This window comes from Phyllobates terribilis, unplaced genomic scaffold (genome assembly GCF_046119375.1).
Source record: "Phyllobates terribilis strain yellow unplaced genomic scaffold, ASM4611937v1 Scaffold_2__4_contigs__length_985480577, whole genome shotgun sequence".
NCBI classification, from domain to species: domain Eukaryota; kingdom Metazoa; phylum Chordata; class Amphibia; order Anura; family Dendrobatidae; genus Phyllobates; species Phyllobates terribilis.
The window spans coordinates 966,640,604-966,784,782 of NW_027362762.1; the positions used below are offsets into that span (position 1 = coordinate 966,640,604).

General features: G+C 45.8%; 1 protein-coding gene and 1 long non-coding RNA gene across 3 annotated transcripts; one reads left to right on the forward strand and one right to left on the reverse strand.

Annotated features, from left to right (window-relative positions):
- Positions 1–18,415: 18,415 nt before the first annotated feature.
- On the reverse strand, positions 18,416–118,816 carry LOC141253112 (uncharacterized). Of its 2 annotated transcripts, none has more exons than XM_073670867.1 (5): positions 118,437–118,816; positions 78,786–79,136; positions 31,120–31,228; positions 20,588–20,642; positions 18,416–19,059 (listed from the first exon to the last, which is right to left on the reverse strand). In XM_073670867.1, exons 1-5 carry the CDS (start codon positions 118,492–118,494, stop codon positions 18,958–18,960), a joined length of 675 nt encoding a protein of 224 aa, XP_073526968.1. In that variant the 5' UTR covers positions 118,495–118,816; the 3' UTR covers positions 18,416–18,957. The 2 variants fall into 2 exon arrangements, with proteins under 2 accessions (XP_073526968.1, XP_073526969.1); XM_073670868.1 differs by lacking the exon at positions 118,437–118,816 and adding an exon at positions 116,600–116,734.
- LOC141253113 (uncharacterized) lies at positions 73,766–93,355 on the forward strand. Its single transcript, XR_012314232.1, has 4 exons — positions 73,766–74,408; positions 79,019–79,187; positions 88,277–88,366; positions 93,093–93,355. It is a non-coding gene; the product is annotated as an uncharacterized lncRNA (long non-coding RNA).
- Positions 118,817–144,179: the final 25,363 nt, after the last annotated feature.

A 144,179-nucleotide genomic window follows, 5' to 3' on the forward strand; every position in this document is an offset into this window, starting at 1 on the left:
CTGACCGACAGACACAATGACTCTCCATTGTCCTGACCTACAGACACAGTGACTCTCCCTGACCCTGACCTACAGACACAGTGACTCTCCCTGATCCTGACCTACAGACACAGTGACTCTCCCTGACCCTGATCTACAGACACAGTGACTCTCCCTTGCCCTGACCTACAGACACAGTGACTCTCCCTTGCCCTGACCTACAGACCCAATGACTCTCCATTGTCCTGACCTACAGACACAGTGACTCTCCCTGACCCTGACCTACAGACACAGTGACTTGCCCTTGTCTTGATCTACAGACACAGTGACTCTCCCTTGCCCTGACCTACAGACACCATGACCCTCCATTGTCCTGACCTACAGACACAGTGACTCTCCCTGATCCTGATGTACAGACACAGTGACTCTCCCTGATCCTGAACTACAGACACAGTGACTCTCCCTGATCCTGACCTACAGACATAGTGACTCTCCCTGACCCTGACCTAGAGACACAGTGACTCCCTGACCCTGACCTACAGACACAGTGACTATCCCTGACCCTGACCTACAGACACAGTAACTCTCCATGACCCTGACCTACAGACACAGTGATTCTGCCTGACCCTGACCTACAGACACAGTGACTCTCCCTGACCCTGACCTACAGACACAGTGACTCTCCCTGACCCTGACCTACAGACACAGTGACTCTCCCTGATCCTGACCTACAGACACAGTGACTCTCCCTGATCCTAAACAACAGACACAGTGACTCTCCCTTGCCCTGACCTACAGACACAGTGACTCTCCCTGATCCTGACCTACAGAAACAGTGACTCTCCCTGACCCTGATCTACAGACACAGTGACTCCACCTTGCCCTGACCTACAGACACAGTGACTCTCCCTTGCCCTGACCTACAGACACAATGACTCTCCATTGTCCTGACCTACAGACACAGTGACTCTCCCTGATCCTGTCCTACAGACATAGTGACTCTCCCTGACCCTGACCTACAGACACAGTGACTCTCCCTGACACTGACCTACAGACACAGTGACTCTTCCTGACCCTGACCTACAGACACAGTGACTCTCCCTGACCCTGACCTACAGACACAGTGACTCTCCCTGATCCTGACCTACAGACACAGTGACTCTCCCTGATCCTAACCTACAGACCCAGTGACTCTCCCTTGCCCTGACCTACAGACATAGTGACTCTCCCTGATCCTGACTTACAGACACAGTGACTCTCCCTGACCCTGATCTACAGACACAGTGACTCTCCCTTGCCCTGACCTACAGACAATGACTCTCCCTTGTCCTGACCTACAGACACAATGACTCTCCATTGTCCTGACCTACAGACACAGTGACTCTCCCTGACCCTGACCTACAGGTACAGTGACTCTCCCTGATCCTGACCTACAGACACAGTGACTCTCCCTGACCCTGATCTACAGACACAGTGACTCTCCCTTGCCCTGACCTACAGACACAGTGACTCTCCCTTGCCCTGACCTACAGACCCAATGACTCTCCATTGTCCTGACCTACAGACACAGTGACTCTCCCTGACCCTGACCTACAGACACAGTGACTCGCCCTTGTCTTGATCTACAGACACAGTGACTCTCCCTTGTCTTGATCTACAGACACAGTGACTCTCCCTTGCCCTGACCTACAGACACAATGACCCTCCATTGTCCTGACCTACTGACACAGTGACTCTCCATGACCCTGACCTACAAACACAGTGACTCTCCCTTGTCCTGACCTACAGACACAGTGACTCGCCCTTGTCCTGATCTACAGATATAGTGACTCTCCCTTGCCCTGATCTACAGACACAGTGACTCTCCCTTGCCCTGACCTACAGGTACTGGGACTCTCCCTGCCCTGACCTACAGACACAGTGACTCTCCCTGACCCTGACCTACAGACACAGTGACTCTTCCTGACCCTGACCTACAGACACAGTGACTCTCCCTGACCCTGATCTACAGACACAGTGACTCTCCCTGATCCTGACCTACAGACACAGTGACTCTCCCTGATCCTAACCTACAGACCCAGTGACTCTCCCTTGCCCTGACCTACAGACATAGTGACTCTCCCTGATCCTGACCTATAGACACAGTGACTCTCCCTGACCCTGATCTACAGACACAGTGACTCTCCCTTGCCCTGACCTACAGACAATGACTCTCCCTTGTCCTGACCTACAGACACAATGACTCTCCATTGTCCTGACCTACAGACACAGTGACTCTCCCTGACCCTGACCTACAGACACAGTGACTCTCCCTGATCCTGACCTACAGACACAGTGACTCTCCCTGACCCTGATCTACAGACACAGTGACTCTCCCTTGCCCTGACCTACAGACACAGTGACTCTCCCTTGCCCTGACCTACAGACCCAATGACTCTCCATTGTCCTGACCTACAGACACAGTGACTCTCCCTGACCCTGACCTACAGACACAGTGACTCGCCCTTGTCTTGATCTACAGACACAGTGACTCTCCCTTGCCCTGACCTACAGACACAATGACCCTCCAATGTCCTGACCTACAGACACAGTGACTCTCCATGACCCTGACCTACAAACACAGTGACTCTCCCTTGTCCTGACCTACAGACACAGTGACTCGCCCTTGTCCTGATCTACAGAAATAGTGACTCTCCCTTGCCCTGATCTACAGACACAGTGACTCTCCCTTGCCCTGACCTACAGGCACTGGGACTCTCCCTGCCCTGAGCTACAGACACAATGACTCTCCATTGTCCTGACCTACAGACACAGTGACTCTCCCTGACCCTGACCTAGAGACACACTGACTCTCCCTTGTCCTGCCCTACTGATACAATGACTCTCCTTGGTCCTTCCTTACAGACACAGTGGCTCTCCCTGGTCCTGCTCTATTGATACAGTGGCTCTTCCTTGTCTTGCTCTATTGATACAGTGGCTCTCCCTGGTCTTGCTCTATTGATACAGTGGCTCTTCCTGGTCTTGCTCTATTGATACAGTGGCTCTTCCTGGTCCTGCTCTATTGATACAGTGGCTCTTCCTGGTTCTGCTCTATTGATACAGTGGCTCTTCCTGGTCTTGCTCTATTGATACAGCGGCTCTTCCTGGTCTTGCTCTATTGATACAGCGGCTCTTCCTGGTCTTGCTCTATTGATACAGTGGCTCTTCCTGGTCTTGCTCTATTGATACAGTGGCTCTCCCTGGTCCTGCTCTATTGATACAGTGGCTCTTCCTGGTCTTGCTCTATTGATACAGTGGCTCTCCCTGGTCCTGCTCTATTGATACAGTGGCTCTCCCTGGTCCTGCTCTATTGATACAGTGGCTCTCTCTGGTCCTGCTCTATTGATACAGTGGCTCTCCCTGGTCCTGCTCTATTGATACAGTGGCTCTCCCTGGTCCTGCTCTATTGATACAGTGGCTCTTCCTGGTCTTGCTCTACTGATACAGTGGCTCTTCCTGGTCTTGCTCTATTGATACAGTGGCTCTTCCTGGTTCTGCTCTATTGATACAGTGGCTCTCCCTGGTCCTGCTCTATTGTTACAGTGGTTCTCCCTGGTCCTGCTCTATTGATACAGTGGCTCTCCTTGGTCCTGCTCTATTGATACAGTGGCTCTTCCTGGTCTTGCTCTACTGATACAGTGGCTCTTCCTGGTCTTGCTCTACTGATACAGTGGCTCTTCCTGGTCTTGCTCTATTGATACAGTGGCTCTTCCTGGTCCTGCTCTATTGATACAGTGGCTCTTCCTGGTCCTGCTCTACTGATACAGTGGCTCTTCCTGGTCTTGCTCTATTGATACAGTGGCTCTTCCTGGTCCTGCTCTATTGATACAGTGGCTCTTCCTGGTCTTGCTCTATTGATACAGTGGCTCTCCCTGGTCCTGCTCTATTGATACAGTGGCTCTTCCTGGTCTTGCTCTATTGATACAGTGGCTCTCCCTGGTCCTGCTCTATTGATACAGTGGCTCTTCCTGGTCTTGCTCTATTGATACAGTGGCTCTCCCTGGTCCTGTTCTATTGATACAGTGGCTCTTCCTGGTCTTGCTCTACTGATACAGTGGCTCTTCCTGGTCTTGCTCTATTGATACAGTGGCTCTTCCTGGTTCTGCTCTATTGATACAGTGGCTCTTCCTGGTCTTGCTCTATTGATACAGTGGCTCTTCCTGGTCTTGCTCTATTGATACAGTGGCTCTCCCTGGTCCTGCTCTATTGATACAGTGGCTCTTCCTGGTCTTGCTCTACTGATACAGTGGCTCTTCCTGGTCTTGCTTTATTGATACAGTGGCTCTTCCTGGTTCTGCTCTATTGATACAGTGGCTCTTCCTGGTTCTGCTCTATTGATACAGTGGCTCTTCCTGGTCTTGCTCTATTGATACAGTGGCTCTTCCTGGTCTTGCTCTATTGATACAGTGGCTCTCCCTGGTCCTGCTCTATTGATACAGTGGCTCTCCCTGGTCTTGCTCTATTGATACAGTGGCTCTCCCTGGTCTTGCTCTATTGATACAGTGGCTCTCCCTGGTCTTGCTCTATTGATACAGTGGCTCTCCCTGGTCTTGCTCTATTGATACAGTGTCTCTCCCTGGTCCTGCTCTATTGATACAGTGGCTCTTCCTGGTCTTGCTCTATTGATACAGTGGCTCTCCCTGGTCCTGCTCTATTGATACAGTGGCTCTTCCTGGTCTTGCTCTACTGATACAGTGGCTCTTCCTGGTCTTGCTCTATTGATACAGTGGCTCTTCCTGGTCCTGCTCTATTGATACAGTGGCTCTTCCTGGTCTTGCTCTATTGATACAGTGGCTCTTCCTGGTCCTGCTCTATTGATACAGTGGCTCTTCCTGGTCCTGCTCTACTGATACAGTGGCTCTTCCTGGTCTTGCTCTATTGATACAGTGGCTCTTCCTGGTCCTGCTCTATTGATACAGTGGCTCTTCCTGGTCTTGCTCTATTGATACAGTGGCTCTCCCTGGTCCTGCTCTATTGATACAGTGGCTCTTCCTGGTCTTGCTCTATTGATACAGTGGCTCTCCCTGGTCCTGCTCTATTGATACAGTGGCTCTTCCTGGTCTTGCTCTATTGATACAGTGGCTCTCCCTGGTCCTGCTCTATTGATACAGTGGCTCTTCCTGGTCTTGCTCTACTGATACAGTGGCTCTTCCTGGTCTTGCTCTATTGATACAGTGGCTCTTCCTGGTTCTGCTCTATTGATACAGTGGCTCTTCCTGGTCTTGCTCTATTGATACAGTGGCTCTTCCTGGTCTTGCTCTATTGATACAGTGGCTCTCCCTGGTCCTGCTCTATTGATACAGTGGCTCTTCCTGGTCTTGCTCTACTGATACAGTGGCTCTTCCTGGTCTTGCTCTATTGATACAGTGGCTCTTCCTGGTTCTGCTCTATTGATACAGTGGCTCTTCCTGGTTCTGCTCTATTGATACAGTGGCTCTTCCTGGTCTTGCTCTATTGATACAGTGGCTCTTCCTGGTCTTGCTCTATTGATACAGTGGCTCTCCCTGGTCCTGCTCTATTGATACAGTGGCTCTCCCTGGTCTTGCTCTATTGATACAGTGGCTCTCCCTGGTCTTGCTCTATTGATACAGTGGCTCTCCCTGGTCTTGCTCTATTGATACAGTGGCTCTCCCTGGTCTTGCTCTATTGATACAGTGTCTCTCCCTGGTCCTGCTTTATTGATACAGTGGCTCTTCCTGGTCTTGCTCTATTGATACAGTGGCTCTCCCTGGTCCTGCTCTATTGATACAGTGGCTCTTCCTGGTCTTGCTCTACTGATACAGTGGCTCTTCCTGGTCTTGCTCTATTGATACAGTGGCTCTTCCTGGTCCTGCTCTATTGATACAGTGGCTCTTCCTGGTCTTGCTCTATTGATACAGTGGCTCTTCCTGGTCTTGCTCTATTGATACAGTGGCTCTTCCTGGTCCTGCTCTATTGATACAGTGGCTCTTCCTGGTTCTGCTCTATTGATACAGTGGCTCTTCCTGGTCTTGCTCTATTGATACAGCGGCTCTTCCTGGTCTTGCTCTATTGATACAGCGGCTGTTCCTGGTCTTGCTCTATTGATACAGTGGCTCTTCCTGGTCTTGCTCTATTGATACAGTGGCTCTCCCTGGTCCTGCTCTATTGATACAGTGGCTCTTCCTGGTCTTGCTCTATTGATACAGTGGCTCTCCCTGGTCCTGCTCTATTGATACAGTGGCTCTCCCTGGTCCTGCTCTATTGATACAGTGGCTCTCTCTGGTCCTGCTCTATTGATACAGTGGCTCTCCCTGGTCCTGCTCTATTGATACAGTGGCTCTCCCTGGTCCTGCTCTATTGATACAGTGGCTCTTCCTGGTCTTGCTCTACTGATACAGTGGCTCTTCCTGGTCTTGCTCTATTGATACAGTGGCTCTTCCTGGTTCTGCTCTATTGATACAGTGGCTCTCCCTGGTCCTGCTCTATTGTTACAGTGGTTCTCCCTGGTCCTGCTCTATTGATACAGTGGCTCTCCTTGGTCCTGCTCTATTGATACAGTGGCTCTTCCTGGTCTTGCTCTACTGATACAGTGGCTCTTCCTGGTCTTGCTCTACTGATACAGTGGCTCTTCCTGGTCTTGCTCTATTGATACAGTGGCTCTTCCTGGTCCTGCTCTATTGATACAGTGGCTCTTCCTGGTCCTGCTCTACTGATACAGTGGCTCTTCCTGGTCTTGCTCTATTGATACAGTGGCTCTTCCTGGTCCTGCTCTATTGATACAGTGGCTCTTCCTGGTCTTGCTCTATTGATACAGTGGCTCTCCCTGGTCCTGCTCTATTGATACAGTGGCTCTTCCTGGTCTTGCTCTATTGATACAGTGGCTCTCCCTGGTCCTGCTCTATTGATACAGTGGCTCTTCCTGGTCTTGCTCTATTGATACAGTGGCTCTCCCTGGTCCTGCTCTATTGATACAGTGGCTCTTCCTGGTCTTGCTCTACTGATACAGTGGCTCTTCCTGGTCTTGCTCTATTGATACAGTGGCTCTTCCTGGTCCTGCTCTATTGATACAGTGGCTCTTCCTGGTTCTGCTCTATTGATACAGTGGCTCTTCCTGGTCTTGCTCTATTGATACAGTGGCTCTTCCTGGTCTTGCTCTATTGATACAGTGGCTCTCCCTGGTCCTGCTCTATTGATACAGTGGCTCTCCCTGGTCTTGCTCTATTGATACAGTGGCTCTCCCTGGTCTTGCTCTATTGATACAGTGGCTCTCCCTGGTCTTGCTCTATTGATACAGTGGCTCTCCCTGGTCTTGCTCTATTGATACAGTGTCTCTCCCTGGTCCTGCTCTATTGATACAGTGGCTCTTCCTGGTCTTGCTCTATTGATACAGTGGCTCTCCCTGGTCCTGCTCTATTGATACAGTGGCTCTTCCTGGTCTTGCTCTACTGATACAGTGGCTCTTCCTGGTCTTGCTCTATTGATACAGTGGCTCTTCCTGGTCCTGCTCTATTGATACAGTGGCTCTTCCTGGTCTTGCTCTATTGATACAGTGGCTCTTCCTGGTCTTGCTCTATTGATACAGTGGCTCTTCCTGGTCTTGCTCTATTGATACAGTGGCTCTCCCTGGTCCTGCTCTATTGATACAGTGGCTCTCCCTGGTCTTGCTCTATTGATACAGTGGCTCTCCCTGGTCTTGCTCTATTGATACAGTGGCTCTCCCTGGTCTTGCTCTATTGATACAGTGGCTCTCCCTGGTCTTGCTCTATTGATACAGTGGCTCTTCCTGGTCTTGCTCTATTGATACAGTGGCTCTTCCTGGTCCTGCTCTATTGATACAGTGGCTCTTCCTGGTCTTGCTCTATTGATACAGTGGCTCTTCCTGGTCTTGCTCTATTGATACAGTGGCTCTTCCTGGTCTTGCTCTATTGATACAGTGGCTCTCCCTGGTCCTGCTCTATTGATACAGTGGCTCTTCCTGGTCTTGCTCTATTGATACAGTGGCTCTCCCTGGTCTTGCTCTATTGATACAGTGGCTCTCCCTGGTCTTGCTCTATTGATACAGTGGCTCTCCCTGGTCTTGCTCTATTGATACAGTGGCTCTCCCTGGTCTTGCTCTATTGATACAGTGGCTCTCCCTGGTCTTGCTCTATTGATACAGTGGCTCTCCCTGGTCTTGCTCTATTGATACAGTGGCTCTCCCTGGTCTTGCTCTATTGATACAGTGGCTCTTCCTGGTCCTGCTCTATTGATACAGTGGCTCTTCCTGGTCTTGCTCTATTGATACAGTGGCTCTCCCTGGTCCTGCTCTATTGATACAGTGGCTCTCCCTGGTCTTGCTCTATTGATACAGTGGCTCTCCCTGGTCTTGCTCTATTGATACAGTGGCTCTCCCTGGTCTTGCTCTATTGATACAGTGGCTCTCCCTGGTCCTGCTCTATTGATACAGTGGCTCTCCTATCTGTCTCTCTCCTTAGCAGTTACATAAATATTATTCTGTTTTCCTCGCATGCTAATCTTCAGTGCTGAGCTGTCACACACACTATATGTTCAGTTTGTTCAATCCTCTATACCTTTCTCTCACTATTTCTATTGCTGAGCTGCTATATTCATCAGTTCCTCTGTGGGCCAGTCTCAGCCGGCCCTTTCTCCTGCTTTGGTTGAACCTGATGCACGTGTCTTTTTTCAACCATATACAGTATGTGCAGTGGGGAGGTGATTATCACTATGTGCAGTGGTGAGAGGTCTTTACCATCAATGGTTATGTAATTAATGGGCTTTTTTTGAATAATTGCATTTTCTACCATTCTCTTAAAGTCCCTCTATGCTTAGTTAGTTTTTTTTCTATTGGATTCAGGATCTGATCTTTTATTCTGCGACATGCAGAGGCAGGTAAAGGATTCAAGCATTTCAGTTCCTTTCCTTCATGAGACTATCAAACAGTCCATAGGTTGGAAACTCCCTAAATATCCTCTACTTAAACCAACAGAGCAAAACTACAAAAATCATGAAAAAAACTAAAACATTAAAAGACAAAATATATAAATCAGAGATAAATGAAATGTGACTGCCCAGATTTAAAAAAAAAAAAACAAGACAAGAGCAGAACTGTTCAGACCTACAAAAACGAACTGTTCCTGAAGCAACTTTTTAACATTGTTTAAGACCTCCTCCAGGACAACCCCTGAGCAGTCACTGAGGGAGCTAAAGGTGGTAAAAATGAATCAGGAGGGGACACTTTCTAAACTCATTTATCCTATAGACAAAAATGCATATCGTCTCATGGAAAGTGGCCTACTAGATCATTTGTCAATCACACCAGCCTCCTGGTATTACCAGCTCCTACAGTTTCTGGCATGTGCATTGTATATCAGTGCAGTGGAGCTTGTGTGTTGGTCACATCACCTCCAGGTCAGTTAGATCTTCAAATCAGGTAATCCAAGAATAAACAGTTCTGAAAACAGCAAGGCCAGTGAAAATCCAGAGTTACAAAGAAGTCAAGTAATTAGTAGGAGGCATCAGATGTTTCAACACCATCACTAAAAGGGAAGAATTGGAGACTTCATTGTTGAGCTCCAGTTCAGACTGTTCTATTCCCCATAATTTAAGAGATAGTGCAACTAATCACACTGGTAATTCCTAAATGTCTCAAAGGATTCCAGCTTTAAAATACATTAATAAGGTGTACTACAAGGACAGCTGCAAATTATGGCTGCAGTTTTGTTTATCACAATCTGATAGTGTATTATTTATGTTGAAATGTTTTTATGAAAAGATCAATAGTATTTTTGAATTTAGGGAATAGCGATGGGTGCAACATCCACCCCCCGAAAAAAATAATAGCTTGCTGATATATTTATTTTTCTATAATAAAAAAATATATTTAATATACAGTGGGGAAAAAAAGTATTTAGTCAGAAACCAATTGTGCAAGTTCTCCCACTTAAAAAGATGAGGTCGGCCTGTAATTGACATCATAGGTCGACCTCAACTATGAGAGACGAAACAAATCCTGAAAATCACATTGTCTGATTTAGAAAGAAATTTTTTTCAAATTTTGGTGGAAAATAAGTATTTGGTCAATTACAAACAAGCAAGATTTCTGTCTCTCACAGAGCTGTAACTTCTTCTCTAAGAGGCTCCTCTGTCCTCCACTCATTACCTGTAGTACCAGCACCTGTTTGAACTTGTTATCAGTATAAAAGACACGTGTCCGCAACCTCAAACAGTCACACTCCAAACTCCACTATGGTGAAGACCAAAGAGCTGTCGAAGGACACCAGAAACAAAATTGTAGACCTGCATCTTTTTAAGTGGGAGAACTTGCACAATTGGTGGCTGACAAAATACTTTTTTTTCCCCACTGTATTTTTTACTTTTCAGCTATTTCTATGCATTTGGGCTGTTTTAGAGATATTTTGCATTTGATCTCAACAATTAATGGTCTTATATATATTCTTCTTTATGTTTTACAGAATTTGCCTAATGAAATAGGTGTAAAAAAATCTTTTCAGAAAATCTGTGGAGACTGAAGTAACCCTTCTGTATCTAAAGTAATATAAAAATCCAACTCATGTCTCATTAAAAACTTAAGTTGCCAAAATGTCCTTTCTTGAAGCTTTAAGCTGCTGCTTAGTTTCATCAGAATGGCTGCTGTATATAATCATCAGCTCAACAGGAGGTCAGTATATGAAGAGTTGATTTCAATTGCAGTGATGATCAAAATTAATTGCATAAATTACAAAACATTAAACCATGAGTGAGACTGGAAGAAGGTGGAAGCGGACTCTTACCCTCTTACTAAACATGACATTGGGCCGGATCATCCCCTTCATTTTGGTAATTTGTTTATTTACTTTGTTTCATGTTGGGGTTGATCTACATTGGGCGTGGAACCCCTTTTTGCTTTGTACGAAATATTTAATTCTGTATTTTATTGCCCGCACCACAGAACTGTCAGATAAGAATGGTGATCTGTGCGGAGAGGAGGCTGAGATCCGGAGTCAGGCGTCTGCTTTTATAAGCCACAGTCCTATGATGTCTATGGTGACGCATGTTTGCTGTGTAGAAAATGTGCTTAATCTCTTTTGATGCTAAAGAAGATGAGTAAATGTGTCAGTTACCAATAATGTAATAAATCTTTCATTGTGTGTTGGACCTGCATATTTAGCTGCTTTGGATTACAAGTATTCAGGGTAATGAGGGGATGATTTGGGAGATGACCTCGTGTGTTTGTGTGGGGTCATTGTTGTGATTCATGGTGCAAGTTGGCACAAAAGTTACTCCACTGTCTTGATGGAGCACATGAGATGGTGAGGTTCGTAGTCGGAGTTTTCCCACCATTTGTAGTCGGTTGCAGCGAGCTTGTAGAGTGAACAGAAGGTAGGTTACTGGAGCTATGATCAGTAAACGGGCAGTGGCAGGCACTTCTGGAATAGTATGCTGGCCTTGGTTACAGAGAGAGATTGCTTCTGTGACTGCCTTTGGAAGAGAAGGTCATGCCTGCTCATAAGGAGAGGAGAAGAAGATGATCGTTGAGGAGACAGGGAGGTGAAGTTGCCAAGAAGAGTGGTGAGTGTCTGGCATAGTTGACTAGCAAAAGGGCAGGTCAGGGGAGTCTCAGCCCAGGAGGAAACACCGTACATCAAGTGAGAATTATGCCAGAGACAAAGGACTGAGAGGTATAAGAGTGTGCTGTGTGTACAGAGACCTGGCAAACGATTGGGAGAGTGAAAGCGAGCCTCAATGTCAGCAAACAAACTGATCAGAGTGAGAGGTCCTGAGGACGTGACAGAGGATTGTGTGAGAGGTCCTGAGGACGTGACAGAGGATTGTGTGAGAGGTCCTGAGGACGTGACAGAGGATTGTGTGAGAGGTCCTGAGGACGTGACAGAGGATTGTGTGAGAGGTCCTGAGGACGTGACAAAGGATTGTGTGAGAGGTCCTGAGGACGTGACAGAGGATTGTGTGAGAGGTCCTGAGGACGTGACAGAGGATTGTGTGAGAGGTCCTGAGGACGTGACAGAGGATTGTGTGAGAGGTCCTGAGGACGTGACAGAGGATTGTGTGAGAGGTCCTGAGGACGTGACAAAGGATTGTGTGAGAGGTCCTGAGGACGTGACAGAGGATTGTGTGAGAGGTCCTGAGGACGTGACAGAGGATTGTGTGAGAGGTCCTGAGGACCTGACAAAGGATTGTGTGAGAGGTCCTGAGGACGTGACAGAGGATTGTGTGAGAGGTCCTGAGGACGTGACAGAGGATTGTGTGAGAGGTCCTGAGGACCTGACAAAGGATTGTGTTAGAGGTCCTGAGGACGTGACAGAGGATTGTGTGAGAGGTCCTGAGGACGTGACAGAGGATTGTGTGAGAGGTCCTGAGGACGTGACAGAGGATTGTGTGAGAGGTCCTGAGGACGTGACAGAGGATTGTGTGAGAGGTCCTGAGGACGTGACAGAGGATTGTGTGAAAGGTCCTGAGGACGTGACAGAGGATTGTGTGAGAGGTCCTGAGGACGTGACAGAGGATTGTGTGAGAGGTCCTGAGGACGTGACAGAGGATTGTGTGAGAGGTCCTGAGGACGTGACAGAGGATTGTGTGAAAGGTCCTGAGGACCTGACAAAGGATTGTGTGAGAGGTCCTGAGGACGTGACAGAGGATTGTGTGAGAGGTCCTGAGGACGTGACAGAGGATTGTGTGAGAGGTCCTGAGGACCTGACAAAGGATTGTGTTAGAGGTCCTGAGGACGTGACAGAGGATTGTGTGAGAGGTCCTGAGGACGTGACAGAGGATTGTGTGAGAGGTCCTGAGGACGTGACAGAGGATTGTGTGAGAGGTCCTGAGGACGTGACAGAGGATTGTGTGAGAGGTCCTGAGGACGTGACAGAGGATTGTGTGAAAGGTCCTGAGGACGTGACAGAGGATTGTGTGAGAGGTCCTGAGGACGTGACAGAGGATTGTGTGAGAGGTCCTGAGGACGTGACAGAGGATTGTGTGAGAGGTCCTGAGGACGTGACAGAGGATTGTGTGAGAGGTCCTGAGGACCTGACAAAGGATTGTGTGAGAGGTCCTGAGGACGTGACAGAGGATTGTGTGAGAGGTCCTGAGGACGTGACAGAGGATTGTGTGAGAGGTCCTGAGGACGTGACAGAGGATTGTGTGAGAGGTCCTGAGGACGTGACAGAGGATTGTGTGAGAGGTCCTGAGGACGTGACAAAGGATTGTGTGAGAGGTCCTGAGGACGTGACAGAGGATTGTGTGAGAGGTCCTGAGGACGTGACAGAGGATTGTGTGAGAGGTCCTGAGGACGTGACAGAGGATTGTGTGAGAGGTCCTGAGGACGTGACAGAGGATTGTGTGAGAGGTCCTGAGGACGTGACAAAGGATTGTGTGAGAGGTCCTGAGGACGTGACAGAGGATTGTGTGAGAGGTCCTGAGGACGTGACAGAGGATTGTGTGAGAGGTCCTGAGGACCTGACAAAGGATTGTGTGAGAGGTCCTGAGGACGTGACAGAGGATTGTGTGAGAGGTCCTGAGGACGTGACAGAGGATTGTGTGAGAGGTCCTGAGGACCTGACAAAGGATTGTGTTAGAGGTCCTGAGGACGTGACAGAGGATTGTGTGAGAGGTCCTGAGGACGTGACAGAGGATTGTGTGAGAGGTCCTGAGGACGTGACAGAGGATTGTGTGAGAGGTCCTGAGGACGTGACAGAGGATTGTGTGAGAGGTCCTGAGGACGTGACAGAGGATTGTGTGAAAGGTCCTGAGGACGTGACAGAGGATTGTGTGAGAGGTCCTGAGGACGTGACAGAGGATTGTGTGAGAGGTCCTGAGGACGTGACAGAGGATTGTGTGAGAGGTCCTGAGGACGTGACAGAGGATTGTGTGAGAGGTCCTGAGGACCTGACAAAGGATTGTGTGAGAGGTCCTGAGGACGTGACAGAGGATTGTGTGAGAGGTCCTGAGGACGTGACAGAGGATTGTGTGAGAGGTCCTGAGGACCTGACAAAGGATTGTGTTAGAGGTCCTGAGGACGTGACAGAGGATTGTGTGAGAGGTCCTGAGGACGTGACAGAGGATTGTGTGAGAGGTCCTGAGGACGTGACAGAGGATTGTGTGAGAGGTCCTGAGGACGTGACAGAGGATTGTGTGAGAGGTCCTGAGGACGTGACAGAGGATTGTGTGAAAGGTCCTGAGGACGTGACAGAGGATTGTGTGAGAGGTCCTGAGGACGTGACAGAGGATTGTGTGAAAGGTCCTGAGGACGTGACAGAGGATTGTGTGAGAGGTCCTGAGGACGTGACAGAGGATTGTGTGAGAGGTCCTGAGGACGTGACAGAGGATTGTGTGAGAGGTCCTGAGGACGTGACAGAGGATTGTGTGAGAGGTCCTGAGGACGTGACAGAGGATTGTGTGAGAGGTCCTGAGGACGTGACAGAGGATTGTGTGAGAGGTCCTGAGGACGTGACAGAGGATTGTGTGAGAGGTCCTGAGGACGTGACAGAGGATTGTGTGAGAGGTCCTGAGGACGTGACAGAGGATTGTGTGAGAGGTCCTGAGGACGTGACAGAGGATTGTGTGAGAGGTTCTGAAGACGTGACAGAGGATTGTGTGAGAGGTCCTGAGGACGTGACAGAGGATTGTGTGAGAGGTCCTGAGGATGTGACAGAGGATTGTGTGAGAGGTCCTGAGGACGTGACAGAGGATTGTGTGAGAGGTCCTGAGGACGTGACAGAGGATTGTGTGAGAGTTCCTGAGGACCTGACAGAGGATTGTGTGAGAGTTCCTGAGGACGTGACAGAGGATTGTGTGAGAGGTCCTGAGGACGTGACAGAGGATTGTGTGAGAGGTCCTGAGGACGTGACAGAGGATTGTGTGAGAGTTCCTGAGGACCTGACAGAGGACTGTGTGAGAGGTCCTGAGGACGTGACAGAGGACTGTGTGAGAGGTCCTGAGGACGTGACAGAGGACTGTGTGAGAGGTCCTGAGGACGTGACAGAGGATTGTGTGAGAGGTCCTGAGGACGGGACAGAGGATTGTGTGAGAGGTCCTGAGGACCTGACAGAGGATTGTGTGAGAGGTCCTGAGGACGTGACAGAGGATTGTGTGAGAGGTCCTGAGGACGTGACAGAGGATTGTGTGAGAGTTCCTGAGGACCTGACAGAGGATTGTGTGAGAGTTCCTGAGGACGTGACAGAGGATTGTGTGAGAGGTCCTGAGGACGTGACAGAGGATTGTGTGAGAGTTCCTGAGGACCTGACAGAGGATTGTGTGAGAGGTCCTGAGGACGTGACAGAGGACTGTGTGAGAGGTCCTGAGGACGTGACAGAGGACTGTGTGAGAGGTCCTGAGGACGGAACAGAGGATTGTGTGAGAGGTCCTGAGGACGTGACAGAGGACTGTGTGAGAGGTCCTGAGGACGGAACAGAGGATTGTGTGAGAGGTCCTGAGGACGTGACAGAGGATTGTGTGAGAGGTCCTGAGGACGTGACAGAGGACTGTGTGATAGGTCCTGAGGACGTGACAGAGGATTGTGTGAGAGGGTGTCCTGAGCATACAATATACACACCCTGTGAGATTGGAGGATGTCCCCAATCTGAAAACCAAACACTGTATATAGTTTGCTATGCAATGTTTAAAGTACAGAGCTTCGTCTGAAAGTTTACTAATGAAATGTTGGTTGAACTGTCGCCCCTTTATGGCTTCTTGTCGGGGCTCCCAATGTAGCACTCGGTCCTGGCTATAAAGGGTGATCTACTTATGGGGTCTCACTCAGATCACAAGACAACTAAGTGAAATGAGTGCGGGGACAGAAAGAAGGTCTTTAATGGAGGACATTATGCTGCCCGTGTGCTGATCCTTTTATGTCGCCATTGCGTTGAGAAATTCTGGTGTCGTTAATTGTTACTGTTTGTTCTAACTTGTATGTGGTTATCATGTTGGCGTTACCATAGAGGAGCCGCCGTCTATCGCTGTGACCCGCACATATATATATATATATATATATATATATATATATATATATATATACTAGAACCTCAGTGTAACAGATCATATCAGCGCTGTGTGAGGAGGAGGAGGAGGAGGAGGAGGCTTCCTGTGGTGAATTCTTATATTCAGGAAGTGGCCATCACCAAACCCTCAGCAATTTTTAACCCATTTCTTACTGGTGATTGTCACCTTTCTGCATTGAAGATAATGTCATCATTATTAATATCGGTCAGTGGAAAAGGATGAAATATTAATTATTACAATCAAATAATTTTGCAGATAAACCTGTGTCTGAATTATTTTGTTAATCTTTAGACATAGGGTTCGTTTATAGAATTAATTAGGGTCCGAACTAGAAAATCCTGGGCTCCATTAGAAACGTTTGAAAGCCCCCTCCCTCCCTTTAGTTCAATTAATAAATTACAGTACCACTGCGGTGTTCAATAATGCCATTAACTGTTCAAATAATATGGCACCACAGTGCTAAATAATACCGATATATAGTGCTCAAATACATGCACATATACAAGTATATACAGTGGGGAAAATTAGTATTTTCCCCACTATATATATATATATATATATATATATATATATATTTGCATTTCCCACCTACAATGAATGGAGAGGTCTGTAATTTTTATCGTAGGTCACTTCACCTGTGAGAGACGGAATCTAAAAAGAAAAACCAGAAAGTCACATTGTAGGATTCTACATAATTAAATTGCATTTTATTGCATGAAATAAGTATTTGATCACCGACCAACCAGCAAGAATTCTGTCTCTCACAGACCTGCTAGTTTTTCTTTAACCCCTTTCTGACATTGTACGTAATAATACATCCCTGTGCCCTGGGCCTTATGGACCAGGTACATATTATTACGTCTCAGCAATAGCGCCCGCACAGAGGCTGTGTGGGTGCGATCGCCGCCGGGTCTCAGCTGATTCTGAGCGCCAACACCCGGCACTCAGTGCCAGGAGCAGTGTCCGCAAGTCTTCCAGCACTTTAACCCCCTAAATGCTGCGATTGCATCATTTAGTGAGCGAGCAGAGAGACAGAAGCCCCTCTCCTATTGGACCAGAGACCCCGCGATGACGTCGCGGGGTACCGATCGTTGCCATGGTGCCAAGGTCCCCCTGCTCACGCCAGCACATGTCCATGCCCGTTTGAAGTTCAACAATGACCATCTGGATGATCCAGAGGAGGCATGGAAGAAAGGTCATGTGGTCAGATGAGACAAAAGTAGCACTTTTTGGTATCAATTCCACTCATCATGTTTGGAGGAAGAAGAAGGATGAGTAAAACCCAAAGAACACCATCCCAACCGTGAAGCATGGTGGGGAAACATCATACTTTGGGGGTGCTTTTCTGCAAAGTTGACAGGACGGCTGCACTGTATTGAAGGGAGGATGGATGGAGTCATGTATCATGAGATTTTGGCCTACAATCTCCTTCCATCAGTAAAAGCATTGATGATGGGTCGTGGCTGGGTCTTCCAGCATGACAATGACCCGAAACACACAGTCAAAACAACTAAGGAGCGGCCCCGTAAAAAGCATTTCAAGGTCCTGGAGTGGCCTAGCCAGTCTCCAGACCTGAACCCAATAGAAAATCAGGGAGTTGAAACTCAATGTTGCCCAGCGACAGCCCCGAAACCTGAAAGATCTGGAGAAGATCTGTATGGAGGAGGGGGCCAAAATCCCTGCTGCAGTGTCTGCAAACCTGGTCAAGAACTACAGGAATCGTCTGACCTCTGTAATTGCAAATAAAGGTTTCTGATCCAAATATGAAGTTTTGTTTTTCTATTGTATCAAATACTTATTTCATGCGATAAAATGCAAATTAATTATGTAAAAATTCTACAATGTGATTTTCTGTTTTTTTTTTTAGATTCTGTCTCTCACAGGTGAAGTGACCTACGATAGAAATTACAGATCTCTCCATTCATTGTAGGTGGGAAAACTTACAAAATCGGCAGTCACTTAGTAACTGCAGGTACACGAATACCCATACATTCATGTATTATGTCCTTTATCTCTCTCTGCTGTAAGTTTCACTGTATCTAAGATCAGGGGGCAGAAACCACAGAAGGACCTTTGTGTTCTGTATCATTTGCAGCTGAATATGACAGTTCACAAGCGGCAGTCACAGGAGGAGCAATGGCTGCTGGGCTGCACTACTCTGTCTGCTTCTAGGCATTCTGGGATATGTAGTTGTGTCGGCTGACCTCCTGGCTTTGCTATATTGTACAAAGGCCAAAGATCCGACCTTCTGTAAACCAGATCTCAAAAAAAGGTAAAAAGAGATATTACATGGCTCTTTGGGGGTGGTCCTGGACAGAGCAGAGGTGGGGCTTACATATTGATATGGAGTTTATATGTTTTGACTATGATCATATGTACGTCCTGTATGCGCTCACGACCTTCAGCAGTGAATTGATCTCCACAATGGTAAACAGATTGCCCCACATTTTAATATTCACTTGAACTATAGTTACAGAATATATTATAGAATATATAATACAAACAGTGATCTGTAAACCTTTTCATTAGTGTGGAGCATATTCCAATTTACAGATTAATGTATCCAAGATAGAAAGGCTCTTTGGTGTTTCTCCAGGCACCAACCACATGGGCCTCTGAGCCCTCCTTATTACGCCCCTGAGGATCACCTCTTCCAGTACAATCTAGCCTCCTCTGGGTGATCATGGGTCACTCAGAAAAATCAAGGAGCTCATCAACCTTCTTGATGTTCTGTTCCGTCTTCAGGGACATTGTAGGGTCACGTTTGGCCCCCAGTCTACTTTAAATTCAGGATAGAGAAGGATTATTCTCAACCACCTCGTAACACGTAGCGTTCCTGTATCGACCAATTTTAAAAAAGTCAAGACTCGCGTCCTAGAACGTAATAAATATATAATCTTCATGCAAAGGGTTCACAGCCCGAAGAGGCTCCTTCTGAGGTTGACATTGCGGCTTCCCTCGTCTCTTTCGCTATGGGTTGTCCAGTCGTGGGGCCATCGGAACGGCCAGTGTCCGTTCATACAGAGTGTTAAAACGCAGGAAGTAATCCTCCTGGATATTATCATACACCGGCTGGAGGGAGAAGACAAAAATACACATTTACAGGGGCAATGCATTATATAATATTACAAGTTAGTGGTGTAAGTGTTAGGCCAGCGACAACCTCTCGAGAGACAGAGGCGGGAAGTCACCCTGAACAGATCAGTATCTGTCTACATAAATGTCCAATATGTTTAGCTTTAATCATTGATCCAATTTAATATAAAAAAATAAATCAAATTTACAAAATACTTATAATTATAAATGTTCTCCTGTGATGAGTACACAGCTCATATGCAGACCTATGTGTCCCCATGGTGACAGACTGCAAACAATTCCTGTGTAATCCAATCTTGCACTTACTGATAGGCAGGTATAATTCTCTGCACTACATAAGTAGTGCTGTGCCGTATCTAAGGATCACATGTTAAAGTCGTGTTATTGGAATAAAAAATGTTGTAAAAAAAATTCAAAAATGTTTTAAAGTGTCCAAAGTATAAAAAAAACATCAAATGATTTATTTAAAAAAAAAGAACAAATTTCCTAAAATAACACACATGGCAATGACACATCTGTAACGATGCACAGTATAAAGTGATTTCATTTTTTATTCTGCACCATGAACGCTTTATTTTTATTCATCCAGCCTTGCAAAAAATAAAGTAAAAAGTGATCGATAAGTCACATGTATCCCAAAAATTTACAGAATTAAAAATACATCTTGAATGATGCAAAAAACAAAAAACTCACAAGCTCTTACACAGATCTGTAAACAGAAAAACTATAAAGCTACGGCTCTCAGGATATGGTGACTAAAAATAAAAAACAATCAGTTTTAAAAAGGACATTAAAAAAGACATTTTCTTGTGCAAAAGTAGTAAAAGTTATTAGACAAATATTCAAAATGTATATCATATGTAAACGTGGCTGGGAACCACAAAGTCCATAGAGTTCCCCCACAATAATAAAGAGAATCATGGGGAGGTGGAGTACTCCCAAACAATGAATACAAGAAAACAAACCATGGAGTAACATAAACCACCAAATAGAATAAAAACAACAAATTTTATTTGATAGAATTACATTAAAAAGATATGCCTAACACGTTAAGATGAGATCTCATACAGGAGGAATAATAAGGGAACACCTGTTCCATATTGTATTTATCCCATGGAAAAAAGGACCAATAAGGTATAAACAGGTTGCTATAGTTAAATATACAATTCAAAATATTTATTTTACTCTAAAGTAGTAACGTATAAAGTAGCCACCAACCATGTTAATATAAATAATCCTATAGTGTCTCAATATGACCAGTCAGACCACTGAAATCCCACCAAATAATTGTAAATATATCCCAATGTGGAAGGGGGGGGGGTAAAAGTAGAGGTCTATTGAAACTTACACCTCCCCTTGAGAAACCTTTGACGAAACGCGCGTCGAGGTAGCCTGGAGCACAACTGTTTCTGTATACCATGGGTAAGTTTCAATAGACCTCTTACCGATTCTTTCAAAAATAGACCTGAACTGAAAAGGTTAATGTATAATGCAGGCAACTCACCTCCTCCTTCTCAGTATTTTCTGTGCTTGTTTGATGAATCTGAGAGGGAATTGTACTGTAAAAGAAAGTGAAGAAAACGTAAAGGAATAAAGAGCTAATCATCATTTCATGTCCTAAACTCCACTCACAGCTGAAGAGAAATAAATGCAACTTAAAGAGGTTGTTGTTGGGACGACACCGGCAGGATCATACAATATCCCACTGCTGCCACCAATTTTTCAGGGATTATTGCACACGCACGATCCCAATTACTCACTACGTAGCTATTGGCAAGCGAGCAGTGAGTGTATGGCGTACACACCTCCGAATTTCAATGCATGGAATATGTGTATATGTCCCCATACGATCACTGCCAGCTTCACAATAACCAAATTAAGATTATTTGCTGCCACCACCAATCGGTTTTAAATATTCAATACAGGCCTGATTGGATGCCTGCTTTCTGGTAGGGTATATGGCTTTGGGGGAGGAACGATTATAGAGCAAAAGAAACAGGACTATTCAATTTTATATTTAATCCAAAAGGGAGGCAGTGTTTATGAAAAAATATACAAAGATTTTACAAAGGGGGACAATACAGTACAGAATATACATTTACACAAAATAAAAGGGATTAATAGAAGAACTTACTATACCGATCGCAGAGATGATTCAGTATAGCTGGAAGGAAGCACTCCAATTCTAGCCGTTATGGAACGTGACCCCTGCTTATACAAATATGTATCTCCTGGCATGAGTATAGACCCATATTCAGCTTAATCTTTAATGCCGAAGGGGGACCCTGCCCACACAATCCCCTGTGACGACCTCACTTGGGCTGGTCTCCGCCCTTCATAGCTTTTATTAAATCTCTAATTTCGGCGATAACTCTTCGCTGGTTGATCACAGAAGTTAGCAAGTGATGTCATATTTTTTATTGCGATTTTACCTTTACTTAGAGACCACACATGACCTGACTGCTTGTGTTCTTGCGTTACAGCTCACCGGGAGGGCTCACAGATATGGAAAAATATGCTTATTGTTCCTTAGTTAATCCCGCCACTAAAAATGTGTCCCATCGGAATGATAGAAACTCTGATATTCCATATTTCATATCAGTGCCTAAAAGTCTGCCTGATGTCTGGTGATTGCAGCTTGGAATGTCCTGGCTATTGTGGAGAGTGAGATAGATTTCCTTTGAGGCTTTAATGAGCTGATTCCTCTTTACTCAGGTGTCTATTCATCATAGGTCTCCTCTGGCAGGAGCTCCATTTGTATGGTAATTAGCCTGGATAATTGGGTTTGTGGCTTCTTTTGTACCCTGCCATTTGCATAAAAGCAGCTGTTTAGATTGAAAGCTCTTGCTCCTTTGAAAAAATGGTATAGGGGAGGGGGAAGAGGGGTTTGAAGGGAGAGAGAGATTTGTAATATTTTTTAATATTTCCTGATAGTTGTCCTCTACTTTTTATTGATGACCTATTAGGCTAGGTCATCAATGTCCGGCACCCCTTGCCGATCAGCTGTTCTCGGTCTCAGCGGCCACAGGCCAGAACTGCTCGAATGCAGAGCGTCTCCATCTTCTGATAGTGGCTGCAGCCAGGTACTACACATCCAAATCAAATCAATAAGAGGCTGATGTGTAGTACCCTGCCACCGCCACTATCAGAACACGGAGCAGCTCCACAATCAAGCAGTTCCGGCCAGCGGCCACTGACACAGTGAACAGCTGATCGGCAGGGGGTGCCGGGTGTCAGACCCCGACAGATCAGATAGGTCATCAATTAAAAAGTAGTGGACCACCTCTTTAAATTTGTCTGTAGCAGTAAACACCTCTCCCTCTACAATCTTGTCAACTGTTTTTCATGACATCTAGCAAAATAGTGAGTGCAGCTCTGGAGTATAATACAGGATGTAACTCAGGATCAGTACAGGATCAGTAATGTAATGTGTGTACACAGTGACTGCACCAGCAGAATAGTGAGTGCAGCTCTGGAGTATAATACAGGATGTAACTCAGGATCAGTAATGTAATGTATGTACACAGTGACTGCACCAGCAGAATAGTAAGTGCAGCTCTGGAGTATAATACAGGATGTAACTCAGGATCAGTAATGTAATGTATGTACACAGTGACTGCACCAGCAGAATAGTGAGTGCAGCTCTGGAGTATAATACAGGAGGTAATTCAGGATCAGTAATGTAATGTATGTACACAGTGACTGCACCAGCAGAATAGTGAGTGCAGCTCTGGAGTATAACACAGGATGTAATTCAGGATCAGTAATGTCATTTATGTACACAGTGACTGCACCAGCAGAATAGTGAGTGCAGCTCTGGAGGATAATACAGGATGTAACTCAGGATCAGTAATGTAATGTATGTACACAGTGACTGCACCAGCAGAATAGTAAGTGCAGCTCTGGAGTATAATACAGGATGTAACTCAGGATCAGTAATGTAATGTATGTACACAGTGACTGCACCAGCAGAATAGTGAGTGCAGCTCTGGAGTATAATACAGGAGGTAACTCAGGATCAGTAATGTAATGTATGTACACAGTGACTGCACCAGCAGAATAGTGAGTGCAGCTCTGGAGTATAACACAGGATGTAATTCAGGATCAGTAATGTAATGTATGTACACAGTGACTGCACCAGCAGAATAGTGAGTGCAGCTCTGGAGTATAATACAGGAGGTAACTCAGGATCAGTAATGTAATGTATGTACACAGTGACTGCACCAGCAGAATAGTGAGTGCAGCTCTGGAGTATAATACAGGAGGTAATTCAGGATCAGTAATGTAATGTATGTACACAGTGACTGCACCAGCAGAATAGTGAGTGCAGCTCTGGAGTATAACACAGGATGTAATTCAGGATCAGTAATGTAATGTATGTACACAGTGACTGCACCAGCGGAATAGTGAGTGCAGCTCTGGAGTATAATACAGGATGTAACTCAGGATCAGTAATGTAATGTATGTACACAGTGACTGCACCAGCAGAATAGTGAGTGCAGCTCTGGAGTATAACACAGGATGTAATTCAGGATCAGTAATGTAATGTATGTACACAGTGACTGCACCAGCGGAATAGTGAGTGCAGCTCTGGAGTATAATACAGGATGTAACTCAGGATCAGTAATGTAATGTATGTACACAGTGACTCCACCAGCAGAATAGTGAGTGCAGCTCTGGAGTATAACACAGGATGTAACTCAGGATCAGTAATGTAATGTATGTACACAGTGACTGCACCAGCAGAATAGTGAGTGCAGCTCTGGAGGATAATACAGGATGTAACTCAGGATCAGTAATGTAATGTATGTACACAGTGACTGCACCAGCAGAATAGTGAGTGCAGCTCTGGGGTATAATACAGCATGTAACTCAGGATCAGTAATGTAATGTGTGTACACAGTGACTGCACCAGCAGAATAGTGAGTGCAGCTCTGGAATAAAATACAGGATGTAACTGAGGATCAGTAATGTAATATATGTACACAGTGACTGCACCAGCAGAATAGTGAGTGCAGCTCTGGAGTATAATACAGGATGTAACTCAGGATCAGTAATGTAATGTATGTACACACTGACTGCACCAGCAGAATAGTGAGTGCAGCTCTGGAGTATAACACAGGATGTAACTGAGGATCAGTAATGTAATGTATGTACACAGTGACTGCACCAGCAGAATAGTGAGTGCAGCTCTGGAGTATAATACAGGATGTAACTCAGGATCAGTAATGTAATGTATGTACACAGTGACTGCACCAGCAGAATAGTGAGTGCAGCTCTGGAGTATAATACAGGATGTAACTCAGGATCAGTAATGTAATGTATGTACACAGTGACTCCACCAGCAGAATAGTGAGTGCAGCTCTGGAGTATAACACAGGATGTAACTCAGGATCAGTAATGTAATGTATGTACACAGTGACTGCACCAGCAGAATAGTGAGTGCAGCTCTGGAGGATAATACAGGATGTAACTCAGGATCAGTAATGTAATGTATGTACACAGTGACTGCACCAGCAGAATAGTGAGTGCAGCTCTGGGGTATAATACAGCATGTAACTCAGGATCAGTAATGTAATGTGTGTACACAGTGACTGCACCAGCAGAATAGTGAGTGCAGCTCTGGAATAAAATACAGGATGTAACTGAGGATCAGTAATGTAATATATGTACACAGTGACTGCACCAGCAGAATAGTGAGTGCAGCTCTGGAGTATAATACAGGATGTAACTCAGGATCAGTAATGTAATGTATGTACACACTGACTGCACCAGCAGAATAGTGAGTGCAGCTCTGGAGTATAACACAGGATGTAACTGAGGATCAGTAATGTAATGTATGTACACAGTGACTGCACCAGCAGAATAGTGAGTGCAGCTCTGGAGTATAATACAGGATGTAACTCAGGATCAGTAATGTAATGTATGTACACAGTGACTGCACCAGCAGAATAGTGAGTGCAGCTCTGGAGTATAATACAGGATGTAACTCAGGATCAGTAATGTAATGTATGTACACAGTGACTGCACCAGCAGAATAGTGAGTGCAGCTCTGGAGTATAATACAGGATGTAACTCAGGATCAGTAATGTAATGTATGTACACAGTGACTGCACCAGCAGAATAGTGAGTGCAGCTCTGGAGTATAATACAGGATGTAACCCAGGATCAGTAATGTAATGTATGTACACAGTGACTGCACCAGCAGAATAGTGAGTGCAGCTCTGGAGTATAATACAGGATGTAACTCAGGATCAGTACAGGATCAGTAATGTAATGTATGTACACAGTGACTGCACCAGCAGAATAGTGAGTGAAGCTCTGGAGTATAATACAGGATGTAACTCAGGATCAGTAATGTAATGTATGTACACAGTGACTGCACCAGCAGAATAGTGAGTGCAGCTCTGGAGTATAACAAAGGATGTAATTCAGGATCAGTAATGTAATGCATGTACACAGTGACTGCACCAGCAGAATAGTGAGTGCAGCTCTGGAGTATAATACAGGATGTAACTCAGGATCAGTAATGTAATGTATGTACACAGTGACTGCACCAGCAGAATAGTGAGTGCAGCTCTGGGGTATAATACAGCATGTAACTCAGGATCAGTAATGTAATGTGTGTACACAGTGACTGCACCAGCAGAATAGTGAGTGCAGCTCTGGAGTATAACACAGGATGTAACTGAGGATCAGTAATGTAATATATGTACACAGTGACTGCACCAGCAGAATAGTGAGAGCAGCTCTGGAGTATAATACAGGATGTAACTCAGGATCAGTAATGTAATGTATGTACACACTGACTGCACCAGCAGAATAGTGAGTGCAGCTCTGGAGTATAACACAGGATGTAACTGAGGATCAGTAATGTAATGTATGTACACAGTGACTGCACCAGCAGAATAGTGAGTGCAGCTCTGGAGTATAATACAGGATGTAACTCAGGATCAGTAATGTAATGTATGTACACAGTGACTGCACCAGCAGAATAGTGAGTGCAGCTCTGGAGTATAATACAGGATGTAGCTCAGGATCAGTAATGTAATGTATGTACACAGTGACTGCACCAGCAGAATAGTGAGTGCAGCTCTGGAGTATAATACAGGATATAACTCAGGATCAGTAATGTAATGTATGTACACAGTGACTGCACCAGCAGAATAGTGAGTGCAGCTCTGGAGTAAAATACAGGATGTAACCCAGGATCAGTAATGTAATGTATGTACACAGTGACTGCACCAGCAGAATAGTGAGTGCAGCTCTGGAGTATAATACAGGATGTAACTCAGGATCAGTACAGGATCAGTAATGTAATGTATGTACACAGTGACTGCACCAGCAGAATAGTGAGTGAAGCTCTGGAGTATAATACAGGATGTAACTCAGGATCAGTAATGTAATGTATGTACACAGTGACTGCACCAGCAGAATAGTGAGTGCAGCTCTGGAGTATAACAAAGGATGTAATTCAGGATCAGTAATGTAATGTATGTACACAGTGACTGCACCAGCAGAATAGTGAGTGCAGCTCTGGAGTATAATACAGGATGTAACTCAGGATCAGTAATGTAATGTATGTACACTGTGACTGCACCAGCAGAATAGTGAGTGCAGCTCTGGAGTATAATACAGGATGTAACTCAGGATCAGTAATGTAATGTATGTGCACAGTAACTGCACCAGCAGAATAGTGAGTGCAGCTCTGGAGTATAATACAGGATGTATCTCAGGATCAGTAATGTAATGTGTGTACACAGTGACTGCACCAGCAGAATAGTGAGTGCAGCTCTGGGGTATAATACAGCATGTAACTCAGGATCAGTAATGTAATGTGTGTACACAGTGACTGCACCAGCAGAATAGTGAGTGCAGCTCTGGAGTATAACACAGGATGTAACTGAGGATCAGTAATGTAATATATGTACACAGTGACTGCACCAGCAGAATAGTGAGTGCAGCTCTGGAGTATAATACAGGATGTAACTCAGGATCAGTAATGTAATGTATGTACACACTGACTGCACCAGCAGAATAGTGAGTGCAGCTCTGGAGTATAACACAGGATGTAACTGAGGATCAGTAATGTAATGTATGTACACAGTGACTGCACCAGCAGAATAGTGAGTGCAGCTCTGGAGTATAATACAGGATGTAACTCAGGATCAGTAATGTAATGTATGTACACAGTGACTGCACCAGCAGAATAGTGAGTGCAGCTCTGGAGTATAATACAGGATGTAGCTCAGGATCAGTAATGTAATGTATGTACACAGTGACTGCACCAGCAGAATAGTGAGTGCAGCTCTGGAGTATAATACAGGATATAACTCAGGATCAGTAATGTAATGTATGTACACAGTGACTGCACCAGCAGAATAGTGAGTGCAGCTCTGGAGTAAAATACAGGATGTAACCCAGGATCAGTAATGTAATGTATGTACACAGTGACTGCACCAGCAGAATAGTGAGTGCAGCTCTGGAGTATAATACAGGATGTAACTCAGGATCAGTACAGGATCAGTAATGTAATGTATGTACACAGTGACTGCACCAGCAGAATAGTGAGTGAAGCTCTGGAGTATAATACAGGATGTAACTCAGGATCAGTAATGTAATGTATGTACACAGTGACTGCACCAGCAGAATAGTGAGTGCAGCTCTGGAGTATAACAAAGGATGTAATTCAGGATCAGTAATGTAATGTATGTACACAGTGACTGCACCAGCAGAATAGTGAGTGCAGCTCTGGAGTATAATACAGGATGTAACTCAGGATCAGTAATGTAATGTATGTACACTGTGACTGCACCAGCAGAATAGTGAGTGCAGCTCTGTAGTGTAATACAGGATGTAACTCAGGATCAGTAATGTAATGTATGTGCACAGTAACTGCACCAGCAGAATAGTGAGTGCAGCTCTGGAGTATAATACAGGATGTAACTCAGGATCAGTAATGTAATGTATGTACACAGTGACTGCACCAGCAGAATAGTGAATGCAGCTCTTGAGTATAATACAGGATGTAACTCAGGATCAGTAATGTAATGTATGTACAAAGTGACTGCACCAGCAGAATAGTGAGTGCAGCTCTGGAGGATAATACAGGAGGTAACTCAGGATCAGTAATGTAATGTATATACACAGTGACTGCACCAGCAGAATAGTGAGTGCAGCTCTGGAGTATAATACAGGATGTAACTCAGGATCAGTAATGTAATGTATGTACACAGTGACTGCACCAGCAGAATAGTGAGTGCAGCTCTGGAGTATAATACAGGATGTAACTCAGGATCAGTAATGTAATGTATGTACACAGTGACTGCACCAGCAGAATAGTGAGTGCAGCTCTGGAGTATAATACAGGATGTAACTCAGGATCAGTAATGTAATGTATGTACACAGTGACTGCACCAGCAGAATAGTGAGTGCAGCTCTGAAGTATAATACAGGATGTAACTCAGGATCAGTAATGTAATGTATGTACATAGTGACTGCACCAGCAGAATAGTGAGTGCAGCTCTGGGGTATAATACAGGAGGTAACTCAGGATCAGTAATGTAATGTATGTACACAGTGACTACACCAGCAGAATAGTGAGTGCAGCTCTGGAGTATAACACAGGATGTAACTGAGGATCAGTAATGTAATGTATGTACACAGTGACTGCACCAGCAGAATAGTGAGTGCAGCTCTGGAGTATAATACAGGATGTAACTCAGGATCAGTAATGTAATGTATGTACACAGTGACTGCACCAGCAGAATAGTGAGTGTAGCTCTGGAGTATAATACAGGATGTAACTCAGGATCAGTAATGTAATGTATGTACACAGTGACTGCACCAGCAGAATAGCGAGTGCAGCTCTGGAGTATAATACAGGATGTAACTCCGGATCAGTACAGGATCAGTAATGTATGTACACAGTGATTGCACCAGCAGAATAGTGAGTGCAGCTCTGGAGTATAATACTGGATGTAACTCAGGATCAGTAATGTAATGTATGTACACAGTGACTGCACCAGCAGAATAGTGAGTGCAGCTCTGGAGTATAATACTGGATGTAACTCAGGATCAGTAATGTAATGTATGTACACAGTGACTGCACCAGCAGAATAGTGAGTGCAGCTCTGTAGTATAATACTGGATGTAACTCAGGATCAGTAATGTAATGTATGTACACAGTGACTGCACCTGCAGAATAGTGAGTGCAGCTCTGGAGTATAATACAGGATGTAACTCAGGATCAGTAATGTAATGTATGTACACAGTGACTGCACCAGCAGAATAGCGAGTGCAGCTCTGGAGTATAATACAGGATGTAACTCAGGATCAGTACAGGATCAATAATGTATGTACACAGTGACTGCACCAGCAGAATAGTGAGTGCAGCTCTGGAGTATAATACTGGATGTAACTCAGGATCAGTAATGTAATGTATGTACACAGTGACTGCACCTGCAGAATAGTGAGTGCAGCTCTGGAGTATAATACTGGATGTAACTCAGGATCAGTAATGTAATGTATGTACACAGTGACTGCACCAGCAGAATAGTGATTGCAGCTCTGGAGTATAACACAGGATATAACTTAATCAGTCAATGCCCCATTAAAAATAAAAACTCACCTCCAGCAGAGGCGCCGTTCCTGCGCTGTTGACACTGCTGTTCCCAATTTTGTGTCCACTGCAGCCAATCAACAGTCGTTGATCGTCGGCAGTTTTCAATATTTTGTCAGAGCGGACATCTGTTCTGACAAAATAGTAAAGGGTGCAGTCAGTAAGCAGCTGCAGATTGGCTGCAGCAGTCACGTGACACAAAAAATGGGAACAGCGGCGCCTAAATCACTGGAACGGCGCCTCTGCTGGAGGTGAGTGATTGATGAGTGATTAAGCTGGTTTTATCCAGTAATAGACAACCAGTTTAATGGTCATCTACATAAGTGATACTAAACCAATTACTCATTCATATGGAGGACTCAGCCCCCATAAGAATCACTCATGTGATAAAGATTTTTCCTATTTTGTTTTATGCATATCTGGTTTCATTACATATATAAATGAGAGGCTTCAGTGCTCCCGTGGCGCTGCCAAGTGCTCGCTGCACCGTTCCACCACCTCAGTTACCATCTTCTATCGCTGCTCTGATGATGACTGACAGTGCTCCAGGGTGCGCTGCCTGTAGTGAATCCTTAGCCCTGCACGTAGGACTGCACAGCACTGCGGGCCGACACTGACACATGAGAGCTGACTGCGTGTTCTGACTACAGATGACGAGTGCACAATGTCAGTGTGACGAGTAAAAGCCACATTACTGACTAGTGGCTAATACATGAGTAGTGGAAATGTCTTGAGCTGTGTTGTGCACCAGATTACAGAAGGAAGATTGCCTGTAACTGTCCTGGGTATCGGAGACCAGCCTTTGATGAAGAAGATGAGGAGGAGACCTCCTTGATAGAGAGAGTCCAGGAGCTGCTCGACGTCCAGGTGAGCGAACCTGACAGAATGTGCTATGTCCACAGTTGAGAGTCAGACAGTCGGCCTATGGCTGGTAGGAGACAGGAATCCAGGACAGAACTGGCGTAAGACTGAGTGAGAGGTGGACGATGGCGCTATGGGACATTCAGGAGGTGTCAGTGGGCTGAAAAGGCCTGAGTGGGGAGAGACCACCGAGGAGTAATGGACCTCACCGAGACCTGTATAGAGAACAGTGTGTGGTGGAGCACCGATGGTGGCACGAGCCCCGGCACACCCCGGACCATGGAAGAGGGGGGAAAGGCAGCAGAAGCGCTTTATGGGTATTAATGTTAGACTTATTAAAATTACAAGTGCCTACATAGTGGATGGCTGTGAATGAAGCCACGTGGAATTGTTCCTACCGTCCGGTTTCATGTTGTGGAGTCAGTGCATGCTCGGTGTACACCGCAGGGACGGACATCCGGTCTGCGCCCCCTTACCGGTATTTATAAATGCTGGAGGCCGCTGGTTATTTTCACCTTTTGGCCCATCACAATGATCATTAGGGGTTCACTTACTTGTGGTTTGTACAGAACTTCCAATAAACGATGCCAGCTATGATAACCAATATAACGACTGCTCCCGTTACTGAACACGATATATAAATGGTCTTGTAGCTGGACGAGTCTGATGAAAAAAAAGAGAACAATGATTAATATCTCATGACTAATTCTGCAGAGCGGAGGCTGGAAGGAGTCAGGAGATGTCTCCAGGAATAGCCGGCTACCAGTCCCCACCGCTATGTGGTCGGTACATGCAGCAGAGTCTACACGGAAGGGACAAACATCACAACGTCCCAGAGAAACCACAGACGCCGCTCATAGCCGCTCTGATCATGATTACTGCCATTACTGACACCGTCTACTTCTAGAACAGATGACTGCAGGTCTCTACAACACATTCACATTGTTATGCCACATACACACAATGGATCGGGGCGCGCCAAGGTCCCGTCAGATGTAAAGCGGTCAGCGGTCTGTGATCTGCGGCTCTTCACCAGTAATTATGAATCCAGAGATGAGCGATTCTGGTAAACTCCGAATTCAGCAGATTCACTTGAATTCGGTTTGTATCAAATAAATTCAGTAAAAATCAACTAGGAAGGTGAAAACAGAGCAGAGCTCCTCAGCCCTGGCCTCACCTGTCCCACCGCTGTCGGTCTTCCGATCAGCTCATCTGTCTTCTATCTATAGTTTTTCTTCACCAGGTCCCACTTCTTCGCTGGGAGTAACGTACTGACATCGTTGCGTCACCGCAGAGGAGCAATGCCCATCATGAACGAGCATCGTGCTCCCCATGACGGTGAGGGGCCTGGTGAAGAACGACTGCGCCAGATGCCAGGATTGTTTAGCTCATTTCTGGCCTTCAAACTGCAGCAAAATGGAGATCGGCTGGATGCCATTTTACTGGAAATCTCATGAGTCGAGTTCTGGTGAATCTGAATTTTTTGGAAAGTTGGTAATGAATTCAATCCACTACGAATTGTTGAGATCTTCTCTACAAGTCCCAGGAGTCTGCTGATTTCATAACCTGCTGAGAGTTGTAGTCAATGGTACGACTGTCTCTTTGACTTATGTGTCATACATGGACGTACATACATACACTTCAGTCCTCTTTATAGTCCTGACAATATACCATCTTCTTTTGAGGGCTGAGGTACAATTAGGTTTATCACTTGGCAGTGAGAAGATAGGAAACCAAGCTCTCACCTCAGGAGAGAAAAGCTGACCGACAAAATGTAGACCCCAAAAGTAAAGAGGCAGGAAAGTGACCGCACAATGAGAGCGCACTGACGGAATTTAGTCCCAAAAACATATTTGTCTGTTACATCTGTAATTATTTTGAGCATTTTAGTGTAATTATTATCTATATTAGTTGCTGAAAACCCGTCCACATGGTGTATTAGAGCCCAACATAAAGGGGGCTCATTTTGGTGGCTCTGATCCATCCATGTAATACTACATTTCACCTGCAGTGGTCACTGTGTAGGGCAGTGGCTTACCGATGCCGATACAGTTGAAAGCAATGATGGAAGAGCGAGCTGACGGCTCCCTCCTCCATCATTCTCCCCGTGCATCTGAGCTCTGACATCACAGTGCAGCGTTACTGCTGGCTTCACGATAGCTCAATTTTTATTATTTTCTGCCACCATCGACCCAATTTGAAATATATTACAGGAAGGCTCGGACGCCTGCGTTCTGGTAGCATATATGGCTTCGGAGGAGGAAACTATTACAAGACAAAAGAAGCAGAACTATTAAATTTTATATTAAATCCAAAAGGGAGGCAGTGTTTAGAAAAATATAGAATATTTTACAAAGGGGGAAAATTACAATACAGAATAGACAGTTACGTAAAATAAACAGGATTAAAGCCGAAACTTACTATACGATCGCTGAGACGATTCAATATAGGTGGAGGGGAGACACTCCGCTTGATTAGACTATTATCGAACAGGATCCTTTGCTATGATAAACATATATTCCCAGGCAATGAATATGGATTCATCTTCAGTTGGCTTTTTTATGCTGAAGGGGGAGACCGGCCCACCCACCCCTGTGATGACATCATGGGGGCTGGACTCTAGCCTGCACATTTGTATTAAGATACAGTGGGTACGGAAAGTATTCAGACCCCTTTACATTTTTCACTCTTTCTTTCATTGCAGCCATTTGGTAAATTCTAAAAAGTTCATTTTTTTCTCATTAAAGTCCACTCTGCACCCCATCTAGACTGAAAAAAAAACAGAAATGTAGAAATTTTGCAAATTTATTAAAAAAGAAACACTGAAATATCACATGGTCATAAGTATTCAGACCCTTTGCTCAGACACTCATATATAAGTCACATGCTGTCCATTTCCTTGTGATCCTCCTTGAGATGGTTCTACTCCTTCATTGGAGTCCAGCTGTGTTTAATTAAACTGATAGGACTTGATTTGGAAAGGCGCACACCTGTCTATATAAGACCTCACAGCTCACAGTGCATGTCAGACCAAATGAGAATCATGAGCTCAAAGGAACTGCCCAAGGAGCTCAGAGACAGAATTGTGGCAAGGCACAGATCTGGCCAAGGTTACAAAAGAATTTCTGCATTACTCAAGGTTCCTAAGAGCACAGTGGCCTCCATAATCCTTAAATGGAATTAGTTTGGGACCACCAGAAGTCTTCCTAGACCTGGCCGTCCAGCCAAACTGAGCAATCGTGGGAGAAGAGCCTTGGTGAGAGAGGTAAAGAAGAACCCCAAGATCACTGTAGCTGAGCTCCAGAGATGCAGTAGGGAGATGGGAGAAAGTTCTACAAAGTCAACTATCACTGCAGCCCTCCACCAGTCGGGCCTTTATGGCAGAGTGGCCCGACGGAAGCCTCTCCTCAGTGCAAGACATATGAAAGCTCGCATAGAGTTTGCTCAAAAACACATGAAGAATTCCCAGACTATGAGATATAAGATTCTCTGGTCTGATGAAACGAAGATAGAACTTTTTGGTGATAATTCTAAGCGGTATGTGTGGAGAAAACCAGGCACTGCTCATCACCTGCCCAATACAATCCCAACAGTGAAACATGGTGGTGGCAGCATCATGCTATGGGGTGTTTTTCAGCTGCAGGGACAGGACGACTGGTTGCAATTGAAGGAAACATGAATACGGTCAAGTACAGAGATATCCTGGATGAAAACCTCTTCCAGAGTGCTCTGGACCTCAGACTTGGCCGAAGGTTCACCTTCCAACAAGACAATGACCCTAAGCACACAGCTAAAATAACAAATGAGTGGCTTCAGAACAACTCTGTGACCATTCTTGACTGGCCCAGCCAGAGCCCTGACCTAAACCCAAATGAGCATCTCTGGAGAGACCTGAAAATGGCTGTCCACCAACGTTCACCATCCAACCTGACGGAACTGGAAAGGATCTGCAAGGAAGAATGGCAGAGGATCCACAAATCCAGGTGTGAGCAAACTTGTTGCATCATTCCCAAGAAGACTGATGGCTGTACTAGCTCAAAGTGTGCTTCTACTCAATACTGAGCAAAGGGTCTGAATACTTATGACCATGTGATATTTCAGCTTTTATTTTATAATAAATTTGCAAAAATTTCTACATTTCTGTTTTTTTCAGTCAAGATGGGGTGCAGAGTGTACATTAATGAGAAAAAAATGAACTTTTTAGAATTTACCAATTGGCTGCAATGAAACAAAGTGAAAAATGTAAAGGAGTCTGAATACTTTCCGTACCCACTGTATCTGGTAGTTTGGGATAACTTATTGCTGGTTGATCTCAGAAGCCCAAAAGTGATACCATATTTTCTATTATGATTTTACACTTCATTTAGAGACCACACATGGCATAGTTGCGATCTGCTATTTTGTTACTTTTGCACCACAGCCCCCCGGAGGGGCTTACAGCGACAAGAAAATATCCATATTGTTCCTTAGCTGCCCCTGTCACTAAAAATGTGGGTCCCATTATTATCAGAATTATTGTGCTTGAGCTATTCCATATTTCGTATCGGTGCTGGACGTCCTGGGAACTTGTGGCTGGGAATTGTTCTGGTTATTGTGAGTGTGTTTGATCTTAACGAGCTGCGTCCTCCTCTCTGTGTCAGAGGAAAACACACTCGCCTGCTAAATGGGTCTGTAGCACCTCTCTTTGTGCCAGCATCTGTCTAAGCCACTTCTGCTGTGGGTGTTAATTTGCATAGGAGCCACTTTAGATTGTCATCTCTTCTCTTGTGACAAATGGTGGAATAGGGAGGGGTGAGAGGGAATGAAGGGTCTGGGTGAGAGACTTCTTAATATCCTCTTAATATCTATGACAGGGGAGAAGAAAAGATTTTCAATTTTTCTGACATCTCCCCCTCTTTGAGGTGGCGTATGGGCTGATTTACAGATCGCCCCTTAAGCCTACCTCCTAGGTATCTCCCTGACGGGACAGCCCGTCGGCGTTGCCATGTTCACTACTCTTCTTGTGCTGGATAGTAAAATCGTACTGCTGTAGAGCCAGGCTCCACCGCAGTAGTTTACTGAGGGGGTTGTGGTCAGGCACTATGGTGAAGTTGCACCCGTATAGATAGGGCTGCAGCTTCCGCAGGGCCCACACTATAGCGAGGCATTCCTTCTCCACAGTGGCGTATGCCACTTCCTGGGGTAAGAGCTTGCGGCTGAGGAACATCACCGGATGCTCTTCCCCCTGCCAGTTTACCTGGCTGAGCACAGCACCCAGGCCAAACGCACTGGCATCCGCTTGGACTACAAACTGCCGGGTGTAGTTCGGGGCCTGCAGAACTGGAGAACTGGCCAGGGCAGCTTTCAGTCCTGTGAAGTACTGCTCATAGCTGTCCAGTTGACTGTCAGCAGTAGCTTCTTTTTCGTGAGGTCCGTCAGAAGCTTAGCAAGGGCACTATAGTTGGGAACAAAAATCCTATAGTACCCTGCCATACCTAAGAAGGACATCACCTGCTTCTTGGTTTTGGGGGAGGGCCAAGAGGTGATAGCATCAACCTTCCTAGGCTCGGGCTTCAGAGTTCCACCACCCACTCTATGTAAGAGGTACTGCACCTCCGTCATGGCTAACTGAGGGTTTGCAGGCTTTACAGTCAACCCAGCACCGTGGACCCGCCTGAGCACCTGCTACAGGTGTGCCAGGTGTTTCTCCCAGGTGGGACTGAAGAAGACAATGTCATCTAGGTACGCAACCCCGAACCCCTTCAGTCCCTCGAGCAGCTGGTTGACTAATCGCTGGAAAGTGGCAGGTGCATTCCTCATGCCAAAGGGCATGACGAGGGATTCATACAGCCGAACGGTGTAATGAAGACGGACCTCTCCTGGGCTTCCTGAGACAGAGGAATCTGCCAGTATCCTCGACTCAGGTCCATAATTGTCCAGTACCGGGCCCCAGCTAAGCAATCCAGCTGCTCATTGATGCGTGGCATTGGGAGCTGTGATGGCATTTAGCCTCCTGTAGTCCATGCAGAATCGGGTGGTCCGGTCCTTTTTTGGGACCAGGACTACAGGTGAGGCCCACGCACTTTTCGACCTCTGGATCACCCCCAGGCACAACATCTCATCTATCTCTGCCTTCATGTCTTTCTGCACTTCTAGAAAGACACCGTAAGCGGATTGACAGACTGGGGGGTGACTCCCTGTGTCCACCTGGTGGACAGCTAGCTGCGTCCTCCCTAGTACACCCGTGAAGAGGGTCAGGTAAGGCCGGAACACCTCTCGCAGCTGGGACTTCTGGTCTGTGCATAGCTGAGGGTTGAATTCCGCGTCTTCAATAGAACCTCCGTCCCGGGCGGCGGCCAGTAAGTCCACCAGGACTTCTGTCTCGCCTTCTTCAAGGACGCTACATACAAGAAGGGCACAGGCCTCCTGGTCATGATGAGCTTTCATCATGTTGACGTGGAAGACCTTCTGCCTCTTCCTGGCATGGACAATGGTGACCACATAGTTCACATCATTGAGGCGCTGGCATATGGGGTATGGGCCTTCCCAGGCCGCCTGAAGCTTGTTCTGGGTCATGGGGAGTAGGACCCACACCTTCTGACCCACTTCGTACACCCGCTCCCGGGCGTTCCGGTCGTACCACAGCTTCTGGCTGGCCTGGGCCTGCACCATATTTTCATGCACCAGCTGCGTCATTGCCTGCATTTTGTCACGGAGCCACATGACATACTCTATGACAGACACTTCGGGTGAGTTCAGTTCCCCTTCCCAGGATTCTCTTACCAGACCAAGGGGCCCCCGGACTTGTCTGCCATACAGGAGCTCGAATGGGGAGAACCCCGTTGAGGCCTGTGGTACCTCTCTGTAAGCAAAGAGCAGGTGTGGGAAGTACTGCTCCCATTCGCGCCCATGGGACTCAACCAGCATCTTAAGCATCTGCTTAAGAGTACCATTGAATCATTCACACAAACCATTGGTCTGTGGGTGATACGAGCTTGATAACAGGTGCTGCACCTGCATTTTCTTACAGAGAGCTTCCATTAACCGAGACATGAACTGAGTCCCCTGGTCCGTAAGCATCTCCTACTCGTGAAAAAATGGCCAGAAGTGCGTCTGCCACCTTATCAGACCTAATGGAGGACAGAGCTACTGCCTCCGGGTACCGGGTAGCATAGTCTACCACAGTAAGGATGAACTGTTTTCCAGAGCTGCTGGGGATGGCCAGCGGGTCAATGATATCCACAGCAATCCTCTGGAATGGCTCCTCTATCACTGGCAAAGGGATCAGGGGAGCCTTGGGTGCATACCTCGACTTCCCCACTCTTTGACACTTGATACAGGAGATGCAGTAGTTAGCAACATCTGTCCCCATTTGGCACCAATAGAAGTGGTGCAACAGCCGGGCCTTGTTTTTGCGGACCCCCAAGTGTCCAGCTAGTGGAATCTCATGGGCAACCCGCAACAACTCCTCCCTAAACTGATAGGGCACGACCAGCTGTCTTTCCCTCATCCACTTCTGTTGGGGGTTACATGGAACTGTTTCCCGGTACAGCCCCCCCTGATCCCAGAATACCCTCTCCTTATCGGATTCGGAGATGGGCTTCTCTGCGAGGTCCCTTAACGTTTCTAGTCTGGCATCTGTGCGCAGAGCCGCCTGGAACTCCTGGCTGGAGGAAGCCAGAAGCGACGTTAAGGCCCCAACCTCACTGGAACCGTCTGGGACCGGCTCTGGGTCCACAGCCAGTTCTGTTGTTACACCAGGGGACGAGGGCCCAGAAGGCAGTGCATTGCATGCATTCTGGGTACTCATACTCCGGGTGACAGTGGCTATGTAGGCCGTCTCCCAGGAGGACAACAACCCTTTAGCATCAGCTTGACAGGCTGGAGGCACCACCTCCCCATCATCCCCCAATACCTCAGGAGCCATGCCAATCATTGGTATATCTACGACCGGCCAAGTTACAGTCTGTCATGACACTGGTCGGCTGCATGGGACAGCTGGCTTCAAAGTCCCCGTGCCTGTTCCCATCGCCCTTAGCACTCATGGTGGCTCCATTTTGGGGGTCCTCAGAAACATAACCCCGCAGGACAGCATGGCTGAACACTCCTGTACCACAAGACATATTATCATTATGCATCATATTATCGTTCATAAAATCGGCATTTTCATCACAGACATTATTAGATCTGAGCGGGTTGTCAGGAAGATATTGGGCAATCAACAGTCCCAGATCAGTTCCCAATAGCTCATATGTCGGGAGGTTCTCGGACACCCCCACTTCCCGTAACCCCCTCCCCGCACCCCAGTCTAGGAAAACCTCGGCCACGGGCAAAGGACAGTGAACACCCCCAATCCCGGTGACAGTCAGGGTTTTCCCGGGGATAAGGTCTTCAGGGGACTCCAACTCAGGGCTGATGAGGGTTCGTTCGGCTCCGGTGTCCTTGAGCCCCATAGTGAATTTATCACCTACGGTGACTGATTGTAAGTTGTCACAGACCCCCCACCCACACAAACAACAGCTGCAGTAGGCTCCTGGGCCTTAGGTGGGGGCTTTTTCTTCTGCCTCTGTGGGCAGGTGAGGCTGATGTAACCAGTCTTGTCGCAGGTATAGCACCAGCGTGAGTCAGATCCAGGCCAGGTGCTGGCAGATGGGGCAGGACCCACTGAGGGCCGGCTGGCTGGAACACTGGGGGTGGTGGTCGGCTTGCCCCCTTTCCAGCTGGCGGCGGCTGACTTCCTCACCTTTGTTGTGTGGTTGGCCTCATAGTCATCTGCGATCTGGGCTGCTTTGGCGGCCTCCTTTGGCTCCCGGTCAAGCACAAACTTTCGCACTTCCACTGGGCAAAGATGAAGAAACTGGTCCTTCACCATCAGATCCTTCAGGTCCTCGAACGTGGTGACTCACAGTCCTTGGTCCCACTGCTCAAAGTTGGTCCTGAGCCCATTCACCACGTCACTTTAGCTGTCATGTGGTCCACGTTTGAGGGCTTTGAACTTTTTCCAGTAAACCTCCAGAGTCAGCTGGTAATTTTTTATCAGGGCCTGCTTGACTGCCTCATAGTCTCCATCTTGTTCTCGAGGGAGAGAAGCAAACACCTCTGTACTCCTTCTTGACGAGTCCTCTGCGTTCGATACAGTTGACCACTGCCTTCTACTACAGATCCTCTCTTCCTTTGGCGTCAAAGACCTTGCCCTATCCTGGAATTCCTCATACCTTTCCAACCGCACATTTAGCGTCTCCCACTCCCATACTACCTCCTCACCCTGCCCCCTCTCTGTTGGAGTCCCTCAAGGCTCTGTCCTAGGACCCCTACTCTTCTCAATCTATACCCTTGGCCTGGGACAGCTCATAAAATCCCATGGCTTCCAGTACCATCTGTACGCTGATGACACCCAGATCTACCTCTCTGGCCCAGATGTCACCTCTCTGCTGTCCAGAATCCCAGCATATCTATCAGCCATATCCTCCTTCTCCTCCCGCTACCTCAAGCTCAATGTGGACAAAACTGAACTCATTATCTTTCCCCCATCTCGCATATATTTCCCACCTGATCATTCTATCACAATAAACGACATCACACTTTCCCCTGTACCAGCAGTCCGCTGCCTTGGAGTAACCCTTGACTCTGCCCTGTCCTTCAAACCCCACATCCAAGCTCTCGCCACCTCCTGTCGCCTCCAGCTCAAAAATATTTCCAGAATCCGTCCTTTCCTCAACCCTCAATCTTCAACTGCTTGTGCATGCCCTCATCATCTCCCGCCTCGACTACTGCAACATCCTCCTCTGTGGCCGACCTGCTAACACTCTCGCACCCCTCCAGTCCATCCTTAACTCTGCTGCACGACTGGTCCATCTCTTGCCTCGCTACTCCTCTGCTACCCCCCCTTTGAAAATTCCTTCACTGGCTCCCAATTGCCCAGTGCATCCAGTTCACACTACTAACACTGACCTACAAAGCCGTCCATAACCTCCCTCCTCTGTACATCTCTGAACTAATCTCCCGATACATTCCTTTACATAATCTCCGGTCCTCCCAAGACCTCCTTCTCTCCTCCACACTTATTTATTCCTCACGCAATCACCTCCAAGATTTCTCCCAAATATCCCCCATCCTCTGGAATTCTATGCCTCAACACGTCTGATTATCCACCACATCCGGATCCTTCAGACGGAACCTGAAAACCCATCTCTTCAAACAAGCTTACAGCCTGCAATGACTTTGCTTGCTGCCACCTGAACAGTGGAGCTACTGCAACCCCTCAACCTACTGTCTCCTCCCACCATTCCTGTAGAATGTAAGCCCGCAAGGGCAGGATCCTCCTCCCTCTGTACCCGTCTATCATTGTTAGTTTGTTTACTGTAAGTGATATCTGCATTTGGTATGTAACCCCTTATGTAAAGCGCCATGCAATCAATGGCGCTATATAAATTATTAATAATAATAATAATAAACACCTCCAGAGCTTTTCCTCTGAGCCCTGGAGTTAAATACCTTGCCCACTGGTCCGCAGGCTGCTGGTACTGCATGCAGGCTTTTTCAAACCCTTGCAGAAATATGTCCAAGTCTCCGTCCTTTTCCATTACAGGAAAATGCTCCGGACGGGGTTTAAAGCATTTGGCATTGTTGGACTCAGGGATCTGCAGGGTGGATGGCTCCTTCTGAATCCGGGCTAGTTCCAGCTGGTACTGTCGCTCATCTCGTTCAGGCTGGGCCTGTCGCTCCTCTCGGTCTGCTTGGGCCTGGCGCTCAGCAGCCTCAGCCTTCGCCTGTCACTCCTCTCGGTCAGCTTGGGCCCGTTGCTACTGGAATTTCAGGATCAGCTGCAACAAAAGTCCGTTACGGTCGTCTGCAGCGAGCTGCTCCAAGGTCATCTGCAGGTGGGGGTCCACACTACCCTGGCTGCGAGTCTGGGTGGCAATCACAGGTGAGACCCCTGCAGCAGTGCCATACGGGCCTTGCCTGGCCGCCCCATCGTCAGGGCTCTGCTGTCGGACTGGCTCTGTGGCATCTTGCAACAGTTCAGCAATCATTTGGGCCCTGTTTGACCCCACGGGCAAAATCTGCCTCAGCTCACACAGGGCAGTGAGAGTGACCTTCGACTGCTGGTGATACCAGGGCTCTCCACGTATAGCCATTATTACCAAATAAAAGATAGGACAAAAAAACAAGAGAAGGGAGGGGATGCAAATGCTACATGTACAGTAATGTCCCAGATGAACAACATTAAAACACTGAGTCTGATTTCTTAAAACTCTGCACAAAATTCTCGCAAGAACCATGCAAGTTTTCAGTGACAGGAATGATTGCTCAACCAGCCACTGATGTTCTGTAATATCCCACCGCTTGCCACCAATTTGTCAGGTAGACACAAAGACAACACCGGGGAGATCACACAATATCTCGCTGCTGCCATCACTCTGTCAGTTATTCACAGGATTGAGCAGGGATTCGCGAGCACACGATCCCGATTACTCACTGCTTAGCTATCGGCAAGCGAGGAGAAAGCGTATGGCGTCACATCTTCCAATGCGTGGAATATGTGTACACGCCCCATACGGTTACTGCCGGCTTCACGATAGCCCAATTTTTATTATTTTTTGCCACCACCGACCCAATTTCAAATATATTACAGGACGGGTCGGACGCCTGCGTTCTGGTAGCATATATGGCTTCGGAGGAGGAAACTATTACAGGACAAAAGAAGCAGAACTGTTAAATCTTATATTTAATCCAAAAGGGAGGCAGTGTTTAGAAAAATATAGAATATTTTACAAAGGGGGAAAATTACAATACAGAATAGACAGCTATGTAAAATAAACAGGATTAAAGCAGAAACTTACTATACAATCGCTGAGACGATTCAATATACACTGTGTTCCAAATTATTATGCAAATAATATTTTCTCAGATTTTCCCAAATTACCTATATGAATTGCAGTCATTGTAATTTTCCAGTCAAATAACTATTAGAGTACAATTGAAAGGTTTTTGTATAAACTGCCTATGATAACAGGATATTTTTAAAAAAATAAAACACTCAAACTGCACTCAAAATGCATGTTCCAAATTATTATGCACAGCAGAGTTTTCAACCTTTTCATTTTAATAAAGAACAAAAAAATTGGTCATTTTTGAAATTATAAGCATTAGCAGGTTATTACACACTGAAATCAAACAGTTTTCAACACAAAACTTTATTCTAGGTGATGTTACATTTGCACATAGGACCCCTTGTTCGAAAGGAGCTTCTGAACTCTCTCGTCCATTGAATTTGTCAGGTTTTGGATGGTTTCTGCTTAGTAGCCGTGAGTCTCGACCGCATACTCCTCCTCACCCTGATGCTCCTTCCTCCCACCATGCCGAGTGTTGTCAGACAGCAACTGATCCCACACTTGGACACTCTGAAGAGCTGTTCACTGGTCCATTTCCATACTTGGGCCCCTCGCCTGCTCCGCTTGAAGTGGTGTAAGAGGAGATCCCATGTAGCGATGACCAAATATTTGAACAGCCACGGCCACAGGAAGGCGACTGCTTGTGTGGCACCCAGCTGCGCTCGGTACCACAGATCCTAGAGGGGTGCATGAACAGATTCCTCCACAAGAGGCCCTCACAGCATACACACACCTCCACCTTTCACCTCAGACTACCAGAGGGAGCCCATTAGGGATATAAATAGGGGAGGTGGAGCTAGGCAGTTCAGTCTGTTGAGAGAGTTCCTGCAGTAAATGTGCCTGAGAGGAGTCAGCTGCAGTGGAGCACAGTCCAGACTCAGTTGTAGCTCAGAATAGTGAGCTTAAGGTGTGCCGACGCCATAAGAGCGGTGAAGCGCAGCAAGCTGCTGCTAGTGTGTTTAGCCTAGTTAGGGCCTCGAGTGAGGTTGAACGCTACAGGAGTGAGTAGCATTGGGGGCAGAGGAGCTGTACAAGCTCACCCCAGAAAAGCATATACCGGACACCGGGTCCGCGTCTACAGGGTCCTATATCCCCCTGTGGAGACAACCGGAGACCCCTGGAAGACTTCAGGTCCCAGGATCATCCAAGAGCTGATAGGTACCAGAGCCAGGAGACACAGAGGCCCCGCAAGCTGGGAGCGTGTACTCCAAGAGAAGGCCCTACCACAAAGTCAGCCGGTGCAGGACAGAGACAAAGTTAGGCCTAGCTCTAGGCAGGTCAGAAACTTAGTACGCAAAGGCAAGAAACAGGAGGCCCTATACCTGCTCCCTGGGGAGAATCCTGAAATGCACCCTTCACCCTACAGTGCTCCGGGATGTGCCTGAACTTCCATCAGTAAAAGGTACAGAAGTGACTATCGTGTCTGTCCCTGTTCTTGCTCTGACCCGGTGGGTCCCGTCTGTCCTGCATCCTTACATCACCGCTGCCCTGAGGCCTAGCTCCACCTGTGGGGAGCTATACCACGCAAGCTGCCTTAACACCGGCCTCAGTGGGCTGCCGCAGCGCTGGTGATCCTCACCAGACACCACAGGTGGCGTCACAAACTTTCCCATATAAACTTTTCCCTTTTGTTTTCTTATTTCATCTTTTTAACTGACAACCCAGGGTCACGAACCGTGATAATCCCCGCAAGCAGCCATTGGCCCGGCTGTCGAGTACCCCACGGCACAGGGGGCGCGTCACTTGCGTTGGAAATGCTGCCTTTTAGGCTGGTGGAGATGGAATCCTTCCGCAACCTTATGGCGGTGGCCGTCCCTCGGTACTCGGTCCCCAGCCGACACTATTTTGCCCGGTGTGCCATCCCCGCACTACACAAGCACGTGTCCCAAAACATCTGCCGTGCCCTCAACAGCGCAGTTACTGGGAGAGTCCACCTGACAACGGACACGTGGACAAGTGCTTGTGGCCATGGACGGTACACCTCCCTAACGGCACACTGGGTAAACATAGTGGAAGCCGGGACCCAGTCGGACCTTGGGACGGAACACATCCTCCCCACACCGAGGATTGCAGGCCCTATATCAGTCAGAGTTGCCTCCACAGTGTACAGCTCCTGTGCATCATCTTCCTCCTCCTCATGTTCAGCCTCCATCTCAGATATCACCACATCAGTTACAAGCTGGAAGCACTGCAGTACTGCCTCCGCCAAGCGGCAACAGGCTGTGCTGAAACTCATAAGCTTAGGTGATAAACCTCACACTGCTTGTGAGTTGTGGACAGCTGTGAAAGAGCAGGCAGATCTGTGGCTGAGACCGCTGAACCTACATCCAGGCATGGTCGTGTGTGACAATGGCCGTAACCTGGTGGCGGCTCTGAGGCGAGGAGAGATCACACACGTACCATGCCTGGCTCATGTGCTTAACCTCGTGGTTCAGCGGTTTCTTAAATCGTACCCCGAGTTGCCAGATCTACTCGTCAAAGTACACCGCCTGTCAGCTCATTTTCGGAAGTTGGCTACAGCTTCCGCCGCCCTTGCTGTGTTGCAGCAGCATTTGCAGCTTCCGGCACACCGACTGGTGTGTGATGTCCCCACACGTTGGAACTCTACCCTCCACATGTTGCAAAGGATTTGTGAGCAGAAGAGAACAGTTGTGGAGTACCAGCTGCAACAAGGCCGTCGATATTCAGGTCAGACTCCACAAATAAGACCTCAGGAGTGGACATGGATGTCTGACATATGTACCATCCTGAGAAACTTTGAGGAGTCCACCAAGATGGTGATTGGCGATGACACCATCATTAGCATCAGCATCCCACTTGTCTGTCTTTTGCAACGCAAAAGAATTAAAGAGGAGGCATTGCAGCCAGAGTATGATGAAATGGATCAAGAAGCCGTAGCGGGCGATTATACACAGCTCAGCCTCATCTCATCCCAACATGCATTGGGGGACAATGAGGGAGAAGAGGAGGAGGAAGAACAGGAGCTGGTATCATACGCTGTAGACAGTAGTACCTGTACAACTGTCATACCGTCAGTTCAGCGTGGGTAGCCTGAGGACAGGGGGGAGGAGGAGAGCATGGTCAGTCGTCATCTTGGTGAGGACACGGAAATCTTGCCCGTTACCAGTCTGGCACGCATGGCTAACTTTATGTTACGCTGCCTTAACCGTGACCCTCGCGTTGTCAAAACGTTGGGTGACAGTCATTATTGGTTGGTGACACTTTTAGACCCCCGCTACAAGGAGAACTTTCACTCTCTTATTCCTGAGGCGGACAGGTCTACAAAAATGGGGCAGTACCAGAAGGCCCTTGCTGCAGAACTGTTAAAAAAATTCCCATCTGAACACGCTAACGGCAGAGGTCACAGTTCGTTGCCCAACCAAGGCGTACAGGCGAGAGAGACGCAACTCCAATCCAGCAGAGGCAAAGGAACACTGTCAACGTTCTGGGAAAGTTTTCTGAGACCCGCCCAACTTACAGGCCCTGAGGCGCAGGGTATTCTCACAAGGAGTGGAAAGTTTCAAAAGATGGTGAGGGAGTAGCTTGTCGACCGTACCAGCGTCCTCCGTGATTCCTCTGTGCCTTTTAATTATTGGGTATCCAAGCTGGACACTTGGAATGAACTCGCTCTGTACGCCTTGGAGGTCCTGGCCTGCCCTGCCGCTAGCTTGTTATAGGAGCGTGTTTTTAGTGCCGCTGGGGGAATTATAACTGATAAGCGCACTCGCCTGTCAACTGACAATGCTGACAAGCTAACCCTTATCAAAATGAACAAGGGCTGGATTGGGACAGACTTCTCATCACCACCAAATGACAGCAGAGTAACATAAAGTCAAATCCACTGTGTTATTTCGGGAGGTGTATTCCCATGCACCGCTTCACACCCAAACATGGGGATACGCTTCCTCATTTCGGCTGTTTTTTGCTCTTCTCTTTATCCTCAGCCTCCACCACCACTATACCACCAGGGTGACCGTGGTCCGTGTTGCCAGCATTGCAAGTTCCTCCGTCCTAATTTTTGGCAGCTTTTGGTTGGAAGGCATAGGCAAAGACTATGGGAGACCCACTCCCCAATAATGGGAATAATGTTTTTAATATGCTGTACTGCATGGCTCTTGTAAGGGGCATTGCAAGTTCCTCCTTCCTAATTTTTGGTAGCTTTTCCTTGGAAGGCATAGGCAAAGTCTATGGGAGACCCACTCCCCAATAATGGGAATAATGTTTTTAATATGCTGTACTGCATGGCTCTTGTAAGGGGCATTGCAAGTTCCTCCGTTCTAATTTTTGGCAGCTTTTGCTTGGAAGGCATAGGCAAAGACTATGGTAGACCCACTCCTCAATAATGGGAATAATGTTTTTAATATGCTGTACTGCATGGCTCTTGTAAGGGGCATTAAAATCGTCTTGTTAAGCTACTGTGACTTCCACGTCTCTTCCAAGGGTCATTGATATTGTCTTTTTATTCCACTGGGACCTCCACGTCTCTTCCAAGGGGCATTGATATTGTCTTTTTATTCCACTGCGACCTCCGCCACTCTTCCAAGGGGCATTAAAACCGTCTTGTTAAGCTACTGTGACCTCCACGTCTCTTCCACGGGGCATTGATATTGTCTTTTTATTCCACTGTAACCTCCACCACTCTTCCAAGGGGCATGAAAACCGTCTTGTTAAGCTACTGTGACCTCCACGTCTCTTCCAAGGGGCATTAAAACTGTCTTGTTAAACCTCTCTGAACTCCACAGCTCTTTCAAGGGGCATTGAAATGTTGTTTTTAATTACCTCTAACCTCCACGACTCTTCCAACGGGCATTGCATTTCCTCCTAATTTTAGTCAGCTTTTGCTTTTCAATACATAGGCGAACACTAAGGGAGACCCACTCCCCAATAATGGGTAGAAGGTTTTTAGTACGCTGTAATCCACGTCTGTTTCAAGGGGCATTGCAGTTCCTCATAATTTTTGGAAAGCTTTCCATTCACTGCTTAGGCCAACAGTGCACAGGGGATCCAGTTGCTATAAATGGAAAAAACGGTTTAATTAAGGCCCTCTGACCTCCATGTCACTTCCAAGGGGCATTGGAGTGCCTCGAAATTTTTGGTAGGCATTGCACTCACTGTATGTCCTATAACTGGGTAGCCGAACTGCTCCTTTTGGTACAGAAACATATCCTACAAGACATGTGTGGTTGACTGGCCTGATATTGATGTGAATGGTCCCTGTTCCTCCTGCTCTTTCTCCTTTGCCACCACCTCATCCATCATTCATCACCTGGAGCTTTGTTTTAACGGGAGTCATAGAACTGGGATAGTAGCAGGAAAACACCCAGCAATCCTCGGAGGAGGTAGGATATGCGCCAAAATGCTGACCACCTCAGGCCTAGCCGCTACTACATACATGCGCTTTCATTCCAAGGAACAGAAAGCTAAGCAGATGGATGGCCTCATGATCATGAATAATTTACTTGTTGTGTAGGAGGCCGACCACTGCTGCTGTCTACCTTCTGAACTTTGTGTTGAAGCCTGATGGACCCAGGACCCGCAATCCTCTATGTCTGGAGGACGTGTTGCATCCCAGTGTCCAACTGTGTCCTGGCTTCCACAATATTAACCCAGTGTGAAGGCGTCAGTGAGATGGACCATCCCTGGCCGCCGACGCAGCCATGACGTGGTGGCCAGATTCCGCCTCCACATGCCTAAAAGGTCCAATTTCAAATGCAAGCAAGCAGTATGGTATTGCAGCCTGGGGTTGGGTGGGTGGCAGGCTGCATACTTGAGCTTGCATTGCAAGGAATGGGGGAGGTACAATTGAACACTGCCATGGCACAAGGACTTGAACGCGGATAGTTGCAAGTCTGGAGGCATCTTCGCATGTGCCATGAACAGGGGGTTGGCGTGCACACACTACAGCGGAATAGGCTGTCCTTCCCACTAAATGCACTGGTGAGGGCACAGGTAATGTTTTGGTATGCGCGCTTGTGTATAAGGCGCATCGGGACAAATAGGGGCGGCTGGGGACTGAGTATGTGTAATGCGGGTGCCGGAATGCAACGCGCAGAGACACAAGGCGAGAACAGTCAGAGATGAATATAAACAGTTTTTATATATATATATATATATATATATATATATATATATATATATATAAAAAACAGGTATTCTGAACAAGGGATTGGCAACAAGGGTAGTGAACAGTAATTTGAAATATTAGCAAGATACGAAGTCTCTCAAAGTAATGTGGTGCCCTCAGTCATGGGAGACCACGTGAGTTCTTTAACTGTGCATATGGCCCTAGCGGGGGTCACCGGTTATTCCCGCTAGGCTGAAAGTCTTTTCCGGACAAATTCAATTAGATCACATTGAGCTCCTTTAACCCCAACCGTTCCCCTCCCAACCTGAGTACCTAAACCCAATTGGCCCCGGTACCATGAGTGAACAGTAGAAGTGATGGCCCTGCTCACGTATGCAGCTCCTCTGCTTCCGCTGGCGTGACTTTCCTGGCTCAGCAGTCTCTCAACTCCTCTCTTCTTTGCTGTTGGAGGTAATCTCTCAAGCCTTGGGTAGGGGGGTCCAGACCTCGTCTGTCGGCGGGCGACGTCGGGTTCCGCGAACTCACTCAGCACCGCAAGCAGGCTCCGAGTCTCCTCAGCAGGCACAGCACTCGGGTCACATCTGTAAGGGATCTGGAGCTCTTCCACTGGCGCCCGGCTGTGGCAGCTCACAGACCTCTAGCTTAGGCCTGCCACACGGGGCTTCTCAGCACGCAGAGAACGCGTCTCCTCCTCTCTGCTGCTTGGCGCCAAAAACTCCTCAGGCTTGGCGCGCTGGCCTCTTATCTCCAGGAACTCCTTCCTGGAAGTCACCTGATCGGGTCCAGCATCTAAATCTGCTCTCTCTTCAACTTCTCTTGTATATCTTGGTTCCGCTTGACTTTGTCTGGCCAGCAGATGGCAGTCTCTCTCCATCTTTGAAGCATCATATAAGAGTTCTCTTAAAGGCTCTCTCGCCTCTGCTACATTCCTCCCTCCTTTTTGTTCGCCAGTCCTCGGGCGAGTGGATTTCTTGCAGAATTGATGTCTCTTTCCAGGCAGTGCAAGTTCAGACAGGAGTTGAGCACACTCCTGCGTTTTCTGTTGGATCTGAGACCAGATAAACTCTTCTTGAGCATACCGGTTAGGAGGAATTCCGGCATTAGCCCGCTCAGTTCTGCGGGGCTCCTCCTGTGGAGGTGTCTCCGGGATATCCGATGAATCAACCACTGGGGATTGCAAGTCACTTCTCGACTCATTCTGGGTTCCACTCGGGGTTGGCATCGACGGTTCTAACGGGCCCAACTGCATTGTGGCCCATCCTTCTTCATCCCCCAAGGTTCCTGTATGTGGCACTCCAGCCAATTCGTTTGAGGGCCCAACCTCGTTACAGGCTTCTGCTTCAGAGGAGCAAGGTCGCAGCATATTGCGGTGCAACACCCTGGGTGTCGCGGCGTCATCCCCTTCGGGCCTAACCTCGTAGACTGGGTTGTCTGGGTGAACCTTCTTCACCACCCGATATGGTATCGCCTCCCAATGATGGTCCAGTTTGCTCCCAAATCGTTTGGCCCTTACCAGTACTCGGTCTCCTGGCTGAAGTGATCCGCCTGTGGTCGAGGGCCGATCGGCATGCTCGACTTCCTGAAACTTCTGAGCAGCCAATCTTCTCACTGTATGGAGCCGGCGCTGGTGTTCTCGAATCCAGGTACTTGGGCTACTGCCCGGGCCTGGGTCTTCTGAGTCTAGCTCCAGTTCAGTAATTTCTCGTCCACTTCTTCCAAACAGCAACATGTAAGGGGTGTAGCCAGTAGTCGCATGAACTCAATTATTATACACCCACACCAGCTGGGACACAAATTCGGGCCACTTCATCTTTTTGTCCGCTTCCAGCGTTCGCAACATTTGCAACATAGTTCGGTTGAAGCGCTCACATGCGCCATTCCCTTTAGGGTGATAGGGCGTTGTTCGGGATCGGTCGATCCCATAGATGCGGTATAGTTCATCCATCACTCGTCCTTGAAAGCAGGCCCCCTGGTCAGAATGTATCCGCTTCGGGCACCCATAAATCCAGATGAAATCTTGACAGATGGCCTTAGCTGCGGCTTCTGCTGTCTGGTCTTTGGTAGGCGTCACTACTGCGAACTTGGTGAAGTGATCAGTCATGACTAAACAGAGTCCATAACCATTGTATGAAGTTCCTATCATCAGGTAGTCAATCATCAGGACTTCCAAGGGGGCAGAAGTTCGGATCGTCTGAATGGGAGCTCTTTGTTCCGGGGGCTTATTCAACTTGCACTGGCGACATGCTCGGCAGACCCCCTTGACTTCTTGCCGCAGCTGAGGCCAATACACAAGCCGTTGCAACCACCTCTTCTATGAGCTTCCTGGGCTAGCTGCGTTACCAGTGCTCCTGGAACTACTACCTGCCAGGTAACATCAAACTCTCGAGGTAGCTGAATTCTTCAGCATAGCAAGCCATCCTTCAGGAAGAGCCTCTCCCACTGGCCTAGGATTTGTAGGGTAGTTGGAAGTGAAGCGACTCTGGCTTCCTGGTCTGGTCTTTGTCCAAGGGTGACCCATTCTCTCAGCTTTGCCAGCTCTGGGTCAGATTGTTGCAGATGTATCCACTTGTCCCTTGAGCGGCCCAGAATTTGAGTGGGCCTCGGCTCCTCTCTGGTCTCCTGGGCGTCGACCACGGCAGCGGCGAACTGGCTGAAATACGGAATCTCGTCGCCTTCGAGCTCATCTCTGTCCCTCTTCGGCCCCGTCTGAGTGACCCGGGACAGGACATCTGCATGAGTGTTCAGGGCCTTGGACCGATAGGCGATTTTATACTGGTATTTGGACATCCTTGCGACCCACCGCTGCTCTAACGCGCCCAGTTTGGCGTTCTCCAAGTGGGCCAAAGGGTTGTTATCTGTCCACACTTGCACTTCTGACCCTGACAAGTACTCAGCAAATTTCTCGGTCATGGCCCACACCAGTGCCAGTAGCTCCAGCTTAAACAAACTGAAGTTGTCCGGATTCTTCTCCGTATCTCGGAGCAACCTGCTGGTGTGGCGCCCCTGAGGGTTCGACCGCCACAGGGATGCTGCACTTCTCTAATGGAGTGTAGTGTTCCTCCTCTGAGGTAAGAACAGTGTGATAGTCGTGACCCAACCTTTGCATCCAACACCACATTTCTCCACCAGAGGGGGCTAGTATGCACTAGGTGCTGCCCTCCTGGTTACAGGGAGACTGGGGAACCAAGAGTTAGGGGAACCAGTTAGTGGGTGTGGGTGGAGGACTTGCAAGTTAGTTACACTTTAAATTTCATATTTAATAAAAAGCCATCTTGGTTCTTGGTCCTTGTTAGTCAAGTCACTGACAGCGGTAGTTAAGTCTTGGCACTGTGACCTCCCTCCCGGAGCGCAGATCCTGTGTGGGCCTGCATCGGATGGAGACACAGCCCTCGCACCCCAGCCTTGGGTCGAGGGGCAGGTTGTAGACCAGGAATGTCTCAACCCGGCCAAGGATCAGGACCAAGAAGGCCCGGAGCTTAAGAGTGTGGCTCCACAGCAAATGGATCCCAGGCAGGATGCAGACGGAGTGGTGTACGCCACCTGTCCTCGCCATGCTGACATATTCAGAGGGAGTCCGGCTGCAAGAGGGGTACTGGCCCCCGATACCCGACCTTGTTACTCCATGTCCTGGTCGGGGAAGCCCAGTAGGCCCTGAGGATCCCACCGGGTATCAGACGGAGTGGAGCGGCCACCCGTGCCCTTGTTCTGAGAGGAGCTCAGAGGGAGACCCGGCCTATTTGCACACACACAGACAGGAAAGGATTCGGTCTGTAGTTCAGGAACACTCTGGCGTAGGGTCCCGACTGAATGCTGGACTTACTCGGAGGTTGTCGGACCCCCGTCTCTGGTGACCTCAGGACTCCGCGGGGAGCAGGGAGTCGCCTTCCTTCTGCCATCTATGTGAGTAAAGCCTTGGAAGTTCACCCCTATGGCCTCCGGACTGTTTATTCTGCGCCACACTGCGCGACGCGGAGCCCGTACTCCTCTACTACTACCCCCTCCATCCTGTCCCTCTGCCCTGAGGCCCTGCTCCGCCTGTGGGGAGTAGTAATAACTTTGGCCGCCATAACACCATGCCTCAGCGGACTGCAGCGGCGCTGGTGGCCTTCACCAGGTGCCACAGGTGGCGTAGTCGTAAATCAGCCACTCAACACGGATAAGCCCACACCATCCTTTTTTAACTGTGACGGCCCTGAGCACGGGTCAGGTCCGGGCCACGGCTGCACCCCATCTCTCCATCACAGGACCCGACTCCGAGTCCCCCATCTCCCAGGGTAAACAAAAGGGCTTTTCGAGAAGAGGCGTCACACTGGCATACGCGATCACCCGCTCTTTTCCTCCTTGCACTTGAGCCAGCACTGCTCCCAGTCCATGCAAGCTTCCATCAGTGTACAACATAAAAGGCTGCGAAAAGTCAGCGTAGGCCAGAATTGGGGCATCCGTTAGCGCCATTTTCAATGCTCGGAATGCCTCTTCTTGTCGTGGGCCCCACTGAATGGGCTGCCGCTTGGCTCCCCTAGCCGTTCCTCTCAGCAATTCATTGAGCGGGATCGCAATCTTAGCGAAGTCTTTAACGAATCTGCGGTAGTATCCAGCGAGCCCCAGAAATGCCCTCAGTTCTTTTAGATTGGCGGGTGTGGGCCACTTCTGCACGGCAGCTACTTTTTCTGCAGTGGGGTGCACTCCTGCACTGGACACAGTGTGCCCCAGATATTCAATTTGTAGCTTGAAGAAACGACACTTACGAGGCTTAATTTTCAGGCCGTGCCTTTGTAGACGTTCTAACACTTGTTCCAGTCAGCGGAGATGATCTTCAAACGTAGCGGAATAGATAATTATATCGTCCAGATATATTAAAGTGGCTTCAAAGTTGAGGTCCCCCAAGCATCTCTCCATCAGTCTTTGGAAGGTTCCCGGCGCATTTGTTAGCCCGAATAGCATCCGATTGCACTCACACAGGCCCATAGGGAGAATAAAAGCTGTCTTTGGACGATCCTTCTCAGCTACTGGGACCTGCCAATAGCCACTGGCCAGGTCGAGGGAAGAGAAGAACTTGGCGCTTCCTAGCGCAGATAGAGACTCTTCAATTCGGGGGAGTGGATAGGAGTCCCGATCTGTACAGGCATTCAGCTTCCGATAGTCTACACAGAATCTCAGGGTACCATCCTTCTTCCGGACCAGCACTATAGGAGCCGCCCAAGGACTCTGACTTTCGCGGATCACACCGTTCCGCAACATGTGGGCCAACAGCTCTTTCACCTCCTGGTACATCTGAGGCGGGATCTGCCGATATCTCTCTCAAATGGGAGCAGTATTTCCGGTGGGTATTTCGTGCTGAATGTCCCGAGTGCACCCGAAATCGTCTTCATGTTGTGCAAACACTCCCTGATACCGCTGTAGAAGTTGTTCGATCTGCTTTACTTGTCCAGCAGAAAACTCAGTCAGATTAGCCTCCATTTTCTCCAAGAGGTGGCACCCAGCCAAGGGTTCTCTTCCATTCTCCTGGCTGTTGAGGGACACCTCCAGGGTCCATGGCTCTCCTTCCACAGGTGCGAGCCCTATAGCGTCAGCTCTGGTAAGGGCCTCTGGCATTATACACACTCGCGCCACCTCTTGTCGGGGCAACAACTGTAAACTTGTGCCACTTAGATTGATGCAATGCACGGGCACTTGACCCTGCCGCACGGTGGCCAGGGTCCGAGCAACCAGGAGTCCAGAGGGCGCTTCCTCTCCCTCCATTGGTTCAATTTGAATGTCCACGCCTTCTAAGGACACATGTGCCAGCACCGGTAACGTGAGTACAGTCTGTCCCACTGGCAGTGTCATTGTGGCTTCGGGTGGTATCGATACCTTACCAAGGTACTGAGAGGTAGCGGGCAATTTTTGAATTTGACTGACCCGCACGAGATGCAGGAATACTCTCTTGTTAGCTGGGTCTCGAGTGGCGCGGGTCCAGTTGTTTTTGTTACAGCCCTCAGCCAGGAACTGTCCGACCTCCTTCAGCACATTCATGCCCAGGGTTACAATGGGCCGGTCGCCTCCGGCCCTGTGGTCAGTACGATCCCTTTCCAACCGAGGTCCTTTCCACATGTCCGGACTGACATCCATACTACTCCCGCTACTGGGATAGGTAGTTGATTAGCTGCCACCAGTTTGACAGTGGGTTCCCGCCAGGAACGAGCAACTTCAGGAAAGTGACTTTGGAAATACGTCTCAGGCATAGTGGTCACTTGAGACCCGGTGTCCATTAGACAGCGGATCCGCTGCCCATTAAATTCAGCCCAGATAATGGGCCTCTCGGAGACAATGTCTTCAGAGCTTCCTCTGTTATGTTCTGCTACCAAAGCTAAGGAAAGAGAGGAGATCTGTCCCTACTATAAGACTCAGCTGAATCCCTACGATGTAACAGGGAACCTGATCCTGCGATCAGACCTGCTAAAGTCCTAATCTAGTCTGTACGGAGACCTATAGATTTGGGGAGGGAATCCCTACAAGTACTAAGGACTGGGAGGAATATGGGACACCTCCTAACAGAAATAGTAGCAGACAGACGAACAAACAAAATAGATAGAACCTAGAGGTCCGTAGACCAAGCAAACTAACAGAGTTAGATACAGAGCACAGGCTAGCTAGAAAGTAGATATACAATGAAGTCCAGCAAAGCCAGAAGGGCGGAGCAGGATTAAATAGGCCAACAAGGTCATGTGACCAGCAAAGGAAAAAAAACCTAACAGCAAGGTTCTAACAGTACCCCCCCTTCTAAGAGGATCCTCCGGATCCCCTAGGACCAGGCTTATCAGGAAATCTCCTGTGAAACGCTCTGATAAGTCTGGACGCGGAAACATCATCTGACCTCACCCAAGAGTTATCCTCGGGTCCGAAACCTTTCCAGGCCACAAGATACTGCAAACTACCTCTATACCGTCTAGAGTCAAGGATGCGAGAAATTTCATATTCCCCGTCCTCCACCACCGGAGGAACAGAGGCAGAGGCGTCACCATCCGACACAACAGCTTTTTTTAACAGAGAGACATGAAAGACCGGATTAATTCTCCAGGAGGTAGGAACCTCCAACCTAACAGCAGATTGGTTGACAACCTGAAGCACCTTAAAGGGCCCTACAAACTTGGGACCCAATTTCTTAGAAGGAATCCTCAACCGCAGATTCCTAGAGGACAACCAAACCATGTCACCAACAGCGAACAAAACCTCCTGTCGTTTCCTATCAAAGTAGTCTTTAGATTTTCTGTTGGCCTCCTGAAGATTACCACGCACATCCGTCCAAACTCTTTCCAAATCACCGGAAAAATTCTCCTCCTCAGGCACGGCAGATCCCAACTTGGAGAACGACCCAAACGACGGATGTCTCCCAGAACAACAAAAAAAAGGCGAACAACCAGCAGAAGAAGATGTATGATTGTTCAGAGCAAATTCGGCAAGTGGCAGAAACTCAGACCACCCCTCTTGATTGTCTGCCACAAAACAACGCAAGAACTGCTCAACATCCTGGTTTTTCCTTTCTGTCTGGCCATTAGATTCAGGATGATATCCGGACGAAAACGACAAATGAATTCCCAACCTGTCACAAAAGGCACGCCAAAAACGAGCCACGAACTGAGGACCCCTATCAGAAACAATGTCAGTAGGAACGCCATGAAGTCTGACAATTTCCTTGACAAAGGCCTTAGCGAGAGTTTTAGCGCAGGGCAGTTTGACGAAGGGAACCAAGTGACACATCTTGCTAAAACGGTCCACGACCACCCAGATGACAGTAAAACCCTCAGAGGGGGGAAGGTCAGTTATAAAGTCCATAGCCAAATGTGTCCAAGGAGCACTGGGGACCTCCAAAGGACAAAGCAACCCCGCAGCAGGAGTATGTGAGGACTTAGATCTAGCACATATAGTACATTGGCGCACCCACTTAATGACTTCCTTCTGCCATCCAGGCCACCAAAAACTGCGACCCACCAGTCTCTTGGTCTCAGAGATTCCGGGATGACCTGCCAACCGAGATTCGTGACACTCAACAAACAAATCTCTCCTAAAGGTCCCAGGCACAAACAACCTCCCATGAGGAGTGTTAGATGGGGCATTCTCCTGAGCTTTAAGAATCTCATCTTCCAAAACGGAGTCAAAAGCAGCTATCACAACACCTTCTTGTAAAATGTTTTCCTCTTTCTCAGCACCGACTATGGGAGAAAAACTGCGAGACAAGGCATCCGCCTTAACATTCTTAGTACCAGGGATGTAAGTAACGGAGAAATTAAACCGCGAGAAAAACAGTGCCCACCTAGCCTGACGGGCATTCAGGCGCTTGGCAGCGTCAAGATATATCAGATTTTTATGATCCGTAAGAACCTGAACGGGAAATTCCGCACCTTCCAAGAAGTGGCGCCAGTGTTCAAATGCGAGTTTAATAGCCAATAATTCCCGATTACCAATATCGTAATTCAATTCAGTCTCCGAAAATTTTTTTGAAAAAAATGCACAGGGATGTAATCCATCCCCGTTATCCTGAGACAATACTGCGCCAACCCCCACAGAGGAAGCATCAACCTCAACCAAAAACGGCCTAGTAACATCAGGCTGCATAAGGATGGGAGCAGAGGTGAACCTCTCCTTGAGATACACAAAAGCTTCAATGGCCTCAGAAGACCACTGAACCGCATCAGCACCTTTCCTGGTGAGATCAGTCAGAGGTTTGACAATACTAGAAAAATTTTTTATGAATTTTCTATAGTAATTGGCGAAACCCAAAAACCTCTGTATTGATTTCAAACCAATAGGCCTAGGCCATTCCTGCACAGCCTGAACCTTAACCGGATCCATCTCAAAACCTTTGCTGGAGATAATGTAGCCCAAAAAACTAATTCTCTGTACAGCGAACTCACATTTCTCCAGCTTAGCAAAAAGCGAATTGTCCATTAATAACTGTAATACCTCACGCACGCTCCGCCAATGAGACTCCAGATCTGGCGAATAAATCAAAATGTCATCCAAATACACAACCACATTTTTACCGATCAAAGGTCTAAGGATGTCATTAATCAGATTCTGAAAAAATGCAGGAGCATTAGTAAGACCAAAAGGCATAACCAGATTCTCAAAATGACCCACAGGAGTGTTAAAAGCAGTCTTCCATTCATCACCCTCCTTCATGCGCAACAGATTGTATGCCCCCTTAAGGTCAATTTTAGAGAACCACTTGGCCCCCAATAACTGGTTAAACAGATCAGGAATCAATGGCAGTGGGTAAGGATTGCGTACCGTAATTTTGTTAATCTCACGAAAATCCAGACAAGGACGTAAACCGCCGTCCTTTTTTTTTACAAAAAAAAATCCAACCGCCACAGGAGACTTAGAGGGCCTAATGTGACCGGCGGCCAAACTTGTCTGTATGTATTCCTCCAAAGCCTTCCTCTCAGGAATAGTAAGGTTAAATAAACGACTTTTAGGAAGAGTCGCTCCAGGGACAAATTCAATAGAACAATCATAGTCTCTATGGGGAGGCAAAACCTGCGATTCTTTCTCAGAAAAAACTCTCCAAAAATCCTGAATAGGAACAGGCAATTCTCCCCTATCCAAAGCTGCAATACGCCCGTTACAACACTTGTCATAACATTTATGGCTCCAGGATTTAATTTCACTGGTAGACCAATCCAGTACAGGATTGTGAAATTTTAACCAGGGCAATCCCAATATTACTGGAGAAGGCAAGTTATTCAACACTACCAAATCCAATTTCTCATGGTGAACACCATTAATAGTGAGAGGAAATTCACTGACCTTGAGAGTAATATTCTTCAAAGGGGAGCCATCCACAGAAACCACAGCAATGGGGGATGATAAAGGTTCAGGTTTTAAATTGAGTTTTTCCACGAATCCCCCATCAATTACATTCAGTGTAGACCCGCAATCAACAAACACCCGAAATTCCATTAATTTTTCCTGAGCAATCGTGGAAGCAGCTAAAAATATACCCTTGGAATTTAAACAGGCAATACGGGCGTGACTGACCATTTTTTTTTCTTTCTTCATACGAAGCTCACAGCCTTTAATCAAATGACCAGATTTCCCGCAATAGAAACACAAGCCTTCTGAAAAACGACGGTGTTTTTCTTGAGAGCGAGGTGCCACCGATCCAATCTCCATCGGTTCACCACTGTTAGTACACACATTATCATAACCAGAAACTGACATAGCAGAGGATTTGCTCTCATTAACCCTAGCACGCAGTCTTCTGTCCACCCGTATAGCTAATTGCATAGCCTGTTGCAAATCCTCAGGTGTAGGATAAGCAATTAGCAGGTCTTTAACCTTTTCACTGAGCCCAGCAAGAAATAGACTTTTCAGAGCAGAATCGTTCCACCCTGTTTGAGTGGACCAACGACGAAAATGTGTACAATATTTTTCCATATTACCTGATCCTTGTTTTAAACGTCTCAACTCAGTCTCAGCTGATGCCACACGGTCAGGATCATCATATAATAGTCCTAAAGCAGAAAAAAAACTATCCACTGATCTGAAGCATGTATCACTAGGTTGCAAAGAAAAGGCCCACTCCTGAGGCTCTTTGCGCAAAAGTGACATTATGAACCCTACGCGCTGGGATTCATCCCCAGAGGACTTGGGTCTCAAACGAAAATACAATAAGCAAGCATTTTTAAATGAAAAAAATTCTCGATGTTCACCAAAAAATAAATCCGGCAAACATACCTTAGGCTCCAAGAAATATGCTCCAGGACAGTTACTCACGTGCTGACGGAGCTCGGCCACTTCCAGAGAGAGTCCCTGCAGGTGTTTAGCCAAATCCTGAACCGACACCATGATGGAACAAAAAAAAATCTTTCCTTAGAGAATTTACAGGCTGGACTTACTGTTATGTTCTGCTACCAAAGCTAAGGAAAGAGAGGAGATCTGTCCCTACTATAAGACTCAGCTGAATCCCTACGATGTAACAGGGAACCTGATCCTGCGATCAGACCTGCTAAAGTCCTAATCTAGTCTGTACGGAGACCTATAGATTTGGGGAGGGAATCCCTACAAGTACTAAGGACTGGGAGGAATATGGGACACCTCCTAACAGAAATAGTAGCAGACAGACGAACAAACAAAATAGATAGAACCTAGAGGTCCGTAGACCAAGCAAACTAACAGAGTTAGATACAGAGCACAGGCTAGCTAGAAAGTAGATATACAATGAAGTCCAGCAAAGCCAGAAGGGCGGAGCAGGATTAAATAGGCCAACAAGGTCATGTGACCAGCAAAGGAAAAAAAACCTAACAGCAAGGTTCTAACATCCTCTTCCACTCTCTGAAGCTCGAGACCCCACGGTATTCTCCACAACCGTGGGGCATTTTAGTTTAACGGCTGTCCCCTCCTCCTCCTTTCTCGGTTTGGTCAGTCTTTGGAGATATTCCCCCTACCGCCGCAGGTCCAACACTCTTGTCCTCGTTCTAGGTCAGGTACATGCCGTGCTGGGGCCTGGTAGGAACGTCTTTCTCGCTCTGGTCTCCGTCCGCGTTGGGCGGTACGGTCCATCGGCAAGGGGGCCCCGAATATCTCGAATTTTCTGACGTATTTCCCGTACCCAATCAGGCTCTTTGTTGGTGAATCCAGGGGCAATTGCTTCATGACTTCTAACTGTGGCTTTGAGAACAGGAACTTCTTTCTCCAGGACTCTAGCATCAGCCCCTACCTCCAGGAAGCCCAGATCAGGGCTCAAACGCAGCCGCTCCTTCAAGATCTGCCTCAGGGAAGGGTCTTTCAAGCCAGCAATCAGTTGGTCACGCAACACTTCATCTAATGGTCCCAGTCCTCAGTTCCCGTCTCGAGCCTTCTTAGTGATATGGGCCGTCACTTCCTGCAATGCATTAACATACTGATTTATGGTCTCATTTTCCCCTTGGACCCGCTGAAACAACTGTAGGTGCAAGTGTCCCAGATCTGTGGTGTCACCGTGCATGTCCTCTAGAATTTTTATCACTTTGTCCACGGTGTCACGGTCCCCAGGTGGGCGGTACATCACAGTCTGCCGGGCCTCTCCATCAAGGGTAAGGAGGGCCAGTTCCGCCTGGGCTAGGGGATCGAGGGGATACATACGTAGCATACTTCTCAGTCTTTCTACCCAGTCCCACAGTGACATGCCATCCCCCGTGAACTTGGGAAGATGGCTGAGCATAGCCCCCAAAGGTATATGGCTCCGGCCGGAGCCAGTCACAGGCTGCTCCGCCATCTCTGCGTCTGAATGTTGCATCCTGCCGACTACGCCAAATGTAATGCAGGTGCCGGAATGCAACGTGCAGAGACACAAGGCGAGAACAGTCAGAGATGAATATAAACAGTTTTTATATATATATATATAACAGGTATTCTGAACAAGGGATTGGCAACAAGGGTAGTGAACAGTAATTTGAAATATTAGCAAGATACGAAGTCTCTCAAAGTAATGTGGTGCCCTCAGTCATGGGAGACACCACGTGAGTTCTTTAACTGTGCATATGGCCCTAGCGGGGGTCACCGGTTATTCCCGCTAGGCCGAAAGTCTTTTCCGGACAAATTCAATTAGATCACGTTGAGCTCCTTTAACCCCAACCGTTCCCCTCCCAACCTGAGTACCTAAACCCAATTGGCCCCGGTACCATGAGTGAACAGTAGAAGTGACGGCCCTTTTCACGTATGCAGCTCCTCTGCTTTCACTGGCGTGACTTTCCTGGGGCAGCCGTCTCTCAACTCCTCTCTTCTTTGCTGTTGGAGGCAATCTCTCAAGCCTTGGGTAGGGGGGTCCAAACCTCGTCTGTCGGCGGGCGACGTCGGGTTCCGCGAACTCACTCAGCACCGCAAGCTGGCTCCGAGTCTCCTCAGCAGGCACAGCACTCGGGTCACATCTGTGAGGGATCCGGAGCTCTTCCACTGGCGCCCGGCTGTGGCACCTCACAGACCTCTGGCTTAGGCCCGCCACACAGGGCTTCTCAGCACGCAGAGAACGCGTCTCCTCCTCTCTGCTGCTTGGCGCCAAAAACTCCTCAGGCTTGGCGCGCTGGCCTCTTATCTCCAGGAACTCCTTCCTGGAAGTCACCTGATCGGGTTCAGCATCTAAATCTGCTCTCTCTTCAACTTCTCTTGTATATCTTGGTTCCGCTTGACTGTGTCTGGCCAGCAGATGGCAGTCTCTCTCCATCTTTGAAGCATCATATAAGAGTTTTCTTAAAGGCTCTCTCGCCTCTGCTACATATGGACACCGGGCCGCCCCCTGGCGGCCGGGGACCGAGTGTGGACACCTGGCCGCTGGGGACTGAGTATGGATACCAGGCTGCCGATGCAGCCATGACATGGTGGCCGGCGTCTGCCTCCACAAGCCTAAAAGGCCTCATTTCAAGTGCAAGCAAGCTAGCAGTATGGTATTGCAGCCTGGGGGTGGGTGGGTGGCAGGCTGCACACTTATGCTTGCATTCCAAGAAAACAAAGCAGATGCTAACTTCTATCATCATCATCATGCTCCTCACCTTGGCACTCTCAACTCCCCTGATGGAGAAGCCAGGGCCCACCGGAGGAGTCTGGTTGTCTGGTGGGCTCGTCCAATGCTGCCCTAAAGCAGGCCAGGCTAAGAAAAGTGTGGGGGAGGTTCCCGGGACAAATAGTGGCGGCTGGGGATTGAGTATGGAGACCTCGCTGCCGAAGCAACCATGAGGTAGTGGCCAGCTTCAGCTTCCTCCAAACTAAAAGGCCCCATTTTAAGTGCAAGCTAGCAGTATGGTATTGCAGCCTGCGGGTGGGTGGGTGGTTGGCTGCATATTTGCGCTTGCATTGCAAGGAATGGGGGAGGTACAATTGAACACTTCCCTGGGACAAGGACTTGCACAGGGATAGTTGCAAGTCTGCATCTTCTGATGCGGCAAGGATCACTTCTGATGGGCATACTTTTAGGCAGTGACCTGGGTGTCAGAGATGCTTCCAGGGGTCTTCCCCATGATGTCCCCATGTCATTTGAGCACTGTCACTATCGTTTTGGGCACTTTTTAGGCTTTCTACAGACAGCCAGGGGTGCCGCCGCAAAAATGCTCGGGTCTCCCATAGACTAACATTGGGCTCGTTGCTCGGGTAGAGCACTCGAGTATCACGGTGAGCTCGGCCCGAGCTTTGAGCACCCGAGCATTTTAGTGCTCGCTCAACACTAACTAAGATATCTGGTTTTTGGGATAACTTATCGCTGGTTGATCCCAGAAGCCCAAAAGTGATACCATATTTTCTATTATGATTTTAGCTTCATTTAGAGACCACATGTGGCGTAGTTGCAATCTGCTATTTTGTTACTTTTGCGCCACAGCCCCCCGGAGGGGCTTACAGCGCCAGGAAAATATCCATATTGTTCCTTAGCTGCCCCTGTCACTAAAAATATGGGTCCCATTATTATCAGAATTATGGAACTTGAGATATTCCATATTTCGTATCGGTGCTGGACGTCCTGGGAACTTGTGGCTGGGAATTGTTCTGGTTATTGTGAGTGAAGCTGCGTCCTTCTCTCTGTGTCAGAGGAAAACACACTCACCTGCTAAATGGGTCTGTAGCACCTCTCTTTGTGCCAGCATCTGTCTAAGCCACTTCTGCTGTGGGTGTTAATTTACATAGGAGCCACTTTAGATTGTCAGCTCTTCTCTTGTGACAAATGGTGGATAAGGGAGGGGTGAGAGGGAATAAGGGGTCTGGGAGAGAGACGTCTTAATATCCTCTTAATATCTATGACAGGGGAGAAGAAAAGATTTTCAATTTTTCTATGACACTGTGTGTGGGGGACTGTGGGGGTCTTATACTTTGCAGTGGGGATTACTGTAGGGTCATCATACTGTGCATGAGGAGGTTACTGTGGAGGAATTCACTGTGGGGGGTATCTTGGGGGGGCACTTTTATTGGGATCATACTTTACTTTACTTTATGGGGGCTATGAAAGGGGTATCTTAGTGTGTGGGAACACTAAGGTGCTTCAATAGGAGAAATAATTATTTGTATGGGCTGCAAATTTGTGAGATGTGCTCTTATGTGACCCCATCAATTTTTTTTTTCTTTATGTGGGGGGTCCAATTATACTTCTGCTATGGGGCCCCAAGATTTCTATGTGCGCTCCTGGTCTAGGGGTTGCTAGTAGTGAAGAGATCTGTACCGACAGTGATCAGTCATGAAACAGCTGGTCTCTGTGGAAGTAATCCACTCATTCATTTTCTGATTGCTGCTTTGCCTCCTTATAGTGAAAGTTCAGACATATCCCCCTTGTTCTTCTCTTAGAGGTTAAATATCTGCTGTGAAATGCACAGTTTTGGCATAAACAATTATATGAATGATGCACTATTATGGGGGATCTGTGAATGACGCACTGTTATGGGGGATCTGTGGATGATGCACTGTTATGGGGGATCTGTGAATGATGCACTGTTATGGGGGATCTGTGGATGATGCACTATTATGGGGGATCTGTGGATGACGCACTGTTATGGGGGATCTGTGGATGACGCCCTGTTATGGGGGATCTGTGGATGACGCACTGTTATGGGGGATCTGTGCATGACTCACTGTTATGGGGGATCTGTGGATGACTCACTGTTATGGGGGATCTGTGGATGACTTACTGTTATGGGGGATCTGTGGATGACTCACTGTTATGGGGGATCTGTGGATGACGCGCTGTTATGGGGGATCTGTGGATGACGCGCTGTTATGGGGGATCTGTGGATGACTCGCTGTTATGGGGGATCTGTGGATGACGCTCTGTTATGGGGGATCTGTGGATGATGCACTGTTATGGGGGATCTGTGCATGACTCACTGTTATGGGCGATCTGTGCATGACTCACTGTTATGGGGGATCTGTGCATGACTCACTGTTATGGGGGATCTGTGGATGACGCACTGTTATGGGGGATCTGTGCATGACTCACTGTTATGGGGGATCTGTGGATGACTCACTGTTATGGGGGATCTGTGGATGACTCACTGTTATGGGGGATCTGTGAATGACGCACTGTTATGGGGGATCTGTGGATGACTCACTGTTATGGGGGATCTGTGGATGACGCTCTGTTATGGGGGATCTGTGGATGACGCGCTGTTATGGGGGATCTGTGGATGACTCGCTGTTATGGGGGATCTGTGGATGACTCGCTGTTATGGGGGATCTGTGGATGACTCACTGTTATGGGGGATCTGTGAATGACGCACTGTTATGGGGGATCTGTGGATGACGCTCTGTTATGGGGGATCTGTGGATGACGCGCTGTTATGGGGGATCTGTGGATGACTCGCTGTTATGGGGGATCTGTGGATGACGCGCTGTTATGGGGGATCTGTGGATGACTCACTGTTAATGGGGGATCTGTGGATGACGCGCTGTTATGGGTGATCTGTGAATGACGCACTGTTATGGGGAATCTGTGGATGACGCGCTGTTATGTGGGATCTGTGAATGATGCACTGTTATGGGGGATCTGTGAATGATGCGCTGTTATGGGGGATCTGTGAATGATGCACTGTTATGGGGGATCTGTGGATGATGCACTGTTATGGGTGATCTGTGAATGACGCACTGTTATGGGGGATCTGTGAATGATGTTCTGTTATGGGGGATCTGTGGATGACGCACTGTTATGGGGGATCTGTGGATGATGCGCTGTTATGGGGGATCTGTGGATGATGCACTGTTATGGGGGATCTGTGGATGACGCGCTGTTATGGGGGATCTGTGGATGACGCACTGTTATGGGCGATCTGTGGATGACGCACTGTTATGGGGGATCTGTGGATGACGCACTGTTATGGGGGATCTGTGCATGACGCACTGTTATGGGCGATCTGTGGATGACGCACTGTTATGGGGGATCTGTGGATGACGCACTGTTATGGGGGATCTGTGAATGACGCACTGTTATGGGGGATCTGTGAATGATGCTCTGTTATGGGTGATCTGTGGATGACTCACTGTTATGGGGGATCTGTGAATGACGCACTGTTATGGGGGATCTGTGGATGACTCACTGTTATGGGGGATCTGTGGATGACGCTCTGTTATGGGGGATCTGTGGATGACGCGCTGTTATGGGGGATCTGTGGATGACTCGCTGTTATGGGGGATCTGTGGATGACTCGCTGTTATGGGGGATCTGTGGATGACTCACTGTTATGGGGGATCTGTGAATGACGCACTGTTATGGGGGATCTGTGGATGACGCTCTGTTATGGGGGATCTGTGGATGACGCGCTGTTATGGGGGATCTGTGGATGACTCGCTGTTATGGGGGATCTGTGGATGACGCGCTGTTATGGGGGATCTGTGGATGACTCACTGTTAATGGGGGATCTGTGGATGACGCGCTGTTATGGGTGATCTGTGAATGACGCACTGTTATGGGGAATCTGTGGATGACGCGCTGTTATGTGGGATCTGTGAATGATGCACTGTTATGGGGGATCTGTGAATGATGCGCTGTTATGGGGGATCTGTGAATGATGCACTGTTATGGGGGATCTGTGGATGATGCACTGTTATGGGTGATCTGTGAATGACGCACTGTTATGGGGGATCTGTGAATGATGTTCTGTTATGGGGGATCTGTGGATGACGCACTGTTATGGGGGATCTGTGGATGATGCGCTGTTATGGGGGATCTGTGGATGATGCACTGTTATGGGGGATCTGTGGATGACGCGCTGTTATGGGGGATCTGTGGATGACGCACTGTTATGGGCGATCTGTGGATGACGCACTGTTATGGGGGATCTGTGGATGACGCACTGTTATGGGGGATCTGTGAATGACGCACTGTTATGGGGGATCTGTGAATGATGCTCTGTTATGGGGGATCTGTGGATGACGCACTGTTATGGGGGATCTGTGGATGATGCGCTGTTATGGGGGATCTGTGGATGACGCACTGTTATGGGGAATCTGTGGATGACGCGCTGTTATGGGGGATCTGTGGATGACGCGCTGTTATGGGGGATCTGTGGATGACTCGCTGTTATGGGGGATCTGTGGATGACTCACTGTTATGGGGGATCTGTGAATGACGCACTGTTATGGGGGATCTGTGGATGACGCTCTGTTATGGGGGATCTGTGGATGACGCGCTGTTATGGGGGATCTGTGGATGACTCGCTGTTATGGGGGATCTGTGGATGACTCGCTGTTATGGGGGATCTGTGGATGACGCGCTGTTATGGGGGATCTGTGAATGACGCACTGTTATGGGGGATCTGTGGCTGATGCACTGTTATGTGGGATCTGTGAATGATGCACTGTTATGGGGGATCTGTGGATGATGCACTGTTATGGGGGATCTGTGGATGACGCACTGTTATGGGGGATCTGTGGATGACGCGGTGTTATGGGGGATCTGTGGATGACTCACTGTTAATGGGGGATCTGTGGATGACGCGCTGTTATGGGTGATCTGTGAATGACGCACTGTTATGGGGAATCTGTGGATGACGCGCTGTTATGTGGGATCTGTGAATGATGCACTGTTATGGGGGATCTGTGGATGATGCACTGTTATGGGTGATCTGTGGATGACGCGCTGTTATGGGGGATCTGTGGATGACGCACTGTTATGGGCGATCTGTGGATGACGCACTGTTATGGGGGATCTGTGGATGACGCACTGTTATGGGGGATCTGTGAATGACGCACTGTTATGGGGGATCTGTGAATGATGCACTGTTATGGGGGATCTGTGGATGACGCACTGTTATGGGGGATCTGTGGATGATGCGCTGTTATGGGGGATCTGTGGATGACGCACTGTTATGGGGAATCTGTGGATGACGCGCTGTTATGGGGGATCTGTGGATGACGCGCTGTTATGGGGGATCTGTGGATGACTCGCTGTTATGGGGGATCTGTGGATGACTCACTGTTATGGGGGATCTGTGAATGACGCACTGTTATGGGGGATCTGTGGATGACGCTCTGTTATGGGGGATCTGTGGATGACGCGCTGTTATGGGGGATCTGTGGATGACGCACTGTTATGGGGGATCTGTGGATGACTCGCTGTTATGGGGGATCTGTGGATGACACGCTGTTATGGGGGATCTGTGAATGACGCACTGTTATGGGGGATCTGTGAATGACGCACTGTTATGGGGGATCTGTGGATGACGCTCTGTTATGGGGGATCTGTGGATGACGCTCTGTTATGGGGGATCTGTGGATGACGCGCTGTTATGGAGGATCTGTGGATGACTCGCTGTTATGGGGGATCTGTGGATGACTCGCTGTTATGGGGGATCTGTGGATGACACGCTGTTATGGGGGATCTGTGAATGACGCACTGTTATGGGGGATCTGTGGCTGATGCACTGTTATGTGGGATCTGTGAATGATGCACTGTTATGGGGGATCTGTGGATGACGCACTGTTATGGAGGATCTGTGGATGACGCACTGTTATGGGGGATCTGTGGATGACTCGCTGTTATGGGGGATCTGTGGATGACGCCCTGTTATGGGGGATCTGTGGATGACGCACTGTTATGGGGGATCTGTGGATGACGCGCTGTTATGGGGGATCTGTGGATGACTCACTGTTAATGGGGGATCTGTGGATGACGCGCTGTTATGGGTGATCTGTGAATGACGCACTGTTATGGGGGATCTGTGAATGATGCTCTGTTATGGGGGATCTGTGGATGACGCACTGTTATGGGGGATCTGTGGATGATGCGCTGTTATGGGGGATCTGTGGATGACGCGCTGTAATGGGGGATCTGTGGATGACGCACTGTTATGGGGAATCTGTGAATGATGCGCTGTTATGGGGGATCTGTGGATGACGCACTGTTATGGGGGATCTGTGAATGACGCACTGTTATGGGGGATCTGTGGATGACGCACTGTTATGGGGGATCTGTGGATGACGCCCTGTTATGGGGGATCTGTGGATGGCGCCCTGTTATGGGGGATCTGTGGATGACGCACTGTTATGGGGGATCTGTGAATGACGCGCTGTTATGGGGGATCTGTGGATGACGCACTGTTATGGGGGATCTGTGAATGACGCTCTGTTATGGGTGATCTGTGAATGACGCACTGTTATGGGGGATCTGTGGATGACGCACTGTTATGGGGGATCTGTGGATGACGCACTGTTATGGGGGATCTGTGGATGACGCACTGTTATGGGGGATCTGTGAATGACGCACTGTTATGGGGGATCTGTGAATGATGCTCTGTTATGGGGGATCTGTGGATGACGCACTGTTATGGGGGATCTGTGGATGATGCGCTGTTATGGGGGATCTGTGGATGACTCACTGTTATGGGGAATTTGTGGATGACGCGCTGTTATGGGGGATCTGTGGATGACGCGCTGTAATGGGGGATCTGTGGATGACGCGCTGTTATGGGGGATCTGTGGATGACTCACTGTTATGGGGGATCTGTGAATAACGCACTGTTATGGGGATCTGTGGTTGATGCGCTGTTATGGGGGATCTGTGGATGACGCACTGTTATGGGGTATCTGTGGATGACGCGCTCTTATGGGTGATCTGTGGATGACGCGCTGTTATGGGGGATCTGTGGATGACTCACTGTTATGGGGGATCTGTGAATGACGCGCTGTTATGGGGGATCTGTGGATGACTCACTGTTATGGGGGATCTGTGAATGATGCGCTGTTATGGGGGATCTGTGGATGACGCGCTGTTATGGGGGATCTGTGAATGATGCACTGTTATGAGGGATCTGTGGATGACTCACTGTTATGGGGGATCTGTGAATGACGCGCTGTTATGGGGATCTGTGGATGACGCACTGTTATGGGGGATCTGTGGATGACGCACTGTTATGGGGGATCTGTGAATGATGCACTGTTATGGGGGAATCTGTGGATGACGCACTGTTATGGGGTATCTGTGGATGACGCACTGTTATGGGGGATCTGTGGATGACTCACTGTTATGGGGGATCTGTGAATGACGCGCTGTTATGGGGGATCTGTGGATGACTCACTGTTATGGGGGATCTGTGAATGACGCGCTGTTATGGGGGATCTGTGGATGACGCGCTGTTATGGGGGATCTGTGAATGATGCACTGTTATGGGGGATCTGCATATCCTGCTACATGTTCACAGACTTGCCAGTGGAAAAGCCAAACTTCACATGCCAGAAATGCAGCTTGTGTCCCTGTTGGAGGAAAAGTTGCGAAATCTAGAAGAGAGGTTAACTACCTTGAAAATCATTAAGGAAGGTGAAGAGTTCTTAGACAGAGCAGAATTATCTCTTCATGATTCAGAAAGAGAAGAAATTCTCACTGCACCTGACGAAACAGAGGAATGGAAGCATGTGACCCACAGAAGCAGGAGGATCGAGAGGCAGTCAGCAGCCATACTGCTCAGGAACCAGTACCAGGCTCTCACGCAGGAGAACCATGAAGAAATACAGCAAAATAAGACTTTGCCAGCAATGAATAACCTTGTAAGCCCTCAGAATCCTCCTGGATGGAGAAAGAAGAATGTTGTGAAGAAAAAACGGAGAGTGGTGGTCATGGGGGATTCCCTGTTAAGAGGAACAGAGGCCGCTATCTGCAGACCAGACATAACCTCAAGAGAAATGTGCTGTCTTCCAGGAGCAAAAATTAAAGATGTGTCTGACAGGATATCAAGACTCTTCAGACCTACAGATCACTACCCATTCCTGCTAATACATGTGGGGACAAATGACACCGCAAGAAAGGACCTGGAAACCATCTGCAGTGACTTTGAAGACTTAGGCAAGAAAGTGAAAGAATTGGGAGCGCAGGTGGTCTTCTCATCCATCCTCCCAGTGGATGGCCATGGAACAATGAGGTGGAATAAGATTCTACAGGTGAACAACTGGCTACGTCGATGGTGCCGTCAACAAGGATTTGGATTTCTGGATCACGGAATGAATTACCTATACGATGGACTACTTGCTAGAGATGGGGTGCACCTTACGAAGACTGGAAAACATGTATTTGGAAGTCGCCTTGCTGCACTCATCAGAAGAGCTTTAAACTAGAACAATGTGGGAAGGGAAGCAAAAGGCCAGAAAAAGCCATACAGCTGACAAATACTATTGAGATCTCTGCTACTGGAAGTGGAAAGGAAGAACAAAGACAAAACAATTTAAATAATAAAAATATGGGAGGAAGAGAAACCAATCACAAACTAAAATGTTTTTATACAAATGCACAAAGCATGGGCAACAAACAAGGAGAATTGGAACTACTAATGCAGGAAAAGGAATATGATGTCATTGGAATCACTGAAACTTGGTGGGACGATACACATGATTGGAATAAAAGGCTAAAAGGATACAACTTATTTGCAAGAAACAGACTTGATAAACGAGGAGGAGGTGTTGCATTGTATGTTAGAAAAGCGTATATCTGCACAGAGATTGAAGCTTCAGAGACTGGGAGTTCTGTGGAAACTGTTTGGGTAAGAATACAAGGAGAGAACAACGGAAAGGACACCATTGTAGGCATTTACTACAGGCCACCTGGGCAAGCTGAAGATATGGATGAACTCTTTATGTATCAAATGACCAAGTTCTCCAAAAAATATGACGTAGTGGTCATGGGAGATTTCAACTATCCAGACATTTGTTGGGAATCTCTCTCAAGTAAAACTAACAGGTCAAGCAAATTCTTATCCTCTCTTGCTGACAACTTTATCTTCCAAAAGGTAGGGGAGAAAACAAGGGGATCTGCTACTTTGGATCTAATCCTTATAAACAGGGAGGAAATGGTTGAGGAGGTAAAGGTGGCTGGGATCCTAGGAGGCAGCGATCATGCTATTATAGAATTTTGGATAACTAGAGGAGGAAGACATGTGAAGACTCAAACTTCAAGGTTAGATTTTAGAAAGGCAGATTTTAAGAGACTCAGAAAGAGAATAGGAGGGATCCAATGGCTGGATGTCCTTAAGGACAAAAATGTCCAGGAAGGATGGGAAATTTTTAAAAATGAGATTCTCAAAGCACAATCGTTAACAATCCCGAAAAGTAGGAAGAATGGGAAGCATTTAAGGAAACCAGGATGGATGAACACAGAACTTAAACACATGCTAAAAAGAAAGAAAGAAATGTTTATTAAATGGAAAGAGGGAGGCATATCTAAAGAAGATTATAATGCAGTCTGCAGATCCTGCAGGGCACGTATCAGGTTAGCTAAAGCTGACAATGAATTAAGGCTTGCAAGAGATGTCAAAAGCAATAAAAAAGGATTTTGGGGGTATGTCAAAAGTAAAAGAAAAGTCAAAGATGCTATAGGATTTTTACAGGATGAAAATGGAGAAATGGTAAGAGAGGATGTTGAGAAGGCCGAACTTTTTAATTCCTATTTTGCATCTGTTTTCTCTCAGAAAGAAAATGTAACATCAACTGATCTTCACTGTCCTTTTAAAGGAATAGAGGAATCCAAGTTATCTGTAAACAGAAAGATTGTGAGGGAATATTTAGCTAACATAAATGAGTTCAAGTCACCAGGTCCAGATGAATTACACCCCAGAGTACTGAAGGAGATCGTAGAAGAAATTTTAGAACCACTCTCCATAATCTTTGAAAATTCTTGGAGAACAGGAGAAGTCCCAGAAGACTGGAGAAGAGCAAATGTTGTTCCTATCTTCAAAAAGGGGAAGAAGGTGGACCCAGGGAACTATAGGCCGGTGAGTCTGACTTCTATACCAGGAAAGATCTTTGAACAAATTATTAAACAACATGTATGTAAGTACATGGATAAGAATGAAGTGATTAACCAGAGCCAGCATGGGTTTGTAACTAACAAGTCATGTCAGACTAACTTAATTTCCTTCTATGACAGAATCACTGACTGGGTGGATCAGGGAAATGCTGTAGATATAGTATATCTTGACTTCAGCAAAGCATTTGACAAAGTATCTCACACCATCCTTATTGAAAAAATGACCAAGTATGCAATGGACCAGGCAACTGTTAGGTGGATTCATAACTGGCTTAGTGATCGGACTCAAAGGGTGGTTGTAAATGGCTTCACATCCAGCTGGGTGAATGTCTCAAGTGGGGTACCACAGGGCTCCGTCCTGGGACCTGTATTGTTCAACATCTTTATCAATGATTTAGATGAAGGAATTGATGGTAAACTGATTAAATTTGCTGATGACACAAAGCTAGGAGGGATAGCTAATACTAGAGAAGAGAGAGAGAGGATTCAAAAAGACCTAAATAAACTGGAGCAGTGGGCAGCAACCAACAGAATGGTTTTTAACAGGGAAAAATGCAAAGTACTACATCTGGGCAATAAAAATGAAAAAAGCATATACAGAATGGGAGGAATAGAGCTAAGCAACAGTACATGTGAAAAAGACTTAGGTATACTAATAGATCATAGACTGAACATGAGTCAACAGTGTGATGCAGCAGCAAAAAAGGCAAATACAATTCTGGGATGTATTAACAGAAGCATACAGTCTAGATCACGTGAAGTCATTATCGGTCTTTACTCCTCTTTGGTCAGACCTCATCTGGAATACTGTGTACAGTTTTGGGCAAAACATTTTAAAAAAGACATAGACAAACTGGAGCAAGTTCAGAGAAGAGCGACCAGAATGGTGACTGGTCTGCAAACCATGTCCTATGAGGAACGGTTGCAGGATTTGGGAATGTTTAGCTTGCAAAAAAGAAGACTGAGAGGAGACTTAATAGCTGTCTACAAATATGTCAAGGGCTGTCACATTGTAGAAGGATCATCTTTATTCTCATTTGCACAAGGAAAGACTAGAAGCAATGGGATGAAACTAAATGGGAGGAGACACAGATTAGATATTAGAAAAAACTTTTTGACAGTTAGGGTGATTAATGAGTGGAACAGGCTGCCACGAGAGGTGGTGAGTTCCCCTTCAATGGACGTCTTCAAACAGAGGCTGGACAGACATCTGTCTGAGATGATCTAGTGAATCCTGCTTTGAGCAGGGGGTTGGACCAGATGACCCAGGAGGTCCCTTCCAACTCTACCATTCTATGATTCTATGATTCTATGATTCTATCTGTGGATGATGCACTGTTATGGGGGATCTGTGGATGATGTGTGAAGCCCAGCTGTGCTTGGTATCACAAATCCCAGAAGGGTGTATTGAAGGATTCCTCCACAAGAGGCCCCCATACCATTCACACATCTCCACCTTCCACCTCAGACCACCAGAGGGAGCTCCTTAGGGAGATATAAAAGGGAAGGTGGAGCCAGGCAGCAGTCAGTCTATTCTGGTATAGCAGTGAGTCCAGTACAGCCTGAGAGGAGTTACCTCAGAGGACAAAAGCCTGTTCAGCTCCTGCAATTGCTATCCTGCAGTGGAGCTTATCCAGATTGAGACTCGGTGCAGCTCAGTGAGTTGAGCTTTAGGTGTGCCGGCGCCATAAGATCGGTGAAACGTGGCACGCTGCCGTTAGTGTGAGTAGCCTATTGAGGGTCCGAGTAGGCGGTAGGCGAAGGAGTAGAGAGTTAGCTCATAGGGGGCAGAGGAGCTTAACTAGCTCACCCCGAAGAAGTAGTTACCGGACACTGGGTCTGAAGCTTGCCGGGATCTCCACGACCCAGTAAGATAAACCGGAATCCCTGGAGAACTACAGGTCCCAGGATCGCTAAAGTGCTGATACGTACTAGAGCCAGGAGACACATAGGCCCCGTAGGTCGGGAGCGTGCACTCCAAGAGAAGGCCCTACCACAAGGTCAGCCAGCGCAGGACAGAGACAAAGTTAGGCCTAGCTCCAGGCAGGTCAGAAACTTATTACGCAGCAGCGAGAACCAGGAGGCCCAAAACCCTCTCATTGGGGAGGATCCGGACATACACGCTTCACCCTATAGTGCTCCGGGGAGTGCCTGAAATTCCACCAGTAAAAGGTACTGAAGTGACTGTCGTGTCCGTCCCTGTTCTTGCTCCGACTCGGCTGAGTCTCGCCTGTCCTGCATCCCCGTTCCTATACTGCCCTGAGGCCTAGCTCTACCTGTGGGGAGCTATACCATCAAGCTGCCTTATCACCGGCCTCAGTGGACTGCGCAGTGCTGGTGAATATCATCAGAAACCATAGGTGGCGTCACGAACTTTTATAAACTAGACATCTATCAACGCCTTTTTAAAGAGTGACCCCAGAGTACGGGCCCGGGAGCCGACCACCGTGACCTCCTTAAGGCTAAAGGCCCGGGTAACCGAGTCATCCCCCATCCCCTGGGTAGTCAGATGCATTGTTATGGGGGATCTGTGGATGACGCCCTGTTATGGGGGATCTGTGAATGACGCACTGTTATCGGGGATCTGTGGATGACGCACTGTTATGGGGGATCTGTGGATGATGCACTATTATGGGGGATCTGTGAATGATGCACTGTTATGGGGGATCTGTGGATGACGCCCTGTTATGGGGGATCTGTGGATGATGCACTATTATGGGGGATCTGCGGATGACGCACTGTTGTGTGGGATCTGCGGATGACGCCCTGTTATGGGGGATCTGTGGATGACGCACTGTTATGGGGGATCTGTGGATGACGCACTGTTATGGGGGATCTGTGAATGATGCACTGTTATGGGGGATCTGTGAATGATGCACTGTTATGGGGGATCTGTGGATGATGCACTGTTATGGGGGATCTGTGAATGATGCACTGTTATGGGGGATCTGTGGATGACGCACTGTTATCGGGGATCTGTGGATGATGCACTATTATGGGGGATCTGTGGATGACGCACTGTTATCGGGGATCTGTGGATGATGCACTATTATGGGGGATCTGTGGATGATGCACTATTATGGGGGATCTGTGGATGATGCACTATTATGGGGGATCTGCGGATGACGCACTGTTATGTGGGATCTGCGGATGACGCACTGTTATGGGGGATCTGTGGATGACGCACTGTTATGGGGGATCTGTGGATGATGCACTGTTATGTGGGATCTGTGAATGATGCACTGTTATGGGGGATCTGTGGATGATGCACTGTTATGGGGGATCTGTGGATGATGCACTATTATGGGGGATCTGTGGATGATGCACTATTATGGGGGATCTGTGGATGATGCACTATTATGGGGGATCTGTGGATGACGCACTATTATGGGGGATCTGTGGATGACGCAGTGTTATGTGGGATCTGTGGATGATGCACTGTTATGGGGGATCTGTGGATGATGCACTGTTATGGGGGATCTGTGGATGATGCACTGTTATGGGGGATCTGTGAATGATGCACTGTTATGGGGGATCTGTGGATGATGCACTGTTATGTGGGATCTGTGAATGATGCACTGTTATGGGGGATCTGTGGATGATGCACTGTTATGGGGGATCTGTGGATGATGCACTGTTATGGGGGATCTGTGGATGATGCGCTGTTATGGGGGATCTGTGGATGATGCACTATTATGGGGGATCTGTGGATGATGCACTATTATGGGGGATCTGTGGATGACGCACTATTATGGGGGATCTGTGGATGACGCACTGTTATGTGGGATCTGTGAATGATGCGCTGTTATGGGGGATCTGTGGATGACGCCCTGTTATGGGGGATCTGTGGATGATGCACTGTTATGGGGGATCTGTGGATGATGCGCTGTTATGGGGGATCTGTGGATGATGCGCTGTTATGGGGGATCTGTGGATGACGCGCTGTTATGGGGGATCTGTGGATGACGCGCTGTTATGGGGGATCTGTGGATGACGCACTATTATGGGGGATCTGTGGATGATGCACTGTTATGGGGGATCTGTGGATGACGCACTTTTATGGGGGATCTGTGGATGATACACTGTTATTGGGGATCTGTGAATGATGCACTGTTATGGGGGATCTGTGGATGACGCCCTGTTATGGGGGATCTGTGGATGACGCACTTTTATGGGGGATCTGTGGATGATACACTGTTATTGGGGATCTGTGAATGATGCACTGTTATGGGGGATCTGTGAATGATGCACTGTTATGGGGGATCTGTGGATGACGCCCTGTTATGGGGGATCTGTGAATGATGCACTGTTATGGGGGATCTGTGGATGACGCCCTGTTATGGGGGATCTGTGAATGACGCACTGTTATGGGGGATCTGTGGATGACGCCCTGTTATGGGGGATCTGTGGATGACGCACTGTTATGGGGGATCCGTGGATGACGCACTGTTATGGGGATCTGTGGATGATGCACTATTATGGGGGATCTGTGGATGACGCAGTGTTATGTGGGATCTGTGGATGATGCACTGTTATGGGGGATCTGTGGATGATGCACTGTTATGGGGGATCTGTGAATGATGCACTGTTATGGGGGATCTGTGGATGATGCACTGTTATGTGGGATCTGTGAATGATGCACTGTTATGGGGGATCTGTGGATGATGCACTGTTATGGGGGATCTGTGGATGATGCACTGTTATGGGGGATCTGTGGATGATGCGCTGTTATGGGGGATCTGTGGATGATGCACTATTATGGGGGATCTGTGGATGATGCACTATTATGGGGGATCTGTGGATGACGCACTATTATGGGGAATCTGTGGATGACGCACTGTTATGTGGGATCTGTGAATGATGCGCTGTTATGGGGGATCTGTGGATGACGCCCTGTTATGGGGGATCTGTGGATGATGCACTGTTATGGGGGATCTGTGGATGATGCGCTGTTATGGGGGATCTGTGGATGATGCGCTGTTATGGGGGATCTGTGGATGACGCACTGTTATGGGGGATCTGTGGATGATGCACTGTTATGGGGGATCTGTGGATGATGCGCTGTTATGGGGGATCTGTGGATGACGCACTGTTATGGGGGATCTGTGGATGACGCACTGTTATGTGGGATCTGTGAATGATGCGCTGTTATGGGGGATCTGTGGATGACGCCCTGTTATGGGGGATCTGTGGATGACGCACTGTTATGGGGGATCTGTGGATGACGCTCTGTTATGGGGGATCTGTGCATGACGCACTGTTATGGGGGATCTGTGGATGACGCACTGTTATGGGGGATCTGTGGATGACGCACTATTATGGGGGATCTGTGGATGACGCACTGTTATGTGGGATCTGTGAATGATGCACTGTTATGGGGGATCTGTGGATGACGCCCTGTTATGGGGGATCTGTGAATGATGCACTGTTATGGGGGATCTGTGGATGACGCCCTGTTATGGGGGATCTGTGAATGATGCACTGTTATGGGGGATCTGTGGATGACGCCCTGTTATGGGGGATCTGTGGATGACGCACTTTTATGGGGGATCTGTGGATGATACACTGTTATTGGGGATCTGTGAATGATGCACTGTTATGGGGGATCTGTGAATGATGCACTGTTATGGGGGATCTGTGGATGACGCCCTGTTATGGGCGATCTGTGAATGATGCACTGTTATGGGGGATCTGTGGATGACGCCCTGTTATGGGGGATCTGTGAATGACGCACTGTTATGGGGGATCTGTGGATGACGCCCTGTTATGGGGGATCTGTGGATGACGCACTGTTATGGGGGATCCGTGGATGACGCACTGTTATGGGGATCTGTGGATGATGCACTATTATGGGGGATCTGTGGATGATGCCCTGTTATGGGGGATCCGTGAATGATGCACTGTTATGGGGGATCTGTGGATGACGCACTGTTATCGGGGATCTGTGGATGATGCACTGTTATGGGGGATCTGTGGATGATGCACTGTTATCGGGGATCTGTGGATGATGCACTGTTATGGGGGATCTGTGGATGATGCACTGTTATGGGGGATCTGTGGATGACGCACTGTTATGGGGGATCTGTGAATGATGCACTGTTATGGGGGATCTGCGGATGACGCACTGTTATGGGGGATCTGTGGATGACGCCCTGTTATGGGGGATCTGTGGATGACGCCCTGTTATGGGGGATCTGTGGATGACGCCCTGTTATGGGGGATCTGTGGATGACGCCCTGTTATGGGGGATCTGCGGATGACGCGCTGTTATGGGGGATCTGCGGATGACGCGCTGTTATGGGGGATCTGCGGATGACGCACTGTTATGGGGGATCTGTGGATGATGCACTGTTATGGGGGATCTGTGAATGATGCACTGTTATGGGGGATCTGCGGATGACGCACTGTTATGGGGGATCTGTGGATGACGCCCTGTTATGGGGGATCTGTGGATGACGCCCTGTTATGGGGGTACTGTGAGTCTGTGATTGACATTCTCCAGTGGGTGATCTGCTGTTACATTGTTAGGGGTGAACATGTATAACACACCTGAGATGTGAAGTGTCCAGGATCTGTGAATTCTTCCTGATGAGGACGAGGTCAGTTCTGTAATAATCTCACAGGTATAATCCCCGGCGTCCTCGGCTCGGGCGTCTCTTATTTGGAGCATCGGGGGGATTTCTGCGCTCAGGAAGGAGATTCTGGGGTCTGTGAAGTTTGATGCATTTTTTCTTTTGTCTGATACAAAACGTAGAACATGAAATCCGTTTTCTTTCCTCCAGACGATCAGTGTAATCTGTGACACATTTCTGATTGTGTTGGATTCATCTGAGCAGCTGAAAGTCACCGCGTCCCCAGCGGAAAACAACAGAACCGGAGAAGAGGAGGCGAGAGACCGGTCTGGAAGAGAAGAGGAGATCAGCGTCACTGTCACACCTTATAGATAATGGGGTACTGTACAGTGACATCCACACGGCCCGTTATATAAGAGCACATAGTCTATATGCGGATCTGCAGGAAATACAGCGATACCAGTGTCATGTGTACGGTTACTGAACTTAACCCCTTCCTGCTGAAGCCAATTTTCAACATCCTGACCCGGCCAAATTTTTCTTAAACCTGACCTGTGTCCCTTTATGTGATAATAACTCTGGAGCTTCCAGTATCCAGTGATTCTGAGATAGTTTTTTTTTGTCACACATTCTACTTTTTGTTAGTTGTTAATTTAGTTTGATAAGATTTGTGCTGATTTTGACAAAAATGTAGAATAATTCTCCAGTTTTGAACATTGAATTATATGCCCTTAAAGCACATAGTCATACAACACAAAATAAATAACACATGTTTTAAATGTCTTTTTCTTCAGTAGGATGATGAAAGGGCTAAGACTTTAGCAGTAATTTTTCATTTTTTACAGCAAAATTTACTAAACTGTTTTTTCTAGGGGCCATTTCATTTTTTGATTGACTTTAGAGGCTTTTAGAGTCAGAAAACATCCAAACAACAATCTATTTTACAAACTGCACCCCTCAAGGTATTCAAAACCGCATTCAGAACATTTATTGACCCTTCAGAAGCTTCACAGGAATTAATGCAAAGTGGAATGAAAAAAATACTACCGTATATTCCGGCGTATAAGACGACTTTTGAAGACTGAAAAATCTTCTGTCTAGTCTGGGGTCGTCTTATACGCCGGTAATGCTTTTGAACTTTCAGAAATTGACATGCGGGGATACTCTGGGGGTGTTAATAAGCTGCCGTGGCCGTATCCCTGCCATGTCGGAGTTAATATAAGGTGGAGGGAGTTAAAATACGGCGGCGGTAGGTCCAGACAGTCAGCGCTTCTGTGCTGAAACTGACACATCGCTGCGTATTCCCAGCTCCGGACACAGCGCAGGGCTTCTGTGCCGACAGCTTTCACTTGTCACAGAAGCGCTGCGCTGTGTCCGGAGCAGGGAAGTTCGCATCGCTTCTGTGACAATATATGAAAAGCCGGCAATTCAGCAGCGGCATAAGCCGGCACCCGACAATTTAGAATAGAAAGAATAGAGCTTCACACATAGATTAGATAGATAGAAACATGTCAGTCACATATATATGAAGTACAGTGACAGTGTTGCTTACTGTACTTGTCATCTAGTGTTAAAATAACGGATTTATTAAAAAAAAAATTGGCGTGGGGTTCCCCTTAATTTTAGTCTCTAGCGGAGGTTAAGCAGACGGCTGGGGCAGATGTTTGAAGCCTGGGAAGGGGGTAATACCCACGGAGCTTCCCAGGCTACTAATATCAGCCCCCAGCTGAATACCTAGCCTTTACTAGCTAATAAAATGGGGGATCCCAAAAAAATAACGTGGGGTCCCCCCTAATTTAATAGCTAGCAAAGGCTAGGCAGACAGCTGGGGGCCGATATTAATAGCCCAGGAAGGGTGCCATGAATATTGGCCCCCTCCCAGGCTAGAAACACCAGCCGTCAGCCGCCAATTCTAGGATGCGCCAATTCTGGCACTTAGCCTCGCTCTTCCCACTGCCCTGTAGCGGTGGCAGTGGGGTAATAGGGCTGGCGTTGATGTCAGCTTATAATGCCAGCTGACATCAAGCCCAGGTTAGTAATGGAGAGGCGTCTATAAGACACCCCCATTACTAACCCCATAGTCAAAGTTAAAAAAAACACAAACACCCAGAAAAAAGTCCTTTAATTGAAATAAACACACAATTCTTTATTGTTCTAAATTAAACCATACTTACCGTCACGCCCATTCCAGCTGAAGCCAACGATCTCCTGCAATAAAAGAAAAATAATAAAGCAACCTCATCCTTACCTCTCCATGGTTCCCAGGACGGGTCCAGCTCTGCTACATCGAGATGACAGGCTGGACCGCAGCAGAACGCTGCCATCCAGCCTCTCATCCCGCAGACACTGAGAAGCGCAGGCATGCTTGCGCTCTGCAGTGTCTGGCTGTGACGGCATCCAGATGAGCCGACAATGAACTCAGCTCACCTCCTGGACGTCCGTCACTGACAGCGTGGGAAACTTCTACTGCGCATGCGGGGAGCAGGAGAATTTTCCCACGCTGTCAGTGACGTGCATGAGGTGAGCCGAGTTCATTGGACATGATCTCGGCTCATCTGGATGCCGTCACAGTCAGACACTGAGGAGCACAAGCATGCCTGCGCTTCTCAGTGTCTGCCGCATGGCAAGCTGAACGGCAGCGTTCTGCTGCGGTGCAGCCTGTCATGTGAATGTAGCAGAGCTGGACCGGTCCTGGGAACCATGGAAAGGTAAGGATGAGGTTGCTTTATTATTTTACTTTTATTGCAGGAGATCGTTGGCTTCAGCTGGAATGGGCGTGACGGTAAGTATGGTTTAATTTAGAACATTAAAAAATTGTGTCTTTATTTCAATTAAAGGACTTTATTCTGGGTGTTTGTGTTTTTTTTAATTACTTTACTAGAAATTCATGGTGGTCATGTCTAATATTGGCGTGACCCCATGAATTTCGGGCTTAGGGCCAGCTGATAATGCCAAGCTGGCCCTAACCCCTTTATTACCCAGTGAGCCACCGCACCAGGGCCCTGGATGAGTTGGGTACAGCGCCAGAAGATGGCGCTTCTATGAACGCGCCATTTTCCGGGGTGGCTGCGGACTGCAATTTTCAGCGGGGGGGTGGCCCAGAAAGCTTGGGCCTCCCTGCGCTGCAGATTCCAGCCCCCAGCTGCCTAGTTGTACCTGGCTGGACACAAAAATAGGGCGAAGCCCCACGTTTTTTTTTTTTTAATTATTTCATGAAATAATTAAAAAAAAAAAGGGCTTCCCTATATTGTTGTGTCCGGCCAGGTACAAATAGGCAGCTGGTGGTTGGGGGCAGCCCGTTCCTGCCTGCTGTACCTGGCTGGACACAAAAATATGGCGAAGCCCCACGTCAACATTTTTGGGAAAAATTAATTACAAAATTAATAATAATTTAGGGACTGCATCTTTATTAACCCCTCAATTGTCATTTAGTGTTTAAAATAAAGGATTTTTTAAAAAGAAAATTGGCGTGGGATCCACCATCATTATAGTCTCTAGCGGAGGTTAAGCAGACGGCTGAGGCAGATGTTTGAAGCCTGGGAAGGGGGTAATACCCACGGAGCTTCCCAGGCTACTAATATCAGCCCCCAGCTGAATACCTAGCCTTTACTAGCTATTAGAATGGGGGACCCCCCCAAAAAATGACGTGGGGTCCCCCCTATTTTAATATGTTTATGAGTGACAGTTTTCCTGCTATATACCTGCATGTCATAAGAATTTAAATTAAAAAAGGACCATGTTAAATTCAAATCAGTTTTTTTTAAAATTTTTACCGGTGTTTGGTATGCGTTGGAAAAGGGGTAGTCCTATACGGTGAATATATCCTAAACTCTATATTTTAACAGGAAAGTAAGGGGGTCGTCTTATACACCAGGTCGTCTTATACGCCGGAATATACGGTAATTCAATTTTTTCCACAAAATTATTACTTTAGCTCTAAATTTTTCATTTAGTACACGAACATCCCATATGTGGTCAGAACATGGCCAGGCTTGCAAAGGAGGAAGCGCCATTTGAATTTTTGGGGCACAATTTTTGTGGAACAGACTGTGAACGCCATGTCACATTAGTAGAGCCCCAGAGGTACAAAAACAGCATAAAGCCCCCCCCACAAGTTACCCCATTTTAGAAACTACATCCGTCAAGGAACTCATCTAAGGGTGCGAGGAGCATCTTGAACCCACAGGTGCTTCATAGAATATTTTTAACACTGGGCCATGAAAATGAAAAAAAAATTTTCTCCACTAAGATGTTTTTTCAGCCTCAAATTCATCATTTTTGCAGGGGTAATAGGAAAAAATGAACAGCCCAATTTGCTGAGCAATTTCTCCTGACTACACCGATGCCCTTTATGTGGTCGTAAACTACAGTTTGGGTGCACAGCAGTCTTGGAAGGAAGGAGCGCTACTTAATTTGCAGCAATTTGGTCTGGAATAGATTGTAGACGTCATGTTGCATTTGCAAAGCCCCTGAGGTGCAAAAACAGCAGAAACCCCACACAAATTACCCCATTTTGGAAACTGCACCCCACGAGAAATTAAACTATGATTGTAATTAGCATCTTGATCTCTGTAGTGAGCTTCTTGAACTCGTAGGCGATTCATTTAATTTTAGAACACTTGAAAAAGAAAAATTGCATTTTCCACTAAAATGTTGCTTTAGCCCCAAATTTTCAATTTTCCCCAGGAGCATTAGACGAAAATTGACCCCCAAATTTGTAACACAATTTTTCCAGTGTATGCTAATACTCAATATGTGGTCAGAAACTACAGGATCAGGGAAATGTGGTACATATAGTAAATCTCAACTTCAACAAAGCATTTGATAAAGTATCTCATACTATCCTTATTCAAAAAATGACCAAGTATGGGATTGACAAGACGACTGTTAGGTGGATTCATAACTGGCTCAGTGATCGCACTCAAAGAGGGGTAATAAATGGTTGCACATCCAAGTAGAAAAGTGTTTCAAGTGGGGTACCACAAGCTTCTCTCTTGGCCCCAGTGTTGTTCAACATTTATATAAATGATCTAGATAAGGGAATTGAAGGTAAACTACCATATTTTTCGGATTATAAGATGCACTCCCCCCCCCCCCCCCAAAATTTGGCAGGAAAAAGGAGGTGCGTTTTACAATGTGAACTTACGGTACCTGGGGGGTGCGGCGTCGGATCGAGGTCCCAGATACAGGAGGTTGAAGGCGGCTGTGGCGGTAGTGGGGTGATGATGAGGCCCCGTCCTCAGAAGAAGTGTCACTGATTCAAGGCGGTGGTGGTGGCGGCGGTAGCGGGGCGATGCTGCGGCCCTGTCCTCAGAAGTCTGCGGTGAGCGGAGTCGAGGTTCAATATCCCGTACATAGCCCTGCGCTGTGCTTTGGCAAAATGGCCACCATAGCATGCACAGATTGAGATCTCGGGAAACAAGATCTCGGGACACGACATTTAGTCTTTCAAGATCTCGATCTGCGCATGCTCCAGTGGCCATTTTGCCAAAGCACAGCGCAGGGCTATGTACGGGATAGGGAACCTCGTCTTTGCTCATCGCCGACTTCTGAGGATGGGGCTGCTGCATTGCCCCACCACCACCGGGGCCTCAGCATCAGCCAGCCACCACCACCTTGAATTAGTGACACTTCTTCTGAGGACGGGGCCCGCAGCATCGCCCGACTCCTGCCTCCGCCGCCAATCTTCGGTATGTATGACACCTGCTCCACCACCGCTGTCCCCCAGGTAAAAAGGATTATAAGGCGCACCATTTTATTTAAAAAAAAACAAAAACATTTTTTCCTATTTTGCACCCCAAAATTTGGGGTACGTCTTATAATTCGGTGCATCTTTTAATCCGTAAAATACTTTAATCAAATTTGCAAATGATGCAAAGCTAGGAGGGATAGCTAACACTAGAGAAGATAGAGAAAGGATTCAGAAGGTTCTAGGTAAGCTTGAACAATGGGTAGCGACTAATCGAATGGTATTTAACAGGGAGAAATGCAAAGTCCTACATCTGGGCAAGAAAAACGAAAATGACATCTACAGTATGGGAGGAATAGAACTAAGCAACAGCACGTGTGAAAAACACTTGGGTATACTAATAGATCACAGACTGCACAGGAGTCAACAGTGTGATGCAGCAGCAAAAAAAGCAAATACAATTCTGGGATGTATTAAGAGAAGCTTAAAGTCTAGATCATGTGAAGTAATTATCCCCTTCTAATCCTCCTTGGTCAGACCTCATCTGGAATACTGTGTCCAGTTCTGGGCGCCACATTTTAAAAAAGACCTAAAAAACTGGAGCAAATTCAAAGAAGAGCTAACAGGATGGTGAGCGGACTGCAAACTATGTCCTACGAGGAATGGGTAAAGGATCTAGGAAGGTTTAGCAGCAAAAGAGAAGACTGAGAGGAGACTTAATAGCTGTGTACAAATATCTGAAGGACTGTCACAGTATAGAGGGATCATCCTTATTCTCATTTGCACATGGAAACACGAGAAGCAATGGAATGAAACTGAAAGGGAGAAGGTACAGATTCGATATTAGAAAAAACTTTTTGACAGTTAGGGTGATCAATGAGTGGAACAGGCGGCCACGAGAGGTGGTGAGTTCTCCTTCAATGGACGTCTTCAAACAGAGGCTGGACAGACATCTGTCTGAGATGGTTTAGTGAATCCTGCATTGAGCAGGGGGCTGAACACGACGACCCTGGAGGTCCCCTCCAAATCTAACATTCTATTATTCTATGTTCGAGCAAAGTGTGAAGCTCAGAAGGGAAGGAGCGCCACATTATAGTGCAGATTTTGCTGGCATGGTTTCTGAGTGCCATGTCACATTGGCAGAGCCCCTGAGATGAAAGAACAGCAGAACTCCCCCCCCCAAAAAAAGTGACCCAATTTAATTAACTATATCACTAACCAAATTCATCCAGGGCTGGGCTATATAAATAAAAAAACATGACATTTTCAGCACTAAAATGTTGCTTTAGCCCCAGATTTCTCATTTTCAAAAGGGTTAATAAGTACAAATGGACCTTACAATGTGTTACACATTTTTTTCCATTCATGGCAACACCCCATTTGTGCCTGTACAGTTGTTACGCTCATGCTCTGACAGTTTGGCGTGAGCGTGGTTAGTGGTCCCACTGGGCCACGAACCAAGGAGTGCCTGGAGGGGTGTGACTAGGGGCCTCGCCAGATCCGACCACGAACACACGGCGCCTTAATCGACTCCGAAGTCCAAAGAGGGACGTGGGAGGTGGCCCAGGTGCTACTCCAGGTCAGACCCCGGTCACAGCTGTTGACCCACACCGGGGAATGCAGGATCAGGCAGGTTTGGCTGGTATGCAGACAGGTGGGTACTGGCAGGCACGGCTGGTATACAGACAGGCGGGTACTGGCAGGCACGGCTGGTATACAAACAGGCAGGTAGGAAAACAGGCTGGATAGGGACCAGTACAGACTGGGATACAGTAACAGAGCCGCAGGTGTGGAGGACAGGCAGAGCAGAGCCGCAGGTGCGGAGGACAAGCGGAGCAGAGCAGAGCCGCAGGTGCGGAGGACAAGTGGAGCAGAGCAGAGCCGCAGGTGCGGCGGACAAGCAGAGCAGAGCCGCAGGTGCGGAGGACAAGCGGAGCAGAGCAGAGCCGCAGGTGCGGAAGACAAGCAGAGCAGAGCCGCAGGTGCGGATGACAAGCAGAGCCGCAGGTGCGGAGGACAAGCGGAGCAGAGCAGAGCCGCAGTTGCGAAGAACAAGCGGAGCAGAGCCGCAGGTGTGGAAAACAAGCGGAGCAGAGCAGAGCCGCAGGTGCGGAGGAAGAGCAGAGCCGCAGGTGCGGAGGACGAACAGAGCAGAGCCGCAAGTGCGGAGGACAAGCAGAGCAGAGCCGCAGGTGCGGAGGATGAGCAGAGCAGAGCCGCAGGTGCGGAGGACGAGCAGAGCAGAGACGCAGATGCGGAGCAGACAGGACAGGGCTCTGTTCACATGGAACACACTGGGAAACACCGGAAGATACCTATAACACAGGAGGTAGATATGGAGGCAGAGAAACGGGACCAGCAAAACCAGATACACACAAGGCACTTGCTATGAAGTAGCGAGTGGACACAAAACTCACAAATAGAAGTACAGAGACAACGAGTAGGAGTTAGGCACTGGTTCAGACACTGCAGGAAAAGGGATGGATTGGACATAGAGACAAACAAGTAACAGGCTAGGACACAGTTCAGACAGTAACTGACACAGGAAAGAGATACAGGAACGAGCCTGGGCGTTCAGCCCCCAGGGTGGCAGAAATAGACTAGAAGTCACAGATACAGGTAACAGGTCTGGGTACTCAGCCCCCAGGGTGGCAGAAATAGACTAGAAGTCACAGATACAGGTAATGGGCCTGGGTACTCAGCCCCCAGGGTGGCAGAAACAGGCAAGATTCAGGACAGGACCTAGCAACTCACAGTTGCACAGAACACACTGTAAAAAAGTGTTGCTCAGGCACCTTCCACTGGGTGGAGGAGGTTTAAGTATCCAGTGACTCACAGCAATAGGCTGGGGACCCATTAGGACTGCGCACACTGTAACTTTAAGAATCAGGAAGTACCAGCGCCGCCGCCCTAAGCCAGCAGAAAAGAGACATGCACACAGCAAGTAGAGGAGTACAGTACACAGCCTGGACTGGTAGGTAAGTTGGCGGTCTTACATGGTGGGAGATGGTAAGCCATGCCAGCACGCTACCAGGGATGTTACAACAGTACAGTTCGGCCACACGACAGGGCTTGGAAGAGAAGGAGCTATTTGACTTTTGGAGAGCAAATTATTTGTAGACTCCATTTTCAGAGCCAACAAGGGTCAGAATAGCACAAATACCCCCTCAAGTGACCCCATTTTGGAAATTACACTTCTCTTAGAATTCATCTAAGGGTATAGTGACGATTTTGGCCACACTGGTGATTAACATACATAAACAGAAGTGAATGTTGCTAAGTGAAAACTGCATATATACTATTGTATACATTGTAGTGCCCCCATACATTGTAATGGCCAATATATTGTAGTACCCCATACATTGTAATGCCCCCAAAAATTGTAGTGCCCCATACATTGTAGTGCACAAACCATACATTGTAGTGCCCCATACATTGTAGTGCACAAACCAGGTTGTACTTTTATTAGGAGGTACGCGTTTTGAATTATATCAATGTTTTTTCTTTTGACAATGTTATTTTTCTGCAGACAAGGGGTGTTATTGTATCTCCCTTCGCCCCTAGTTACGCTAATTTATACCCCATATTTTCAGTCCTTTTTCTTTGCGCAGTCGCCTTTAGCTGTTACACATACAGTATATTATTTTCTAAGCGATTTATAGACGATTTACTTTTTATTTGTTGGGGTATTCTAGAACAACCATTTGCTGATTCACTTAATAATTCCCGGGGGCTTGAAATTACTTTTAACTATTTACAAACGTATATTGTTTTTTCAGACTTGGAGATTTCTAAGGATCCTGGAAATATTGAGAAACGTGCAACCAAAACTGACTTGAAAATTGCTGATATACGATGATATCGTATAGGTACGATAATGGACACATTCCCAAATGGCTAGAAAAATATATCTTTTGGACAATATTGATTGAAGTGACATTTGGGGGCCTATATACCATTTTAAAAAAACGTCATCCTTCATGGTATTCAAAACCTCATTTAAGAAGTTTGTTAACCCTTCAAGTGCTTCATAGGAATTGAAACAAAATAGACATAAAAAATTTAAAAATTAGTTCTTTTCCACAAAAATGTTGCTTATTTTAATTTTGGAGCGCAATTTTGGCTGGAAAAGATTGCATGTGCCATGTCACATTTGTCGAGCCCAACATCTACCAAAACAATAGAAACTCTCCATAACGGACACCATTTTATAGACTACACCCCTCAAGGAATTCAAAGAAACCCACCAGAAGTGACCCCATTCTGGAACCCACAGGTGCTTCATAGAACTTTATAACATTAGAACGTGAAAATGAAAAAATTTTTTTTTTTACAAAAATGTTGCTTTAGCCCCAAATTTTTCATTTTCCCAAGAGTAGAAGGAGAGAATGGATCCCAAAATTTGTTGTGTAATTTTTCCTGAGTACAATGACATGGAAAGGCTCGGAAGGGAAGGAGCGCTACTTGAATCTTGGAGCGCCATTTTAGCTTGAATAGATTGCGAATGCTATGTCACATTTGGAGAGCCCCTTACATGACAAAACAGCAGAAACCCCCACAAGTGAGCCCATTCTGGAAACAGGTTATTCACGGAATTGTTTTACATTGGGCTGTGAAAATTAAAAATTAAATTTTTTTCCACTAAAATGTTTCTTTGACCCCAAAATTTCAATTTTCAAAAGGAATAATAGGAGAAATTGAACTGTACAATTTGTTACCCAATTTCTCCTGAGTACGCTGATACCCCATATGTGGTCAAAAACTATTTTTGAGGCACAGTGCAAAGCTCAGAAGGGAAGGAGAGTCATATTGGGGTGCAGATGTTGCTGCTGGAATGGTTTGAGGTCGCCATGTCAAATTGGCAGAGCTCCGGAGGCGCCAGAACAGCAGAACCCCCCCATAAGTGACCTCATTTTACAAACTACACCTCACAATGAATTCATCTAGGGGTGCAGTGAGCATGTTGACACCACATGTGCCTCACAGAAATGTATGCCATTGGGCAGTGAAGAAAAAATAATAATATTTTTACCACTAAAATGTTGTTTTAGCCCCATATTTCCAATTTTCACAAGGTGAAATAGGTTAAAAAAAAAGGCCCCTTAATGTGTTACACAATTTCTCGTGAATGTGGCAATGCCCCATATGTGACTGTACAGTACTGCTTGGCAGCACAGCAGGGCTCAGGAGGGACTGAACGCTATTTGACTTTTGGAGCACCTAAGTGTCGGAACAGCAGAAACCCCCTCAAGTGACCCCATTTTAGAAATCACACCCCTCTGGGAATTCATCTATGGGTGTAGTGATGATTTTATATCTGGAAAACACCTATAGAGTCAAACGCAGTAATTGTTGCAGAATGAAAATTGCAAATATGCCATTGTTTTGCCCACAACGTTGTAGTGACCAGTACGTTGTGCCCATCTCATGATTCTGGAGACATGCACCCCATAAATTAAGAGGGCTCTCCTCACTACTGTACTGACAGACATGTGGACGCTAACTGCGGTTTAATCACTGTGGGCCTCAGAAGGGAGGGGAGGCATTTGGATTTGGGAGAGCAGATTTTGCCAGGTTTTTCTAGGGGAGGGGGGGAACTTAGGTGCTTTTCCAGAGCCTTTGTGCTACCAGTAACATAGAAGCCCCTAAATTTACATTGACAAACGACGGACCTGAGTGGGGACTTTTTTTGTGGATTGAGTTGAAACTTTTGTTGGGAACATTTTATATAGCATTTGGGATCACATTTATCCTGCGCTCTACGCTGAGCACTTTCATCGAGGTTTGAATCTAAATCTCCGAGTGACGTGATTCAGATGAAGGGATGTATTCACTATAATTAGGCAGCAGAGTTACTCTGGCCTCTGTTCAGCATTGTCCTTTTTTTCAGAAGTGCAAAAAACTGTGGCCAATGGCACTTTTCTGCACACCTAAAAAGATGGACACCGCTAAATCACAGGTCAGACGGCATCCACGGTGCCTCCATCTGCCTCATTATAGGGAATCTTCTGTCAGGGGTTTCTGTCTGAATCACACATTTCAGAGATTTACATGGAAACCCCGGTGTAAGCGTCCAGCGTAGAGCGCAGGATAAATGTACGCCGAGCCTTACTGCGATCTTTGGGAGGCAGAATGAACAAATCAGCAGCAGATGAAGAATTGGTTTTATTTATTTTTTATGCAGTTCTTCGTGCAGTATAAGTGATTAGACGACTTTATTCTTCAGGTCGGTGCAATTACAGCGATACTACAGGGTGGGCCATTTATATGGATACACCTAAATTAAATGGGAATGGTTAGTGATATCAACTTTCTGTTTGTGGCACATTAGTATATTGGAGGGGGAAAACTTTTCAAGATGGGTGGTGACCATGGCGGCCATTTTGAAGTTGGCCATTTTGGATCCAACTTTATTTTTTTCAATGGGAAGAGGGTCATATGACACATCAAACTTATTGAGAATTTCATACGAAAAACAATGGTGTGCTTGATTTTAACATAGCTTTATTCTTTCTTGAGTTTTTTACAAGTTTATGACCACTTATAAAATGTGTTCAAAGTGCTGCCCATTGTGTTGGATTGTCAATGCAACCCTCTTCTCCCACTCTTGACACACTGATAGCAACACCGCAGAAGAAATGCTAGCACAGGCTTCCAGTATCCGTTGTTTCAGATATGATGGTATGGTGTGGTATATGGGGTACAAAGATAGTGGGGCCATTCTTCATCAATGGAAACCTTAATGCCACTGGATATCTGAAATTGCTACATGATGATGTGTTGCCCTCTTTATGCACTGAAGATTGCACGTTCCCTGAGGTTTTCCAACAAGATGGTCACCACCACATTATGGGTGTCAGGTCCGAGCATTCCTACATGAACAGTTTCCTGGACAGTGGATTGGTCGTCGTGGACCAGTTGAATGGTCACCAAGGTCTCCCGATCTGACCCCCTTAGACTTTTAGCTTTGGACTCATCTGAAGGCAATTATCTATGCTGTGAAGATACAAGATGTGCAGCATCTGAAACAACGGATACTGGAAGCCTGTGCTAGTGTTTCTTCTGCGGTGTTGCTATCAGTGTGTCAAGAGAGGGCGAAGAGGGTTGTATGACAATCCAACACAATGGGCAGCACTTTGAACACATTTTATAAGTGGTCATAAACTTGTAAAAAACTTATGAAAGAATAAAGTTACGTTAAAACCAAGCACACCATTGTTTTTCTTATGAAATTCTCAATAAGTTTGATGTGTCACATGACCCTCTTCCCATTGAAAAAAAATAAAGTTGGATCCAAAATGGCCAACTTCAAAATGGCCGCCATGGTCACCACCCATCTGGAAAAGTTTTCCCCCTCCCATATACTAATGTGCCACAAACAGGAAGTTGATATCACCAACCATTCCCATTTAATTTAGGTGTATCCATATAAATGGTCCACCCTGTAGATTTATATCGGGTTTTTATGCTTGGCTGCTGTCACACACTAAAAGACGCTTTTTAATAAAATAAAGTTTTTTTGCATCGCCATATTTTGAGAGCTATATTTTTTCCATATTTCAGCCGACGGAGTCACGTGAGGGCTTGTTTTTTGTGGGAAGAGTTGACGGGGGTTTTTTTGTACCATTTTCACATGACATTTTTTGATCACTTTTTTTTAAATAATACAATTTTTATTGGTGACAAAAACATGAAAACAAAATATTAGCAAGAAATGGAAAGAAAAACATACACACAAACATCAGATTTACATAGTGAAATCAGGGGGGGGGACACAGGACATGTCATATTCAATTCATTGACACATCATAAAGATATACATTTAGGTTAAACTTCATTAATCAGTGAACTTTAGTTAGATTTCCACTTGGAAGCAAGACACTGCCTAGCGGCAATAAGGATATATGAGCAACCCCATCTAGAGTCACATGGTAAATCAAATATTCCAATGTTCAGTAATGCTAAGGCTGGAGACGGCTGCAAATTGAATTTATGTTAAATATTAATTATGGATATTCATTTTATTCTTAATTCTGCATTCTGTACCATACAGATTGCATCAGTCATTGTGTTAGGGTTTTTAGCTGATATGCGCTATTTGCGTATTTTTGGTTCAGCACCATAATTAGAAGAACAGGTGCCATATGACCGGGCTATAAAAGCCCATGTTAGAGACAGGGGGGCTCTTGCCATTCCACAGGACACAGGACGAGGGTCTGTGTGTAAACCAGCTGCTGATGTAGGCCCAAGGGACACATGGTGTCATCCTGACACACGTGCTGGACACAGACAGACACAATCTACCATCCAGGATCCCAGGAAAGGATGGGTGAATCTCAACTATTAAGCTAATTATGGACAAATGGACAATCACTTTGTAACTAATTATTGTATGTACCTTCTGAAATAATTCTTTTTAATGGACAATCCAAGAATAAATCAATACATTTTTTTATATAAGAATATCGTGATATTGATACTTTGAGAAGTCCTCAATAGGAAAAAATACAGAAAGAAGTATTTTTTTACAATTTAGTACATTGAGATATAACTAGAATAACTTCTTCCTAGAACTTATGTATTTTTTTTTTGCAGGACCACCATGTATGAAATAGAGAGCCTGTTTCCCCGTACTGTTTTCAGCAAAGTGGAAAATACTCTGGAAAAATACGAGATTGCCTTTTAGGGGAGAAAAACCTTCTGAGCTGGATTTTCTTTTATAACTCCATGTGATTAATACAGGATGAGCTTTTGGATGACCAAAGGAGTGCCTGTTCCCATTCATCACAGTACAAGGAGGTTTCCAGATCCTGTTCCTTCCTTACCATGAATGGTAATTTGATTAGTGTTGGTGGAGAATTTAAGATGCTGTAGGATACGGAGACGCCTTTGTCATCACCTTTTTCCCCCCAGAATAAAGTGCTGAATATTGGATAGTGATTGTTGCTTATGGATAATGGGATGGGCAGAAAAAAAAAACTTCTAATTTGTATGTATTGGAAGAAAGAGTGTTTAGAGAAAATCTGTCAACCGATTTGTTAAATTAAAGAAGAGAACCATATTAGAACAACATATCTAGATTTACAACCCCATGAGCCACCCAACTTGTAAAGCTATAAAGCAAGAGAAGGGAATTACCTGTTCGAGACATTTCAAGGAGAGATATTTCAGCGGTACGTGTATTTGATTTTTCCGTATATCATTCCAAATATACAGGGTATTTTGCATAGTAGGGAGTACACGGAAATATGAACCAGGTTTTAGATATTCCTCTTCCAACAGAAGTCTAGTGGAGTGTCGTTTGGTGAACTCTTTATCAATTTGAAGCCATTTATGTTTTGAGTCCAAGTTCCACCATTCTCTTATTGCATCAGCCAAGCATGCCTAATAATATAGGACTAGATTAGGATTCCCCATACCTCCATCTTGATACTTATAGTATATCATATTTTTGGATATTCTTGGTTTTTTATAAGCCCAAATACATTTTAATAGCATAGATTGTAATTTAAGTAATGATGGAGTTTTAGGAACAGGTAATAGAATACATCTAAGGACATGAAGTATTTTAGGTAGGAATAACATCTTATAAGTTTGGATCCTGGCTATCCATCAAAGATCTACATTAAAAATCCTATCTAATTCTGGTTTAAGGGCATTAGTCAGTTCCAAGATATTTTATTTTGCTAATCCTTTACATGGAGTGATTAGATCTATATCCAAAAATCTAATGCCTTCTTCTGCCCAAGTAAAAAGGAGAGAAGTTTTTAGGTGTTCTATTAGATGCTTTGGGCAGCCTATAGGGAGAAATACCGATTTAGTAGCATTAAGTTTATAGTAAAATATTTTAGAAAATGAGTCAAGGATATCTAATAAGAGCAGTAAAGATCTTTTTGGGTCTGAACAGGTCACTATCACATCATTCGCATATAGAGCTATAGAATGAGAGTCCTTCCCCACCTTTACCAATTTTATTTCCTTACAAGATCTAATGGTCTCCGCCAACAGCTCCACTACCATCACGAAAATTACAGGTGACAATGGACAACCCTGACGTGTCCCATTTGTTATTTTGAACGGGACCCAGATGCCAAAACTTTTGCACTAGGATTAGTATAAAGCGGCATAATAGCCTGTTGGATATTGGCGGATATGTTACATTTAGAGAAGATGCTTACAGATATCCCCAGTGCCCCCTATCAAAAGCTTTTTCAGCATCCAGAGAGAGAAGTTCACTGGGGATATCAGATTTTTCAGCAACATATAGCAGATCTAACATGCGTCTCGTCCTATCTCTGGCCTGACTCCTTGGAACAAATCCAACTTGGGGAAATCGAGTGGGGAAAGACCCTGTTTCTATAGGCCAATAATTTTGAGTATATCTTAAGATCACAATTAAGCAATGAGATTGGTCTAAAATTTCCAGGCTTACTAGGAGGTTTACCAGACTTTGGTAGGGTAGTAATAGTCGCTTCTAAGTACGAGAGAGCAATATTACTCTTTTTTTGCCACTTGGAGAAGAGTCTAAGTAAAAAAGGGGACAATTGTGACATAAAGGTTTTGTAGTGCTCATTAGAGGATCCGTCAGGATCAGGAGCGGAGAGGGATTTAGTGGTTCTGATTATAGATATGATTTCCTTTATGGAAAAATGAGCATTAAGATTTTGTAACCGAGCCTCATTAGCTACAGGTAAGTTGATTGAGTCTAAAAAAACGTTCTATATTATGAATTTGTGTTTGAGGAACAGACGAATCTGCTTTGAGATGATACGGTTTAGCATAGAAAGCAGCAAAGTAATTAGCAATCTCCATTGGGTTTACTATTCTTTTTTCCTTAGTGATCTTCCAAATACTCTATTCTAGACCTAGCAGTGAATTTTTTAACTCTACGGTCAAGGACAGCACCCGCCCTATCTCCTAATCCGTAATATCTGGTTCTACATCTAATGATATTTTTTTCACGAGTGAACAACAAGATGGACCTTAATTCATTCCTCAAAGATAATAATTTTGCTGATTGCTCCATAGAGACTTTTTTTTTTTTTTTATGAGATTTCTCCAAAAGAGAAATCTGAGATACAATATCTCTGGTTCTGCCATCTCTCTTTTTTTGTTACTGATGTTATTTTGAGGAGTACACCTCTGACATAGGCTTCGTGCGCAGCCCAAAGAGTCGGAGACCTCCTTATTATCATCAATATTGAAAAAAATGATTGAGTTCTGATATAATACATATTCTGTTTTGTAAGGGTTTTAGGAGGAAAGTGTTCAATCTCTAGGACGACGGTGGGGAAGAAGATAAGTGTCCATATATTTCCAACAGGGTTGGGGCATGGTCAGACCATGTGTGGAAAGGAGTAGAGCTGCTTTATCTACTAAAATGTAATCTATACGGTAGTATGTAGAGGGGTCTTGGGGAAAAGTATGTGTAATCTCTTTCATTTGCATGATGGTATCGCCAGATGTCATGTAGTTCTTCCTCAGCAGTTCCTCAACTCTTGAGATTGAGTTAGGTTTACAATCAAGGCTTCTAGATATTGAGATATTAAAATCTCCACAGATCATTATAGGGCCTTCGGCCATGTTTTTAATTTTACCACCTTATTGAAAAATCTACGTTGTGATTTATTTGGGGCATAAATTGCTGCTAACTAGGGTTGAGAAAGTATGTTCTGTTCCGAGTATGCTCGGGCTGAGCTCCGAGTATTTACAGCTGCTCGGTGATATGGTTGAATCGCTCCCGTGTGCCTGATTTGCAACTGTTTGACAGCTTTATTACATGAGAGGAGTGTGTAAGAAATAGACAAGACTCACATGTAATAAAGCTGTCAAACAGTCGCAAATCATGAACACGGGAGCGATTCAACCATAACACCCGAGCAGCTGTAAATACTCGGAGCTCGCCTGAGCATACTCGGAACAGAACATACTCGCTGAACCCTACTGGTAACGTATATATGGCATTATTTGTAGAACAAACGGTTATCAAAAATCTACATTGCGGATCGGACAGTGAAGTTATCACCTTAAATGCTACAGTCTGCTTGACACAAATTGCCACCCCAGATCTTTTCGAAAAGGCATTAGAGTGTAGAAATATTGGAAAATTGTTGTGAAGTAGTCTATGACTATCTGGCATCATAAGTCAGTCTCCTAAATACATGCAGTATCACATTTAGATTGTAGTTCCTCCCTCCTAAGTAAAGATATCTTAAAGGGCGAGTTCAGCCCTCTAACATTAAAGGATAATATTTTGATACCCATATTGTCTTGCTGGGAATATTATGATATAGATAAATATGCTAATCTTACATTTCTTCTTAAGGCGTTTGAGTCTTGAATAGCAAAGAGCATGTCCTGAGCAGGGAAAAAACACAAATATAAAACATAAATACAAACTGAGGTTGTGGGTTGTAATAGTCGCCCAGGCAGGTTAACAATGCAACTATATTTTATTCCTTACATCCATAGTTTTACAACTCCAGGTAAATTGCCAAAATACATTGTCCCCAGTCCACAAGATCCTCTCTTTGGGGCGGTAGCTCCACTGTACCCGTACCGGGCGATACTCACCGTCTCCCAACTTGGCCCACAGATTTCATATCTCCCGCCAGTATAGTCTGTAGTCACAGTCCACACTTCTCCAGGTGACAGATAACGAAGTAGAAGCCCAGGTATCCAGCAACAGTCTTTAAGAAAGTTCATCAAATCCAGACGACAGATCCCACAACTGTAGCACGTTCATCCAGGCCAGCCGGCAACCGATCTCTAAACTCCATACGCCATCCATCCATGGGTTCCAGGACCTCAACAATCCATCCTAACCCCTTGACGTCACTTCATCCACTCCCTGACTAAACATGTGGCTTATTCCTGAGGCTGAATTGATGAGTAGAGATGAGCGAACCTTTAAAGGTTCGATTAGTTTCAGATTGGCGACCTTCCCGATGTTCGCCGAACAGTTCGTTGAATGGTTCGACGAACATATCCGAATCCCATTGCATTCAATGGGAAGCAAAAATAAATGCATACACAACACCTTCAAAAAAGGGCCCAAAAGCTGCCAAAACAGCTCAAATTAGGAGCAGACACCAGGAAAAGTGGCATCAATTTCACTAGAGTAGAAGTAGCACTCTTCCACTACAGGAAACATACCAGATAAAGACCCAATCAGGAGTCTCCACATTTAAAAAAAATTAGGGGCAAACACCACCAAAGTGGTATCACAGTATTAACAGAAAAATAATAGATTTTTTTTACTGTGGAGCCCTGGATGGAGCAGAATCTCAGCACAAAACAACTACAAGATCAGATGTGGCCTCTTTATGTAGCACAGTAGTAAGAAGAGAACACATGTATATTTTATCATGTCAACCCCTGTATGAAGAACAATATCAGCACCAAATAATTTAAAGCTAAAATGTGGCCTCCTTTATGTAGCACGGTAGTAAGACAACAAGTTTACAAGTTTAGATTTGATAATGTGAACCCCTGGATGGAGCAGAATATCAGCGCAAAACAATTACAAGCTCAGATGTGCTCTCAGTGGGAAAAACAAGACGATCTTGCAGTCATGATACCTTTTAATTGCTAACAAAAATAAAATAAAATAAATGATGTTACAAAGCAAGCTTTTGGGACTTCTTAGGTCTCTTTCTCAGGCATGGTATAACAAAATATATGAAGAAACACAAATATATGCACAAAAAAGGCTGAGGCATGGCATAATAAATGGACATAGAGAGTGAATCCTTAATTTGATTAGATTGGTGGTGTGAAAGTTTTATGGTCACAATATCCATGTAAGATCAGATTCCTGGTGCCCTCACTGTCTCTGGACCAGATTCTTCAGATATTGTAGTGAGTCTTAAAACCTCCTGACAGATTTAGTCCTGTGTGGAGGGAATCAAAGACTAATAAGTTTGTATCCCCAAACCCTTCAATGTTTTTGTGATTTAAAGTTGCCTTTTAATATGACAACTTTCATATTGTTGATGTTGTGTCCTGGACCCCAGAAATGTTTGGCCACTGGTACATGGGTTATTTTTTTTTTATCTGTAATCGTGTGGCAATGAGACCACATCCTTGCTCTGAGTTTCTGCCCTGTTTCTCCCACATAGAGACCCCCAATAGGACACATAGTGCACTGAATTAAGTACACCACATTGGAAGAGGAACATGTGAATGCTCCGGGAATCTTATTATCCTGCTGTGTGTTGGGGATCTGTATCCGGTCTTTGGTCTCTACATGAGAGTAGCTTTTGCAGCTCTTCAGATTGCAAGAAAAAGTTCCTCTTGGTGTATCTGAGGGCATTGAACTTCAGATCATGATTTTTCTTCAATTTGGAGGTTGCTTCTAGCACAGCAAGGGAGGGTCTTTGAATATTGTTTTTAGCCGGTCATCCTATGGATGCGCCATTTCTGGGGCGGCTGACGGCTGGTGTTTCTAGCCTGGGAGGGGGCCAATATTCATGGCACCCTTCCTGGGCTATTAATATCAGCCCCCAGCTGTCTGCCTAGCCTTTCCTAGCTATTAAAATAGGGGGGACTGCACGTCATTTTTTTTTTTGGGTCCCCCATTTTAATAGCTAGCAAAGGCTATGTATTCAGCTGGGGGCTGATATTAGTAGCCTGGGAAGCTCCGTGGGTATTACCCCCTTCCCAGGCTTCAAACATCTGCCTCAGCCGTCTGCTTAACCTCCGCTAGAGACTAAAATTACGGGGAACCCCACGCCAATTTTTTTTTTAATAAATCCTTTATTTTAACACTAAATGACAAGTACAGTAACCAACACTGTCACTGTACTTCTTATATATGTGACTGACATGTTTCTATCTATCTAATCTATGTGCGATGCTCTATTCTTTCTGTTCTAAATTGTCGGGTACTGGTGTATGCTGCTGCTGAATTGCCGGCTTTTCATGTTTCACTGTGAGCACTGTTCCCATCGATTTGGGCAACCACTGTAATGCCACAACCTCCATGGCTGTGACATTACAGTGAGTGGCAGACAATCCCTGCATGATGTGAAAAAATCCAGTTATTCTTTTGGTGCACGAACAGTTATCGAACATAACCTCGAACAGCCGAATTTTTTGCAAATCGTTTGCGTTCGTCGATCGACTGAACACCGCCCAAAACAGCTCGAATTTGAGATTGGCGAACAGTTCTAGTCAAACACCGCTCATCTCTACTGATGAATTGCCGGCCGGCTTTTTTAAAGAGACAAAAACACTATTATTTTTTTTTAATAAATACTTTATTTTAACACTAAATAACAAGTACAGTAATCAACACTGTCACTGTGCTTATTATATATGTGACTGACATGTTTCTATCTATCTAATCTATGTGTGATGCTCTAATCTTTCTGTTCTAAATTGTCGGGTACCGGTGTATGCCGCTAATGAATTGCCGCCCTGCTTTTTTTAAGAGACGGGTGCATGAAAATCGGAGGGCACTAGTGTGTTCCAAGTGCCCTGCTATGTTTTTCATGCACCCTACTATATACCCTGCCTGCCTGTCTGCCTATATATTCTGCCTGCATGATGTTTAATTGAGCACCGTTCCCATCGAATTGGGCAATTTTTGACCTTCTGCAGACCTTGTGGAGGACTGGCCTGGGGAAGAGGCCTGTGAGCGTGCAGGGGAAGATGGTGCGCCTTCAAGTGACGGAGATGTCTGGTGGGTGTTCTAAGGAAAAAAACTAGTGAGTTTGGCTGGGAAACTGCTTTACTTGGATCTCCCTCTGGTCATCATCATCATATAGGCTTTATACGATGGTTAGGTGGGTATAAATGCTGCTTCTAGTCGTGGTAGGAGAGCTTGTTTATGGAGCTTTTCACTCGCACAACCGGCGCCATCAGCGGTCAGGACACGCCCAAGGTGAATCTCCTTTTGATCCAAGTCTAAAAAATCCTTAAGGCTACGTTCACACGTCCGTGTGTTACCATCCCAGAGAAATGGGCATGCTTTTTTAAGTCTCCTCCTGGATGGAACTCTGAAGTACACAGTTCGTCTTCCTAGTTTCATCAGAGTCTCATAGATCCTCATAGACTTCGTCACAGGTGTGTCAAAGCTGATAGATGGTCAAACGGTGTCCGGTTGTAGAAGGTCCCTGCGTTTGGCCTTACAAACATCTCCCTGATCCTTTTACGATCCCTCTCTCTTTAGGACCCAGCGGTGATCCTCATCTTGCTTGGGGATTATACCTTTTCCTTTAGGACCCTGAAGTATCCGCACCTTCATCATTATAATCATTATACCCCATACCTAGCATGACATTATTTTTTTTTGTGTGTGTTGTTATGGATCTCGTTTCGGCGCTGGCTGGGCAGCTTTGGGGTTTGTCACTGGAGGTGACTGACCTTCAATCAGCAGCAACAGCAGCGGCCACAGACTCCTAATGTTAAGGACTCTGCGCAGAGGTGTAGCTAGGGTTTTGGTTCGGGGGGGGCGAAACTTCTGAGTGGGCCCCTAACCAGGTAACCCTGATTACACCTATGGTGGCGCACCCAGATAGTGGATGTAGGAGAACCTCAGCAGATGACCGCGCTGTTACTGAAAATAATCTCTATACAAAGACCAGCACTGATACTACCGCCATATGGTGTCATCAGTCCTGCAGAACATATAAGAGATCACAGCACAGTTATATATAGTAACTTACAGCCGGTGTTCTTTTTTATTAAATTGTTCACTTTTACCGTCTTTTCCATCTGGCCCAGACCGACGCGACAACTCCTCCTTCCAGGATTCAGAGTCTCAGGTCTGCAGAGATCACAACAAAGACACATTTGACTTCTTACATTTCAGGCACCGTCCCCATCTATTCCCAACCTGAACAATCGCCTCATCCTGCTGATACCCCAATACTGAGCCACTGCTGCCGTGTCCCTATTACTGCACCTGCGGTGCCCTCTAGATGGTAAAACAAACTTCTAGAATATAGTAATGCCATGGCCAAGTGCCCTGGAAAACAGTGCCCACATTGTGCCCCATATAAAGTAATAATGCCCTCTGTGTGCCCCTCTGACAGTCACAATAACCCGAGTTCCCCTATAATGATAAGTGCCCACTTAAGATTTAATAATGACCTGAGTCTCCCCCCATGTACAGCTCCCCTATACACAGTATGATGCTCTCCAATACACCGTATAATGCCCCCTCACTGTATAGTACCCCCCACACAGTATACTGACCCCTTAGTAGCCTCCAAACTGATGTCTCCAACACTGTATGATGGCCTCCACACTATACAAAGATCCCACATTATCTCCCACACTGTATGATGGCCTCCACAATATACAAAGACCCCACATTATCTCCCACACTGTATGATGGCCCTAACACTGTGCAAAGACCCCACATTATCTCCCACACTGTATGAAGGCCTCCACAATATACAAAGACCCCACATCTCCCACACTCTATGATGGCCCTAACACTGTGCAAAGACCCCACATTATCTCGCACACTCTATGATGGCCCCCACTCTGTGCAAAGACCCCACATTATCTCCCACACTGTATGATGGCCTCCACAATATACAAAGACCCCACATTATCTCCCACATTGCATGAAAGCCCCCACACTGTGCAAAGACCCCACATTATCTCCCACCCTGTATGACATTAACTGTAATCCCCACACTGTATAAAAAACCTCCATATAGTATAATGCACCAGATGGTCCTCTATATAGTATAATTGCCCCCCATAGGCGGAGTCTGTAGTATAATTCCCCCATAGGCAGAGTCTGTAGTATAATCCCCCCATAGGCAGAGTCTGTGGCATAATCCCCCCCATAGGCAGAGTCTGTGGCATAATCCCCCCCATAGGCAGAGTCTGTGGCATAATCCCCCCCATAGGCAGAGTCTGTGGCATAATCCCCCCCATAGGCAGAGTCTGTGGCATAATCCCCCCCATAGGCAGAGTCTGTGGCATAATCCCCCCCATAGGCAGAGTCTGTGGCATAATCCCCCCCATAGGCAGAGTCTGTGGCATAATCCCCCCCATAGGCAGAGTCTGTGGCATAATCCCCCCTATAGGCAGAGTCTGTGGCATAATCCCCCCCATAGGCAGAGTCTGTGGCATAATCCCCCCCATAGGCAGAGTCTGTGGCATAATCCCCCCCATAGGCAGAGTCTGTGGCATAATCCCCCCCATAGGCAGAGTCTGTGGCATAATCCCCCCTGCATAGGAGAAATAAATGTGAATAAATAAATAAACACAATACTTACCTCTCCTCCACGTTTCCCCACTGCTCCGAGTGACCACACACATCTCAGCACAGCGGCCGGGCGCCAAGTGATGACGTCACTGACGTCAGACTCAGATGCGAGACTGATGGGAGAGGGAGCGTCGCGCTCCCTCTCGCATCACTGAGCTTGTGGAGACGGGCTGGGGGGACCTGATGCTGGCATCGGGGCCCCCCCTCCTGCTCAAGGGCCCCATAGCGGCCGCCGGGCAGTGCAGGGACATAGAGTCTCCCTGCTCTGCCCGGAGTGTACCTGTAAAGGCGTGCTGTGCACGCCGATACAGTTACAATAGCGTAGCTCTGGGTGGGCCCCCTCAGAGCACAGGGCCCGTGGTGACCACCACCTCTGCCGCCCGGTAGCTACGCTACTGACTCTGCGGGTAGGCACGTCCAGCTTGAGCCCAAAATTGCCCTCCAAGACAGGTTTTCAGGAGGTAGAGACAGTTTTTTTGTGTTTAAAGAAGCTTGTAAATTATACTTTAAAGTTCGTCCCTACTCCTCTGGAGATGAGGTGCAGCGAGTGGAGATTGTGATCTCACTGTTATAAGGAGATCCTCAATCCTGGGCTTTCTCTTTGCTACAGGACTCTGCTTGCCTCTGATCGGTTGAAGGATTTTTCAGGGCTCTGGCCCTCATCTATGATGATCCTGACCGAATCTCCTTGGCTGATTCCAGGTTGCGTCGCCTTCAGCAGTGGGATCGGTCAGCGGAGACTTATAGTTCCGAATTTCATAGATGGGCAACTGATACCAAGTGGAATGACCCGGCTCTGAGAAGGCAATTTTCTCAGGGTCTTTCAGAAAGATTGAAGGATACCTTGGCAGTTTATGAAACCCCTGGGTCCTTGGAGGCTGCCATGTCATTGGCTATACGCGTAGATAGACGCCTTTGGGATAGGAGGGTGAGACTATCTTCCCCGGAGCCCCTTTTTCGGGGCAACACCCCATGCATGGGGGCGGTATTGGGGGTGAACCTGTACTCATAGATTGGAGGAACCCATGCAGTTAGGGGGAGCTACAGCGTCGCATATTTCCCCTGAAATACGCAAGAGAAAGGGGGGGGGGGGTTTGTGGTAAAAAGTGACATTTTCTTGGGGTCTGTCCCTCGGTTCCTAAGCAAAAAGGTACATCTGGAACTCGATTGACCCTTGGTAGTGTGGGGTTGGATAATCAGGGGGTGTGTTTGTCTACTACATGCAGCTCTCGGTTTGTCCTGATGGCAGAGGTGGTGCTAGAGAGCAGGACTGAGAAAATTTCTGTGTTTTTGGACAGTGGAGCTGGAGTCAGCATGGTTGATGCTGGATTTGTGAGAACTCATGGGCTTACTTGCTGTACGTTAACTAAGCCCATCCCCATTTATTCCATTGACTCAGCGCCACTTGCTCAGAGATGTCTGACACAGATTGTACATAATATAAGACTAAGGTGGGGCCCCTTCATTATGAAGTAATTCCTTGTTATGTCCTGGTGGGTCTTCCCCCTCCGGTTGTACTGGGTCTACCCTGGTTGGAGAAACATAATTCCGGTAGTGGATTGACAATCCAGGGAAATTGTGGAATGGGGAGATTACTGTCATGAAAAGTGTCTAAGCACTTCTCTTTCTGCGGTGTCTACGGAAACCTTACCTGCTCTTCTGTCTGGTTTTGAGGAAATATTTTCTGACAAGTTGTATCAGGATTTGCCTCCTCATTGTGATGACTGTCCCATTAACCCGATTCCCGGAGCTAAACTACCAAAGTTCAGACTGTATAATTTTTCTGGTCCTGAAAGACAAGCCATGATGGATTTCATTGCTGAGAGTCTGGAGAAGGGACATATTAGACCCTCCTCTTTGCCAGTGGCGGCAGGATTCTTCTTCGTTGAAAAGAAAGTTGGGGGTCTCCGTCCCGATTTAGATTTCCGGGAATTGAATCAAATTACCATCCGAGATCCGTATCCTCTTCCTCCGATTCCGGATTGTGATAGCTAAAGGGTTCTCCAAGTTCGATTTAAGGGAAGCCTACAATATGATTAGAATCAGAGAGGGAGATGAATGGAAAGCGGTTTTCAATACCCCTGAGGGGCATTTTAAGAGTCTGGTTATGCCTTTTGGTCTCACCAATGCACCTGTGGTTTTCCAGCATTTCGTAAACAATATTTTCTACCATTCATTGGGCAGGAGTGTGGTGGTCTATTTGGATGATATTTTGATTTACTCACCTGATTTAGAGCTACATCAGGGTCATGTTAAACAGGTACTACGGATTTTAAGAGAACAAACTTTATGCCAAACTGGAAAAATGTGTTTTCGTGGTCCATGAGGCACAATTTTTGGGGTATCTGTTGTCACCGTCGGGTTTTCGGATGGATCCGGAGAAGATCCATTCTACACTTGATTGGGATCATCCTGAGAACTTGAAGGCATTGCAGCGCTTTCTGGGGTTCACTAATTTTTACCGGAAATGTATCCAAAATTATTCAGTAATAGTGAAACCCCTCACTGACATGACAAAAAAGGGGTCGGATTTTTCTAATTGGTCGGATGCCGCCCTGAAGGCTTTTTACTCTTTAAAGAGATGTTTTGCCATGGCACCTATATTCAGTCAACCCAATGTTCCTCAACCTTCCGTGGTTGAAGTTGATGCGTTGGAGGTGGGGGTTGGGGCCGTGTTATCTCAGGGTCCATCCTCTGGTAAATGGCGTCCATGCACTTTCTTTTCCAAGAAGCTGTCTTCGGCCAAGAGAAATTATGACATGGGTAATAGGGGAGCTTTTGGCGATTAAATTGGCTTTCGAGGAATGGCAACATTGGTTGGAGGGGGCAGTCCATCCTGTTACTGTTATCACGGATCATAAGAATCTGTCATATCTCCAGTCTGCTAAGCGTCTCAACCCTAGGCAGGCTAGATGGTCTTTGTTTTTACTAGGTTCAATTCTGTTGTCACTTTCCGTCCAGGGGTTAAAAACATCAAGGCTGATGCGTTGTCCCAGAGCTTCTGGTGGTAGTGACCAGGAGAACCCTGTCCCTATTTTGCAAAAAGGGGTGGTCATTTCGACCTTGTGCCCTGACCTGGAAGGGAAGGTGTTGGAGGCTGTCTCCTGTCATTCGGGTGGGGGGGGGGGTTGTTTTTGCAATCATATCTGTGCCGTAAAGTAATCAGGGAACATCCGAACCCTGTGCTTGCTGGTCATCCAAGCAGTAAGGCAACTGTGGACCTCCTTTCCCGTCATTTTTGGTGGCCAGGATTGCGTCAAGATGTGATTGACCATATGTCGGCTTGCAGTATTTGCACGGGTTCTAAAGTATCGCATACTCGTCCTTCTGGTTCTCTTTTGCCGCTGCTATTCCTAGTGGACCATGGACACACTTGTCCATGGATTTTATTACTGACCTACTGGTATCTGCAGGAAAGACTGTGGTTTTTGTGGTTATGGTTAGGTTCAGTAAGATGTTACATTTCATTGAATCACCGGCACTTCCGAATGCCAAGACACTTGCTCAGGTATTCATTAATGAGGTTGTGTAGCTTCAAGGAGTTCCTTCCGATGTGGTGTCAGATCGGGGGACACAGTTCGTTTCTGGAAAGCTTTTTGTACTCGACTGGGGGTACAGTTATCTTTTTCCTCTGCCTTTCATTCTCAGTCGAATGGACAGACTGAGAGCATAAATCAAAATTTGGAGACTTACCTCAGGTGTTTTGTCTCCGAGAACCAGAAGGATTGGCCATCTTACCATTGGCCGAGTTCGCTATAAACAATCGTCACCAAGAGTCTACTGGCAGGTCACCTTTCTTTGGTGCATACGGTTTTCATCCGCAGTTTGGTACCTTTGGTGGCGGAGGGGCTTCGGGACTTCCTGAGGAGGAGCGTTTTGCTTCATTGCTCTCTTCTGTGTAGCAGTGGGTTCAGAATAATTTGATACTCATGGGAGATAGATACAAACGTAAGGCTGACAGGAAATGTTCACCAGGTCCGAACCTAAGTGCGAATGACTTTGTGTGGTTGTCTACCAGGAATATCAAGTTGAAGGTTCCTTCCTGGAAGCTGGGACCTAGATCTATTGGTCTCTATAAAATAACCGCCGTCATTAACCCAGCAGCATTTCGACTGAAGTTACCTCAGGCTCTTAGGATCCACAATGTGTTCACAGGTTTCTGCTCAAGAAGTATGTGGTGCCTCTTGAGTCCTCCCCTTTGCCGCCGCCCCCAGTCATGGTTGATGGCAATTTAGAGTTCCGAATAACGAAGATTGTGGATTCTCGTCTTCAGCGTCATTCCCTTCAGTACTTGGTGCCCTGGAGGGGTTATGGTCCAGAGAAAAGGATGTGAGTTTCAGCATCGGAGGTGAACGCCCCTAGGTTGGTTAGTTTATTCCTTGCCTCTCATCCAGATAAACCTGGTCCTGAGTGTCAGAAGACCACTCAAAGAAGAGGGGATACTGTCACAGGTGTGTCAGAGTTCACAGACAGTCATACGGTGCGCGGCTGTAGAAGGTCACTGCGTTTGGCCTTACAAACATCTCCCTGATCCTTTTTTGATCCCTCTCTCTTTAGAACCCAGCTGTGATCCTCACCTTACTTGGGGATTATACATTTCCCTTTAGGACCCTGAGGTATCTACACCTTTTTGTTGTTAATCAGCACTTCCTTGCTGTGTCCTTAAATACACTCAGATCCTCAGAGAGTTGATAGTGATAGCATGTATTCCTACTCTGGCCTGGAAGTCTAGTAGTCGACTAGAATTTCTTTGGAGTTCCTTTGTGGATTGTTGCTGAGCTTTCTCCTGTGTCATCTTGGAGCTAAGTGTATTCCCCTGTTTGTTTCCCCTGTGTGTACTTTAGCTTGTAGTGGGGCTGATTTAGTGCTCACCCTTACCGATCCCTTCCTAGGGCCTAGCCTTAGGGCCAGCTAGGGCTAGGTATCCTGCTCGGCGATAGGTGCGCAACCTATTTAGGATCTATAGGGGAGTCAGGATTTGTCGTTAGATCTGTTTAGGGGTCTCCACTCTCCCTAGTTTTAGGGCTTCCTCCCCTTTTCCTGTCGTCATACGTTGGGTTCTCCCCATTCTTAGCATGACACTTTATTGGCCAGGTCTGATCCTCAAAATCTGATGAGGATAAGATGTATCCTAAGACTCGCGGACCGGAGACACAGACTGATATGTGAATGGCTCAGTGAAACTCTATGGGTCCATGTGCTGTCCGAGAAGAAACAAAAGCACTAGGACGTGTCACACGGATGTGTAAATGTAGACTTAGAGAAAGTATCCAAATCAAAGGGCAGTGGACCCTTCCAGAAATGTTTCCCATACAATGTGGACTTGTTGGGTCAGGGGTATTTGGGAGGTATGGAGATGCGGTGAGGGTAATATAAGATTATCATTAGCATGGGTGGTTTGATGCCCTTCCCGCTCCCTAACTATTATTTTAAAATTCCTAATAATTTTATTTCTGGGGTTTCTGGTTACTGTGGGTAGGATGTGGTATCTCTAAACATGACTGTTCTTCCTTCCACTTCCTATTTCTCACAGTCCTATATATATATATTTATGTTAGAAAAAAACAGCTTTATGATTAGCATTGATTAGAAATCTCCTACTGTGCTGTATATACAGCTTAGAAGCACAGCAGTATATCTCCACGGTTACAGACTACAAACAATCCCAGCGTAGTCTGGTGCTACAGCCATGAAGCTGCAATTACACCAGCCGATAATCTATCAGATCCTAAAGCTAACGGCCCATCGTTTACGATAATTGCGATGTGTCCAAGAACGCTCGTTCATTGGGTCTGAAATCGTTTAGGTGATATCTTTATTTTTAATGAGGGGTAAAGTGGGTAATTTAAACTTTTGTTATTTTTTTACTGTATTTATTAGCTCACAGGACTGATTACGTGGCAGAAACACTCACTCCTGTTATAAAACAAGCAGGAAAAAGTGTTATCTCAGAAAGCAGCAGCTGTGAGCCCATGCTGTTTCATCTGTATGCTCAATTATCATAAAAGATTTATGCAGCCCCCCTGGCCAAGAGATGTGGTATGTACTGCCATGTGTTGGAGCAGCTCTACATGGTTGCACACAGCCATTCCACAGTACACAGCAGGGGCAAATTTATAAGATTCTCAGCACAGGGACATTATATTTAAACACATCAAATTGTGGAAATTAATGTTATTCCAAGATCTATTAATTAAAATGTACTTTGTTTGTGGGAAAACCCCTTTAAGGTTCATTTACACAAGCAGATAATTGTTTAAACAGTGAATGATGTGATCATAAATCTCAACAAGCAAACGATGTCTGACAAATGTTTATACAGGACGAGAATCGTGAATGAAATGGCTGTATAGCAATCGTAACATCGTATAGTGTTTACACAGACAGATAATCTGAAGTGTAGATATACATTCAACATTCAGATCCCATAAGTGATACTATTTATTTCAAATACAATAATTCATTGATTCTGTACAAAGAAAATTCATATCACAGTGAAACATTTTTGAATAATCACGAATATGTCCAAAAAATAGAAGTAAGTTCTAGGCACCCATCACTAACATCACGGGGAAAATGAGATTTGCCAAAGCTAGGAGGAAAAAGCAGTAGTGGTGGTCAGTAAATAGAAATAGACAAAGTATAATAATAAGAAATTACGGCACTCACCGAGCTGCATTAAAAACTTTTCCTTCATTTCCACAATAAGTACATATCACGAGAGAGAGTTACATGGTGCGGTACTGGTTAACAGACGTTTCGCGTTCTCTTATGCTTCATCTGACCCAGATTCATCTGACTCAGATGAAGCATAAGTGAAGGGCGAAACATCTGTTACCCAGTTTCATAACATGTAACTCTCTCTCTCGTGATATGCAGTTATTTTAGAAATAAAGGAAAAAATTTTAATGCAGCTCAGTGAGTGCTGTAATTTATTCTCTCTTAATCACGAATATGTATTTGTTCCAATGCTTCAACTTCCACTGAGCTATTTACTTTTTTACTGGCTTGGAACACGATCGGCCCTATTTAGGACTTGAATTTCCTCTCCTCCTTTTTGTCAATCAAATCGTTGATAGAGCGAACAATCTCTATTTACTTTATACAATTTTCGAAAAGTTGAAAGAGAACTTTTTCGCTCGACAAAATGATTTTATGCTGGAGGAACAAGGGTCGCATCCACACTACACCATTATCGTGAACGATGGGTCGTTAATGTTAGAATCTGATGGATTTTCGGCCGGTGTAAATGCACCTTTTTAGTCTCTTTTATCTGCCTCCTCTTTCATGGTCTATAGGGGAAAAGCTCAGACACAATCTTGATTACAGACAGTAAAAGAGGAGGCGGGTGAAAGAAAGTCAGAGGAAAACAAGACAGCAGGATCAGACTACAATGTGTAATGTTGTCTGTAACCTTGGAAACACATCAATTCGCATATTAGCTACATCAAAAAAAAAGTAGGAGGCTACACAACCCTTAACCCCTTTCTACACTTGGACATAATGGTGCAGAACCATGCAATCGATAATTGCATTGTGATATCATCTAATTATTATTAATTCTTTTGTAAAATTATCAAAATGATACAAATATACGGTCTCACCACAATCATGATAATAAAGAAATTGCATTATTTAAACTGCACTGAGAATGGTAAAGTTTCTCATTTATAAAAAAAAAAAAAAAAGTTAAATAAGTTATATTTATCCCAAAATGGTTCTGTTAAAATATAGGACTCGTCCCACAAAAAAAAAAAAATAAGCCCACATCAGGCTCTATCAATGGAAGAATTAAGAAATTATGGTTCTTGAAATGCAGAGATAGAAAATATTTTTTTTCTCCAGGGGATGAGTTATTATTGTGAATAAGTAAAACCTGACAACCATACACATTGATATCACCGTAATCGTAACAACCCATAGAATAAAAGTAACATTGTGATCGCAGGTAGAATTGCTGGATTTTTTTCTAGCCCTTTTAGAAAGAGTTAATAAAATGTAATCAATAAGTTATAAGTACTTGAAATTGGTGGCAATGAAAAATACAACTCAACACTCAAGAACGAAGCCCCGATATGGCTGCGTAGACTGAAAAGTAAAAAGGTTTGAATCTCTAAATTATACAGTGCAAAAAGCATAAAATAATAATAAGAATCATCTGCTCCTCAAAGTCAATAGAGGTCAGTCCTGAATGGGTTGAATAAGAATGTTCTTCATTAAAAAAAAAAAACAATAGAATGAAGAGGATGAGAACAGTATGAGCTGCGGTTTACCACTGTATGTTATGTCCGCATCATATGTAGGTGAGCTCAGCGACACCCACATATCACTTATGTGCCAAACCATAAGACAGTGATAGCTCACAGCTATACAACGCCACACAACGCCACGCAACGCCACACAACGCCACACAACGCCACACAATGCCACACAATGCCACACAACGCCACATAATGCCACACAATGCCACACAACGCCACACAATACGCTCTGTCCTTCTGACTATGGCGTAATAATAAAGTAGAATCCTGTCTAGACAATGCTCTGTGAGCTAAACACATCCGCTGTAGTGCAAATCTTTCTGCTAGCGTGCTACAATGTATCGGTCTGCAATTCAAGCTGGCTAGTTCACAGAGCATTGTCTAGGTGGGATACAACTGTATTTTCTTTTTTTAGTAGAGAGTTACAGAAAGTCCTAACATTTTGCCACTTTGCCTACTTTTTCCTGCAGTGCTGATACAGGAGAAATGAAGTATTGCGCTACAGTCAATTATCTGAAATGCATTGATGTGAGAGATACTCCTGCCATCTCCATTCTAGGTAATAAATGGGGGTCCTGTATGCGGGACTCCTATATTAAACATATTATTCCCTTATCGGTTTGCTAAAAGTTATAGGATGAGTGCACCTTTTCATTCATTTACCACATTCACTAAAGCCACTAGAGCAGTAATTCAGTAATAGAAACATGCTCAGTACATAATTACAGCACCAAAACAAACACAGTTTACAAATACTGTAACAGAACCAAGCTCAATTTATAAACACAGTTCCAAAATCAAGCTTAGTACATCAATACAGTAAAATAGAAAGTACACAAATACAGGACCATAAACAAGATCAGTACATTAATACAGTACCAAAACCAAGATAAAAGACATTAAGACTACTAGAAACAAGCTCATCACTAGAACCAACTTTAGTGCATAAATACAGCACCAAACCCACTTTAGTATATAAATACTGTACCATAACCAACCTCAGTTTACACATATAGCAACAGAGCCTAGCTCAGTTTATGATTACAGATCAAGAACCAAGTTTAATACATGCAATCCCAATTTCACAAAAGTTGCTGAGCTGCATGGGCTCAGGAATACTTTCAGAAAACGTTATCAGTGAACACAGTTCACCGTACAATCCATGCTCCTAGTTAAAGCTCCATCATGTAAAGAAGAAGCCATTTATCAACACAATCCAAAAACACTGTCGTCTTTTCTTGGCCAAATTTCATTTATAATAGACTACAGCAAAATAAAAAACTGTTCTGCTGTCGAATAAATCAAAATATGAAATTCTTTATGAAAACCATGAACACCGTGTCCTGTGGACTCAAGAGGAAAAGTCCAATCCAGCTTGTTGTTGAGGAGAGGGACCATCCAGCTTGTTATCGAGGAGAGAGACTATCCAGCTTGTTATCAAGGAGAGGGCCCATCCAGCTTGTTATGGTGAAGAGAGTCCATACATCTTGTTATGGAGGAAAGGGACCATCCATCTTGTTAGGTAGGAGAGGGACCATCCTGCTTGTTATGGAGGAGAGGGACCATCCAGCTTGTTATGGAGAATATGGAGAAGAGAGACCATCCATCTTGTTATCGAGGAGAGTGTCCCCAATAATAATATTGCCAGACAGATAGCGTCCCCAATAATAATAGTGCCAGACAGATAGCGTCCCCAATAATAATAGTGCCGGACAGATAGTGTCCCCAATAATAATAATGCTGGACAGATAGCGTCCCCAATAATAATAGTGCCGGACAGATAGCGTCCCCAATAATAATAGTGCCGGACAGATAGCGTCCCCAATAATAATAGTGCCAGACAGATAGCGTCCCCAATAATAATAATGCCGGACAGATAGCGTCCCCAATAATAATAATGCCGGACAGATAGCGTCCCCAATAATAATAGTGCCAGACAGATAGCGTCCCCAATAATAATAGTGGCAGACAGATAGCGTCCCCAATAATAATAATGCCGGACAGATAGTGTCCCAAATAATAATAATGCCGGACAGATAGCGTCCCCAATAATAATAGTGCCAGACAGATAGCGTCCCCAATAATAATAATGCCGGACAGATAGCGTCCCCAATAATAATAGTGCCAGACAGATAGCATCCCCAATAATAATAATTCCGGACAGATAGCGTCCCCATGATTACATGTGCCAAAAAATAACACTGAGGCGTGGATAGTATTCTCCCCATATCAGTGCTGTATAGATGGTGTCCAATAAAGAGTGAGATACAGATCCTGTAGTGTCTCCCAATAAGTAGATAATATCTCTAGTAGTGTTATACATAGACGTGGAGTCATAGTGCCGCATACTGTACAGGGCACTGATAATAGCAGAATATTCATAGCGCCCAAAAGTAAAGCAGCGAATGTGGATACAAGTGGACGGGGTCGGGGTTCTGCTTCTCATCAGTCTTGTGACCCGTCCGTTAGTCAAGGAAGCAGTAAAAGCTGACAGAACTCGTGCTCTTTTCTGAGGGTTACAGACTAGAGGCTGATAATAGATCTGTGCGAGATACAGATCATTGAGATACAGATATGGCGTCATCAGCAGCAATAACTGAACGATCATCCGAAATATCCTGCACAGTCGGCCCGAGAATCGCAGATATTCACAGCCCGGGAAAATGTCAGCATCAGGTCCAGGTAGTGATCATCTATGGTGGTGACACATTACTGCCGCAATCTCTGTGATCACATTACTGCCGCAATCTCCGTGATCACATTACTGCCGCAATCTCCGTGATCACATTACTGCCGCAATCTCCGTGATCACATTACTGCCGCAATCTCCGTGATCACATTACTGCCGCAATCTCCGTGATCACATTACTGCCGCAATCTCCGTGATCACATTACTGCCGCAATCTCCGTGATCACATTACTGCCGCAATCTCCGTGATCACATTACTGCCGCAATCTCTGTGACCACATTACTGCCGCCATCTCTGTGATCTGTGCATCTGCGGCAGGGTATGACGAGTAGGGCGTATCGGCCATACTAACGGGGGCTGCCATGTGCGGTACCAATGTTGGGTGACATCCATCTCACATGACATACAAATCACTCTACTATATGGAGCCTAATTATTACATCATACACTGCCATGCATCAAGTAATACTTCAATACAGTTACCTAAATAAAAGTAATATATAGTGCTGACACCAAGACACGCTGCAAAACTCACGCATGTCACGGTGTCGCTGTGCCACACAATGCCGAGGTAAATAACGTAATCCTACAATATAGTGCTGAAATTATAACCTCATATAGCACTGAAATAATACCACCATACAGTGCTTAAAAATGCCAGAATACAGTGCTTGAATAACACCACAATTCACAGCTTAAATAATGTCACCGTACAAACAGCAAATAACACCCACATACATAGTCTAAATGAAGCCACCATATAGAGCCTAAATAATTATTACCTCACGGTGCTTAAATAATACCACTATACTGAGGCCAAATAATAACACCTGTAGTAAAGCCAGCTAGGCTAATGATCTGTTGTTGCGTGGGACCAAAGTGAAATAACAGGTAAAAGAGCGCCTCCTCAAGGCCCAAGAGGGAAATTCCAGAGGTATAATCTATCGGCTCATGTGAAACAATTTAGGTCTGGGGATTAGGTAGTTGTGTTAGTACCCGAAGGGGAGAACAGGTTCCTTCTCAGTAGCAGGAACCCTATAGGGTGGTGGAAAAGGTGGGACAGGACAACTATTAAGTACACCGACCAGGAAAAAGTAAGCCCTTTCCCATATATTATGGCAACTTACTAAAACCCTGGAAGGGTAGGGACTCCTACCAAAAACCCTTGTTTGTTGGCTCATTCAGACGCCCAAATGGTGGGTGACTATGTGGCAGAAACTTTGGCGCCTTCCAAAAGCCAGCACGCCCAAAACTCTGTATCCAAAAATAGCGACAGGTTCTTGGAGTTAATAGGTCACCCTTGTGTCATCAAGCTTGAGCCTGACATTTGGGTCAATATAAAGTCCTGCAGGCTCTGTCTGTTCGCAGATGGTGCCCGGCCCCTATGTTTGGGCAGGGAGGTATGTAGTGAAGCCAGGCAGCCTAGGGTTAAATCCTAGCTCTACAGGTTCTGATTAGGTGCACCTGGTTAGCTCTACATGTTCACCTTAGTAAGTCAGCTCTACATGTTCACCTTAGTAAGTCAGCTGACCAGACTGGATGTGTCTTGGAGCTAACAAGAGAGACAGGACAGAATCCCTCTCTGAGAAGAGACTGCACAGGCCGTGTGGACCAAGCTGCAAGTATCACTGGTTACTATGGACAATGGCACTGGGACTAGCTCAGCTGCATGAGTAGCCAGGGCCTATTTCGTTTAGACAGCGCCTGGACAAGGCTAGGGATTTTGTGTTTATGGTTTTGTTTTTCGGTGCTGTGCAACCTGTGGAAATAAACGTCATGTCGCTTCGGCACAAGAATCCAGTGCCTGTGTGAACGCTACCTAATGTCTACCTAAAAGCATGAACGAGCCCAATCAGTAGTACAGTGCTTAAATAATATCACCATTCACAGCTTAAATAATGTCACCAAAGAAAGAAACATTTCTACACCATACAAAGCCTAAAAAATAACATCTAATAATCCCTAAAAAATATCACTATACAGTACTGAAATAATACCAAAACAGAGTGCTGACATAGTACAGACGTCACTTAATTAATGGCACTATATAAAGTCTAAATACCACTATACAAAGCCCAAATAATACCACCATACACACTACAAATAATACCACCATACACACTACAAATAATACCACCATACACACTACAGTGCTTAAATAATACCATACATTGCCTAAGTAATTATACTATTTAAAGAATGTGGTTCTGATTCATTATTGCATTTGAGCCTGTTTTTGTTGATTGTTTGGTATTTTCTGCCTTTTTTTCGTTTGTACCAAATTTATCTTATCATTTGTGCCTTTTTTGAAGTCTGATATATATATATATATATATATATATATATATATATATATATATATATATATATATTCGCCTGTGTTTGTTTCTTAGTATGTCACTGTTGGCGTAGTTTCCAGTTTTCCAGATGTTTTCGCCTGATTCATCATTTGTGAATTTTCAAAAAGCAGCAACATTTTGTTGCATATTTGCTTCAGTTTCCCCCTGGAGTGATTTTATGTACATCAGATTTTTTTTTTTTTTTAATTTTTAAATGCAATTTTTTGTAAGACTTTTAAACACATGCAACTTTTAGCTCTAAAAAAAGTCTCAAAAATAGCTGGAAAAAAAGCCATTTTTTTTAAACATTGGCAAAATTCATGAACTGTCTATAAGCGCTAGCTTGATAAATTTGTCAGCAAAAACTACAGCAAATACCACAACTTAAAAAAAGGAAAAGTGACTTAAAAAAAATGCAAATGATAAATTGAGCCTTAAATCTGACTATCATACAGAGCTAAAATAATACAGAGTATAAATAACAGCTCCATACCATGCCCAAGATGCAAGAGTAAAGAAATCTAACAATACTGTTGAGAGTCCTATTGATTTCTGCAGTGGAGAATAATCTACATCTCACCCATTGATGTCTATGATTACTTCACAGTCCGCCCCTATAAGAGGTCTTGTCTGCAGCAGGTATCCCCTGCAATGCCCCAGTTTAAGCTTAATTTGTTTCCAGCAATTCGATGACCTTTTGGGAGCTTGAAAATCAGGTTCTATATCCTGCAACGAAGCAGCAGTCGCAGATGTGAGTTAGTCATTCCTCACCTGTCACGGTGATATAATGATATGTTCTGTATTCGTTTTTATGGAGAATAATGCCACCATACAGAAATTAAATAATACCAATATACATAAAATAAATACTACCGCCATATAGAGTGTAAATAAAACCACTCTACATGAAATAAATAATAACACCATATATATAATAAATAATACCAGCCTACAGAGAATAAATAATACCACTATAGATAAGATAAATAATACCGCCCTACAGAGAGTAAATAAAACCACTATACAAAAAATAAGTAATACCGCCCTACAGAGAGTAAATAAAACCACTATACAAAAAATAAGTAATACCGTCCTACAGAGAGTAAATAAAACCACTATACAAAAAATAAGTAATACCGCCCTACAGAGAGTAAAAAAAAACCACTGTGCATAAAATAGATAATACTACCAAATATAGAATAAATAATTCCACTCTACAGAGGATAATTAATACCACTATATAAATAAAATAAATCATACCACCACATGTAAAATAAATAATACCACTATACAGAGAGTAAATTATATCACTATACATAAAATCAATAATAAAACCATATATAGGATAAATAACACCAGCATACAGAGAGTAATTAATACATAATTAATTAATATATAAAATATATAATACCACCATACATAGAATAAGTAATACCAACATAAAGAAAGAAATTAATTCATACTTAATCAAAATATTAAATATATAATACCACCATACATGGAATAAATAATAACAGTATACAAAGAGTAATTAATATATAAAATATATAATCCCGCCATACATAGAATAAATAATACCACCATATATAGACTAAAGAATACCACTAAACAAAACATAAATAATTTCACCATATACAGAATAAATAATACCACCATACAGAGTAATTAATACATAATTAATACATAAAATGTATAATATCATCATACATAGAATAAATAATACCACTATACAGAGAGATATCCATGAAAACACTCAGCAGTCCGACAGACGATCCAGCCTTATAGGAGGTCTATAACCTTGTCTGCAGCAGATACCCCCCATGATGGCCCAGTTTAAGCCTTACTTGCCATTTTATAGCCTTTTTGTGAGCTTTTTACCACTGTGGTGGGAACTCTACAAGCCGGAGGCTCCATATCCAGCATCACATTGCAGCCGTCGTAGTTGTGCTTTAGTCATTCTGCACCAGTTATAGTGATATAATGAGATGTCCTCTGTGGCTTTCCATAGGACTGCAGGTAAATCTCACCGCTCACTACATTATAACTTTCAGAGAGGACAACGGCAAATCCAAATCTGCTACATCTGAAGTACATACATCCTGTGAAATGAAACATTGACGTGGCCTCCTTACTGACGGCCTCCTTACTGACGGTCTCCTTACTGACGGCCTCCTTACTGACGGCCTCCTTACTGACGGCCTCCTTACTGACGGCCTCCTTACTGACGGCCTCCTTACTGACGGCCTCCCTACTGACGGCCTCCTTACTGACGGCCTCCCTACTGACGGCCTCCCTACTGACGGCCTCCCTACTGACGGCCTCCCTACTGACGGCCTCCTTACTGACGGCCTCCTTACTGACGGCCTCCTTACTGACGGCCTCCTTACTGACGGCCTCCCTACTGACGGTCTCCTTACCTGTGAGTAGCAGCACACACAGGAGCGTGCTGAGGCGGAGGGCAGGAGCGGGCAGCATGCTGCCTCATCGCTCGGAGGCACTGAGCGCAGTACGAGGGGCTCTCCGCCAGCCCGGATCTATAATCAGATAAGATAGGAAGTGGTTTGTGAGAACATTTTCAGCAGCTTCAGAACGTTATTGAGACATTTATCTGGGCGGATCTGCTCATTTGTTTGTGCAATGATTCCAACAGGGGAAGTGAAAACGGCCCTAGTGTCTCCGAGATCCCGAGTGACTGTCACGTCTTCCCTCGTGTATCACCAGTCAGTCATCTACTTGGCAAAGAAGGAGATCAAATCATGGCCGTGGGGCCGCTGGTGGCCCGGCTTGTTCCACCAGTGAAAAGAATTATCAGAAGATTTGTCCAAGAGCCAAAGACACTTGTGGAGAGCTACAGAAAGATCAGGAATCAGCAGGTACAATTGTATCACAGAAAACAATGCACACAACCTCCAAAGGCCTGTATGCACGCTCACCATACAACCTCCATGGCCTGTATGCACACTCACCATACAACCTCCAAAGGCCTGTATGCACGCTCACCATACAACCTCCATGGCCTGTATGCACGCTCACCATACAACCTCCATGGCCTGTATGCACGCTCACCACACAACCTCCATGGCCTGTATGCACGCTCACCACACAACCTCCATGGCCTGTATGCACGCTCACCATACAACCTCCATGGCCTGTATGCACACTCACCACACAACCTCCATGGCCTGTATGCACGCTCACCATACAACCTCCATGGCCTGTATGCACGCTCACCATACAACCTCCATGGCCTGTATGCACGCTCACCACACAACCTCCATGGCCTGTATGCACGCTCACCACACAACCTCCATGGCCTGTATGCACGCTCACCATACAACCTCCATGGCCTGTATGCACACTCACCACACAACCTCCATGGCCTGTATGCACGCTCACCATACAACCTCCATGGCCTGTATGCACGCTCACCATACAACCTCCATGGCCTGTATGCACGCTCACCATACAACCTCCATGACCTGTATGCACGCTCACCATACAACCTCCATGGCCTGTATGCACGCTCACCACACAACCTCCATGGCCTGTATGCACGCTCACCACACAACCTCCATGGCCTGTATGCACGCTCACCACACAACCTCCATGGCCTGTATGCACGCTCACCATACAACCTCCATGGCCTGTATGCACACTCACCACACAACCTCCATGGCCTGTATGCACGCTCACCATACAACCTCCATGGCCTGTATGCACGCTCACCACACAACCTCCATGGCCTGTATGCACGCTCACCATACAACCTCCATGGCCTGTATGCACGCTCACCATACAACCTCCATGGCCTGTATGCACACTCACCACACAACCTCCATGGCCTGTATGCACGCTCACCACACAACCTCCATGGCCTGTATGCACGCTCACCACACAACCTCCATGGCCTGTATGCACGCTCACCACACAACCTCCATGGCCTGTATGCACGCTCACCACACAACCTCCATGGCCTGTATGCACGCTCACCATACAACCTCCATGGCCTGTATGCACGCTCACCATACAAGACTCCATTGCTGAAGAAAAAGCATGTTCAATGGTATTTACAGTTTGCTCAACACCATTTAGACAGTGAAATACTGTGAGAATATAGTCTGGTCAGATAAGACCAACATTGAACTCTTTGGATGCCATAATACACACCATGTTTGGAGGCCAAAAGGCAACTGCCTATCACCCCAAAACAGCATACCAACAGTGAAGTGTGGAGGTGGGACATCATGGTGTGGGGCTGTATTTCATCACACGGAACTTCATATGATTGAAGAAAGGATGAATGGACAAATGTACTCAGAAATTCTTGAAAAAAATCTGCTGCCATTTACCAGGATGAGGAAGATTAAACGAGGGTGGACATTTCAGCAAGACAATGATCCCTCACACAGACAAGGAAACTCTCAATTGGTTTCAGAGAAAGAAAATAAAGCTGCTAGAATGGCCGAGCCGATCACCGGACCTGAATCCTATAGAAAATGTCTGGAAGGAACTAAAGCTCAGAGTTCATAGAAGAAGCCACAGAAGCTTCAGGATGTGACGAGGGTTTGTGTGGAAGAATGAGCCACAATCACTGATGACGAGCAATACTTGTTCCTGGTGGTCTATACTCTGCGTCACGGCGGCCAAGCTTTCTGTCACCATGAGCCTTTTTCCTACAGTAGGTAATCTGTGGTCAGATTTACACGCACAGGGGAAGGTTGACCCGTACATGCGGACAGGCAGGTCTCTGGGATACTTGTCTTATCGATACAATGCGCTCATTCTCAGACTGTCCCTCTGGCAATCCTCACTCACCCTTTGTGGGGTAACACAGGGGGGTCCGGCCTGGGGCTCTGCACGGCTCCACAGCGGGTGCATGGTCTCTCTATACGGCATTAGTGTCCTTGGAGGTTTCTAGATCATTAGTCAGCGACCCGTTGACCTCCATCTACAGGTCCGAATTGCTTCACAGTGATGAAAATTCCCCAAAACACGTATTACAGAAATTTCTAAAAGACACAGAACAAACACTAACAGGAAACCACAGAAGAAATGACAGATCCAGGTTCCTGATTATATGTAAAAATAGAAGAAAGTGCAGCAACCGCCCAGAAGTGTGATCAGCGGGACGTCACAGCCGCCGTAATGGAGAGATAGATAATAGATAGATAGAAAGATAATAGATAGATAATAGATGATAGATAATAGATAGATAGATAATATATGATAGATAATAGATAGATAATAGATGATAGATAATAGATAGATAGATAATAGATGATAGATAATAGATAGATAATAGATAGATGATAGATAGATGATAGATAGATAATAGAGAGATGATAGATAATAGATGATAGATAGATAATAGATAGATGATAGATGATAGATAGATACTAGATAGATGATAGATAATAGATAGATGATAGATAGATAATAGATAATAGATAGATAGATGATAGATAGATAATAGATAATACATAGATAATAGATAGATAATAGATAGATAATGGATAATAGATAATAGATAGATAATAGATGATAGATAATAGATAGATAGATGATAGATAGATAGATGATAGATAGATAATAGATAGATAATAGATAGATAATAGATAGATAATGGTTAATAGATGATAGATAATAGATAGATAATAGATAGATGATAGATAGATAATAGATAATAAATAATAGATGATAGATAATAGATAGATAATTGATATATAGTTAATAGATAGATAATTGATATATAGTTAATAGATAGATAATTGATATATAGTTAATAGATAGATAATAGATGATTGATAATATATAGATAATCGATAGATGAGAGATAGATAGATGATAGATAGATAATAGATTAATAGATTATAGATAGATAATAGATAGATAATAGATTAATAGATAATAGATAGATGATAGATAATAGATAGATGATAGATAATAGATAGATAGATAGATAGATAGATAGATAATATCTGCAGGCTGGCTACTTTCCCAAAAACTGGAACCAAGGACTAATAACCCTGATACACAAAATCGGGGACAAGTACGACCCAGCAAACTACTGAGGAATATGTGTCAGCAGTAACCTGGGGAAACTCTTCAACTGCGTCCTGAATAAGACGATCCTCACCGAGCACAACGTCCTCAGCAAGAGCCAAGCAGGCTTCATGCCAAACCACCGCACCACCGACCACATCTACACCCTGCACAGTCTCATCTAGAAGCACGTCCACCATACAAAGCATGGGAGGATCTATGCCTGCTTTGTGGACTTCAAGAAGTCATTTGACTCAGTGTGGCACCCAGGACTATTCCCAAAACTGCTGGGGAGCGGAATAGGAGGAAAACATATGATGTAATCTGAAGCTCCTACACTGAGAACAGATGCAGCGTAAGGGTAAATGGAAAGAAGACGGCCTATTTCCAACAGAGCCGAGGAGTGCGACCGGTCTGCAGCCTCAGTCCAACGCTCTTCAACATTTACATCAACGAGCTGGCGGTGGCTCTGGAGTCCTCCTCAACACCAGGACTCACCCTCCATGACACAGAGGTGACATTTCTGCTGTATGCTGATGACCTTGTGCTGTTATCACCAACTGAGAAAGGTCTCCAAGATCATCTGAAAATCCTAGAGACCTTCAACACCACATGGGCACCACATGGGCACTGCCAATCAACCGGAAGAAAACTAATATCATGGTGTTACAGAAAAGAAAGCAGAAACCAGCAGGTCATCCCCCCTTCATAATAGACAGCTGTCCACTTACGGAAACCTACCTGGGCCTAGAACTCAGCCAATCAAGAAAGCCATACAGTTGCTGAAACACAAAGCGTACAAAGCCTTCTATGCCATTAGAAGACGTCTGTACCATCTCAAGGCACCTGTAACAGTCTGGCTAAAAATCTTTGATACCATCATTGCCCCAATCCTTCTGTACGGAAGTAAAGTCTGGGGTCCAGTCTCGTACCCAAACTGGTCAAAGTGGGATGCTGGACCAACAGAAATATTCCACCTAGAGTTCTGCAAACACCTCCTCCAAGTCCATCGGAGCACATCAAACAGCAGCGGCCGAGCAGAGCTGGGCAGATTCCCGCTACACCTCGAGATCCAGGAGAAGGCGCTATCATTCAAGGCTCATCTACAAAGTAGTAGCCCCAGCTCCTACCATCACAAAGCCTTCCTACACCAGGAAGCCCTAGGAGAACGAAGCCCCCTAACACAAAGTACCCAAAGACTGCCTGACCAAGCCACCAACCTGCATGGCCTGACCAAAGGGGATATGCGGAAGATGGCACACAAAGGCAAAGAGGAATATCTCAGCGTCTGGAGGAACGACATTACCAAATCACAGAAACTGACGATATACCAGAACCTACAGATGGAATACAAACTGGCCCCATATCTAGAGAAACTCGCAAACCCCAAAGAGCGACAGATCCTGAGCCGGTACAGACTGAGCGCCCACGGCCTACTCATCGAATCCGGGCGGCACCGACAGAACTACATGCCCCGAGAGCGCAGACTCTGCCAGCAGCGCCCCCAGGAGGCCGTGGAGGATGAGGTCCACTTCTTGCTGAAGTGCCCCAAATACTCCACAGTGAGGGACACTCACTTCATAAGACAGTCCGATCTCCTGCCAGACTTCACCTCCAAGAAGGAGGAAGAGAAACTGCCGATACTACTGGGGGAAGAGGAAAGTGCAGCGGCCATAGCAGCGCAATATGTCAGTGCCGGCCACAGACTAAGAGGAGACTGATAGGTTATGGACCCCGATACCCCACCCTGGATGTGTCCCTGTCCCCATCCCCCCATTATTTTACCACTTGCTTTGGCAATACTAACATGTACTTAGTCCTGAAAATAAAGCCCATTTGATATAATTAATAGATAGATAATAGATAGATGATAGATAGATAATAGATAGATAATAGATAGATAATAAATACATAATAGATGATAGATAGATAATAGATAGATATTAGATAATAGATGATAGATAATAGATAGATAGATAATAAATACATAATAGATAGATAATAGATAGATATTAGATAATAGATAGATAGATAATAGATAATAAATACATAATAGATAGATAAGAGATAGATATTAGATAGATAATAGATAGATAATAATTACATAATAGATAATAGATGATAGGTAATAGATAATAGATAGATAATAAATACATAATAGATAGATAAGAGATAGATATTAGCTAGATGATAGTTAGATAATAGATAGATAATAGATAGATGATAGATAGATGATAGATAATAGATGATAGATAGATAATAGATAGATAATAGATAGATGATAGATAGATGATAGATAATAGATAGATAGATAATAGATAGATAATAGATAGATAATAAATAGATGATAGATAATAGATGATAGATAATAGATAGATAATAGATAGATAATAGATAGATAATAGATAGATAATAGATAGATGATAGATAATAGATAGATGATAGATAGATGATAGATAGATGATAGATAGATAATAGATAGATATAGATAATAGATAGATAATAGATAGATATAGATAGATGATAGATAATAGATAGATAATAGATAGATAGATAATAGATCGATAATAGATAGATAATAGATAGATAATAGATAGATGATAGATACAGTGGTGGCCAAAAGTATTGGCACCCCTGCAATTCTGTCAGATAATACTCAGTTTCTTCCTGAAAATGATTGCAATCACAAATTCTTTGGTCTTATTCTCTTCATTTAATTTGCTTGCAAGGAAAAAACACAAAAGAGAATGAAGCAAAAATCAAATCATTGATCATTTCACATAAAACTCCAAAAATGGGCCGGACAAAAGTATTGGCACCCTCAGCCTAATACTTGGTTACACAACCTTTAGCCAAAATAACTGCGAACAACCGCTTCCGGTAACCATCAATGAGTTTCTTACAATGCTCTGCTGGAATTGTAGACCATTCTTCTTTGGCAAACTGCTCCAGGTCCCTGATATTTGAAGGGTGCCTTCTCCAAACTGCCATTTTGAGATCTCTCCACAGGTGTTCTATGGGATTCAGGTCTGGACTCATTGCTGGCCACATTAGAAGTCTCCAGTGCTTTCTCTAAAACCATTTTATAGTGCTTTTGGAACTGTGTTTTGGGTCATTGTCCTGCTGGAAGACCCATGACCTCTGAGGGAGACCCAGCTTTCTCACACTGGGCCCTACATTATGCTGCAAAATTTGTTGGTAGTCTTCAGACTTCATAATGCCATGCACACGGTCAAGCAGTCCAGTGCCAGAGGCAGCAAAGCAACCCCAAAACATCAGGGAACCTCCACCATGTTTGACTGTAGGGACCGTGTTCTTTTCTTTGAATGCCTCTTTTTTTTCCTGTACACTCTATGTTGATGCTTTTTCCCCAAAAGCTCTACTTTTGTCTCATCTGACCAGAGAACATTCTTCCAAAACGTTTTAGGCTTTCTCAGGTAAGTTTTGGCAAACTCCAGCCTGGCTTTTTTATGTCTCGGGGTAAGAAGTGGGGTCTTCCTGGGTATCCTACCATACAGTCCCTTTTCATTCAGACGCCGACGGATAGTACGGGTTGACACTGTTGTACCCTCGGACTGCAGGGCAGCTTGAACTTGTTTGGATGTTAGTCAAGGTTCTTTATCCACCATCTGCACAATCTTGCGTTGAAATCTTTCGTCAATTTTTCTTTTCCGTCCACATCTAGGGAGGTTAGCCACAGTGCCATGGGCTTTACACTTCTTGATGACACTGCGCACGGAAGACACAGGAACATTCAGGTCTTTGGAGATGGACTTGTAGCCTTGAGATTGCTCATGCTTCCTCACAATTTGGTTTCTCAAGTCCTCAGACAGTTCTTTGGTCTTCTTTCTTTTCTCCATGCTCAATGTGGTACACACAAGGACACAGGACAGAGGTTGAGTCAACTTTAATCCATGTTAATTGGCTGCAAGTGTGATTTAGTTATTGCCAACACCTGTTAGGTGCCACAGGTAAGTTTCAGGTGCTGTTAATTACACGAATTAGAGAAGCATCACAGGATTTTTCAAAGGGTGCCAATACTTTTGTCCTCCCACCTTTTTTAGGTTTGGTGTGGAATTGTATCCAATTTGGCTTTAGGACAATTCTTTTTGTGTTTTTTTTCTTGAAGACAAATTAAATGAAGATAATAATACCAAAGAATTTGTGATTGCAATCATTTTCAGAAAGAAACTGAGTATTATCTGACAGAATTGCAGGGGTGCCAATACTTTTGGCCACCACTGTAGATAATAGATAGATGATAGATAATAGATAGATAAAAGATAGATATAAATAGATAATAGATAGATATAGATAGATGATAGATAATAGATAGATGATAGATAAATGATAGATAATAGATAGATAGATGATAGATAATAGATAGATAGATAGATAACAGATAGATAATAGATAGATGATAGATAGATAATAGATAGATGATAGATAGATAATAGATAGATAATAATAGATAGATAATAGATAGATGATAGATAATAGATAGATAATAGATAGATGATAGATAGATAATAGATAGATGATAGATAATAATAGATAGATAATAGATAGATGATAGATAATAGAGGATAGATAATAGATAGATAATAGATAATAGATAGAGTTGAATATGGAGGCAGCGCACCCAAATAGAAAATTCTGAAAAATGTATTGGCCCATTGTGACGACAACATTTCGTTCCCATCGAGAACCTTTCTCCGCAGTGTAGTGCATGTGCCAAAATTTTTAAGGCTGCATCAATCATTTCATTAATTATACAACATATTCATATTACATAGAAAGTACAATATATTATACACATATATCACCTTACATGTGCTGCATAATTGCATATGCTACATACAAATCCACATATATCATATTATAACATTTGCAGATCAGACTGTAGTATATGTGAAAAATAACTTCATTAATAATCCATAAATCGTGTGTTTGTGATTATATTTGTAAAATGACTCGCCCACCAGACAATTAGATTTACAAAATCACCGCCGGCGTCTAGGAAGAACAAATTGCGCTTGACAAAGGCCGACTTTAGATACAGGAAGCAGAAAAGCATGAGTGCGCATGCGTTCTCGGCATATTGGAAGCCATCTTGCCGCATCCCAGTATATTGCATGTCAGGGAAATATTGAGAAATATTGAACATATTCTTTCTTTCCCTGAAGCCCCCTCACCCCTCCCTTCCACCTTTCGTCCCAAGACAAGAGCTAGCAATTGACCACTTGTCAGTACAAAAGCTATCTCCGTGTAGATCTCAGCACAAAACACCAAATAGCACACGCATGAGTAAGGCCTTGTACACAAATACTGGCAAGATAGGTGTCACCAACCTAATTTAAATGCGAGCATATTTCTCCCTGGCAGACGCAGGGGGTGATGAGACTCAGGCTTGCAGTAGTTTGCGTGTAGCTGTTGACGCTTGTTTCCCGAGCTTCAAAGGGAAACCTCTAGTCTCACCGGCACCGATATGAAATATGGAATAACGGAAGTTCCATAATTCTGATCATAATGGGACCTATATTTTTAGTGACAGGGTCAGCCAAGGAGCAATATGCTCATTTTTTCGTTACCATAAACCACTCCCTGGAACTATAGCGCAAAAGCACCAGAATAGCAGACCGCGATGTGTGGTCTCTAAATTAAGGTAAAATAATAATGGAAAATTTGGTATCACTTTTAGGCTTCTGGAATCATTGCGCGATAAGTTATCCCAGAAGTTAGAGTTTTTTAATAAAGACATGAAGGGCGGAGCCCAGCCCCTGTGATGTCGGCACAGGGGGGTGTGGGCAAATCTCTCCCTTCAGCATAAAATAGTTTCCTGAGGTTGGAGATTCATTCATTGCCAGAGGGGTATAAGGACTATAAGCAAGGGATCCTGTTCGATAACCGTCTAATCAAATCAGGGAGCCCCTCTTCCACCTATATTGAATCGTCTCAGTGATCGTATAGTAAGTTTCTTCCTTAATCCTTATTATTTTGTGCAACTGCTTATGTATTTTAATGTCCCCTTTGTAAAATCTTTGTATATTTTTCATAACACTGCCTCCCTTTTGGATTAAATATAAAATGTAATAGTTCTCTTTCTTTTGTGCTGTAAACGTTCCCTCCCCTGAAGCCATAAGCTACCAGAATGCATTCGTCCATCCAGGCCTGTATTATATTTCAAGGTTGGACTGTGGTGGCAGCGAATAATATTAATAATTGGGCTATCGTGAAGCTGACAGTGACCGTACAGAGGGCGTAAACACATATTCCATGCGTTGGAATCCCAAGGTGGGACGCCATACACTCACTGGTCGCTTGCCGATACCTAAGCAGAGAGTAGTCTGAATTGTGTGCTCGCGATTCGGACGAAATCATTGACACAGTGACAGCACGGTGAGATATTGCGTGATCTCCCCAGTGTCGTCGTTGTGGAATGCTTGACAAATTGGTGGAACCTCCAGTCTCTTCAGGGGCATGGGTTCGAATTCCACCGCTGCCACCAATTTGGAGTGGTTTATGGTTACGAAACAATTTGCATATCGCTCCTTGGCAGGAGAGCCGGAAGACACCGGGCCAGGAGCGCGACGGTAAGGGGGACGGCGTCTTTGCCTGTCAGGGGGCAGAGACGCCGATGCTACAGACCCATGGTATTGAAACTGTAAATGTGACTTCGATGCTCAATAAAGCTATTATATTCCAGGTGTATAAGGAAATATAAAAAAATAAAAAGAAAAAAACATTCAACAATGACCACAAAAGCGCAGTAGATACTATAGGTAAATCCTGCAAATTGCCACATATTGTACAGTGAGATGAGTCATTTCCATCAATATATGATCCCGAGTGAATGTGAACTGTGAAAAAAGGAGAAGTCAAAATGAAAATAGTATAAAATAATATAAATACATACAAAAAAAATGTGTTATATCCTGACGTGAGGGAAAAGAATTAAGGAACAGAGGCAAACCACGTTTATAGTTGTACAATTATAGAACAGTATGGATTTTAAATCCCACATTTAACCATTAGGTCTTAGGGTATTAAGTATATAAATCCACTCCAATTCCTTCACTTTGAGAAGTTTCTCTCTATCCCCACCTCTCCTAAGGGGGCACATATTGGAGGATTGGTTTATGCCTGGGGGGCTTTGCACCCCTCTCTCTAGTGCGATAGATAGATAGATAGATAGATAGATAGATAGATAGATAGATAGATAGATAGATAGATAGATAGATATGGAGACAGATAAGGAGTTTTGTCAAGGATGCACAGCCAGGGGGGTCAAGCTGATCCCACCACTGTTACCAGATTGTCACATATGTCTCCGTAGAGATCTCACAGCTGCCACCAGTTTGTCAAGTAACAGCCCTCCGCTGCCTCCAAATGTCAGAACAATTACGCAATTGATAAATGATTGATGGATGAGCCCGCGGCTATTTCCACTACTAGGCCGATTATTGGGAAACTCACAGTGACTGTATAGTAAATACACCACTGATTCCAGCACATGGAATATCTGTATATACCCCCTGTACGGTCACTGCCATCTCCACAATAACAAAAGAAACTACTAGCTGCCACCAACAATAGTTTATACGGGTCGAATGGACGCTTGTTACAGGGAACATATGGTGCAGTTTACAGAGCAAGAGGATCAGGGCTATTACATTTTATATTTAATCCAGAAAGATAGGCAGTGTTTATCAAAATATACAAAGATGATACAGAATGGGAAGAAAACAAAACAATATATACAATTGCATAAAATGAAAAGGAATAACCAAAGAAATTTACTAAACCTGATGTGACAGAAATGGCTCGGAGCTTAGCGAAAGGAAGCACTCCTGATTTGGACAATGGACACTCACACAGCAAACTATGTCTTCCCAGAATGACAAAGACTCAAACCCAGTTTGTGCTTTTTATTAGCCCTAAGTTATACCCACACACCTCCCCTTGATGACATCATGTGAGGCAAATTGGGGGATGTGCTGGGGCTGTTAGAAGTTTCTGAGATCTCCAACTTACAGGATATCTTCGTCCCTTATTGTGATTTTACCTTTACATAGAGACCAAATATGACAGGTATAGCATCATCTATAGGAACGTTATTAAGTTGGAGGCGTTCTAATGGCCCTACAGTGATGTGAATGAGTGCATCACATCCATCCCGTTGCTACGATGCTGAAAATTTATATCCCATAAATATTAGATAGATACAAACCCAATATTCATATCTGTACAATGGAGATGCCTGGGACACTCCCTTTGAACCCAGGATGTTCCATCCTTGTGCGAAACAAATGTCAGTCTTGCTGTCCCCTTCCCAGCACAAATCTCCTGTTTAATTACCTGGACATTTCAGGGGACACTGCTTCAAAGGTTGTTTAATTATTTTTTCTCTCCCTAGCTATAACTAGTTTCCTCTCTTCCCTATATGTTTAATGTGAGGTCCTACTCCCAAAAGGAGTTTTAATTGTCAGATCCTTCTCCGTTATGCAGCTGTCTTATGTATTTTAATGTTTCTATGACAGAGTTAGATAGTAGAAAGTTAGATAGTAGATAAATTTGTTCAGAAATGTGATGTTTTCTCAAGCGTTTTCTCAATGAGCCATTGAAAAAACACTTTTGACATTATTTTTGGTGTGTTGCCTGCAATTGCTTTATATATCTAGATAAATGGATGGAACTTTATGAAAATGTTTCAACACATTTTGCATAAAGCAGGAGTACAATTGAATTTGAGAAACATTTTCCCTGACATGGGCTCACCTGGTGGATTCTCTAAACTTAAGGTTAGGGTGAACAGCATGGCCCAAAGGTGATGGCACAATGGGCAGTACTGTCTGGATGGCACATGGAACAGTGAGGACCAGGAAAGCAGGCAAACAAGAAGAGGAAAAAACAACAGAAGAAACACAGAGCCAGGAGTGACACACAGGAACTGAAAATGTATGGTCAGCTCAGGACTTGCAGCAACATTTGTGGTGTGAAAAAATCAGGAGAAGAGTTTGTTTTGCTTACAGCAGATGAATGGTTAATCAGCAAACAAATAGATAGCAAATGGCAGCCAAGATGACGAGACAGACTTGTTTGTAGATGAGATATGCTCTGATGTAGCAGCATTTGTAGTGTGAACAAGTCCAGAGAAGAATTCATTATGCTTACAGGAGATGAAGGGTTAGTTGTAGGTCTCAGCCAAGAAGTGTATGTGTGGCACCCCAGAGGGTCCGGTTGCCACAGTGGCATTGCCTCCCTCAAAAGAGGTAATGCCATACCTGGAAGGGGTCCTTTTAGTCAGGTACACTACACATGCAACACTTCCTGGCTCCAGACCAGCAAGGGGAGGATCCTCCCCTTGGGAACTGGGATCTGGAGGCGGAGTTAGTTAGTTTAGTGTCAGGGAGTTGAGTTTAGGACATCGAGGAGAGAGGAGCTAGGGACTGGAGCTGGGGATAGCTCGTCCTAGCTGGTCTACACAGAGGACCGGACACCGGAGTCCGAGGCTGTGGGGCACCTCAGGCCCAGCAGCAGATACCGCAGGGCAGGAGATTGCAGGTCTCCTGGCCCCCATCAGACGCCCGGAGGCTCAGCAGCTCAGAGGGACCAGCACCGCCACGAGGGAGCGAAGCATCCACAAGGCCCAAGCTGCCTGCCATACGGGTGAGCACAGAACGTCACACTCAGGGACGTGGGCTACAACACAGCTACAAACAGTAAAGCCAAAGAGTATAGTGAGAAGGGCAGGCCTACAACTCCACTTGGCAAAGAGGACTCTATGTTTGCTTCCAGGCTAGCCGGACTCTTACTTCTAGCCAGTACTCCAGTCCAGGCCTGTCTAAATTGTCATCAGTAAAGACCCTGGGACTGCACTATATTGACTCTGTGGTTATTACTGACTCCCTGCACAACCACCAACATCCACACACTGCCCTGAAGCTAACTCTTCCTGTGGGGAGTTATACCATCTTTGCTGCCAAACCACCAGCTTCAGAGGACTGTTCCGCAGCGGCGGCCTCTATTAGCCGCATTCCACAGGTGGCGTAGTCGGACATTAAAACCTATACATATAAATTTCCCCTTGGATTGAGCGCCCTGGGTCACGGACCGGGTCACCGCCACAGTGACTACAACCCCCAGCATCTACCGGCCCGGCACCGGGTACCCCACGGCCCAGGGGGCGCGTCATATGCAAATGTAGAAAAACGTAGAAGCTTATTAAGATAATTGCCAACTAAAAGAACTGTGAAGGCAACTCCAAAGCATAAAGGCCCCATCACACTTAGCGACGCTACAGCGATCCCGACAACGATACGACCTGTCAGAGATCGTTGCTGCGTCGCTATGTGATCGCTGGTGAGCTGTCAAACAGGCAGGCTCACCAACGATCAGGGGAGCAGCGACATCGTGGAAAGAATCTTTCCACGATGTCCTGCTCCTGGTTACCAGCCTGCTGAAGCAGGAGCAGGCTGGTAACCATGATAAACAGCGGGTTACTAGGGGCACACGCGCACTTAGTAACCCGCTGTTTATCATGGTTACCACTCTGCTACGGTGAGCGGGAGGTTACCGCTCACCATAGTGTGAAGCCCAGCTGTGCTTGGTATCACAAATCCTAGAAGGGTGTATTGAAGGATTCCTCCACAAGAGGCCCCCATACCATTCACACATCTCCACCTTCCACCTCAGACCACCAGAGGGAGCTCGTTTGGGATATAAAAGGGAAGTTGGAGCCAGGCAGCCGTTAGTCTAAGTCAGCTGGAGTCAGAGTTCAGTCTGGTTTAGCAGTGAGTCCAGTGCAGTCTGAGAAGAGTTACCTCAGAGGACAAAAGTCTGTTCCAGCTCCTGCAATTGCTATCCTGCAGTGGAGCTTCCAGATCGAGACTCCATGTAGCTCAGTGAGTTGAGCTTTAGGTGTGTTGGCGCCATAAGACCGGTGAAGAGCGGCACGCTGCCGTTAGTGTGAGTAGCCTATTGAGGGTCCGAGTAGGCCGAAGGCGAAAGAGTAGAGAGTTAGCTCATAGGGGGCAGAGGAGCTTAATTAGCTCACCCCGAAGAAGAAGTAGTTACCGGACACCGGGTCCGAAGCTTGCCGGGATCTCCACGACCCAGTAAGATAAACCGGAATCCCTGGAGAACTACAGGTCCCAGGATCGCTAAAGTGCTGATACGTACCAGAGCCAGGAGACACATAGGCCCCGTAGGTCGGGAGCGTGCACTCCAAGAGAAGGCCCTACCACAAGGTCAGCCAGCGCAGGACAAAGACAAAGTTAGGCCTAGCTCCAGGCAGGTCAGAAACTTACTACGCAGCAGCAAGAACCAGGAGGCCCAAAACCTGCTCATTGGGGAGGATCCGGACATACACGCTTCACCCTATAGTGCTCCGGGGAGTGCCTGAAATTCCACCAGTAAAAGGTACTGAAGTGACTATCGTGTCCGTCCCTGTTATTGCTCTGGCCCGGCGTAGTCTCCTTGTCCTGCATCCCCGTTCCTATACTGCCCTGAGGCCCAGCTCTACCTGTGGGGAGCTATACCATCAAGCTGCCCTATCATCAGCCTCAGTGGACTGCGCAGTGCTGGTGATCCTCACCAGAGACCACAGGTGGCGTCACGAACTCTTTCTTTTATAAACTTAACATCGATTAACGCCTCAGAAAAGAGAGACCCCAGAGTACGGGCCCGGGAGCCGACCACCGCGACCTCCTTAAGGCTAAAGGCCCGGGTAACCGAGTCATCCCCATCCCCTGGGCTTGTCAATAGCAGAGTGGTAACCATGATAAACAGAGGGTTACTAAGTGCTCGTGTGCCCCTAGTAACCCGCTGTTTATCATGGTTACCAGCCTGATCGCTGGTCCCGCTGGTCACAGCAAGTGATGTGTGCTGACCAGCGGGAGGGCAAAGACCAAAAAATGGTCCAGGACATTTTGCAGCGACCTCACAGCAGGGGCCTGATTGCTGCAAAGTGCCACACATAGCGACATCGCTGGTGAGGTCGCTGTTGCGTCACCAAAACCGTGATCTCGCTAGCGATCTCGCTATGTGAGACAGGGGCTTAAGGTAACTGAACACACAAAGCTCACACAAGTGTCCAAGGGAGATAAAGGGACTGTCAGCAAAGAATGACTGTTCAAACCAAGTACAGGTGCTAGGTGGCCAAACAGTTACGTTTACCTTCCCAACTGCTTGTTTTCTCTTTATCTGCACCCACCTTTTCTTTGATTGACAGCTTTGGCTTCATGGAGCCAGAGAAGGACGAAGGTAGATGGAAAACAAGTGAGTGGAAAATCATAAAAGGGGGAGAGGGAAGAAGGAAGAGTCAGCTCACCGCAATCTGCAGCACTTTGTCAGCAGAGTACACCGCACGGAGTCGCTCTAGTCCAGGCAGATATAATCATGTAGAAAAAAAGTGGTTTCCCGGCGATAATGGAAAAACAGGTAAATATAAAACTTCATTTATTTGAGCACATTAAAAGCCCAACATATTGGCATGACACAGTGCAGCACTACAGAAAAAATCAACGCATTTCAGCTAGTGTGCCTTACTAGTGGTCTCCTGACTAAGGCACGATAGCTGAAACGCGTTGTTTTTTCTGTAGTTGTGCACTGGAAGCAGTTTAGGGAGAGTTGATCTAGGAGGGAGAGCTTAGATTAGAGCAGGCATATAGGCAGTGTATAATTACTGTTGCAGTACTTGTATACTGCTGCTGCACCATTAAAACAATAGTCCTATTCAGGGCTACGTACTGTCCTTTCTCTTGTAAAACCACAGTTACCTGCATTCAGTGTAGGGATAGCTGGTGGAGGAGGGATAGTTTTGGATTAGAGGTGACCCTTGCTCCTAATTTTTCCTGGGTGTGTATGATACCCTCCTTCATAATTTTTACAGGATGTGTATGAGGCCTACCTCTACAATTCTCTTACATAAGCCCCCATGGATAAATGTTTTTCAGCCCTTCACTCAGTGCATAGGCTTTACCAGTCTAGGAGTCCCACTCCTTAAAAATGGGAAACAAATGTTTCCTGAGACCCTCCTCTATGTCTTCCCAGGGTGTATTGCAGTCCTTCCTTCTAATTTTTGGCAGTTCTTGCACTTAGTGCATAGGCTTTACCAGTCTAGGAGTCCAAGCTACCTCACAATTTTAACAGAGTGTGTATGAGGCCCTCCCTTATGTCTAATACAGGGTGTATATCGCAGCCCCTCTTCTTTCTCATTTTTGGCACTTCTTGCATTGTCTGCATAGACTTTGTGAGTTTCAGAGTCCCTCCTTCATAAATTAAACAGGATGTGTCTGACCATGTCTCACACCACATGGCCAGATTAGGTAGTAAAATAGTAAAATGACATTTACCAGTGGGTGTAGTTTTTTTCCTCCTCTACTATGTCATCTACTGTAGTCATAGGCGACGGGGAATTACTGTGAGAGATGTCCCAGCTATTAAGGGGTGAGGGAGGTGGGTTTTTCTCTTATTAATTTTGCCTTATATACAAGTTATTATACAAGAAAGAAAGTTTACTAATATTTTTTCCTGTAAAATCCATTTTATCTTTGCTTTTGTATGTTTTATTGTCAGTCCGTAAAGTGGTGTAATACTCTGACAACATTGTTCCCTGCAGTGACCTGGGAGTCAGAGATGCTTCCAGGGGTCTCCAACATGCTGTTTCCATGTCATTTCAGCGCTGTTTCCATCCATTTCAGTGATTTTCCTGCCCCCCCAGCCCTCTTGTTAGGGTCTTTTGGAAAAATGCTCGAGTTTCCCATTGACTTCCATTATACTCGTTACTCGAGTCGAGCACCCGAGCATTTTAGTGCTCGGTCATCACTAGTCAGCAGGTTTTTGCTAACTCATCTGAGAGCAGCCTGATGTAGGTTTAGAGAAGCTGAACCCAATGATGTATCATTTAGTTCACTGGGAGCAGCGGATCTGACACAGAGTTTTGAGATTTATCAATGCAGCAGAGCTGAGAAAGCTGCCCCCGCCCACACCAGGCTCTGTATATACTATGTCCACAGTGTTACGAAACTGCAACTCCACACTAGGGCAGAAGAGGGAAAAGCTGTCCTGCACTAGGTCTAGACTGAAGCCCTACGGTGGAGAGGGCAACCTATTCCTAGCGAATAGACCCACCGACGTTTCCTAGAATAAACTCAAAAGAAGACCTAAAGGAAGAGGGGAAGGAGACCCTGAAAGAACTAAGGACTGGGAAAACACAAACAGGTGACCTCCTAGCAGGAAACTAGAGGAAGCTGCAGAAACGAAAAAAGGGAATAAAGGAATCTCAGCAGGCAGAACTAGAGGATCCAAGAACTGCACAAAACTAAACACAGAAAGGACTACTACTAAACCTCCTAGCCAGAACTCTCGTGGATTAACACTGTTGTCCGGCAAGGACTAGGAGGCAGGTGCTGGGTAATAAAGGGTGATACAATCACCCGACCTTAGTCAAAACCAACACCAGGGGAAAAAGACCAACAGCCAGAAAACCACAACAAAATGGCGTATGGTCCCAAAGAAACAGATTCTAACACAAAGACAGTGAGGTGCTTATGCCAGGAGGGGGCGTGTTGGACTAGCATGCACACGCTGCTGTGTCCCAGCAATGATAAGCTCCTGGTGCTAAAACAATCCCACAGAGCTTGATAGGAGAGGCATTGCTGAAATCTGTTTTAACCTCGACAACATGCTGTCCTCAGATTACATAGCAAAAACCTGCAGATTCCCTTTAAATGTTTGGCTGCATCAAGAGAGTACCGAGTGCCTGTACCTGGATTGATCAGTCATTTCATGCTGACAGACTTCCTGTGAAAGGCCTTGGATGATATCACTGGAGTCCAGTCAGTAATTTTTGAAACCCCGCGTGGACCACAGTAAAAAGCAGCGGCCATAGGAAAAGAGAGCGGGGCCTGACCATAGAACCGAGACAATTAAGAAAGATTCTCAATTTTCAGCTACTTCACCATTTTTTTATGTTCACACGTTACATTTTTACTTTTTTTATGCAAATTAAAAGCTGATTTTTACAGTACCAGCAAAAGCTATGAGATTCCAGAAATCTCATGCGCACACTTCTTATATGTTCCTGACTAAATTGGAAAACGTCTGCTTTTTTTTAAAACTGCAGCATGTCAATTCTTTCAGTGTTTTTGCAGCATTTCTTCACCCCTAGAAGGCATTGAGTATGTGCAAAAAAGCAGCAAAAATGCAACAAAAATAGCAAAAAAGTATGTACAGCAAAATGTGAAACCCTTTCATTTTTGTGATTTTTCCCAAGTTTGAACTAAAATGTCTTGGTTTCCTCACCTGTGAATGGCAGTTAGGATTAATACAGTGATATGTGTAAAGTAAACTAAGCCCGACCAAGGTGTCAAAGTAAAGAATGTCCGACCAATGTGTAAAATTGAACCATGCCTGACCACCTCAGTGACCTACCAATGTGTGAAAGTAAACAATGCTTGAACGTCATCTCAATGCTCTGCCAATGTCTTAGGTAAACTATGCCTGACTGATTGAACTCCCTCCGCTGTTTTTACATTTGCAATAGTATATTTTTCATGAACTCATATGATACTTTTTTGTTCAGAAGTCGCTATTTTTTCAGACATAAAAATCTTTTTCCACTAAATAATTTGATCAAATTGCCCTTTCTTCCAAAAATGTTTTACGGTTTCACATATGTCTTGCATTGGTGGCCTAACACCTTGCACTGTTCATGCTTGTATGGTGGAAGCAAAGCTGAACTGTGGAATCCTGAAAAACGCAGCAAAAAAACACAGCAAAAAAAGTCAGCAAATCTGATTTTTGTCTGCAGCTTGTTTACTGCAAAGAGATCAGGTTTTGGCTGCAGAAAAAAGCAGCAAAAAAGCAACATGCGAACATAGCTTATTATTAACTTTCAAAAACTGATAATATCTGTCTTGGACTGCCAACTCAATGAGGTATCAGATTGCAGCTGCTTATTGAAGTACTTGAAGAAGGAAGGAGAATGCGGTGAGGAGGAGGAACAGAGTTAGAGAACAGGCAGAAAGACACACATAGACCCTTACTACGGGTTTCTAGTAAGTGTTTTATCTCATCCTGGAGATGTATTCACACTGCTGTATAATGTTCTCAATGCTGCTACTTTCTAGTAAGTGGTTTATCTCATTCAAGAGCTAGATTCAAATCTACACTGCCCATTACTGATGTATAATGTCCTCTTTGCTGCAGCTTTTTAGTGAGTGTTTTATCACAGTGCTAGATTCACAGCTACACTGCTTAGTACTCCTGTATAATGTCCTCCAAGCTGCTGCTTTCTAATAAGTGTTTTATCTCACCCCAGTGCTAGATTCACAGCTACACTGCCCACACACAAGTCATACAATATCCAGAAATAGTGTAATTCCTCATGTACACACACGACAGCTATTTCCGAACAGTCACCTGATACGACAGGTATTGTAACATCACCACGTGGTAAATAACAGAGAAGTCTGGCATTGACACCCCTATCGTGACCTGTATAATGCAGGGGACACATTAATTTTAGTAAATATTGTAGATGTAATTGGCGCGGATGCGTTACGTCGCCATGTTAGCAATATTAACACTTAATAGAATGAAATTTGCACCTGAATGCAGCAAAATGCGGACAAAAAAACAACATAAATAAAACCTCCAGACCTTGCGCAGTGATGCTAGTGTAAAAAAAAAAAGACTTGTGGCTATGAAAGTGGAAAAATGAATAATGGGGCCCTATCACTCAGGGGCCCACAATGACATAGAGCCTGTGCACTTGCCTGCACACTCGCTAGTGATTTCAGCACGGGGCACATGTTATTTCTCCATCGGCAGCCATCATTTCCTGCGGCTTCTCATAATCTTCCCCTGGACGTCTGCAGCATCAGCAGGTGGCCATACACTTTTTTATTTTTTAATCAATCTCATTTTCTGGTTCCATTGTGCACCACTTCATGCTGAGACGCCAAAACATTTGTCTGTTCATGTGAATGATCCTGTGTTCATTGGCCTCCAACATAGAAAAGCGCCATGTTGTACTCACGCAACACGACCGCCGTGTATTCACTCAAGACGACCGCCTTGTAGTCACGCAACACGACCACCTTGTAGTCACGCAACATGACTGCCGTGTACTCACGCAACACGACCACTGTGTACTAACGCAACACGACCGCCTCGTACTCACGCAACACGACCGCCTTGTAGTCACGCAACACGACCACCTTGTAGTCACGCAACACGACCACCTTGTAGTCACGCAACACGACCACCTTGTAGTCACGCAACATGACCACCTTGTACTCACGCAACACGACCACTGTGTACTAACGCAACACGACCGCCTCGTACTCACGCAACACGACCGCCTTGTACTCACGCAACATGACCGCCTCGTACTCACGCAACATGACCGCCTCGTACTCATGCAACACGACCACTGTGTACTAACGAAACACAACCGCCTCGTACTCACGCAACACGATCACCATGTACTCACGCAACACAACTGCCATGTATTCAACTGAAAACGACCTTCTTGTACTCACGCAACACGACCGCCTCGTACTCACGCAACACGACCACTGTATACTAACACAACACGACCGCCTTGTACTCACGCAACACGACTGCCATGTATTCAACTGAAAATGACCTTCTTGTACTCACGCAACACGACCACCTTATACTCACGCAACACGACCGCCGTCTACTCAGGCAACACGACCGCCGTCTACTCAGGCAACACGACCGCCGTCTACTCAGGCAACATGACCGCCTCATACTCACACAACACCACCTTATACTCACGCAACATGACCACCGTCTACTCACGCAACACGACCGCCGTCTACTCAGGCAACACGACCGCCTTGTACTCAGGCAACACGACTGCCGTGTACTCAGGCAACACGACCGCCTTGCACTCACGCAACACGACCACCTTATACTCACGCAACACGACTGCCGTGTACTCACGCAACACGACCACCGTCTACTCACGCAACACGACCGCCGTCTACTCAGGCAACACGACCGCCTTGTACTCAGGCAACACGACTGCCGTGTACTCAGGCAACACGACCGCCTTGCACTCACGCAACACGACCACCTTATACTCACGCAACACGACTGCCGTGTACTCACGCAACACGACCACCTTATACTCACGCAACACGACCGCCTTGTACTCAGGCAACACGACCACCTCATACTCACGCAACACGACTGCCATGTACTCACGCAACACGACTGCCATGTACTCACGCAACACGACCACTGTATACTAACGCAACACGACTGCCGTGTACTCAGGCAACACGACTGCCGTGTACTCACGCAACACGACCACTGTATACTAACGCAACACGACTGCTGTGTACTCAGGCAACACGACCACCTCATACTCACGCAACACGACTGCCATGTACTCACGCAACACGACTGCCATGTACTCACGCAACACGACCACTGTATACTAACGCAACACGACCGCCTCGTACTCAGGCAACACGACTGCCGTGTACTCACGCAACACGACCGCCTTGTCCTCACGCAACACGACCGCCTTGTACTCACGCAACACGACTGCCGTGTACTCAGGCAACACGACTGCCGTGTACTCACGCAACACGACTGCCGTGTACTCACGCAACACGACCACTGTATACTAGCGCAACACGACTGCTGTGTACTCAGGCAACACGACCACCTCATACTCACGCAACACGACTGCCATGTACTCACGCAACACGACTGCCATGTACTCACGCAACACGACCACTGTATACTAACGCAACACGACCGCCTCGTACTCAGGCAACACGACTGCCGTGTACTCACGCAACACGACCGCCTTGTACTCACGCAACACGACCGCCTTGTACTCACGCAACACGACTGCCGTGTACTCACGCAACACGACCGCCTTGTACTCACGCAACACGACCGCCTCGTACTCACGCAACACGACCGCCTTGTACTCACGCAACACGACTGCCGTGTACTCAGGCAACACGACCACTGTATACTAACGCAACACGACCGCCTCGTACTCAGGCAACACGACCGCCTTGTACTCACGCAACACGACCGCCTTGTACTCACGCAACACGACCGCCTTGTACTCACGCAACACGACCGCCGTGTACTAGCGAAACACATCCGCCTTGTACTAACGCAATACATCCGCCTGGTACTCACCCAACACGACCACTGTATACTAACGCAACACGACCGCCCTCCACAGAAACCGGCTGACAGCTAACAGGAAGAAAACAACACCTCGTTCATCTCTTATACTACTGAGGTAAAATGAAAGCTGAGCTCTGATTGGCCAAAGGGATAACATGAAAATTGAGCTCTTGAGCTCTCAGCGGTTGCTGAGGTAAAATGAAACATCAGCTCTGATTGGTTACTGTGGTAGCATAAAAGCTGAGCTCTGATTGGTTGCTCCTATAGAATAGCATCCTGCTTGGTCTGGCCTGTTCCCAGGCAGAATTGTGGGAAGGGGAAGGACGCACACACGTCTGTTATGCCAATACCAATGTCAGTATTTGGGGGGGAGTTATGTGCGGACGTCATGGCTCCTGTTCACTTTGTTGCCGATGTTTGCACCACATTTACCAAAGTGTTCGTATGGCTGTCACATCCACATTGTACATAAGATAGAGAGATATGTACCCCATAGTCTAGTACTCAGTATGAGGGTCTCCACAGCCACCCACACAAAATGAGGACCCTAACAATACCCAACTCAGTATGAGGGCCCTCACAGTCCCCCACAGCCCCTTACACAGTATTATGGCCCCCACAGCCACCCATTCAATATAATGGCCCCCATTCACTATAATGGCCCCCAGAACTCCTCCACTCAGTATAATGGCTCCCACCTTCCCCCACTCAGTATAATGGCCCCTCAGCACTCTCCCACTCAGTATAATGGCCCCCCAGCACTCTCCCACTCAGTATAATGGCTCCCACCTTCCCCCACTCAGTATAATGGCCCCTCAGCACTCTCCCACTCAGTATAATGGCCCCCCAGCACTCTCCCACTCAGTATAATGGCTCCCACCTTCCCCCACTCAGTATAATGGCCCCTCAGCACTCTCCCACTCAGTATAATGGCCCCCCAGCACTCTCCCACTCAGTATAATGGCTCCCACCTTCCCCCACTCAGTATAATGGCCCCCCAGCACTCTCCCACTCAGTATAATGGCTCCCACCTTCCCCCACTCAGTATAATAATCCCGAAAAGTAGGAAGAATGGGAAGCATTTAAGGAAACCAGGATGGATGAACACAGAACTTAAACACATGCTAAAAAGAAAAAAAGAAATGTTTATTAAATGGAAAGAGGGAGGCATATCTAAAGAAGATTATAATGCAGTCTGCAGATCCTGCAGGGCACGTATCAGGTTAGCTAAAGCTGACAATGAATTAAGGCTTGCAAGAGATGTCAAAAGCAATAAAAAAGGATTTTGGGGGTATGTCAAAAGTAAAAGAAAAGTCAAAGATGCTATAGGATTTTTACAGGATGAAAATGGAGAAATGGTAAGAGAGGATGTTGAGAAGGCCGAACTTTTTAATTCCTATTTTGCATCTGTTTTCTCTCAGAAAGAAAATGTAACATCAACTGATCTTCACTGTCCTTTTAAGGGTATGTGCACACGATGCAGAAATGCTCAGGATTTTTTCCTGAGCGTTTCTGCATCTCTCTGGCAGGAAAAAACGCATGCGGATTGTACATGCGGTTTCCTGCCAGGGACATGCGGAAATGAAGCGGTCTTCACTTTCATTTCCGCATGCGGGTTGACAAGCGCTTCCCAAGCGATTTTAGCATCACTTGGAAAGTGCTTGTCAACTTCACACTATATAAATCCATGCAAACGGCATGGATTTATATAGTGTGTGAATGTCAAAAAATAAAAAATAAATCTATACTTTACCCTCTGATGGCCCCCGGTGTCCTGCTTCATCGGTCCCGGCTGCCGGCAGTGAAGACTTTAGGACCTTCCGACGTCAGCGTCACGTGACCCGTCACATCACATGACTCTGACGTCAGCGAAGGTCCTTCTTCATTCAACCGCGAAGTGCCCGGGAAGCCGGCAGGACGCAGCGCGGGCCGTCAGAAGGTGAGAATATATATATTTTTTATTTTATTCTTTTTTTTTTAATGGTACCTGGGTCTGGATGAGAGTTCTCTCATCCACACCCGGGTACCATCCGCACATTAGACCGCATGAAAAGCGCATCAACATATACAGTGATGCGGATTCCATGCGGTCTAATGCAAGTCAATGGCGGCAAAAGAGCAGCGTTTCCGCAAAATTAATTGACATGCTGCGGATTTTTGACCGCAGCGTTTACGCTGCGGAAAAATCCGCATCATGGGCACAGCACATGCGGATTTCCATTGGGGAACATTGCTGCCCTTCTACCATGCGTTTTTCATGCGTTTCTGCGGCGTTTACGCAACTGCAAAAACGCCGCGGAAACGCATGAAAAACGCATCGTGTGAACTCAGCCTAAAGGAATAGAGGAATCCAAGTTATCTGTAAACAGAAAGATTGTGAGGGAATATTTAGCTAACATAAATGAGTTCAAGTCTCCAGGTCCAGATGAATTACACCCCAGAGTACTGAAGGAGATCGTAGAAGAAATTTTAGAACCACTCTCCATAATCTTTGAAAATTCTTGGAGAACAGGAGAAGTCCCAGAAGACTGGAGAAGAGCAAATGTTGTTCCTATCTTCAAAAAGGGGAAGAAGGTGGACCCAGGGAACTATAGGCCGGTGAGTCTGACTTCTATACCAGGAAAGATATTTGAACAAATTATTAAACAACATGTATGTAAGTACATGGATAAGAATGAAGTGATTAACCAGAGTCAGCATGGGTTTGTAACTAACAAGTCATGTCAGACTAACTTAATTTCCTTCTATGACAGAATCACTGACTGGGTGGATCAGGGAAATGCTGTAGATATAGTATATCTTGACTTCAGCAAAGCATTTGACAAAGTATCTCACACCATCCTTATTGAAAAAATGACCAAGTATGCAATGGACCAGGCAACTGTTAGGTGGATTCATAACTGGCTTAGTGATCGGACTCAAAG

Excerpts from the sequence above, each read along its gene's own strand:
- LOC141253112 (XM_073670867.1), bottom strand. The coding sequence starts at position 118,494 with ATGCTGCCCGCTCCTGCCCTCCGCCTCAGCACGCTCCTGTGTGTGCTG. Across the intron at positions 79,137-118,436 it reads GTGTGTGCTGCTACTCACAG|ACCGGTCTCTCGCCTCCTCT; the intron begins GTAAGGAGACCG and ends CTTCTCTTCCAG. Across the intron at positions 20,643-31,119 it reads AAGTTCTGTACAAACCACAA|TACAATTCCCTCTCAGATTC; the intron begins GTAAGTGAACCC and ends TTTCTTTTACAG.